Source organism: Mustela nigripes, chromosome 5 (assembly GCF_022355385.1).
Source record: "Mustela nigripes isolate SB6536 chromosome 5, MUSNIG.SB6536, whole genome shotgun sequence".
Taxonomy (NCBI): domain Eukaryota; kingdom Metazoa; phylum Chordata; class Mammalia; order Carnivora; family Mustelidae; genus Mustela; species Mustela nigripes.
Window position 1 is genome coordinate 79711444 of NC_081561.1, and position 144179 is coordinate 79855622.

The 144179-nt window shown below is 41.4% G+C and overlaps 1 protein-coding gene across 1 annotated transcript; it reads left to right on the plus strand.

Moving 5' to 3' along the window:
* Nucleotides 1-2530: 2530 nt before the first annotated feature.
* On the plus strand, nucleotides 2531-82384 carry TMEM200A (transmembrane protein 200A). The gene is made up of 2 exons (XM_059399154.1): nucleotides 2531-3095; nucleotides 79297-82384. Exon 2 carries the CDS (start codon nucleotides 79313-79315, stop codon nucleotides 80789-80791), a length of 1479 nt encoding a protein of 492 aa, XP_059255137.1. The 5' UTR covers nucleotides 2531-3095; nucleotides 79297-79312; the 3' UTR covers nucleotides 80792-82384.
* The last annotated feature ends 61795 nt before the right edge of the window (nucleotides 82385-144179 follow it).

Genomic DNA, 144179 nt, shown 5'->3' on the forward strand with positions numbered 1-144179 from the left:
TCAAGAGTGAATATTGAAATCTCTGTATTTCAAAAATTTTCTCGTTAATTTTTGATACCACAGGAAGAGTCTCTATGTTTGTGTATGTGTGTGTGTGTTTCAATATGTATTGACAATCTAAGTCATAGGTGAGAGAAGTCTTATATATGTTGTTTCATTCAATTTGCACAGAAACAGTTTGAAATAGGTACTTTGTTCCTACTTAAGGAATGGGAGAAATGAGGTTTGAAGTCCCTCTGTCAGTTGTGCTTGTAGGTAGTTGAGCTTGAATTACAGAGATGAGTGCTCTCTTCCTACATGCACACTTATAAGATGGGCTTGTTCTAGTGGAAATTTACAAACCTCATAAGGACGGAGCAAAAATTTTAAGTGTGAAGTGCAGTGCAGCCTGATGGTGAGAGGTCCCCATCCATTACTTCAAAAGCAGATACAGAGCTAAATTCAAAATCCATTACCAGTGGTGTTATCCTCACTGGGCTTTTTTCAGATGGACAGACGCTGGCCATTAGCAAAGATTAAATAATTTACCTGGGCTTGCCTTGAGCACTCAATGCCAGAAAAGAATTTGTAACTAATATCTAGGGAGTTGCTTGGTCTACTGAATTGTAGATAATCCCCTATTTATAAAACATCTTATCTCTGTCTTTTCTGAGACAAGTAGTAATTATTTTTAAAAGAAATATAAATAATTCCCTTTTGGTAGTCTCATGCAGTCCGTCTCTGCTGCAGCTTCTTCTTTGGTTGAATCACTGAAATCTAACTTCAGAAATGAGGAATCATCAGCATCCGTGGCCATAAGAATGGGATTTTTTTTCTTTCATAACCCTTATCACTTCCTCTTTGAGAAAGGCTCAGCTATTCAACGTGTAGGATGGATAGATGGGCATTTGAAATGTTTTACCACTTGTATTAGATGCAATGTCATGTTTGATGATCTCTGTGGACACTGTGAACTTGTTATTCATTCCCTGGGAACCCAGTGAACACAACCAGGTGATGTCTACTCTCAGAAGCTTTATAGAAAAGTGTGGCTTTATAAATACACAGAGCTACAACTATAAGAAAGGCCCAGTGGAATCACATTCCTTTGGTGAGGTGCCTTGACAAATGTGTAAGAAAACAAAGAGAATTAAGCAAGTGGCTGTGGGCTAAAGAGTTATTGCTTCAGGTGGGGTAAAAATAAAACTACAGATGGTTTACTGGGGTGACTTATTTCTTCAGCTCCCTCCCTACTCCTTTAGTTTTTTGGTTTTAACATTTTTCGAAAAATTTAGTAAAAATGCCAAGTCTTCAAATTCTTCTAGTCAAGACAGGAAGACGGGACCACAAGAAACCTATTTCCACAGTCTCTTCTCATTGCCACACCTGAATTGCAAAATTTGGGGTTTTGCATGGAATCCCTATCCCTCCCTCCCCTGTCTTAAATACACAACCACACTTCACCGGATGCCATACTTGCTCTCCGATCCATTACCTAAAATACATTCAGGAGACGCACAGGTGTACCCCACTGCAAGTGCTGGCACTGATGTGCTGCGCACATGCCGGTGTCATGGCTGGAAAAGTAATCCAGAGTTTTACATGAAACCTTATTTACTGAATTGACCTGCATAGAATAAAATCACCACTCTGTCTCTTCCAAATTGGAGTTAATTATCATATCATTTTACTCTATGACTAGGGCAATCTCCACTCACTGGAAGTTAGGGAGCAAGGAGGAGTAACCTGTACCCCTCATTAACTTTGATGTTTGGAGTTCAACATCAGCACCGTTCATCGAAGCACTCAGCGGTCCGGTTCGCCCTTATCCCTCCTGCCCATAACTCTCACCCCCAAGCCATCTCTCACAGCTCCTTCCGGGGCCCACCCGCGGCTAATCCATTGGGCGCTCTGGGCGGTGTACACAGAACGGGCATTTGCAGAGCCGGCTGGGAGCCGAGTGTGGCTCCGCTCGCGCAGCGCCGGCGCAGCCCGCCAGGGGGACCCCGACCCGCCCAGGCGGCGTCTGATAAAGAGTCTGAGGGGCGTGGGGCCGCGGCGCCTGCTCCAGGAAACCCGGGCATCCGCAGGGGCTCCCCTATTGCTCCAGTGGACTGGCGGGGCTGGGACCTCGGCTCTGGGACCTGCGGCTGCACCGCAGACAGAGGCGTGCCCCACGGGTGGGTGTGTCCGTTTCCACCCGCTGGCCTTCCAGCCCGGAGAAGAGCTCCTGAAAGGGGGTATTTTGTCCCCCAAGACAGGTTTTGTCTTCGGTAAACCCAGATCCAGAAGTGTAACTTTGCGGCCGGGTCACGCGTTGGGCCTTTGGGGGGCCCTGGGAAGGGGAGAAGCGGATCTTGTCGGCATCCTCCAGGAGGAGGCGGGCTGCGAGAGCGAGGGCAGCAGGGCTGGGGGAGTTCCCACGGGCGGTGGGAGGCGGCGAGATTGGCTCCGACCCGGGTCCCGACCGTGCGGTGACGCTCTTGGAAGCTCGCCCCGCCCCCCACCCCAGCCCCCAGTCCCCAGTCCCCAGTCCCCAGCCCGCCTCTTCCCTGATTAGGGCGTGAGGGGTGGTTGGGTTCTGTCTGGACGAGAGCAGAAAACTTTTACCCTCAAGGCCCCCGGGTCCCTTTTGTCTTTCTTGGAGGCGGCGACGACTCCGGAGCGGCGAGTCCCTGCCTCCCGGCCGGCGCGCTGCGCCCGCTGACCTCCGAGGGCAAGAGCGCTCGGGCTCCTTGCGCTCGATGGCGGCGGCCAGCGGCCCCGCGACCCGCGGCGGGCACAGGCAGCAGCTCGGCCCGCGCCCCGAGACCGCCGCCGCCCCCACGGCGCGGGGGTAAGGGTCGCCCCCCACCCTCCGCTGCCGGTCCCCCGCCCTCGCCGCCCGCCCCCTCGCCTGACTCATCCGCCCGCTGTGGCCGCGCCGCGTCCGCCGCCCGAGCCCAGCCGGGATGGGGAGGGAGCCCGCGCCTGCCGGCGGCTGCGGAGACTCCCGCTGACGCCCCCGAGCCCGCCGCCTCCTCCGCTCGTCTGAAGAGGCGCCCGACGTCCCAACTGCTCCTGCAGTGAGAGTCCGGAAAGACCCCCGGACCCCTGAGGCCGCGCGTTCAGGACAGGTGAGGGGGGGAAGGGAAGGTGCTGTCGGGGGGCGGGGAGGTGGGTGGGCAGCGGCGGCAGCCGCAGAGGGGCGCTTCTTCACCCCCACTCCCCCCTGCTTCAGTCGCCCGAGTTAGGGTAAACGTTGTCTCCCGAAGTTTGGGAAATAAACCAAGTCCGCCATCAGTTTCGTACTCCCCAGCCCTCGGAGCGCAAGGGAAGCTTTGCGGGGCAGCCTCCGGGAGCCCGGAGCCTCGGAGCGCCTGACTAGGCTTCCCCGAGCTACACCCTCCTTTGTCTCCGTTCCAGAGAGTCAGCATTCTCGGCGAAGACGTCCGCGGCGTCAGTTTATAGTAGTCCCTGGCAGGAGCGAAGTGTGTAGTCAGGGTTTCCTAAAGCAATACCTGGGAGTATCTACATGGGCAAAATGGAGAGGCAGAGCGATTATTTGCCGATTTCAGCACTACTTTTCTCCCTATATAGTCACATAGTCCGTCCTTCAGAAAAAGAACTGAGGCTTTGCAAGATTTGCTTCATTAATCATTCTTCTGCTATAATTAATTATCCACGCCAGCATTTCACACGGTGTAGGTGTAAGCTCTCTTTGTCTATTTACTACCTTTCGATTTAGATGGAGAAGTGTATGTGTGTGACACATGTAATAAAAAATAATTCATTATTCAGTACCAGGCACCAGGGATGACAGAAAGTCAGATGCTTCACATATGTGTAATTTACTAATTGGAGTCTATCCCAGTACACCTGGGTCTGGTGTATTTCAGAACTACATATGTTGCATTAAAGTGTCTCTGAACCTTGTGGTTTTTTTCTTTCTTTTTCTTCTGAAGATCTTTAGAAGTAGTCGTGGACAACTGTATGCATAGAAAATATTTAAGGAATCGACATCTGTTCTTATTTGTCAGTAAGAATATTGAACTCTTTTGGTTTTGCTGTCAAACCAAGTTCCGAGCTACACTTTCTGGAGTGCTCTATGTATAGGTATTACCAGTTCGCTGTAAAGCCTATTTACTTTGATGGTTTATCACGCCTTGCATTGTAGACATACTTATTATCAATTGACCTTCAGTTTGTTATTTGGCTGCCGATATGCGAATATATTACCAATTTGTGAAAAATAGGCTAGATTTTGAAACTTTTTAAACCCTCGTTTTTCCACTACTGTTTATCTGGGCAGAAGCATCTGCTTGTAGTTTCATGGTTTTCAAACAGCTTAAGTGAAGGAAAGGAGTCCCTCTAAACAGAAAATAATGTTTTCATTAAGTGGAAACTATAGTTAAAGGTCTCAGCAATTTAATGATACAGGATTTTTTTAACTCTTAAAAATATATACTGAGGTGTTAGAAATGATTTATGCTAACCAAGTCCTACTAGTGAGCTCATAATTATGGGATGATTTAGCTATAATTTGTAACCCTGGTTATAATTAGCTTTGTATCCTAGGCTGGGAAAGCCTTCAGTGAAAGAGGGAGTTGTTGCGTGGGAAGTCTCTGTGTGTGATTTCCAGGCGGTTGGCACAGAAAGGCTTTACCTGTTGCTTCTGAGTCGGGTCCAGGTAAAAGCCATGTGGTATCCCAAAGGCACCCATAATCAAAAGGAATTCTTCAAGAAAGCTCATTGTAACGAGGGATGGCCGCACTTGTTATTTTAAGTTGGAAGAATTGTTAGTGAAGCTTTTGAATGCTCCCAGAGCTAGATTGCTATAGTTGGACTTGTGTGGTTTCAGAATTTTGACAACAGCTCGCTGGGAGGAGAAGATAACCAACCACTGACATGTAGGGGGAGTGAATCTGAACCGATTGTGTTAATTTATTCATTGCCCTGAAGATTATCAGCATAAAGGGAAAGAAATTCATATTGACCTCAGGAAAATAGATAAAAACAAGGATAGAAGCAGATGTCACCTTTTGCATTTCTTAAGCAAAATTAGTAGAAGATAAATTCATAAGTCCTCATAATAATGCACTTATTAAACAGAATATAGCATCTAAAGGGAAGACACTTTCAAAATAAATTTCATTTATTAATACTCTCCCTAAATAGGAGACAGCATAGGAAGTCTTCCTCAAACAAAATGCTTTTGGAAAACAAAAACAAAAGCAGAACTTGTATAAGGACCAAAAAGCACATCTGCAGTGAGATGGACCCTTCATTTTATTAAGGGATAGATGATGTGCAGTTTTGGTAAGTGTGTTTGGTTCAGAACTTAAGATAGGATTTGTCTGCTCATGTCTGATTTTTACCCAAGCACTCAGAGAACACGGATGATCACATGTTGGATGTATTCCTGTGGACTGGCTGATGGACTGCAAGGTAACCTCTACCATGGGAACTTGAAGTCTGGTGTGGAGAGGTCTGGAAAGTGTGCACAGATCACTGAGCATCTGGGATGGTCCTTGAGCAGCAGGGCACTGGTGCATACAGTGTGGTGGGTTGCAAAGGACCCTGGATGGGGGCTTGGAAAAACCCAAGTTCTCCTGACTAAGCCACTGAATGAGTGGCCCTGGATATGTAACTTGGCCTTCAAGGGCTTCTACACCCTCATCCTCTCATCGACAGATTGAGGGTTTCAGACCTGTGATCTTCTGTCTCTTTAAAGTGCTGTGTGATGAGTCTTGATGGAATTGAGAGGGAGAAGCCAAAGTGTAATTTGGGAAGGGTGCAGTTAATAGAGTTGCGCAAAGGAAGACGGGCAAGACATGTCCATGCTGGACACATGGTAAGGGTAATAATGATGCTAATACGAGGTAAAGGAGATCTGACCGATCATTGATTATCTGAGCTTATAATACATAATAAATAATAAATGCCAACTTTCGCTGAGTATTGGACAGATTTTGATGAATTTTCACAAATAATGGCAATTGATTTTTCACAACATCCCCAAGAGGTAATGAGAGCAGAAAGGTGAGGAAGTCGGGAAAATACTACAAAGCACATGTGTTCCTGTATGCCCCATTGCCTTTCTGCAGACTTATAGAGATAGGAGAAGCTGCAATGTGCTTTGGAAACCTTGTGTTCATGGGATAGAGAGATAAGGTGGGTGTCTGATTTTAGTGGAGGTTCAACTTTCTGAGTAAAAATTTAGTTTACATTCTGAAAGTTAAGTCTCTAAGAGAGCGAAACCTCCTGAAATGTCTTGATTTCTGTTGCTGATGTTTAGTCTGATTATTTCTGTGTGTTTCCTCCTCACCTCGCCTCCCTCCCTTTCCCCAGCAAGAATTCTGGGGATTTGACTATTTACAGAGTCATTGGTAAGACTCTTCAAAGAGTTTTGAGTGCGGCTGGGAAAAGGAAACTCTCCTGTGAAGGCAGGGATTGGCAAGGGGTAGGGGGGTTGTTGTATTGCGAATGGGATGTATGCTAGGAGCAAGTTGCGATTTTTTTTGTCCCTGGGGGTGAAATTACACAGGAGCCAAAACAATATGAACAAGGCGTGAAGATATGGATCTCTCCATTCCCTCCTGTGGTGCCCTCCTCTCTGCCTGAAGAGATAGAACATCAAGGATGGGCAGGTGCTCCTCCGCGTCCTTGGCCAAGGGAGTTGGTCAGGATTCGTTATATGTGTGAGGAACCTCTATTTAACTATGTTATACAAAAAAAGGATTTATTGGCTCATATGACTGGAAAATGCAGCAAGATGGACCTTGCTTCAGTCGTGGCGAGAACCCAGAGGCTCACGTGGGCTTTGTAAGGGCTCTTTCTCTTTCTCTGTATTTCTCAGCTCCTTGCTCTCTGGGTCAGCTTCATTCTGAGGCCCCTTCCTATGTGCTGGGAAAGCTGACTATCAAGTAGTTCCCATCCTGCCTTTTTAGGCTTTTGAGCTGTAGAAAAGAGAGGTTTTGTCTCTTCCAGGTCCTGTTCATAGACATTTCCTTCAAGGGCTCTGACTGGCTCTATATCAGTCCACATCCATCAGAGAGTTGCAGTCTTGAACTAGATCATGTGCCCCACACTGTGTTCATGGTGGTGGTGGTAGGGTGAGGAGGCAGAGGCTGGCGGGGACACCACGATGGACAATCGTGTCAAGATCCCTTAGAGGTGTGGTTCTCTGAATCTACCAATGTGGTCAATCAAAAACAACATGTCTGCCACCGAGGAGAATTGTCCCCTCCTTTTTCAGGACAGACCCCCTGAACAGTGGTGTGGAGTTTGCACATGGAGGCAGCTCAGGTGCCCAAGGCCATACCCATTACAAAAATGGGACCCTCCTCCTAACCAAGGCAAAGCCCAGTGATGAAGTAATACCACTTGTGTCTAGACTTTGCTGAAAGAGGTGTGGTTGCAGGATATTTCTGGCTGAGGAGGCCACCATTTATCTGTATCCATGTACTTTTAGTAAATATCCCTGTGCTTTATTTCCAGCCTAGCCATTTCATGATCAGAAGCCCTGGTCATCTAAAGATCATGAAATTGGAGACCCCCTCCTTTAGGGACTACCCGTCTAGCAAATGTTTGAACAGGAAAGTGAAGTGATGAACATAGTACCGTTATTCATGGAGGTTCCCTGAGTTCATGGGAGTAGGGCAAGGGGGAGGCAGCAGGCATAGGTTAGAGTTACCACTTAGGACCTAAGTCCTAAGATGATAGGTACCACATTAGAATATTGGGAGGTGTGCATGACATTATGAGTCTGGTAAGGACATATGACTGGATAAAGGACATTCTGTGTTGACATGCGAGGAATGAATGGATCTGGAAGATCAGTGGGAGGTAGTAGGTGACATGGCTGTGTGCTGTGGGTAGGTACGTGGTAACTGGCTATGTAGAAAGGAGGCCAATGGTCATGGTGAGTCCAATGGGCACGATGTTTATGCATGTAGCACTGACATTTATTGGGGACCTACCTAGTATGCCAGGTCCTGCGTTACATGTTTTGAATTCACCATATTCTTTAAATCTCATAAAAACCGTCTCCGGTGAGAACACTGGAAGTTAGGGAGTAATAACTTGCTCAAGGTTATGTGGTCATGAAGCCGCAGCACTGGGATTCAAACCCTGACCGTCCAAAACAAATACCCCTACTTCAATAAACTGCCGTACTACCCCTCAAGGCCATGGTCAGAGTCCTCTAGGTGAGGTGAAACTGAAGGTCGGGGCTTCTGCTAAGCAACTAAAGTGACAGAAGTTCCAGAGGGGATGGAATAGAGGTCGTGAGGGCCCAGGTGCAGAGCACCCATGCTCCAGGGAAAAAAGGACAGGATTGCCAAACCGAGAATAGAACAGACCTAGATTCTTGGTTTGGGGTTTGGGGTGGAGCAAGGGAAGTGGGGGTGGTATCAGGAAGTCGAACAGGTGAGCCCAAAAGTACAACAACTGGGGCTTGATTGTTGGTCTGAGAACAGGAACTCTGCCATCTGCCCTGCTTTAAACGCCTTCCTGGTGTAAGGCAGGAAGAACACACATTGGACACCTCCTCAGAGGGAAACAGGATACTACTAGTTGTCAGGCACCGCTAGGAAAAAAGGAGCTAACGTTTGTGGAGCACCTGCCACGTGCCTTAGATACATAATCTCCACCAAATCTTTATTACAGTCCTGGGAGGGTAAATATTAGGCTTTCTTTTCCTTTTCTTTGTCTGTCTTTCTGTCTTCTTTCTTTTTTCTTTTTCCCTTTGAGCCAGGAACTAGAGGCTTAGAAAGGTTAGATGATCTTCCTGAGCTCCTGGAGCCAGACTGGAGAGGAAGGCGCTGTCATGGAAACCCAGTTCTGTCTGAATCTAGACCTCATTCTGGATCTTCAGGGAGTCATCCCGGCCTTGGCAGGCAAGGTCAATGTCAAGTCTGGGGACTAGAAATGGGGAAGTCAGCAGGGCCTATGGTTGTGAAGGGAGACTGAGAGCTGACTTGCAGTCATCAGCACTGAGAGGGGAGCAGGTCATCCGGAGGGGGCTGTCCAGCAGGATTATATCCGGCTTTGGCCAAGAACTCATAATCCGCTAGGTTTTTCCCCTCCGAGCAGGATCCCTGTCATTCTGCAGGACAGATACGTCAGCAAGTCAGATGTTCGGAAGGCTTAATTTTAGTCACTGATTTCTGTTGAAGTGAAGGGACCTCTGCCAGCTGCCTTGGCCTGAATTTACCTTGATACGGACAGGTACTTTGTCCTGAAATATGATGAGTAGATACATAGAGAGAGAGGGAGGGGAGGGAGTCAGGAAGGAAGAGCATGAGCGGACACGGAATGTTGTAGGTATATGAAACACATTCCAGCTACAAAGGTCTATCCTTGAAGATACACTGAATGAAACTGCTTACTGACAGAACAGCAGTGACATTATGTTATTCCCCAGTAAATGCAAGATCAAACTATTATCTGCTCAGACGCGTGACTGTGGATTTTATTATGTGCAGTGGGCTGTGTGTATACATATATACACATACAAACACACACACACGATAAGTAGAAAGGAATGTGAAGGTATATAAAAATTTATATTTCAGGCATATTTGTGAGAACTCAGACCTATTTGAGGAGGTAAATATAATTATCCATAACATTTTTAAAGCAACACAATAAGACAAGGTGATTTTAGAGTTAGAAAGATTTTTCAGAGTGCAATCAACATCATAGTGCTGGCTAGTATTATGAAATATAAACTTAATAGTAGCAGTTGAACTAAATGTTATGAAGACTAAAAAGAATGGAACCATCTAACACCTGAAAGGCCAATCCAGGGAGGCTTCCAGGAGGAAGTGAGTTCTGATGACAATATATGAGCAGAGAGTGAGAGGAGAACAGTGCAGGTAGGATTAAGAACTTACTAATGCTCTCTGACCAGAAAGCACCAGAAGTAACCCTTGGTGGAACAGGTTGGGGCTGCTACTTGTTTAAGCAAGGGAGAAGGCACACACCATAGGGAAACACAGAGGGTCTCAGTAAGAGGGTGTTAGAAATTACTTATAAGATTTTAAGATTTGAGTTTATGTTATACGATTTGGGGAAGGTTTAAAGAAGCAGGGCTTCTGCTCTGATTGAAGCAGGAATAATCCTGTGATTTTCTATCTCAGTAAGTCTTAACTGACGTAGCCAAAACTAGAGAGGTTAATGCAATAACTGGCAAAGAAGCAGCAGTCCCTGATGAGCCCGATTAGGGGGACATCGGTCACACTAGGGGTTACACAGTGTCCATATTTCTGTTTGTCAGAACAGAAATATGTTCAGGTGTGATTACAGAGTGGCCTTGTTTCTGTCCTGAGCCGTCGTGACCACAGAGGGGCCTTGTCTGGTGTTGATGTTCCATGAAATCGTTTCCGTCTGACAGGAGGACCTCAGGGCCTGGTTGGGAAGGCTTGGCTCTGCTCCTTCCTAAGCTGGAAATGATATCTCAGATTGTTTCTGATTCCAGATACCAAGATTTCCAGCACAAGAGGGTCCTGTTCGTGAATGTTTCTCTTGGGGGGTATGGAGGTGGCTTTCTTCCTAGACCGTAAAACGTATTTAACAGAATTTATCAAATGCCACTGCTTACTAGTTACTCAGCTAGATCCTGTGGATGTCAGGATGCCAAGAATCTCAAGAATTTCATAAGCTAAAGGGAGAGCCAGAGGTAAACCGATGATTGCAGTACCCTGAAATCAAGCTGGTAGAGATACTAGAATCGGTAAAGCATATTAGAGGCTCCTCAGGTAAAAGGAGCGAGGACAAGGAGCCAGCTTTTTGGCAAACAGCGAGCGAGTCACAAAGGTGCAGATAGGTTGGCAGCCGCTGAGGAATATTTTCCTTTTTGAGAATCAGCATCTTGGTGCTGACATGCAGGGTGAAGCCAGGGAATTTCAGTATTCTCTGCGCTGATGGAGGGATAGGAGACACACAAATTTGGGCTCACTTGGCAAACCACGGATCAGATCAGCTCCGTGACCTTTGTGTGCACGTTTTAGTAATAAAGTAGGGTTTCTTAGCATTTCTGAAGAGATCTTCTTATTTCTCATCATCAAAGCAATGCACGCTCCCAATAGAAACTTTAGAAAATACATGAAGTCTAACAAATCAGACTATAATCCCCTGGCCCCAAAGTACCCATCAGATTTTGACATTTTCTTCCTCATTTTTAATGAATTTTTCCCCATAGTTATTAACATCTTGCAGCCTGCTCTGTTGGCTTAACCTTATGTCCTAAATATTTTCCAACGCCTCGGCAAGCTTTATTAATGTCTGTATAATATTTGATTATGTGGATATAGCCCAATTTATTAAGGGTTCTCTTAAAATTGGATCTTTAGATGGTTTCCAAATACCTGGCATTATAAGTGGCATTTTGATGAAATCTTTGTTCAAATTTCAGATTATTTCTCTAAGAAAGATCCATGGAAGAGGCTAATTCCTGGGTCAAAGGGTATGGCTGTTTTAAGTCTCTTGATACTTAATGCAAAACTGATTTTCAGAATAAGTAAATTTGTAATTGACAGTGCATGGAAATACCCCCTTCATCAACTAGGGTTCTGTGTATTTTTTTTAAATAAGAAAAGTTGCCATTTCAAAATGAGTAGCAATTTTTGTTAACCACGTACTTGGTTTCCTTGTTATAAAAAACACCTCTCTTTTGGAATCTAGATCGTTAAAATATTGTGATAAACCATTCAAGTTTTAAATATGTATTTACACACATTCCTGATTATACATCTAGATAGAGGCACAATGCAGAGAGCAGATTAGCTTGTGAGTAATTTTTTTTTTAAAATCATAAAATGCACATCCTGTAAGGGTGCTCTTCAGACCATGTTGTGGAAAACTTTCTGAGCCAGAGCCCACTTTGCTTAGTATGCCCTGGCCTCCTCTGTGTCTGTAGCTCGGTGGGATGTTGTAACTCTTGTGCTCATGGTCCCTACACTGTGCAGAGGGGCCGTAAGCTAAGGGAGGCAGACCTGTTCCTGTTCTGTTGGTGGCTGTGTTCCCAGTAGGGAACTCTGGACCAGGTTGACCAGTAGGCAGAATGTGAGGGCCCAGATAAAATGTGAAGACGCTTGAGGTTTTCCAGAACACCTGCTCTCTAAAACCGCTGATTCCCCTCCAATAAGCTGAAGATTCTGAATTTTGAACCTTCTGATTTTGCTCCCTTTTCCAGAAAAAAAGCCAGTCACATCCTAGTATCTAGCTTTCATAGTGAGAAACTTTGATTCATTCCCTAAGAAGGCAGAATTTGCATCTTAGTTAAACCTCTGCAGGTGTTTTTTCTTATCCAGAAATATTTCCTGCGATTGTAAAAGAACTATTAAACTTCCTATTGCAGTCCATTTGACGTGGGTTTTGAGTTTTGAGTGCCATTTTCAATATTTTCACAGCTGCCATTTTTCTACAAAAATAATACACAACTAAAATCAAAAGACTTCTGATTTTCTTCTGAAAGTTGAGGAAGAACATTACAGCATTATAACTCCGTTTTCTTTTACGGATCTCTATCAGTAACTTTGAACATAATTATTTTCTTTCATTTATTCAACAAATTGTGACTTAGTGAGCTTCATTCAGAAGTTGCCGCCAAGTTATACTGACGACCCATTTGGTCAAATGCAAGGCATATCCTGTACGATGATGTAGAAAACCATGTGGGAAAGCAGGACCCCTTACTTACGGATGGGATATGCATGGGATAGTCAATTCAAGCTCTGTAGGAAGTTCATTAATTAATAATTGATGCAATTACCTAGGTGATGGCAGCTGGGAATAGAGTAGGGCTCAGAGCCAAGGTTGTGGTGAGGGTGCATTCTAGATGGGGGAGACAAACAAGGTGGGTTCGGACGCGGAAGGGGCTGTGAGGAGATCAGATGGTCAGGGCAGACCTCTCTGTGTTTAAGGCATCTTGGCTCGTGCTCGCTTCGGCAGCACATATACTAAGGCATCTTGGCTCATACGTGCAAGATAATAAGAGCCAGCCTTGCATATTGGGGGTCGGGGGAGAGGAGGGAAGGCTTCATTCTCAACGTGCTTGGAAGTTACGAGAAGGTTTTTCTTTTGAAGCCTGATGTTTGAGACCATTTATTAAAAGTAGGGGGTTGGGAGCAAAAGCACCCATCACTTTAGAAACCCAAGGTCTGCCGTACATCATTCCATGGCTGAAGACATTCCATATTTAGTATGTCCCTCTTCAAAGACTGTTTCATATAAATAAAACATTAAATATTAATATAAATATAGTCCTCTCTGTAGAATATAAACAGCTCAGTCAGTCTACTGTGCTTTTTGTTGTTGTTGTTGTTATGTGAAACCTAAATTTTTAACTGTGGCTCATATAGTGACGTGTATGCATTTAGTAAATGTATTAATCATATTTGATCTTCTATGATGTCAGGAGAAGAAAGCCACTGTATGATATAAAACACAGACTCTTTAGTAAAAGACTAAATCATTTCTCTGAAAATATTTAGATAAAGTGTTAACTTTATTCTGAATATTAATAATATATATATTTTAAGGATTTATTTGTTTGGGGGGGACAGAGGCAGAGGGAGAGGAAGAGAGAATCTCAAGCCTACTCAGAGCTCGATCCCACCACCCTGAGATCATGACCCAAGCCAAAATCAAGAGTTGGATGTTTAACTGACTGAACCACACAGGAGCTTCTGAATAATAATAACATTTGAAAATGATAGGGTGTTAAAAAATGAAATATTGAAAATAAAAATAAAGTTCACAAATATAATTATCTTCTGTACATCGTCCCCCACCCTCGCACCTGTGCCATATAGGTAGAAATCTCTGGGAAGTCCTCATGGTGGTCTTATCACACCTTCTTTGACACATGTGGAAATCCCTATGTATTTTGTGAGTCTTCCAATCCTTGAACTAATCTCTATCCACAACTAACTCTATCCAACACCTGCGTAATTGAGCAGAAGAAAATAACAGCATGTAATTAGTGATGTTTGCTAGTGAATGTTTAGCTTGGTGTCTTCAGGGAGATCTCGTTCAAAATATACTCACTGAGTCCTCTGATGTTTATCAAGCGCGTGCTCAGTGCTGGCCGCTGCGGTCAGTGCTGGGAGCACACCAGCTTCTCCTCTGGAGGAACTCACAGCCTAGAAGGCTCTAGTAGGGCTCAGGACTTTGAGGATAACAGCTTTGAAGGATGATACACTGGTCTCCCTGCATCCGAGCTCCGGGAAAAGGAGTGGTGGTGAGTCAAACTGTGGACTAATTCACAGAAGCCTTAAATTCAGAATTTGGTTAAGTGATTTTTAAAAGTCAAATTACAAAGAGAAGACAAAGATGAAAAGACGGCACATGCCGTCCGTTTCCAGGAAACAAGGCCACCTGCATTTTGACGCTCACTCTACTGGTACTACTGCGGGAGTTTCTCCTCGCCCACCCCAACTGTCAGAACCTCATTGCTCATTTGGCAGGAGACCTGCTGACTGGCAGGCCCCTGGGACTCAAGCCCACATTCCACCCCATGAACTGAGCTCTCTCTTCTTCAGCTTGGAGTGTGGTGCAATGAGGGGGGTGGGTAGGGAAGGTGGCCGTGCAAATAGGGGGTGTCTCTTGGCTCTTCTGCCTTGAGGCCCGGCAACCTAAGCTCTTCCTCCTAACCCTCATCAGCACCACTCCTCTCTGACCTTCAGTGACTCCTGAAGCTTTAGATTGGAAGATTCTGCTGCCTTCTTGGTTTCTAGTTGAGCATCACTCATTCATTCCTTTGTTCATTCATGTGATGCATGTTTTCTGAGTGCCTACGATGTACTGTTTCAGGCCCTGGATATTGAGCAGGAAACAAAGCTCCTTTATGACTCCTACGTTCCGGTTGGAGGAGACAAATGATAGCCTATAATTTATTGTGACAGATCATAAGAAAAATAAAGCAGGTCCCACGGATAGAGAGTAGTTGGGATGGGGAGTGGTGTAGCATAGTCACGAAATAGCCCTCTGACATTTGAGCAGACACCTGAAGGAAGGGAGGGAAGGAATCATTAGACTCTCCAGGAGAGGGGAGTGCCTGGCCTGGGGACAGGAAGCACAAGGGCTATGGAGAGGCAGCCTCTGAGAAGTGGGGGCTGGCGTAGAGGTTTTGCACAGCAGAGAGGCCAATGTGAGTAGAACAAAGCACAGGCCCCTGCAGGATCTTACAACCATGAAGGAATCATCTGAGTAACATGGGAAGCAGCTGCCCATCCAGACCTGCAGTGGGGGCTTTGCTGGGCCTGGGCCTTACCATCATTACTTAGTCTCAGAAGGAAATAGCCAGGAAGCAGAGACCTAGGTTCTGCCTTTCCCACCCGTAGGCTCTCACTGATGGGTCTGAACTGTAATTCAGGGTTCTCAGAAATCATGGGATCAAAAGAAAGTGACATTGAGAAAGACTTGGAAGCAAGAAAACCCCAGAGAATTCTAGCCAATAGGAGCTTTTTTGGGGGGGGGGGTATGCAACATTTTGTTCTGAATTGAAAACTCTGTGTGTTCACAGATTCAGAGTATGAGAGCCATGAGGAGTCTTTTCTGAAAAAGCAGTTCACTGTTTTTAAAGCCTGCTTACTACGTACAAGTACAGATATGGGATTAAAATCCGGTCCCTTTTCCTCCTAATCTTGGCCCCCGGAAAAGAAAAGCTATGAAATTTATACTTAAATTAGCCACCTAATATGAACTAAGGCTGTCATGATCAAAGACTTGGGGCATACCCCATAAAACCTTCTCTTAAATATTAGCATTGTTTGGTTGACAGATACTTGTGTTCTAGGCACTGATTGTGTCTCGTGCTAGAGAAAATCTGAGTGGGGTGGACAAGGAGCTTATCATCTGGTAATGGGGTACAAAAAATTACATCATCAATAATGATGTGATGATAAGTGTGGTTAGCGCCACGAAAACATAGATGTTGCTAGGAGAGAGGGTCGTGAGTCAGAAAGTTAATGGAATGTTTCCCAGAACTGTCTTGTAAGTTGGGGGGCAGAAACAAGAGAAACTTGTTTGGAGAAGCTGTGCCAAAGAGAAAAACCATGCAGGCAGGTTGACAAAGAAACTCTTCGGTTTTTTCGAGAACAGAGAGAAAGCCCTGTCACTGGATCATAGCAGAGAAGGTAGAAGGAAAGGTTATATGCTGGGCAAAGGCCATTGTGAAATGCCCTGTGGGAGGTGATAAGGGTTGGATACTTGTTCCAAAGAGTAAGCTTTGAAAGAGAAAATACATGAGCTGATTTACCACCACTGGGCAGTTTTGTGATAAAGGGGTCAGAGGAGGCAAGAATGCATGAAGGGAGAAACAACAGAGCTTAGACGGGATGGCAGAGGTGATGTTGGAGATTTGTGGACAGAGTGGAGACAGGATTTGAAGGCAGCATCAACCAACACTGGTAACAGCACGTAGGAAATTGTGGTCCAGGATATGCCCAGATTTTAGCATGACCAGATAGGTGGAGGGTGGTATCATCTGATTAGATAAGGAAGACTTTATTCCTAAATTTGGTTCCTGAGTTCAGTTTTGGACTCATTACAGTTGAGATGCCCATGACGCATCCCAGGAGAAAGAGTAGGTGGACATTTGGACAGATAGGTCTGGAGTTCAGATGTGAAATTTGGAGTGGAGACATAAATTTGAGATTTATGAGCATGTAGTTGGTACTAAGTCATGAGCGGGGGCAGAGACTGGGGAAGACTTAAGACCATGCTTTGGGGATTTCCATGTTTAGGGCTGATTAGAGAACATACCAAGAAGTAGCAGCCTTGCAGGTAGAAGAAAAGCTAGAGGTGTGATGTCAGTGACAAAAGGTACATGGTATTAGCAGTAAAGCTTTGTTGGCATGTGTCACTTACTGAACAATTTCTGAAGATCCGGGTTCAGTTTCTTTCTCTGATTTAATCTCTCAGCACAACACTGGTGTAGTATTGCCTTCAAACTTTTGGGTGAAGTGGGATTAGAAATTACTGAAAGCTTTTTTTTTTTTTTTCTCTTAAATTTCATGTCATAGTTGTTGGTACCAAATTAGAGCAAAATAGATGCACAAGTTATTTCTTCACAAAAAATACTGATTGTGTCACACATCTGAAGGTCAGTCTCATTGTCATGCCGATTACCAGTATGGTCTCTTATCAATGCCCCTGCTGCCTTCTTTTTGACAGAGTCTTTATACTTTTAAAACATTTGCATATACTTCTTAAAGCATCACTAGGTCATGTATTATCTTTGTGATAGAACTTTTTAAAACCACAAATAGAGGTTTAAGCTATTTTATGTTCCAGGGCATTATAAGAAAAGCATATAACTTAAGAGAGTTGCTTGAACATCTAGCAGAAAACTCAGAGGATTATGCTGGCTCTTATTACTAGTGCATTTTTAGCTCATTAAAATGGAAGAGAAAAGACACCTGTTATTAGAGGTTACTTCTAGCCTCTCCGTTTGGGAGCTTAACTTATCCTATTCAGTATTCTATGTTGGACCCTGAGAGAGCATCACATCCTCTTCCTGTTTTCCCACAGGGAAAAACATGGTGGAGAGTCACGGTAGTACGTGAAACGAATGTGCAAATATCAAAAATCATCTTTGTCAAATGGGAAGTGATTTTACTGTTTCTCAAGTCTTCGAATATAGTCTTTCCATTTTTTAATATTTTTCATCATATTTTAATATGGGTCTGGATGTATTTAAATTCAGGAATAAACCTTATTTATAAAATGAAGTTATTAGAGCACTCAGTAAAGCTTATTATGTCCACAGTACTTTCTCAAGTTATGATCTAAAGGTCTATAGCATCACCTTTCCTGCCTTGAAGCTCTTTGGAAGTTAGCACCGTGCTGCTGGGCGTCTCCCATGACGGTGAGAGCCTCCTCCTTTAATAACTTTCTCTTCTTATTTGAATGCTTAGAAGGCAAATCTGCCCATGGTTTTCTCTGTCCTGGCCTGAGCGTCCATCAGTTATGTAAGACCTTCATGAACAGTGTATCCTGAGGAGCAACGCCAGGTACTGCTTGCTGGTTCCATGACCCAGCTTCTTGCTTGCCCCCAACCAAAGGGGGCGGGCCTGGGGGAGGATGGAAAAAAATTGTTGTACTTCTTGGTGAGCCATCTCTGAAGCCAACCCTTTAGGAAAGGAGCTGGGCTATTTTTCATTTTCAGAGGGGGCTTTTTTTATAAGTATCAGTGGAGGTCGACATGACCTTGGATCGGTATGGCTGGTTACAGAGGTGGTATGCAGCTACAGGCCCTGGGTTACCACGCTGGGGACTCCATTTACTTTTCTCCAAGTCCAGTGCTCTCGGGATGTCAGTCGTCTTCCTGTGGCAGGTGCCGCTCAGTGAACATCGGTTACTCAGCAGCTAGATAGGCATCATCTTGCGACATTGCACCCATAAAGGGAGGCAGCCTTTCTTACTGTTGAGGGGCACATGCGAAAAGCAGCTTGTGGAAAGAGTCAAGAGTGTCATTTTAAAATATAAGTGTCGGGACCATGAAGGTTTATCCTTTAGTTTTCTATGGTTGATCTAGTGGGATTGGGGGAATTGCTAACCAAAGGTTAACGTTTGAAAGACTGTCTCACTGACCTGCCCGGGGCTTCTCTGAGGGAGATCCCATCTCTGGTCTGTGCTCTCTCTTACTTTCATTCTGGAAATCATTGCCATCTGGCTGTCTGGCCCCAGTGGCTCTCCTTCAGAGATATTTTTAAAATACAGAGTCAACTTTTGATTCTCCGAGCTCTTCGTGATTGAAGCGAGATGCTTTTTGGAAAAAGAGTCCCATTGCCAGGGATTATTTGAAAATCGCTGGAGAGTTTCAGTTTTGCCACTTCAGAACTGGGTGACCTTGTTCAAATTATGTAACCTTGCAGGACCCCAGGTTGTTCATCTGTAGCATTGGACGTGACCTCCTTAGAAGGGTTACTCGGGTTGTAAAAAGTCATGTAAATAAAAGACCCTGCAGAATGTGTGACACTGAGTGACACTGCCCAGTGTGGTTCTTTCTGTCCTTTCACTGCCACCAGGGCGATCTTGCTTTTGCACATGTGCTGTGAATGCAGCAGCTATGAGCTCTGCCCGGATGTGAAATCCTTTCCAGGGGCAGGGGGCAAGGGGGGGTGAGGACTCTTCTGTGGGCTCTTCCCCTGCCTGTCTTGGGAGAGCTGGATGCATCTTCCAGCAATTTCAAGGTGCTCTGCTCATGCCAGCAGTCCAGCCTGACGCCCTGAGCATGGTTAGTCCCCCTCTGTTTCTCTCAAACCCATGGGTGTCAGTCATAAAAATGGACCTAACGTCTCTCTCAGGACAGTGGAAAGAATTGACTGGAGAGTGGAAGGGGAAAGTTCTTATCTGTTGGTGTGGCGCCACTAGCAGTGTCCCCAGAAAACAGAGCCCACTTCAGCTCTACTGATGGGGAGCTGCGCCCTCACCTGCTGGAGACCAGGGGGTGGAAGGAAAGCTGCAGCCCACAGGAAGCCCCTCCTCCCTGTGCCCAGGCAACATCCCCCTCCACTTGGCTTGGGCCAGGGGCCAGGAGGGTACACTGAGAAGCAGGGACACGTCTGCTGTTCGGTCTGCTGAGTTTGTACTCTTCATTCTCTTCTGTTAAGTTGGCTGTGCTCCTCAAGGCACCTGCCCTGGCTCCCTCGTGACCTCAGACAGGAAGCAAACCCTCTCACCTGATGAACTGTATGAGCTCCTCAAGGCCAGGTACGATGTCCTGTTGTGTTCAGGATTCCTCCCAGAGGTCATGGAATGGTCTACCTAAGCTGAATGTGGACAATAGCCCTGAGGGGTTCATGAGCTGCCCGTGGCATCAAGAGGGCTAGTTTCACTTTGATGAAGGGGTGGGGCTTATCACGATAGAGGTATTACTCATTTAGAGGAGGAGCCACTCTCTCCTTACAAATTTTCTTCCTCATGATGGTGAAGAAGTCAGCAGTGCCATCCCAAAGAGAGAGAGAGACAGACACTGAGACAGCAAGTCTGGGCAGGCGGGCATGCTAAAACCTGGCCAGATGGGAGGATTGCCTGATAATAGATAATCTGGGCTTATTCATCTGGATGTTTTGAAACTCCCATGAAGCCATCTTAATAAAATTGAAAATTGAACACTTGAGCGCCTGGCAGTGGGAACTCTTCTGGCTCCGTAGCCATCACGACTCTTGTCATGAGGACTCCTCGTAACTGGACGGCAGTTCCCGGTCTCTCTGAGGATACTGATCAATAAATTAGGAGCTGTTGTGCTCAAAACCCAGGAAGTGTCCTCAGTTCTCGTTTTTAATGATATATTAAATCACATTTGGTTGGCACAGAGAGATGAAAATGTACATCAAAAAGTGGTGAATACTGTCTTTATTATGAGTACAAATTTTAAAATTTTCTGAATAATTCTGATAAATATTCATACTTTGAGGGCCAGTTGACCCAAGGAGTGTGGAGGAAGAATTTATTCACATCATCTGAAAAAAGAAGAAATCACTTTGTATGTACTTTCTGAACATAATGAGTTGGTTTTATCAGTGTTTTATATAAAATAAACTTATCCTTTCAGAACGTACTTCTTTTTTTTTTTTTTTAAGATTTTATTTATTTATTTATTTGACAGAGATCACAAGTAGGCAGAGAGGCAGGCAGAGAAAGAGAAGGGAAGCAGGCTCCCTGCTGAGCAGAGAGACCAATGTAGGGCTCAATCCCAGGACTCCAGGATCATGACCTGAGCTGACAGCAGAGACTTAACCCACTGAGCCACCCAGAATGTACTTCTTTGAGTTTATTAAGAGTGGTCATGTTACTGAAGTTTTGGTAATCATACTTTTCTAAAGCCTGCATGATGTTCTGTTAACGTATATTTTTTACACACACACACACACACACACACACACACACACATATTTTTTAAGATTTTATTTTTTAAGTAATCTCTATGCCCAATGTGGTGCTTGAACTCACAACCCCGAGATCAAGATCACCTGCTCCTCTGACTGAGCCAGCCAGGTACCTCTGTTACCTCTGTTTTTAAATTATAGCTTTTAATTAATAAAAAAAAAGAATATTAATTCTGTGACATTTAGAGCTTTCCTTTGCAATTTCCTTGATTCAGGAAAGAAAAGCACGTTTCCCAGAGGCATCATTGAATCTTTTGGCATTTTCTATCAAGCTTCACAGTTGAAGTGATAAGCAAATCACACATAAGTGAACTTGTCAGGGAGCAGATGACTCTTCCCTGAAGTTTCCTGATGGGATCTTTTCTTCTTGTTAGAAGCTTTAGCATGTCAGACAGTTTAGGATGATTTTTGCTTTTTTTCTCATATCACCAATGTTTGTATTTGGAGTACTTTTACTTACTGTCTTTTTGCAAAAGGATTTCTTTTTAGTACAGCCTCTTGTCTCATTAGAAACATAAGAAACCCAGTCATTTTTAATAAACTTTTGATTATAAATACAGAAGCAAGCAGTCAGAAGAAAACCAGTCTTTATCTGGAAAGGGAATTTGCATTGCGAACATGGAGCTCCATGCGTGTGCTTTTGGGGCGTTACAAGTTACAGAGATCACAATAATAAATCTTTAACGTCACTGTCACTGCAAGGAAGGAGGAGGTCCATGGCTCCCTGCCAGGTGCCTGTGCTGGAGGGGAGTGGAGAAACCCGCCTGGGGCCCTAGGAGGGCTCATCAGCTTTTTATGGCCATTTTTATAATCTGTTCTTCCTGTGATCTAACAGAGTTTGTTTACATTCTAAACAGAGTTTATTGTTGGGGATTTGTCAGACCATTTCTCCTATTAACCTTATTTCATCAAGCAGTTATCTTATTTTGCCAAATCAAAGCTCCTCCAGTAAATAATTTGAGTGGGAAGGAAAGATAGGTCGCTCTGGCTGAACAGGCACCGTAAGAATAGGTTGATGGGGTTTGTAGAGGAAGCTGTTGAATGGGATTGCGTCTGGTTTCTCCAGTTCTTTGGTCTCCACCAAGATCCCCCCAAGAAGACGCCAGTTAGGAGCTCGTTGGTCTAAAGAGAAAATTAACTTCTTTGCACTACTTTAACTTGAAAGTTCCGTGATGCTTCAGCTGGAGCAGGAGAAGGCTTATCACCTTGCAACCTGGGATCTTGCATCCCTTTTGAAAACACTTCCCTGGGAGTCTAAGCAGCAACCAACTCATAAGCAGTCTCCCATGACTATCAACTACAAGAAGGATTTTCAGGTAAGTTTTTAGGGAACTCCCTTTGGCCCTCTGGCCGTGTTTTGAGTGAAAAATGCCTGGTTGAGAAAATTATCCTTCCATTGAGAAAGAAACTCTGCCCCCTCCCCCTTTTTCCTGAAATCTTACTGATATTCTGGGCCAAGACTGGCTATTTGCGAGGGGAGAGCTCTTAATCTTGAATTATATAGAGTTGGGTTTTTTAATTAATTAATTAATTTAATTAATTTTTTAAAGGATTTTATTTATTTTTTTGACAGAGAGAAATCACAAGTAGGCGGAGAGGCAGGCAGGGAGAGAGAGAGAGGGAAGCAGGCTCCCTGCTGAGCAGAGAGCCCGATGTGAGACTCGATCCCAGGACCTTGAGATCATGACCTGAGCAGAAGGCAGCGGCTTAACCCACTGAGCCACCCAGGCGCCCATAGAGTTGTTTTTTTTAAAATTGTGTTATGTTAGTCACCATAAAATACATCATTAGTTTTTGATGGCGCGTTCCATGATTCCTTGTCTGTGTGTAACACCCCGTGCTTCCTGCAGCACGTGCTCTCCTTATGCCCACCCCGGGCCAACCCATCCCTCTACTCCCTGCCCTTTTAAAACTCTCAGTTTGTCTCTCGGAGTCCACAGTCTCTCATGGGTTGTTTCCTCTTCCGGTTTTCCCCTCTTTCCTTTTCCTTTCCTTCTCCTAATGTCCTCCACGTTATTCCTTATGCTGCACAAGTAGGTGAAACCATGTGATAATTGACTCTCTCTGCGTGACTTATTTCCTCAACGTAATCTCTTCCAGTCCTGTCCATGTTGATGCGAAAGTTGGGTATCCATCCTTTCTGATGGCTGAGTAATATTCCATTGTATATATGGACTGCATCTTCTTTATTCATTCGTCTGTTGAAGGACATCTCAGCTCTTTCCACAGTTTGGCTATTGTGGACTTTGCTGCTAGGAACATTGGGGTGCTTGTGGCCCTTCTTTTCACTACATCTGTATCTTTGGGGCAAACTCCCAGTAGTGCAATTGGTGGGTCATAGGATAGCTCTATTTTTAATGTTTTGAGGAACTTCTGCACTGTTTCTGCACCAGCCTGCATTCCCACCAATAGTTTAAGATGGTTCCCATTTCTCCACAGCCCCTCCAACATTTGTTGTTTCTTATCTAGAGTTTACCTGTATTCTTCGTATCACTTAGGAATCTGTGTCTGGGTTTATACAACTGATGTGTGGTCGTAGGGAAAACTGCCTGAAGTACTGGAAGAACTTTCTGATTTCCATTCTCTTGGCTCCTCCCAAGCCCCATCCCGGAAAGGGAAATTTTACTCTCTAACAGAGTAAAACTGGGACCCCAGCAGGGACTGGTCCCGTGCCTTGAAGCTCTGGGGAAGGCTGAGAGGGACAGGGGAGAGACCTCTGTGCAACGGCACGTATGGGCTGTCAAGTCTGTGACCATGAGTAGCCCCTCCGTTTGCTTGCGACAGAGCTGAACACTGAGCTCAGGTTTGTCAGAGTGACTGGAATTGCACCTTCTGTGGTTTCTGTTCAGAGCTCCTAAAGGCAGCAGTGTTCTTGTCAGCCATAAAGACAGGCACACGGGAACTGATCGGCTTTTCAGAGCACGAGGACCGCAGTGCCTGGTCTCTGTCCCTTCCCTACACCAGCGTTCCAGGACAGAAAACAGAGCTTGGGTCTTCAGAATCTCCTCTAGGTAATTAGCATTGAAATATTTTTTTTCACCCTCCCCCCAAAAAAAAAAGAAAGGAAGAAACTATTAAAAAATGAAAAAAATGTAATCTCAACAGATAATGACTTTAGAATATCCTCTGATAAAACAGATTTGCCTTGCATGACAATGCTGTTATTTTAACACTGTGTCAGAAGGCAGTGTTCCTGTTTCTTCACCCCAGGCTTGGAAGGCCAGGTCCTTTTACAGATTACCCGCAGTAGTCCCAGACTCTCGCCCTTGGAGAACCTATTTCTAAACCTGATCCCTTTCCATGTGGGGAGGCAGTCACACAGCCCAGCTCATTGTCAGTAATCCCTTAATGCTATTAAAACGAGTGGGAGGAAGAGGGTCCCTCTTAATTATCGATTCTAAGAGGATTTGGCCCCTAAGATGCTGCGGAGCGCTATCATTTGGTGACAGTGTGCCTTTCTCACTCGGAGGTGGCAGGGGCAAGATGCTGAGATGCTTGGAAATGAAGCGTGAGGGATCACCTGTCTGTGACGGTCGTCCTGGCTTCTTGTGTTTGTAATAAACGTGATACAGTAATACGAAAGGTGTTTGCAGAAGCGCCCATCATTTCTGCGTAGCAAAACAAGTGTTTCTGTTTGGACAGAGTTTTTGGAAGGGTGGGAAAGCTGTATCTTTCAAAGTGAGTGCAGTCACGTGAACTTGGACACATGGCTTCTCAGGTTTGTTGCAGTTGGTTGAGTCAAGGGGATTCACATCTAGAGGGGATTGTAGACCAGCATCCCGACTCCGTTTCCTTACCCATTAGCATCTTTCCCTGGAATGGTCATACGTGTCATACATGTACACATGCATTCGTCATACATGCGCAACTGGACTTGAAGTTTAAACTGACTAGGCTGGTTTAGAGCCCTGTCCCATTTCTGGTTTTTGTTTCTGTTTTTGTTTGTTTGTTTTTTCTTCTTTGTCTGTGGGAAGGCCATTTTTAAGTCCTTTTGTGAAGATGGGAAAGAACACAGAAGTGAGAGGCGACCCGGGGTCTTTGAGCATCGAGCTTACACTTAGTTTCTGCTTCACAGATTGAAGTGTTCCTAATGAATAGTGTGGGAGGGAGAATGGCAAGGGCCATTCAGGAAGGAGAATAAAATTTTAAAATTCAATAACTTTATTTTTATTTTTATTTTTTTTCAAAGATTTTATTTATTTTTTTGACAGATCACAAGTAGGCAGAGAGACAGACGGGGGGGCAGGGGGAGCAGGCTTCCTGCTGAGCAGAGAGCCCAACGCAGGGCTCCATCCCAGGACCCTGGGGTCATGACCTGAGCCGAAGGCAGAGGCTCAACCCACTGAGCCACCCAGGTGCCCCAAAATTCAGTAACTTTATTATTGTACACTAGTGGAGGTCCTTTGGAGATTATGACCCCTTCAGCCGTCTTCATATCAAGAAGGCGGTGAAGGAGGTGAATTTTTAGATGAGAACTAAGGCTTGACTGAGAAGTTGGAAAGTGGGAAAGGATTCTGGGGAACAGACAGTTTATAGTAATGGTTTTCGAATGTGTAAGAATCCGCTATCTTCCTCTTTAGGAAGAAAACAATTTAAAAGGAAATGTGCTTAAACCTGCAACATTAGGAAATTATCTAAATATAGATGCTCCCAAAGTAATTTCATAATGCCCAGAATGAATTCTGAAGAGAGATGATATGTCTGTCCTTGGAGAAAATGGGACCTGTCCTCAGAGTGGAATAACTCATCGCTTAGGTAGATTCTGTTTCTGTCAATGTGATTGACCTGTATTCTTGCTGATGTACATTTGCATTCATGTATAGTACTTTATAGTCAAAATTCATGTATCTTTGTTGCTTCTATGTCTGAGGAGATGATTGATTCTTCTAGTGAGTGTCATAATTCAGTAATCATGCTTTCTCAATCTTGTCACCAGAAACAATGACTATTAATGCTTATGTCTGTAAGTAGATACCTAATTTTTTTAAAAAGACTTTATTTATTTATTTGACAGACAAAGAGATCACAAATAGGCAGTGAGGCAGGTAGAGAGAGAGGGGGAAGCAGGCTCCCTACCGAGCAGAGAGCCCGATTTGGGACTCCATTCCAGGACCCTGAGATCATGACCTGAGCGGAAGGCAGAGGCTTTAACCCACTGAGCCACCCAGGCTCCCTGATACCCGATTTTTAAAATAATTCTAACTTAACATATACATGCATCGCTCCATTATAAACACTTAAATTACCGAGACTGGAAAAAAAAAAAAAAGCATTTGAATGCCCTTACTGAAAACTCATTTATTTTGGTTTATATGAGCTATGTTAACCACTGTGTAAAACTTATAAATTTATAAAACCACTTAGCTCATTGCATTCAGCATATCACTACATGGCAATATTTTTTTCTAAAGATTTTATTTTAAGTAATCTCCACACCCACTATGGGGCTCAGACCCACAACTCTGAGATCAAGAGTCTCATGTTCCAAGAAATGAGCCATCAGGCTCCCCTAAATGGCAGTAATTTTAAAACTAATCATTATTGTTTAAGGAAAAGTCAAGCAAACTTATTTTTTTGAAAAAAGATCCATTTATCTGATAAAGATGCATTAATATAAATATAAAATAAAACACATTTTATATAAAATAAAAGCGATATAATATGAAAATACTGCTATAGTCTAGCTGCATAAGTAGGTAAGTCAATGATATTTTCATTGTCTCTCAACAAATTAGGACCTTAGAATAAATTGTGGGTTACATTATAGATTGTTGTATTTGAATAGTCCTCTGATTTTACAAACGAGGAAACAAAGATCCACAAAGACCACTCAGTCATGTAGCAAGGCTTGGAGAAGCAGGAACCAGACTAGGGTGGGAGCCATCTTCTAGGTCTCAGCCCAGGGTATGTTCCGTTGTCCAGAATCACCAAGTGTAGATTTTGAGAAGGGCAGTGGAGGTATGTGCTGGGAATACTGATATGGAGAATAGATATTTGGTGTTTGTACCATTAGGGGAAGAGAGCTATGAGCCTGACAAAAAAGCATTTAAGGAGAGCTAGGACCAGGAACTGTACATCACCAAGCCAACTCCCCTGTCCGGGACTCCTGTGAAAGGTAGCCATTTCCAATGTGAAGGACTGTATAACATGACAACTACTTTAGAACCTGAATTTCATCTTTCTGTGAAGGAAACGTCTAACATTTGTTAGTGTGTACTCTGTGTACTTTGCTAGGTACGTTGTTCATGCCTTCTCATTTGATTCTCACTGTACCCTGTGAGATAACATTTTTTTTTAGTATATGTGCTGCCGAAGCGAGCACCCCTGTGAGATAACAATTCTCCATCTAAGAGTATTCTAGAAAAATGAAGGAACTTACCCTTGGTTGCTTACCAGGTTGTCACTAGAGCTTTTGCTCTTTGACACTTATGTCGTCTCTCTCAACCCACAACTCTATCATTATATCAGAAAAAAATGAGAGAAAAAAAGGTGTTATAGACTTGAAAGTGATACACAGTATTCCTATGGATCCCAGCCAAAGATGTTTAACATGATAAGGGAAAGCAGTGATATAACTCTTGAGAGTTTTAAGAAGCTAGTAATTTTAGATACAGAAGCTCGCAAGCCAGATTTTAATACCATCAGTTGATTCTGATGATTTGCTCATTTTCAGATCTCAAAAATTTAAACATTTCTGAGTAAAATTTCCAGGTCAGTTGTACTTTGTAAGGGATGTAAGTTCAATATTCCATGGGCTAATTTCATTTCATGAGCTCCCTTTGTTATAATGAAACTATAGGGTCTCCCCCCCCACTTCTTTGTTAATACCAATTACTGAAGAAGTATAAAAATTGCCTGGGGTGCCTGGGTGGCTCAGTGGGTTAAAGCCTCTGCCTTCAGCTCAGGTCATGATCCCAGGCTCCTGGAATCCCCACATCAGGCTCTCTGCTCAGCAGGGAGCCTACTTCCCCCCCTCTCTATCTCTCTGCCTGTCTCTCTGCCTACTTGTGATCTCTGTCAAATAAATAAAATTTAAAAAAAATTGTTAAAAAAAAGAAGTATAAAAATGACTTTATAAAAATGGCTCATGCTGACACTTAAGGGTTACTAATAAACGTTATTCTGCTTCCAAGGGCATTAAGCACTTGTCAAGAATGGTCAGAAATAAGTGTTTTGGTTTTTTAGATGTTCTAGACAGCTCAGAGTTGCTCTAAATGCTTCATCACGTTTCAAAAAGTAAAACAAATGAGATGTTCAACGAGTCCCCGAACTATTTTTGACTGTAATCTTTCTTTGATTAAAAAAATCTCATGGCTTGATGGACATGATTATAAATCATAATGGTTTTATTTATTTTATCTCCGTTGTTTGGATCCTGGAAAAGTGATATATTATTAAACCCCCAGTCATCTAATTTTAACCAAGAAGCATTCTGAAGTTCTTGACTGTAGCTTTAGAGAGAATCTGAATGTGTCACATTTTCCTGGACTGACCAGCCCTGATGACCATGTCTTGTAAAGGTGACACACCTATGTTGGATGCTGTCACGCAGAGGGCAGGGGGAGTGTGTGTGAGGCATTCAGAGCTGCTCTGCCTCTTTCTCTGTGGTCTGAAGTACGTCTTCAGTCTCAGTAAGCTGTATCTGAATTTACAGAGCAAGACTAGTACCAACTATTTCATAGGATCACTGTGAGGTTTAAATAGTAAAGTATGAGAAAGCTTGACAAGAATTAGTATTCTTCAAATGCTTAAAGGGGCAGAATCTTTCTTATGCGTCTCTCCCCCACATAGCTGGGATAATACATTGCATACAGTAGGTGCTTAATGAATGCTGATAGTGGATTGGGACTGTGGGAAAAAAAATACTGCCCAGTAAGGAGCAGAGGTCCACTAACATCAGATATTGCCTCACTGCTGGCAGATTCCTTCTTCTGGAGTCAGCTGCAGTGTTCTGGGGTTGCTCTGGTATTCCAAGGCAGCCTTAAGGGTTTGGTCTCCTCTGCCCTCTCCTTCATTACAGCAGGATTTCTCAGCCTCCACACTAGTTACAATGAGGACCAGACAATTCTTGGTTGTGGGAGATCATCTTGTGTGTGCGTGTGTGTGTTTTAAAGATTTTATTTATTTATTTTAGAGAGAGAGAAAGTGAGAGATAGAGCACGAGGGGCAGAGGGAGAGAGACAAGCAGACTCCTCGCTGATCAGGAAGCCCAGACGTGGGGCTCAATCCCAGGACCCTGGGATCATGACCTGAGCAAGACAGACACTTAACTGACTGAGGCACCCAGGCGCCCCCATCCTGTGCATTTTAAGATGTTTAGCCTCTACTTATTAGATTTGGTAACACCCTCTTCCAATTTTTGTTATAGATTTATTGTAGCAATGAAAATGTCTCCAGACATTGTCTCTTGTCCCAGGCACAGAGCTGTCCCAGGGTGAACACTGTGGTCCACAGCAGACATAGGGCATTCTGCGCTTCGCCACGTGATCGTTATTTTTTCTGTGCCCCTCCCAATAGACAGCCAGTCCCTACAGGCAGCACTGCATCTCTCTCTCTGAGCTACCATCCCCACACTAGTAGAAGAGAAACCAATAGAGAAGGAGGAAAAGATATCTAAAGAGGAAGAAACATAATAATTGTATTGGTCCATTCTGTGTCGTGGGTTTTGTTTTGGGGGGAACCAAAATAGCAAGCGTTCATCATCTCCCGAGAACTCTTTTCCTGAAACCATTAATGTCACCATCTTTTTTTCATATGCTCCTCTCCCCTATGCTGTGATCATGGATAGAATGGTGCAGTTTGTCTACTCAAAGTAGATGTTAATTTGGGATTGAAGACTTGAGACTCTGGGCTTCAAAGTCCAGGCAGAGATCAAAGGGATCTCTCTCTCTCCCTTAAACCCTGGAACACCTTCCGCAGCTGGGCTCCAACCGTCTATTCCCTGAAAATCCCCAAATATGTGTCTCTAGCTTAGAACCTCTCTATTAATCCCAGAATCACATTTTCTAGCCCCTGGAGAGCTCCTCTTGTATATGTCACAAACTCCAAAACCAGAAACCTGGCGTGAAAAGGCCTGAGCACATCGTGTTCCTTCCTTGCTCCTGTTCAGCTTCCTTCAGGATTCTTTATCCCGGGGAGCAAAGCCGTCCCAGCCCTAGTGCTGGGATCTGGAATCAGAATCTTCCTTTGCCCCTGATGATTCAGTGACCTTCTGCAGATGGGTTCTCCTCTTGTTGCCTCATTTTCTTCATCTGTCAGATGGATACTGATCTCTCAGGGCTGTTGTGAAGATTACATGAGATATAATGTGTGCAAATTGCTTAAATGAAATAATGCATGTAAATCAGGGCGGGGAAAAATGCCTTTTCTGCTTAATAAATGATAGATGCTGTTATCTTTGAAAAACATGCTTGAACAAACTGGCCTTTCTGCCTCCAGTTTTACCCAGTCTGTCTGTCTGTCTGTTGCCTGGTCCCTGGACACACAGATTCCTTAGTGTTGGCCATTGCCTTCATGACCAAGGTTAGCCTTCAGCATGATGTAGATGGCCCTTTGTGATGTGCCTCCTACTTACCTTTCTCACCATGGATAACATCTTGACCTCACCGTGCCAGCCCCTCAGGCTTCCATGCCTATGCCGGCTGTTCCCTCTTCCTTGTTTTCTTTTCTCTTTTTCGTTGAACGAACATCTGCTCTTTAAGACAGAGCACGGCCATCTCTTCATCTTAGAAGCAATGGTCACCCTCCACTTGGTCACCGCCCTCTGAGATCATTGTTGCACCATGTGCCTGTTACCACGCCAGCACTCCTTGCTTGTGTGTCTTCTGGCACTTACCAAGGATAACTCATGTTTCTTGATTGTGTCCCCCACTATGTTGTGACTTCTTGACATCACACTCGTTTTGGTTTCCTATTCATTTTGGTTTTCTATGATGCATAGCCCATTTCTTGGCATTTAGTAAATGTTTAATAACTATTCAAATAAAGCTAGGGTTCTGTAGGAGTGAATCAGGCAGTATAGACTTAGCAAAGTACAGAACAGTTGAGTTAGAATGAATTGATGGAATTAACCAGCAGAAATTAGGAATGAAGAAACCATGCAGGTATCTTTATTGGATAGAAACAGGAGATCCATAGATACAGAATCTAAAACAGAATCTTAATGCTGAGATCAAGAAAGAAGTCCTAGCTGAGTGAGATAATCTGTAATAGGTAGCAGAAGAAATACCAGGGGGTCTGGGTGTTAAGGTGTGCTGCCTCCCTTTATTGCCTCCGACTTCAAGGAACTAGATCTTAAGAGGGAGAAATAGCAAAAGAAAAAATAAATCAATTCTTATAAGAGTGCTATTTAAAAAGATATGTACCTAGCGTTAGGGCAATAGAGACGAAATAATTTTTCAACAGATGGAGTCATGTCATTGCCTGGGGACCAGAAGTGACCAGCTGAAACATCAGAGGCAGATGTGTGGTGGGTAGATATTTTACACCAGCTTCAAAGCCTCCAGTGTCAATAACAGCTTCATGGAAAGAGCCTGATCAAAGATCATGTTCAAGAGGCCAGGCTGCTTCACGATCACGTGACATCAGCCTGCAAAACGTGCCAGTATTTTGTCATTTTCTGCCTGAGCATTTCAAAAACTAGTTTCCTGCTAAAAACAACAGTCTCAAGAACCCCCTTTTTTTTTAATCATGAAGATTATTTTTCACGTCTGTGATGTAAAGCAGGGAAACGTGGCCCCCAGTTTTCTTGGCACTAAGGAGGTGACCAAAACATCACTGTGTAACAGTACTAACCCTTTAAACGATGGTTTCTTTGAAGGAACCCATATTGTTCTGATTGGACAAGGAACATGTTGGTACATTGCCAAAATGTCTCCTTTCATAAATCACATTTGAAAAGCCTCTGACTATGTTCCATCTTTCAAAATCTCATCTCACCTTCTGAAAAGGGATTTTTCTCTCTTTTCTGATCTTACCGATTCAGCACCACATAGCTCTCCTCCATTAGGCTAATGAACGAATTTCCGTTCCCATGATTTGCACAGCGCTTTGTTTTTGAGGCGAAATAACAATGAAGTCACAGCGCTAGTTGTATGTAATGATTCAACAAACTGTACTTGTGAATCAGTTGTCAGGGTTTGAAGTCAATATTTGTCCACGTCTCAAAACCTTATACCAACCCCCGGAAGATTTGGCTCTTGCCTATTGTGTGTCGAAGGAGCCAGCATCCTGCTAAACCCAGCCTCGAGTCTGTAAGATCTGGACCACCTCAAGGAAGACATTGAACCGACAGGCGAGAAGGAACCTCTCTCAAGGCTTGAGATGATTTTGCCATTTCACAACTATCCTATTGAAATTCCCTTCCGTTCCTGCAGAAGCGCATGGTTGCTTCTGCCAACAGGTTCCTGCCAGGAACTGGAATGAATCCCTGCAAATACTCAGAGTAGCAGGGGTGGAAGAGCTCTCTTCTCCCCCCACCCCACGCTGCTTCTGCTTCTGGCAAAGGTTGGGGTGTTGGCAGGGACGCCCCGCCTCTGCACAGTCTGCTCCGGGAGGCGGGGGATTCCTCTTACTTCCAATTACCAGTTTCTTTATATGTGAGAGGACATTTTTTGGCACATGATCCTCATTTCTTCATGTCTGACTGACAATGCCCCTCCTAATTTATTTTTTTGGCATGCCTTATGCTGTGTTAAGATGTCAAAAGGTATGTACAAAGTATTGGAATGAAGGCTGAATTTACACTCTGCAGCTTCCAGGGGGTATGGGATGTTAGAAATTGTCTCTTGGGAATAGAGGGTACAGTGCTGGGTAATAGAGGACAGTGAGCGTGATTCACTTGCCTGCTTGCAAAAGTCAGAGGACCCTTTAGCGAACACTGAATCGTGAAATCTTTAACTTGTAAGCATGTTTAGGATCTGGAAGTTAGTGTGATCTATGCCCAGCTGAGGAAGTTGGGCGAGGCATACTTAAGTGATTTGCCCGAAATCACCCCTTTGGCACGTGCTAAATACTATACTAGGATTCTGGTCTCCTCTCTTTGTTCTGTATTGTTTTCATTGTATTGTAATGTTTTGCAAGTTGTAGGCTCTCAGTGATGTATTAGATACAAGTTATCCGCCTTCATAGTTCATTCTGCATAGAGGAGGGAACAAAATAAGATCTTCTCCCCAATTCCCCTCCAAAACCAATTCTGGCTAGCTATGTCACCATCCTGGAGGGACTGGTTATAATTCCTGTAGCTGGACTGAGGTTCCTGGAAAAGGGGTCACTTCAGTTGATTTCCCCTCTCCCCAGTGGCTGGAACCTTAGTTGAAATGCCAGCCAGCTGAAACACGTCAAAATCAATCTGTAATTTTGGAGGCTTGGAAAATCAGTTCCAATGGCCAGCCCTGGACAGTCTGTTCTATTCTACTATTTGAAACATTAGTAGCAGATTTGTGAAAGGCACACTCAGGAAGAACAGAGCTCCCAAATTGTTTCTTCAGAGGGAATGAGTATATAAACAACTAATTTGAATAAAAGTAGCTCAGAGAATCTTTTAGGTTCTGGTTGAGAATCTTAAATGCTCAATTAAGTAATTTTTAAAAAGCTCTTGTTAAACCTGTATCAGGACGTGTTTTTTTTTTATTTTTTAAATATAAGGTTAATGAAACTGCATTTCAGTTCATAACAATTGCTTCTAAATTCATTGGTTGGATGGAGAAGGTTTTGTTGGTAATGATGGTAGAACAGGTCTGCCACACACCTTGGCCAGATTGTGTTATGTATTCAAGAAGGTAACTCACGCTCAATCCACGTTTGGATTTAAAGCAAATGCTACACATAATGGCAGTTAAAATACAGAGGGTATAATAGCATGGTTATCTAAGACAATGATTCTTTTTTTCTAAATTTTATTTAATTTTATAAAAAAATAAAATTCAGTGTTCCAAAATTCATTGTGCACCACACCCAGTGTTCCAGGCGATATGTGCCCTCTATAATACCCACCACCAGCCTCACCCCTTCCCACCCCCGCAAAACCTTCAATTTGTCTCTCAGAGTCCACAGTCTCTCATGGTTCATCTCCCCCTCTGATATCATTTTTCCCTCCCTTTTCCTAATGTCCTCCATGTTATTCCTTATGTTCCACAAGTAAGTGAAACCATATGATAATTGACCCTCTCTGCTTGACTTATTTCACTCAACATAATCTCTTCCAGTCCCGTCCATGTTGATACAAAAGTTGGGTATTCATCCTTTCTGATGGAGGCGTAATATTCCATTGTATATATGAACCATATCTTCTTTTTTTTTTTAAGTTTTTAATTATTTATTTGACAGAGAGATCACAAGTAGGCAGAGAGGCAGGCAGAGAGAGAAAGAGAGGAGGAAGCAGGCTCCCTGCCGAGCAGAGAGGTGGATGCGGGACTCAATCCCAGGACCCTGAGATCATGACCTGAGCTGAAGGCAGAGGCTTAATCCACCCAGAGTGGCACCCAGAGTGCCACCCAGGCACTCTGAACCATATATTCTTTATTCATTCGACTGTTGAAGGGCATCTTGGCTCTTTCCACAGTTTGGCTACTGTGGCCATTGCTGCTATGAACATTGGGATAGAGATGGCCCTTCTTTTCACTACATATGTATCTTTGGGATAAATACCTAGTAGTGCAATTGCAGGATCATAGGGTAACCCTATTTTTAATTTCTTAAGAAATTTCCACACTGTTTTCCAAAGTGGCTGCACCACCTTGCATTCCCACCAACAGTGTAAGAGCGTTCCCCTTTCTCCACATCCTCTCCAACACAGACACAGGTTGTTTACTGTCTTGTTAATTTTGGCTGTTCTAACTGGTGTAAGGTGGTATTTCAATGTAGTTTTGATTTGAATCGCCCTGATGACTAATGATGATGGACATTTTTTAATGTGTCTATTAGCCATTTGTATGTCTTCTTTGGAGAAGTGCCTGTTCATGTCTTCTGCCCATTTTTGGACATGATTATCTGTTGTGTGTTTGTTGAGTTTGAGGAGTTCTTATAGATCTTAGATATCAGCCCTTAATCTGTACTGTCATTTGTGAATATCTTCTCCCATTCCGTGGGTTGTCTCTTTGTTTTGTTGACTTTTCCTTTGCTGCGCAGAAGCTTTTGATCTTGATGAAGTCCCAAAAGTTCATTTTCACTTTTGTTTACTTTGCCTTTGGAGACATATCTTGAAAGAAGTTGCTGTGGCCAGTGTCGAAGAGGTTACTGCCTATGTTCTCCTCTAGGATTTTGATAGCGTCCCACCTCACGTTGAGATCTTTTATCCATTTTGAGTTTATCGCTGTGTATGGTATAAAAGAATAGTTGAATTTCATTCTTCTACACATAGCTGTCCAATTTTCCCAGCACCATTTATTGAAAAGACTGTCGTTTTTGATGGCATTTCTGAAAAGGGCAGGGATACCAAGCTTATAATGTTCCGTTTTCCTCCCTGGAATACATATGAAAACAGTGAGAAGGGATATTTGATTTCAGAATAATTTGCAAAGGAAAGTATCAGACAGACTTTAGTTATGAACTTGCTTGCACTCTTGATTTCGGTTTGGGTAATAATGATCTCAGGGTCCTGGGATCCAGCCCCGTGTTGGGCTCTGTGCTCAGCAGGGAGTCTGCTTGGGATTCTCTCCCCTCCCCCTGTCCCTCTCACTAGCACCCTCTCTCTTTCTCAAATGAATAAATAAATAAATATATATATTTTTAAGGTTATATTAAAAAAAAGGAAAAAGTTTCGGGTGCCATTGGAAACCCCCTCCTATTACATCCCATGCTCTACCCTCCCTCCTTGGAAGTAACTGGTACTTCATAAAGCCTTCACCTCCCTGTTTTTGTACTTTTGCTGTATATGTTTGTATCTGATTGTTTAGAGCATTTGATTCTATATTTTAAAACTTACATCAGTGTTTTCTTATCCCACGTACCTGACTTTGTGGAATAAATGCCTGGAAAGGAAATCAGTGGGTCTAAGGATGTACACATTTTTAAAGTTGGATACGTATTATGACACTGTTATCCTCCCAGTATCTTCCCAGGCCCATGCTTACTCCACACTTCTCCATCACTGCATCTTTTCAATTGTTTTAACCGTGTAAATTTGATAGGTATAAAATGATATGTCATGGGTGCCTGGGTGGCTCAATGGGTTAAGCCTCTGCCTTCGGCTCAGGTCGTGGTCTCAGGTCCTGGGATTGAGCCCCGCATCGGGCGCTCTGCTCAGCAGGGAGCCTGCTTCCCTCTCTCTCTCGCCTGTCTCTCTGCCTACTCGTGATCTCTCTCTCTCTCTCTCTCTCTCTGTCAAATAAATAAAATCTTTTAAAAAATGATATGTCATGACTTCACTTGGCATAAGGTTGGACATTTTCTCTGTGTTAATAACTTTTTTCAAATTTTTGTAAATTTGCCTGTTTATGTTCTATTATATTCTGTTTTTCCAATGGAGTATTGTTGCCATCGTTGTTTTTAACCATTGATTTCCTTCTTTTTTCTTGCCTTCCTTCCATCCTTCCTTCAGGTAGGCTCCATGCCCAGCCTAGGGCTTGAACTCATGACCCTGAGATTGGGAGTCACATGCTGTACTGACTGAATCAGCCAAGAACCCCTAACCATTGATATCTAAGAACTCTTTATATATAGAAGGGACAGTATTCCTTTGCCTGTTCTATATGTTGCAACTTTTCTTTGTTTGCAGTTTGTCTTCTAAACTTGACTACAGTGGCTTTGCCGTGTAAGAATTTTAAATTTTATATATTCATAGCTTTTCTTAACAAAAAAACTTAATGGATTTTGGCTTTCTTACTATGACTAAAATACTTAAGGAATTTGTGAAGTGCTTTTAACAGAAAAAATTCTAACTTGTCATGAGTAATTCATATAATAAGCAAATGGAACATTAGTAAAAATAACATTTCCCAGAATAAATAGGGGGGGAAGTTATACACTTAAAACAATAAAAATAATGAAACTTTGAAGTGAAACACAAGCAATTCTCAAGGAATTAGAATTCAGACACTGCTTCCAGTGGAGAGACTACAACACTGTTCATGGAAAATAGGACACAATTGAGTAAAAAATGGAAAAAATATTAAGAGACTAAAATAAATCTGAAGGAAAGAAATACAAAACTCACAGCCAATTGTTCTATTTACATATTACTTGAGATTTATGATTAATTGGGTAAGATTTACAAAGGACTTTTTATTACACTTAATGAGGGTTATTTGGGCATCTGTTCAACTTTAATGAAACTTAATTTTTTTGTTCATTATTCAGTCAACATGTATTGATTACCTGTTGTGTTCCAGAAAAGAATTAGGGGGTGATAATTTTGGCTTCTGAGATCGATCCCTACAAAATTGCATATACCTGACCTGTTTTTTCCCTGCGGCATCAGCACTGGCCTCTGATTCACCCTAATAGCAGCTTGGCTCATCCTTCTCTCCTCCTGCCTCCTTTCCACTCCACCTCCAGCTGCAGGGTGGAGCCGGGGCTTGCGTAACCATCTCAAGATTTCATATTCCCTTTTTCTCTTTCAGAATGCGACTACATTAATTTCGCCTCTCTTTCTCTATATTCAATATTTTCCCTTTCCCTTTGGAGCTTGTCCTTTAGCATATCACATAACCAAGATTTTTCAAAATGTATAGCTTTTATTGTGAAATATGCTGCAGGAGCAAAAGGGAAATCTATACTGTGTGCAGTTTAAACCACTCATCACCACCTTGAGGAATTTCTATAAATCCTAGGTTTACAATTTGCTTAATTTTACAAGGATTTGATACACAAGATTTATTAAGAATACATGTGTTAGGAGGCACCTGGGTGTCTTAGTTGGTTAAGTGTCTGCCTTAACCTGCCTTGAGCTCCTCATCAGGCTCCTTAATTAGTGGGGAGCCTGCTTCTCCCTCTCCCTCTGCCTTCTGCTCCCCTTGCTTGTGCTTCCTCTCTCTCTCAGTCAAATAAATAAAATATTTTTTTAAAAAAGAAAACACGCATTAGATGAAGTGAAGTACTTGCTCATCTATTAGAAATTTTATTTTTATAATCACTTTTTAAGTGATTATGAAAATATTGCCTAACCAACCTCCTTAGTTGTATACAAGAGTGTTTTTTTTCACGTCATTTCTCTATCCTCTCTTGGCTCTTCTTCCTTAACTTTTGCATCTTAGTCCTATTTACCATCCGCCATCCTTCAAATCTGCAGTGGCTTCCCTTCGTATTATTTCAGTCATGGGCCACACCACTTCTTTTATCTTGGTGCAGCCACACCAGGTGAAAACACTTGGGAAAAAAGCACGTTAGTGGAAAGTTCTGTCTTGGGCACCTCTCATCAGCAGTCCTGTCTGTTCTGAGGGATATCTGAAATGTGGCTGCATTAGGGATCACTACTTATTAACTCAAACCCTGTTGTTAATGTGACAAAAATTCACAAGAATGTTACAGAATTACTTTTAAAAGAACAGCGGCTCACAGATTTATTTGCCAGTTGTTCAGACAGAATGAATGGCCAACACAGATACCACTTTCATACCAAGGAAATTCTAGATACTGTAATGATGAATTCTTCCTGGTTATTAAGATTATTTTATAAATTATGTCCAGAAATAGCCCTCTTTTTAATATCAAGGGAATTTTTCCTGCTAATTTACATTGATGGTCATTTAGATAGTCAGACCGTTATGGGAAGAAACAAAGTATATGTTTAAAATTGCAGAATTTAAAAAAAGGATTTTGTTTGTTTATTTGAGAAAGAGAATGTGTGCAAGCAGGGGAGCAGAGAGACAGGGACAAGCAGACTCCACGCCGAGTGTGGAGCCCGATGTGGGGCTCAACCTCATGACCCTGAGATCATGACCCCTGAGCAGAAATCTAGAGGCAGATGCTGAACTGACGGGGACACCCAGGCACCCCCAAAATTACATAATTTTGAAAGAAATATATCATCTTTGCTAACTTGTATTTTTAAGTGAGACGATATGGGTCATTCATCCTGTGGCTTTTGTGTGAAATCCTTCTTATTTCAGAAAGTTTTCAGAGCTGCTTTTACTACTGAAATGCACTACCGCCACAGGTTTTTTTGTTTTGTTTTGTTTTTACTTCTTCTTACAACTCATTTCCCATTAGTTGACTTTGTGTCTTGATAGGAGTGTCATTCTAAGAGTGAGAAGCTGTGTGCATTCATGTCCGTGTGCTCAGTCCCCCACCTCTGACAACTGGGTCGCTCACCCCCGCTGGGGGAGATGTCACAGTTTTGTGGGCTGGTGCCATTAACATGTCGTGGCTTCCAGCCCGGGTGCACTTTCTGGACTATTCAGTTTCCCTCCTGGGCACCGCTTGCCCTATCCCTGTCTGTGCCTGCTCCCACCGCCCACCACAGGTCCCCTCACCCCCCCGCTTCCCAGTCTGGCTCAGCTCTGTGATGGTTAAGACCTCAGTGGACCATCAGTTCTCCGCTGCTGGGATGGACCCGTGTGAAACTGCCAGTGTTTGAAGGGTTTTGACAAAACATAAAACCATAAGTTGGATCTGCTTCAAGCTAAGACATGCCTGTCTTCATCCTTTTATCATTCTCCGGCTTCTGGGAAGAGATGACCTTCCTCTCCAAGGTGAACTCACCCACCTCAGGAACCCATAAATTCTTTCTCTCCTGGGATCTGCCTCCATCAGTTACAGTTGTTTTTTCACAGCTTTCACTTCTTACTTTTTAACATGGCTCCTTTTTTTGTTTTTTTTACATATAATGTAGCCCATGAGTCTTTTATGTCTTTATATTTGATTTTTAAAACTATATACAACATGCCACACATATATTGGAGAAATATAAAATATATGCGTAGTTTAAAGGATAATAGTACAACAACCATAATCTTAAAACTAGACCCTTTCCAATATATTTGAAGCGCTTGTGTGCTCTTCCTTCTTCTCCGAAGCAATATCCTGAATTTCGTATTATTTTATTCTTTGCTCTTCTTTATAGTTGAATCATGTGTATATATTTCAAAAGAATCTTTTGTTTAGGGGCACCTGGGTGGCTCAGTCGTTAAGCGTCTGGCTCCTGGTTTCAGCTCTGGTCATGATCTCTAGGTCATGAGATCGAGCCCTGCCTTGGGCTCCACACTCAGTGCAGAATCTTCTTCTCCCTCTCCCTCAGCCCCTCCGCCCACCCTTGCTCTCTCTTGCTCCCAAAGAAATGCATAAATAAAATATTTTTCAATTAAATTCAATTAGCAAACTATTAGTACCATAAGTAAGACCTTTTTTTCCATTTTATTTTATTTTATTTTATTTTATTTCTTTTTAGTGCTTCAAAATTCATTGTTTATGCAGCACACCCAGTGCTCCATGTAATACGTGCCCTCCATGATACCCACCACCAGGCTCACCCAATGCCCCACCCCCCTCCCTTCCAAAACTCTCAATTTGTTTCTCACAGTCCACAGTCTCTCGTGGTTTGTCTCCCCCTCTGATTTCCCAATCTTTTGTTTAGCACATATTTTTAAACATAAAGAGGGTAAAAATGCATGAAGTCTTCTGAAGCCAGCTTTTTCATCCCATTACGTTTGTATGGTGAGTCTGCATTAAGATGTAGTTTTCTCTCATCCAGTTCCAAGTTTCCATGTTGCGCTAGTGTAGACACTGCACCAGTGTCCTGAGTTCCAAACAAAATAACTTCACTTCCCAGTTTTTATTCCCTAGAAACAGTTTATTTTGTTTCACGTTGTCAGTCTGGTTGCCAGAAACAAAACTCTTCCATCTTAAACAGAAAACCAGCACCCTCTCCTTAATCATGTGTCCATCTTGAACTACTTCCCTGGCTTTCTCCTCTCCTTCAAGACTGAAAATCTTACAATGAGTAGTTTATACTGTACATCTTAGCCTCCCATCCAGGCTGCATTTGACCTCTTGATGGTTGACTTTCCATGTTTTTGAAACTTTCTCTTTTGGTTTTCTTGATAAAGCTCATGAGTCTATATATCAGACATGATCTCTGAATTCTCTATCCTCTATCCTTCTAATTTTTACATATCATCTGTATTGATACATTATTAACATGCTATCTGTTCTAACACATGCTATGTGTTCTAACATTCATGATAAATACAGTTCTGTTCTCCTGCTTGTACTGGGTATGGAGTACCCTCTACTACCAAGTGTGGACATACAGAGATCCGTCAGATGTGGTGGGGAAGTTCAGAGCCCAGTACAGCCCCAGGGCCCCATTGTACGCAATGCTGCCGTAGCTCCAAGGAGGGGATATGAACACGGTCTGATTGACGAGAGCAGATTGCACAGGTTTCAGGACCCAGTGGGGCTCTTGAAGGGTGAACAGAAAGTTACCAGAGGGACACCAGAGGATCGCAATTCCAGGTTTCTACCAAGGGTGGGGGGAGGGACACTTTTCAAGGGTTATTCTTCAACTACACCAGGGGCTGGAGAAGGTCTATGACAAACCTCTTCCCAGACACTGGGATTGGTTCCGTCACTGCTTCTACCTCCATTCTGTATCCCCCAAGTCTTCTCTTTCTTGCCTACTTCCCATGATTCCTCTCTTTAGACTCTGGTTGGACTCAGAACCCAGATTGGATTTGGCAGGTGCTGCAGCTGAGATGGGCCTGGGCAATCAGACACAGAAGGAAAGAAGGGGGCGTGAGAAAAGTCAGGGATGCAAAAAAGGCATGAGGCACGTGGGGGGCATGCACACAGGTGGGGCGCTTAGGGAGAAAAGGTGGGAAATAGAATTGACCAGAAAGTGTCTGGATCATGAAAAAACATCCCATGCTTTGCTGAAGAGTTTGGACGTTATTATGTGGGCACAGGGGAAACTTGAAAGGCTTTCAAGGAGCAGAGTACGGAGAAAGATGTGTGTTGTATTCTCTGCATAACATCTAGCTGGGGGTCCTGTTCCCCCATGGAAGCTGTAGATGAGGCCCGCCACCCCCATCTCCCTTTCAAGAGAAACTGTGGCAGGAGTGGTTGGCTACCGGTGTCACAGCATTCCCGCAGGGCCTCCCCGCCCTGGGCCCTCTCCAGGGATGACGGAGCATGGCAGGGTGTTGTGCCCAACACAGGATTCTTCTGGTGGGCGCCCTGTCCTTGAGATCATGCTGGCAGAGACCTTCTCTGAGCTACATTTGATTCTTTGTCCTTTCCTCTTTAGTTTTGTGGGGTCCACGGTTTTATGGTGGTCTGAAGCTCCCTCCACCCCTTCTGAGCCCTCCCCATTCTCTGTCCCAGGGTTCCCCCCAGGAAGCTCTCAGATTTCTAATTATGTCTTGACATCTTTCCGTAGGACATGAACTGACACATGATGCTTTGAAGTCTATTTTTAAGTTTCAGTGTATGTCTTCGGGTGATGTATTTATGTTTTTCCCTCTGAGCTAGCATGCGTTCATTTATATGAAATGAACTGTGGTACGGAGTGAGAAGTAACCTTTACGTTATCTTAGGAGAGACTGCACTCCCAGAAGAGCTCAGCTTCTCTGCGTGAGTTTATTATTACAACTACCTGGGCCCTGACCGGCTCCCTGACGACCCGCACAAAGCGGCCAGCCTTGCTCGGTTCTACCTGGTCAGACTTTCCCACATCCCATCATGGCAGGATTGGCTCAGGTTCAAAGAGCTGATGGACAGGAAATACTTCAGACAGATAGGATTTTATTCCTGCCTGTCATTCTTATCATATAAAGTGTTTTGATATCTCACGACTAGCAGGGGGTTATGTCAAAGAGGAAGATAATTCAGCATCTTAAAAAGCCTGTGACCTAGCATTGGGGGGACAGGAGTAATTAGAGCAAACTACCAGGTGAGTTTTGAGGCCGTGTTTCCTCTGTGGCATATTGTGCCTTGTGTATGAAAGGCACTTCCTCACTCTCTCTTTTTAATACACGTTTAAATGAATCCTGTTTTTGAAGTAAGCTATCAGAAAATATGGAAGTTCATTTTTACTTTTTAGAAGGTCTATCATATTTATTGCAGTTCATGTAATATGGCTAACAACAAAATTCTAGACTCCATTTATTTAAAATAAAGTGCTAGGTTGACTAGAATGCTTCTTGAAACTAAAATGAATGTGTTTGAGTTAAGTTGTGAGGTGAGCCTTATCTAATCTCTTGGGCCAGCTCTCAGGTGTTCTGTGATCATAACTCCTTTGTAAGTTCTCTATGAATGGGCTTTCTCTGTGTGGTGCAGGATTTAGGGAGGGACCCAGGTCCAACTTCATGGTTTTGGCTGCACTGCTTTGTTCTCATCTTATAACGAGAGTCTCTTCAGTAGGAGACAGCTAAAAGGCCAGCAGAAATTCAAATGGATTCAAAATCTGTGGAGTGATAAGATGCTAAATGCCTTTCATGTGAACTGTTCCATTAAAAAAAAAAAAAGAACCAGATTTTTTTAAGTCCACATGATCTAATTACAGTTGTGGCCATTTTCTCTTTAAATTTGCATTTAAAGAGAACACATAGTATGTTGCTGAAATGTGAAAAGAACCACGTAAAGAAAAATCTTGTATTTCTGTGATATTGTTTAATAGTGGTAGGAAGTCTGTTTGGTGAAGGGATTTCATGTGACATCATAATTTTGCAGTACTAGAACCTGCATATGAATGAGACATTGCTCCTATGCAGGGTGGCAGCTGGTTATCCACGAACATGACAAGGATGATTACTTCAAAAGCCCCAGTGAAATGTTAGTGAACTTATGTCTTCATTCTGATGAGATTGAATCTGGGGGGTGCACGACTTTCTTGTTTAATTAATACTAAGTTCTCCTGTTTTCAGAGATGTAGGGAAAGCACAGTGGCATGTACAGTGGTTACTACGGAGAGGCTGTCTCCGTCAAATGGAAGTTTGGGGAAATCAATATGGCATCTCATATTGGCATCTGAGATTCTTTTCAAACCAGTAATTGATCATGTTTGTTGGGAAATCAATGTCATTTTTTAAAGTGTTGATTTTTCTTAAACCTCATGCGTATGGAAATTTTGCAAATATAGTATAAAAAACTTTTTTCCCTAAACCACTTGAAAATAACTCATTGACATGAGTTAGTGTGCAGATACATTGGTGTGCATTTCTTACAAAGACATTCTTACCTAACTACAATATAACATCAAATCCAAAACCTTAATACTGATACATTATTACCATCCAATCCTCAGACCCCATTCAAGTTTTGTCAGGCATCCCAATAATGTCTTTTATAATGAAAGGATCCAGTCCAGAATCACGTGTCAGATTCAGTGGTCATATCATTTTCCCCCTTCAACGTGGAATGCTTCTTTAGCCTGTCCTAGACTTTCATGATCTTGAAAGGCCAGTTTTGTAGGATGTTTTTCAGTAGGGGTTTGTCTGGTGACACTTCCCTGTTCTTAGATTCATATTGGGCAGGAGTATCCCAGAAGTGGTTGTTGAGGAGGAAAATAACTTTTCCTCTAACCTCTTCAGTTTAATGAATGGAGGCCTGCAAATTAAACTCACAAAGAGAAGTTAGTGAGAGGAAAGAAAAACAGACTTAATTAACTACATATGCATGGTAGTTTACAAATATAACTCAAAGCAGTAGTAAAGATTTGAGACTTATATACCATCTTAATAAGAAAAGAGGGGGGCAGATGCTTACTTCTGGGAGAACAAATGACTATTCAGAAAGGAAGTGCAGAGAGAGGACACTTATGGAAGAACAAATGACTCTTTGGAAGGATAATATGCCTTGGGGAAAATAGATGAGAGATACGGTGGTTTTGCGACAATATCAGTCCAGGTGTGATGTCAGCTTCTCTCTCTGAAAGAGAAGATTGGAATTGTTCCCAGAGATGGGATTTATGACAACTGATTTTTTTTTTTTTTTAAGTTCTTTTAGGAGCCTCTGCTTTTAAGCAGATAAGGGATTTTAGGAACTCAAAATGCCTCTATCATGAAATAATTTTGATGCCACAGTGGTTTATTCTGGATCCTTTTATGGTGCTTTTTTCTAATTGTGCCATTTAGTGCATGATTTCAGTTCATCTCATGATAATAATGTTCACTTTGATCTGGTTTCTGCCACTCCTTAATCAATCCAAGTTCCACAGTGTTTTCTGTTTATAATGAATAAATATTTTGTGAAGGGATACTTTGAATTTATGCAAATATCCTTTTCCTTCTTAAACTTTCAATTTATGCATTTACTAGTTTATATTATTATGGTCTCATGGTTTAATCGGTTATAACCTATGACTACCATTATTTATTTTGATGCTCACCTGTTCCATGTTTGGCCAGTGAGAGCACATTCAAGCTGGCTTCTGTGTCTTTTTGACATATTGCCATTATTGTTTGAGCATTTCCTTGCTTTGGGGGGTACATGTTATTCTGAGATCATCTTACACTTTCACTACTCTAGTTTTGAAATTTTTCATTTCTCCCAGAAGCTCTTGTTCCTTTTAATGGAGAATGGTATTTAGAAACCAAAATATGGGTGATAGGTATGTTCAATATGATCAGGGTGTTGCTGCTGCTCACAGACCCTCTCAGTAGAGAGTCATCACGCTGTCCCACCCCACCATAGGGGGACTCCCTCCTCATTGTTCATACTCTGATTCCCTGTGCTGGGCTACTGTGCAATAGTGTTACTCCTTTGTGTTATTCTGGTCTCAATGCCCACATCAGGCCACCTTGCCCTCTCCCACAGGGAGTATTGTCTCACCTGGCTCAAGTGTGACACCCTGGGCTGGCCCCATGTGGAAGTGCTTCTTGCTCTGCTTGGACCCTGAAAATCAGTGCTTGGGTACCCCCCACTCCCTCCCTTTGGGATGTCTTCTTTACTCTGCTCAGAGTTTGACATCCAGATTCGGTGAATATCTTCCTCATTCTAGCCAGTCTCTGACACCCCCCTCTCCAGCACCATGGCTACCCTTCACCCATGTGGATTTTTGCCTTACTCAGCCCCACCAAATTGCTTTAGAAATGAATTGCTCATGAAAGGAACAGGGAGTAATGCCATTTTTAAATGTTGATGTGGAAGTAACCTAATGATTTGCTGAACTCAGAAGATCTATAGTCATATTTTTTTTAAATTTTTTATTTTTTATAAACATATATTTTTATCCCCAGGGGTACAGGTCTGTGAATCACCAGGTTTACACACTTCACAGCACTCACCAAAGCACATACCCTCCCCAATGTCCATAATCCCACCCCTCTTCTCCCAAACCCCCTCCCCCCAGCAACCCTCAGTTTGTTTTGTGAGATTAAGAGTCACTTATGATTTCTCTCCCTCCCAATCCCATCTTGTTTCATTGATTCTTCTCCTACCCACTTAAGCCCCCATGTTGCACCACCACTTCCTCATATCAGGGAGATCATATGATAGTTGTCTTTCTCTGCTTGACTTATTTCACTAAGCATGATACGCTCTAGTTCCATCCTTGTTGTCGCAAATGGCAAGATTTCATTTCTTTTGATGGCTGCATAGTATTCCATTGTGTATATATACCACATCTTCTTGATCCATTCATCTGTTGATGGACATCTAGGTTCTTTCCATAGTTTGGCTATTGTGGACATTGCTGCTATAAACATTCGGGTGCATGGGCCCCTTTGGATCACTACGTTTGTATCTTTAGGGTAAATACCCAATAGTGCAATTGCTGGGTCATAGGGCAGTTCTATTTTCAACATTTTGAGGAACCTCCATGCTGTTTTCCAGAGTGGCTGCACCAGCTTGCATTCCCACCAACAGTGTAGGAGGGTTCCCCTTTCTCCGCATCCTCGCCAGCATCTGTCATTTCCTGACTTGTTGATTTTAGCCATTCTAACTGGTGTGAGGTGATACCTCATTGTGGTTTTGATTTGTATTTCCCTGATGCCGAGTGATATGGAGCACTTTTTCATGTGTCTGTTGGCCATCTGGATGTCTTCTTTGCAGAAATGTCTGTTCATGTCCTCTGCCCATTTCTTGATTGGATTATTTGTTCTTTGGGTGTTGAGTTTGCTAAGTTCTTTATAGATTCTGGACACTAGTCCTTTATCTGATATGCTGTTTGCAAATATCTTCTCCCATTCTGTCAGTTGTCTTTTGATTTTGTTAACTGTTTCCTTTGCTGTGCAAAAGCTTTTGATCTTGATGAAATCCCAATAGTTCATTTTTGTCCTTGCTTCCCTTGCCTTTGGCGATGTTCCTAGGAAGATGTAGCTGTGGCTGAGGTCGAAGAGGTTGCTGCCCGTGTTCTCCTCAAGGATTTTGATGGATTCCTTTCGCACATTGAGGTCCTTCATCCATTTTGAGTCTATTTTTGTGTGTGGTGTAAGGAAATGGTCCAATTTCATTTTTCTGCATGTGGCTGTCCAATTTTCCCAGCACCATTTATTGAAGAGGCTGTCTTTTTTCCATTGGACATTCTTTCCTGCTTTGTCGAAGATGAGTTGACCATAGAGTTGAGGGTCTATTTCTGGGCTCTCTATTCTGTTCCATTGATCTATGTGTCTGTTTTTGTGCCAGTACCATGGTGTCTTGATGATGACAGCTTTGTAATAGAGCTTGAAGTCCGGAATTGTGATGCCACCAACGTTGGCTTTCTTTTTCAATATCCCTTTGGCTATTCAAGGTCTTTTCTGGTTCCATATAAATTTTAGAATTATTTGTTCCATTTCTTTGAAAAAGATGGATGGTACTTTCATAGGAATTGCATTAAATGTGTAGATTGCTTTAGGTAGCATAGACATTTTCACAATATTTATTCTTCCAATCCAGGAGCATGGAACATATTTCCATTTCTTTGTGTCTTCCTCAATTTCTTTCATGAGTACTTTATAGTTTTATGAGTATAGATTCTGTGCCTCTTTGGTTAGGTTTATTCCTAGGTATCTTATGGTTTTGGGTGCAATTGTAAATGGGATTGACTCCTTAATTTCTCTTTCTTCTGTCTTGCTGTTGGTGTAGAGAAATGCAACTGATTTCTGTGCATTGATTTTATATCCTGACACTTTACTGAATTCCTGTATAAGTTCTAGCAGTTTTGGAGTGGAGTCTTTTGGGTCTTCCACATATTGTATCATATCATCTGCGAAGAGTGATAATTTGACTTCTTCTTTGCCGATTTGGATGCCTTTAATTTCCTTTTGTTGTCTGATTGCTGAGGCTAGGACCTCTAGTACTATGTTGATTAGCAGTGGTGATAATGGACATCCCTGCCGTGTTCCTGACCTTAGCGGAAAAGCTTTCAGTTTTTCTCCATTGAGAATGATATTTGCAGTGGGTTTTTCATAGATGGCTTTGATGATATTGAGGTATGTGCCCTCTATCCCTACACTTTTAAGTGTTTTGATCAGGAAGGGATGCTGAACTTTGTCAAATGCTTTTTCAGCATCTATTGAGAGTATCATATGGTTCTTGTTCTTTCTTTTATTGATGTGTTGTATCACATTGACTGATTTGCGGATGTTGAACCAACCTTGCAGCCCTGGAATAAATCCCACTTGGTCGTGGTGAATAATCTTTTAAATGTACTGTTGAATCCTATTGGCTAGTATTTTGTTGAGTATTTTCGCATCTGTGTTCATCAAGGATATTGGTCTATAGCTCTCTTTTTTGATGGGGTCCTTGTCTGGTTTTGGGATCAAGGTGATGCTGGCCTCATAAAATGAGTTTGGAAGTTTTCCTTCCATTTCTATTTTTTGGAACAGTTTCAGGAGAATAGGAATTAGTTCTTCTTTAAATGTTTGGTAGAATTCCCCCGGGAAGCCGTCTGGCCCTGGGCTTTTGTTTGTTTGGAGATTTTTAATGACTGTTTCAATCTCCTTACTGGTTATGGGTCTGTTCAGGCTTTCTACTTCTTCCTGGTTCAGTTGTGGTAGTTTATATGTTTCTAGGAATGCATCCATTTCTTCCAGATTGTCAAATTTGTTGGCGTAGAGTTGCTCATAGTATGTTCTTATAATTGTTTGTATTTCTTTGGTGTTAGTTGTGATCTCTCCTCTTTCATTCATGATTTTATTTATTTGGGTCCTTTCTCTTTTCTTTTTGATAAGTCTGGCCAGGGGTTTATCAATTTTATTAATTCTTTCAAAGAACCAGCTCCTACTTTCGTTGATTTGTTCTATTGTTTTTTTGGTTTCTATTTCATTGATTTCTGCTCTGATCTTTATGATTTCTCTTCTCCTGCTGGGCCTAGGGTTTCTTTCTTGTTCTTTCTCCAGCTCCTTTAGGTGTAGGGTTAGGTTGTGTACCTGAGACCTTTCTTGTTTCTTGAGAAAGGCTTGTACCGCTATATATTTTCCTCTCAGGACTGCCTTTGTTGTGTCCCACAGATTTTGAACCGTTGTATTTTCATTATCATTTGTTTCCATGATTTTTTTTTCAATTCTTCTTTAATTTCCCGGTTGACCCATTCATTCTTTAGAAGGATGCTGTTTAGTCTCCATGTATTTGGGTTCTTTTCAAACTTCCTTTTGTGGTTGAGTTCTAGCTTTAGAGCATTGTGGTCTGAAAATATGCAGGGAATGATCCCAATCTTTTGATATTGATTAAGTCCTGATTTAGGACCCAGGATGTGATCTATTCTGGAGAATGCTCCATGTGCACTAGAGAAGAATGTGTACTCTGTTGCTTTGGGATGAAATGTTCTGAATATATCTGTGATGTCCATCTGGTCCAGTGTGTCATTTAAGGCCTTTATTTCCTTGCTGATCTTTTGCTTGGATATCTGTCCATTTCAGTGAGGGGAGTGTTAAAGTCCCCTACTAGTATTGTATGATTGTTGATGTGTTTCTTTGATTTTGTTATTAATTGGTTTATATAGTTGGCTGCTCCCATGTTGGGGGCATAGATATATAAAATTGTTAAATCTTCTTGTTGGACAGACCCTTTGAGTATGATATAGTGTCCTTCCTCATCTCTTATTATAGTCTTTGGCTTAAAATCTAATTGATCTGATATAAGGATTGCCACTCCTGCTTTCTTCTGATGTCCATTAGCATGGTAAATTCTTTTCCACCCCCTCACTTTAAATCTGGAGGTGTCTTCGGGCTTAAAATGTGTTTCTTGGAGGCAACATATAGATGGGTTTTGTTTTTTTATCCATTCTGATACTCTGTGTCTTTTGACAGGGGCATTTAGCCCATTCACATTTAGGGTAACTATTGAGAGATATGAATTTAGTGCCACTGTATTGCCTGTAAGGTGACTGTTACTGTATATGGTCTCTGTTCCTTTCTGATCTACCACTTGTAGGCTCTCTCTTTACTTAGAGGACCCCTTTCAATATTTCCTGTAGAGCTGGTTTGGTGTTTGCAAATTCTTTCAGTTTTTGTTTGTCCTGGAAGCTTTTAATCTCTCCTTCTATTTTCAATGATAGCCTAGCTGGATATAGTATTCTTGGCTGCATGTTTTTCTCGTTTAGTGCTCTGAAAATATCATGCCAGCTCTTTCTGGCCTGCCAGGTCTCTGTGGATAAGTCAGCTGCCAATCTAATATTTTTACCATTGTATGTTACAGACTTCTTTTCCCAGGCTGCTTTCAGGATTTTCTCTTTGTCACTGAGACTTGTAAATTTTACTATTAGGTGACGGGGTGTGGGCCTATTCTTATTGATTTTGAGGGGCATTCTCTGAACCTCCTGAATTTTGATGCTCGTTCCCTTTGCCATATTGGGGAAATTCTCCCCAATAATTCTCTCCAGTATACCTTCTGCTCCCCTCTCACTTTCTTCTTCTTCTGGAATCCCAATTATTCTAATGTTGTTTCGTCTTATGGTGTCACTTATCTCTCGAATTCTCCCCTCGTGGTCCAGTAGCTGTTTGTCCCTCTTTTGTTCAGCTTCTTTATTCTCTGTCATTTGGTCTTCTATATCACTAATTCTTTCTTCTGCCTCATTTATCCTAGCAGTGAGAGCCTCCATTTTTGATTGCACCTCATTAATAGCTTTTTTTATTTCAACTTGGTTAGATTTTAGTTCTTTTATTTCTCCAGAAAGGGCTTTTATATCTCTTGAGAGGGTTTCTCTAATATCTTCCATGCCTTTTTTGAGCCCGGCTAGAACCTTGAGAATTGTCATTCTGAACTCTAGATCTGACATATTACCAATGTCTGTATTGATTAGGTCCCTCGCCTTTGGTACTGCCTCTTGTTCTTTTTTTTGTGTTGAATTTTTCCGTCTTGTCATTTTGTCCAGTTAAGAGTATATGAAGGAGCAAGTAAAATACTAAAAGGGTGGCAACAGCCCCAGGAAAATATGCTTTAACCAAATTAGAAGGAATCCCAAATCGTGAGGGGGTAGAAAGGGGATAAAAAGACGTTCAAAAAGGAAGAAAGAAAAAAAAAGAAAAAAGAAAAGAAAAGAATTAAAAAAAGAAAACAAGAAAAATATGAAAAAGAAAAAATATATATATATATTGGATAAACTAGTTAAAAAATGTTAAAAAAGAAAAAGGTAAAAGTTAAAAAAAAATTTACCAGAAGGCGAGGAAAAAAAACAAAAAATGAAAAAAATCAAATTACTTGCAAGACTAAAAAAAATCGCAGGGAAAAAGCCATGAGTTCCATGCTTTGCTTTCTCCTCCTCTGGAATTCTGCTGCTCTCTTTGGTATTGAAACCGCACTCCTTGGTAGGTGAACTTGGTCTCGGCTGGATTTCCTGTTGATCTTCTGGGGGAGGGGCCTGTTGTAGTGATTCTCAAGTGTCTTTGCCCCAGGCGGAATTACACCGCCCCTTAGGGCCGGGGTGAGTAATCCGCTCAGGTTTGCTTTCAGGAGCTTTTGTTCCCTGAGCGCTTTCCGTAGAGTTCCAGAGGACGGGAATACAGATGGCGGCCTCCTGGTCTCCGGCCCGGAGGAGCCGAGAGCCCAGGGCCCCACTCCTCAGTGCGCCCTCAGAGAACAGCGCCCAGTTACTCCCGTCTGCCTGACCTCCGGCCGCGCTCCGAGCTCACCGAGCCTGCGACCGGTTCAAGGTCACCCCGAGCTGCGAGCTTACTGTCGGCTCTGTCTCTGTAGCCGGCTTTCCTGTTCCAATACCCGCAAGCTCTGCGACACTCAGACACCCCCGATCCTTCTGTGACCCTGTGGGACCTGAGGCCACACTGACCCCGTGTGGGCTTCGCCCCGGTTTAGCCTCTGGAGCGATGTCCCTCAGCGGAACAGACTTTTAAAAGTCCTGATTTTGTGCGCGGTTGCTCCGCCGCTTGCCGGGAGCCGGCCCCTCCCCCCGGGGTCTATCTTCCCGTCGCTTTGGATTCACTTCTCCGCCGGTCCTACCTTTCAGAAAGTGGTTGTTTTTCTGTTTCCAGAATTGCTGTTCTTCTTCTCTTCGATCTGCCGATGGATTTTCAGGTGTTTGCAAACTTTAGATAAGCTATCTAGCTGATCTCCGGCCAGCTGAAGTAGTCTCAGCCTACTACTTCTCTGCCATCTTGACTCCGCCCCCCCCCATAGTCATATTTTTTAACCAAGATTCTGAAACATACCATTAAAGAGAAGTGATTTCTTAAGTATCCTCATGTCAATTCATTTTTTTAAAGATTTATCTTTTAATGTGAAGATACATATTTTAATACAGCAGACCTTGATGTTTAACTTATTTCACATTCAGTGAGAAATGAACACACATTTATAGTGTTTCTTTTCCAAAATAGACGTGTGCATTAATTACTTAAGAGTAAGTTGTCTTCAGGAGATTTCGTGTCCAAAGTAACCCATGATGTAAACTTCAGAATCAAGTACCAGTGCCTTATTGACATTTCATCAGATCTCTACTCTTTGAAATCAGACAAAAAGTCTAATGCACTGTCCACTCTGCACATGGGACGTATACTAGTGACCCCACATTTCTATTTCCAGCCTAGATCTTGGCCCTGGAGCTGCCTTCAGATCTCTCAAGTACAATTTAGTACAATTGAGACAGACTGTTTTTCTGTCTCAATTGTACTAAAACTTTGTCATCGACATGCCTATGGGGTACCAAAATGGAGATGTTAAGTAGGCATTCATTGGGTTTTGTGCTCCTTTGGTATCTCACAGGCATCTCAAACTCAGCATGTCCATACCTGAACTCTTGACAACTAACACCAGCCTCCTCAGCATCAGTCTTCTTCCTAGTCTTTTCTCTCCCAACAAAGGGCACAACCATGCCGCTGGTGAGAGATCTGGAAGTGTTCTTGATTCTTCGTTATCCATATGTGGAATAGGTCAGTGCATGTGGTCTTTTCTGCTCTTTTCAGTACCTCCTGTCTCAAATCTAGTTGGGGTGGGAATGGGATAGAACTGGAAATGAGATGTCTAACTTCCATTTACCTGGGCCTTAAAGTGAGGACAGTTCTCTCCAAAACCTTTGACCCTGCCTGCTCACAAACACATCCCGCCTGGCACCATCAAATACCCCAGGCCTTTCCTTGTCAACATAGTTCCCAAAGGCAAATTACGAGGGGCCCTGTCGCCCGACTTATGACAGAGCCCCAAGATTTCTGCCAGACTCCCCAATTTAAAGCATAGGATATTGCTCTGAGACACTGGCTCTGAATGGCCCCCAGGGAGGGCCTACCTTAGAAAAAAGAGCAAAAAAGACAGAAATGGATACTTGGAGGGCCAAAGTTCTTCATTACAAATGAAAATGGGATAGAAATGAGAACAAAGAGCCTAGCACAATCTCCTGGCCACCTGTCTGTCTTGGGGGTGAGAAACACCTGTGGGCTGGAGAAAAGGAAATCCCCCTGGGCTATACATGGGAGCCCGGTGCTGCGCAAGAGGCCTGCATTCTTCCTTCAAAAAGAGAAGGAAAGGAAAACAAACAAACAGTGTCTCACCTCATCTCCTCCTCATCCTCATTTATTATCCTCACAGCTGCCAAAGCGATGCCTGCATATCAGATCATGTCCCTAGCCTGCTTAAAAGCACTCAACAAACCCTATGGTTCTTACATACAACTCCATGACCAGCCCCAGTCCCTCGCTTTACTCTTATCTTGTGCTGTTCACCCCTCTACTCTCTAAGCCCTGAGCACCTGGCTTTCTTTCTTTCTTGGAACATATCAAAGTTTTTGCTACCGTAAAGCTTTGGAACATCCTTTGCCTAGAAGATCATTAAATTCCTCTTCCAAGTAGAACTTTTGAATCTTTACACCAAAGCCAAATGCTTACTGATAAGTGTGATTTGGGGACTTGTTTCTGTTCTCCTTCAGTATTATTCATTTTGTACTTGAAGGAGCATCTCAGTGGCAATTAGTATGAAATAATAATTAAACTTAATTTACTATAAAGGAAACAACAAGAAAAAGTCTGCTTCCAACTGCTTCCAAAATAAAAGTCTTAATAAAAATCAAGGTAATTATGACATGGAAAATGTAAAAAGGAAAAGAAGCTACAGTGTCTATGAAATATTCAGCATATGAAACACTTTGAAATCCTGGGGAAAAAAGGGAATTCAAAGTATTATTGTTACCAAATTATGTCCAGTTCAATTTTCACATGACTTGCTTCTGTAAAGATGATGAATTTTTATTAATGGTGTTTGTAAATGCTGTAATAATTTCTTAAATGTACATGGCACAGCCCAGAGTACAAGAATGAGTGCATTCATTGTCTCTTGAATTTCCTGGCTCATGAGATCAGAGAATTCTCTTCTGTAGCATCACCCAGCCAAGTCCAGTGACCTGGACTCCTACCTTCATTCACGAAATATTGTGCACCAAGCACTATGCTAAGAACTTAAGAACAAACTGTGCTCATGATCTAGTAGAGGAGAAACATAATAAACAAGTAAACTAGCAAATACATTTATGTGCTTGGAGGGATGCTTTTCCTTGCTCATACACACTGAGTTTCTGGAGCCATAGCCATAGTGAACTTCCAAACCAACCTTTAGAGATGAAATACAGAGGAAAGGAGGAGCCAGAGACTCTTTTTTCATGTTAACTCATAGGAGATAAATTATTTGAGGCAGTGTAAAATTACATTGTTTCATAGATAACATATTCATGAGCACTGAATGCTCGCCCCTACCACTCCTTGCAGAACAGAATTCAGAGGAATGCAAGGATTTGCAGATCTAGCCTCTGAGGCAACAGGAAGAAAGGGAAGAGAACCAGGCTGTTAGAGACCATAGAGGATGGAGAGAACAGAGGTTTGGCCCAAACAGAAGGGTTTTCTTCCACTGAGTGCCTGATAAGGTGCAAGTCACGGAGATGCGCAGAAGGCTAAGGAAACCTCTTTCATCCCCAAATCCCCGTGCATCCTGTAGAGACTAACAGATAACAATGGAATGTGGAGAGGTGAACGATTTAATGCATTCTCAATTCTGTGTGGTTGGCTTGCTAACAGCAAGCTTCATTATAAATGAATTATATCCTTCCTTGGTGAAAAAATCAGCTCTTTATAATTTCAAGAGGACTACATGTCAGACAAAAGAGAACCGAAGACTCCATAAGATGATGGATCCTTAAGTTTTGAAAAGCCATTGGGATTCCCTCAAGCCCCACTTTCATAGTTTACTAAATGGATGCTAGGGTGAGTGGGTGGCTCACTTGGTTGGGCGTCTGCCTTTGGCTCGGGTCCTATCCCGGGGTTCTGGGATGGAGCTCGGCATCTGACTCTCTGCTCAGCAGGGAGCCTGCTTTTCTCTCTGCTGCTCCCTTGGCTTGGCCTCTCTCTCGCGCTCTTTCTATAACAAATAAATAAATAAAAATTAAAAAAAAAATGAATAAATAGCTGGCAGATCTGCCCAGCCCTCCTTGCTGTAGAGGTCCCTTTCCTCCACTTTAGTGCCTTCAGGGTTTCCCACAAGATCATTCTTGGAGGGTGTCTGAGGTTGTACCTTTATCTAAAAGAAAACTGTAATCTGATATGCAAATGAGTTACTGTGCTATGTATGTGTAAGGAATTATTACAGAATTTGTAAACATCATTAGGAAGATTCATCATCTTCACTGAAACAAGTCATTTGGAAATTAAACTAGAGATAATTGGGTAACAATAATACTTTGAATTCCCAACTCTTCCAAGGTTTCAATATGTTTCACCCATACTGAATATTTTATAGACATTCCTGGTTTTTTTCCTTTTTACATTTTAAATGTCATAATTACATGGATTTTTATTTTGGGAGCAGGTTTTTTAGTTGTTGGGTTTTTTTTTTAATGGTAAATTAAGTTTGACAATTATTCCATACTAATTGCTGCTGGGATTCTCCAGGTTACAAAAAAATAGTATTGTAGGAGAAAGGAAGTTGGTTCATTAGTTAGTCACATTCATTAGTTAGTATTTGACGCTAGTGTAAAGAATCAGAGGATCTGTTTCACTAAGAAAAACAACATTGTGATTTGTGGACATTAAGCCTCATGCCTGTTTTATCAGTGGATTAAATTTTCAACTTTTGCTTAGAGGACTGCTGTGTGTGTGTGTGTGTGTGTGTGTATCTGTACATATAGTCAATTAACAGTAAGTCTGTAGGAATATGAGAACCAAGAACATATTCAAAGCTAAACTTTACCGTTAAACGACTTCTTATCACGTGTTCCTTGTTTCTTTAAAAGTTGTCTTCATCCATGCAGTTGCTGAAGCCAGCAAATGGGGCCATCTTGACAAGCTCCTGTCCCTCACTCCTGCATCTGCTCTAACACCAAGATCTCTTCATTCTACCCTCTCAGCTCCATCTGCTCTCACCATTTAACCGCCACTCTGGTTGTCTCTACTGTTGTCTTTTCCTTAGATTGCTGTAAGGCTTCTTAGCTGGTCTTCCTAGATCCATTTTTGCTTCCTTTCCCTCTGGCACCAGGAATCCTATAATCATGCAAATCTGATCCAGTTCTTTCTCTGCTTAAAGCCCACTCACTGTGTCTCCCAAGTTAGAGTTTAAGACCCTTAAGATGATCTGTGAAATAATTGCATGTGATCTTGCCCCTATAACATTTTTCCTCACCTCCTTGCCTGAGCCACATTGCTTTTTGCTGGCTTCTTTGAGACGTGGTACTCTACCATTTCTGCCTTGGCACACACTGTTCTTCCCTCCCTTCTCGATTTAGTTTAGAGCCACTTCCTCAAACTTCTTAATATTAAAGTTGGTTACTGTGATATTCACTTCCACGCCATCCTACATTTGCCCTTTTAACCACATGTAATACTCGCAATTATTTGTTCAATGTCTATCTTCCTGCCTCTCCAGTTAAATCCAAGGAGGGGAAGATCGAGTCCGAGTTGTTCATCGTTTTTATCCCCATCTCCCTGGAGAGTGCTTGGCACATAATGAATGCTCAGTATTTGTTGGATGAATGAAAATGAATAAAGGAAATGAGTGAATGAATGAATGAATGATAGATCCATATAAATGTCACTCAAATACTTACTTTGGTGGTAAATTATAAAGGCAATTCAAATTAGAAGAAAAAAACACAAATAATGAACATCTGAGCACAAATGGGTGGTACTTTTAAAAAGTTTGTTTGAAAGTGTTATCAACAGTCTCGTATCCTCAGGTTTAAATTGACTTGGCATCGTGTGGGAACAGAGAGAAAGAATCTTTCAGGTGAAGAAATTTAACTATATTGGTAAGCTCTGAACAACTGGAAAGGATTCTTTATGAGAATGTATATAGAATGTAACACTTAGAAAATATTGGTCTCCTAATACTCATGCCACAACTTATCTAAATAACTCTCTAGCATGTGGGCCTGATCTTACATAAGAACTTCACATTCACTGCAAATTTGCAGACTTATTAAGAACACAGCAAAACCAGGAAGTAGGCACACATCCCAAAGTCAAAAAACAACTTGAATGGATGTCATAAAGCCCAGGCATAGGTACGCTCCAAGTCCTCACTCCAACTTTGCTTGCTTTTACTTTGCACCTAGCATCAGTAAGCTTATTTTCTTGGCTTTCTCATTTCTAAGGACAAGGCCACACATAAGAACTGGGTAAGGAAGAGCAGTTGTAGTAACCGTATTCCCAATGGCAGCGTCAGCCAGAAGCCTTGCCCTCCCCAAGACTTCTGGGGAACTTGACTTGTGTGATAGCACTAACCACATTCACCTAGTGACACAATTACACTCGTAAGAAGTTTTCCCAGGATGCCCGGGAGGTTCAGTAGGTTGGGCTTCTGCCTTTGGCTCAGATTATAATCCCAGGGTCCTGGGATCGAGTGCCGCATTGGATTTATTGCTCAGCGGGAAGCCTGCTTCTTCCTCTGCTTGCTCCTCCCCCTGCTTGTGCTTTCTGTCTCTCTCTCTGATAAATAAAATCTTTAAAAAAGAAGTTATTTTCCATTCTTGATCATAAACATTTTAGGGAAAGACCTGGGCTTTTTACAAAACTTTCAGAGAATCACACAAAAGTATGTCATAGGTGATTATCATATTCACAACAAAGCAAAAGAACTCGGAGATATCAAGAGAAAATTAAATTATATTTAATATTGTTTGAGGAACCTGAAATGAAGCGCTACATTTTTTTTAAGTATTATATTTTAGAAATATTTTTATCCCTAATAATGAAAGTTTAAAAAAAGGTGAATACAAAGTTACTACTTCTGTTTTGGGGAGCTACTCAGAAGCCAGGGAGTGTCCCAAGCCTGAAGTTTCAGTATTTCCCAGTTCCGATTTTATTGATGTCTAGTTTGTAAACCCTTTAAACTCAACATAGCTCAAGCAACCCATTAAGAATGGGAGGGTAAGGGGCACCTGGGTGGCTCAGTGGGTTAAAGCCTCTGCCTTCGGCTCAGGTCATGATCCCAGGGTCCTGGGATCAAGCCCTACATTGGGCTCTCTGCTCAGCAGAGAGCCTGCTTCCTTCTCTCTCTCTGCCTGCCTCTCTGCCTACTGGTAATCTCTGACTGTCAAATAAGTTTAAAAAAAAAAAAAAAAAGAATGGGAGAGTAAGTATTCTAATTTTACAAATAAAAACTTAGAGTGGTAACTTAAATTATTATCTTAAGATTATAGTTTATTGGGGAGTCTGGGTGGCTCAGTTGGTTAAGGATCTACCTTAGGCTCAGGTCATGATCTCAGGGTCCTGGGATCAAGCCCAGCAGCAGGCTTTCTGCTCAGTGGGAGGTTTGTTTCTCTCTCCCCAACCCTCCGCGCCCCCCCCCCACTCATGCGCGCTCTCTCAAATAAATAAATAAAATCTGTTAAAAAAATAAAAAGATTACAGTTTATTAGGGACCAGAACTTTTAGTCTTTTCAGGATACCTTTAGCCATAAAAGCAATGTGACAAAATCACAGGTTTTAGTGTCAGGTCTAGGTTTGGATTCTTCCTTTGGTCACATACAAGGTGAGTCACAGTGACTTTTTTTTTTTTTTTAATAATTTTTTTAAAAATATTTTATTTATTTATTTGACAGGCAGAGATCACATGTAGGCAGAGAGGCAGGCAGAGAGAGAGGAGAAAGCAGGCTCCCTGCTGAGCAGAGAGACCAATTTGGGGCTCTATCCTAGGACCCTGGGATCATGACCTGAGCCGAAGGCAGAGGCTTTAACCCACTGAGCCACCCAGGCGCCCTGAGTCACAGTGGCTTAATCTCTGTAGAGGAGGGCAATCTCTGAGCAATTATTAGTCATGTGACATATCATATATCAGTTTGGTGAAAAATGAACTGGAACCACACAAGAGGGAACCTTTGAGAAATCAGCTAATCAATTTCCTTTGGCTCCTGAAGCTAGATAGTCAGGCACTGGGGGAAAAAAAAAATTTTTTTTTAACCTGGTGACAATACCCCTCTTCATTTAAATAGTTTTTTAATCTCTCTGGCTCTTAGTTTCTTTATAAAACGTTGGAATAATAACAGAACCTAGCTGTATGAGTCAGGTAGGTCATGTGCAATAATAAAATCCCCCACGTCTCAGTGATTTGAAATATCGAAGATATATTTCTTATTCATGTCCGTTGTGGGTTGACCAGCAGCTCCTGCACCTCATCTGTACTTGGGAACCTGAGATGACTGACTTTTTACTGTCTGGAGGGCTGTGAAATATCATGGTTGGGGAAGGGACCATAGCAAATTACACACTGGCTTCTAAAGAGTTTGTCTGGAGGGGGACACACATCTCTTGGCTCACATTCCAGTGACCAAGGCCAGCCACTGCTCTTGCCTAGATTCACGGAGTAGAGAAAACGCAATCCAATTGCAGGTGCGCGGGCCTGGAAGGAGAATTGGAATGTCGGTGAACAACCCTAAAGACCACCCCCGGCCTCAGGAGCGTTGTCAGGGGGATTGAGTTAGTGAACATAAAACCAAGCACAATGCTTGGTACCTTACAAGAACCAGATCAATGGTAGGGATTGTTGGGACTTACGCTGGTTACACACTTCATTCATAAGGATGACTTGAGATTTATTTCCGCTTGTTGCCCATGGTGTCCTTTAAGAAAAGGAAACCTCAGAAGTAAGGTCTATGTCAAGAAGTTTAGGGCTGTGTAATGATAGAAGTGCCTCGGTGTCCCACGAGGAAGTAGCCTAACGGTGACTGTAGTCACCGTGCTTAGTTATTCTTTTCTGTCCAGAGGGGAAACTTGTGCCTTATATAAACTGCTAAAGAGCAAAGAGGGTTGGAATGACACACTTCATGGTACGGAGCTAAGCACATTGCTTTCCAGCGTGCAGCCCCGTGTCTGCACCTTCCCTCGCCCTCTCAGGCAACCCCGCGGCCACCCTGCCTCCGGGCTGAGAGGAAGCAGGTCAGGGTATAGTCTGAGGGGTGTCCACAAAGGCAAGTCCTCTCTGTTTTCAGAGGCCTCTTTCTTCTCCTTTAGTCTGGGGTCCTCGGTGCCCCAGCAGCGTCTGGAACTCAGCCGTTCTGAATGGAATGACGAACAGAACGAGTAGGCAACCATCGTCCCATCTGAAGGAATTTCAGGAGCAGAGAGAGCACGGGGGGCATTTTCTCAGTGCATGGGATCCTGAAATCCTACAGTGCTGATTGCCTTTCCCTTCCCACTCATTTCTTCCATCCTTTGTGGCCAGGCTGTGACCTCTGGGGGAGCAAAGAGGAGTCCCTTGATTCCGCAGCACCGCTAGACACCGCTGCCTTGAGCCATATTTCTCTAGTAATAGCATTCCCTTCCCTACCTCCTTCCCACCCCATGGAAAGGAATCCGGTTCTCCCCAGTGTTTTATCTCAGTAGAGGCAGGGTCTGTTAAGGAAATTCTTCCATCTTCGTGGCTCAGACTTCAACAGGCATGGGAATCACCTGGAGAGCTTTTTTCCGACAGGCTGCTGGAACCATACCTGGGATTTCTGATGGAGGGGGTGCAGTGGGCCCATGAACTTGCATTTCCAACCAGCTCGCAAGTCATACCAATGTGATGGTATTTGGAAAGCCCTGCTCTGAGCTCCGTCCCTGCCCCTTCCTCCCGGTGCCTCCGGAGTTCCCGAAGCTCGTTTCTTTTCAGGTGCTTTGCTTAATTTTTTCATGTTGCTTTTGAACTGTTGGGATGATCCTAATTATTTCTCTTCTGCTATTATAATACTCAGGTTCTCTTTTATGGGTCTGCGGTCTGCCCAAATGTTGTTTTGATTGTTACAGATTACAAATTCCTAAAGCCTTGGAACCCTCTGGTCCCAGAAGACCTTCTGGAGGCTGGGGAAGCAGAGGGGATTGCCCTCTGAAGGCTGTATTTGGTCAGAATAGCTAAGGGACAGCTTCCTTGTGGCAAAGACATCTGGACCCTTTCATCAGCTAGTTCAGAAATTTATAAGTGTCTTTACGATATTCCTGGTATCTAGCTAGTTAGCCAGTCAGCCTTTTTGAAATCATTAAAAGAAGTGAAAAAGTTCCATCAGCAATAGGGATTGAATATAAAATTAATGCATCTGCTATTTTGCACAAGGACTTTTCTCCTTTGGTTGACTGAGTCGAGCTCTACGTTCATAGCTGTAACCCTTAAATTGATCTTGATGTAACAGCAAAGCAATCTGACTTTGGGAATAAAGACATACATGAGCTTGAAGAAATGGAAGTCTAGATTTTAAGTGATCTTCTGTTTGGAGTATGCATTATTAGATGAGCAAATTAAGAATTGTACTTAGTTGGACCATGGAGTGAGCTCTTTTCCAAATGGCTTATCTGGGTGTTTTCTCCATGTATGTTTTCTCAGTGTGTCTGGACCAGCGGTAGACTGTAGACAGCTGTGTATGTGTGTGAAATCTAGTTCTCAAACAAATGAGATTTCTTATTACATTGAGTTTTTGATATTTATTTAATACATTTATTGAACATTTCTTCCTGTCATTAAATATTTTTCTACATTTTTGACGTGACTACTACTATTTGTTTGAGTGTACCATAATTGGTGGGTCAAATCATTGTGTGAATGTAATTGAGAGGGGGGAAAATACATGTTGCTGGATAACCCTCTAAAGAGAGAGGAAACACTTTTATATAAACATTGTTAACTAATAAAAAAACTTTTGCTGATATTTCCTTAGTTTGTGCATATGACACTTTAGAGGAAAAATAAAATCTTGTTTTGTTTTGTCTTTTTGGTTTTTGGGTTTTTTGTTTGTTTTAAAGATTTTATTTATTTATTAGAGAGAGAGAGAGAGAGAGGGCACAGAGGGAGAATGTGAGAGAGAAGCAGGTGCCACACTGAGCAGGGAGCCCGATGTGGGGCTCAATCCCAGGACCCTGAGATCATGACCTGAGCTGAAGGCAGATGGAGCCGCCCAGGTGCCCCGAAAAATGAAATCTTCAAACTGATTGGGTTTAAAATATTCTCAAATCAGTTCAGAGTACAAGGGTCATTTTTAAGTATCCTTCCCCTAGTTTTGGTCAGATCTGTAGCAACATACCCATGAGTATGCCTCAAAGTAGGAAGATACATCAGAAACGAAATCGATTAAGAGTATTGCCACCATTACTTGCTTTTTGGGATATTTGACTTTTATTTTATGTATGCATTGAGTGATGTAGTTTTGGGTGGTTTTTATTGTTGTTTTTGCACTTTTGTGTTTTTTCGGGGAATTTGTTTATTTCTCACCTACAGCTTTGATAATTTTTATAGAAGTGAATTCCTATGAAGGTTGGAAATGGAACCCATTCTGTCATCACCAACAGTTGCCAGTTGTTGAGGACATGGGGCTCTGCTGTGCAAGTCAGAGATGCGTGTGATTTCCTTCTTTAAATAACATTTTTTCTTTAAATGATGTGCTTTTTTGCTTTTTTTTTTAAAAAAAGACTTTATTTATTTATTTGATAGAGACACAGCGAGAGAGGGAAGACAAGCAGGGGGAGTGGGAGAGAGAGAAGCAGGCTTCCGACTGAGCCCGATGTGGGGCTCGATCCCAGGACCCTGGGATCATGACCCAAGCTGAAGGCAGACGCTTAACGACTGAGCCACCCAGGTGCCCCTGCTTCTTTAAAAAACGTATTTTTCCTCAGTGCATTCTAAATTCATAATCACAAGTTCTTCCTTCTTCCCCTCATTTCCTTGTTTTCTCTCAACATTTGCAATCATGCCTCATCTTTCCCCTTATCCTAGTTCTGTTTATGTGCAGGACAATTGAAGGAGAAATCACATGTTCTTGGAGCTAAACAGACCTGGATTTGAAACCATGCTCTTCTGTTTCCTGGCTGTGTGACATGAAACAAATTACTTACCCTCTCTGAGTCTCAGTGAAATGGTACAGATTTTCCTCCCTCACAAAATTTTTTCTGAAGATTAAATATAATAGTGTATATTAAGTTCCTAACAGACTGTCACAGCTCAATAAATACTCATTCCTTTCCCATTTCTGATTTTTCATTCTTCCTTTGTAATTTTCATACTTTCCCCCAAAGTCTCCAGATGAATAATTTGAACTTCTTGGCTGTTCTCCTAGAAGAGATTCAGAGTAAAACTGTTTTCTTTTTTTCTGGAATTCATCATTTTTTTTTTAAGTCACTGTTTAACTAATATTTACTTTGATCTTGGTAAGGTTGTAGAACTTAGGGTAGTAAACTTTATTCCTTTTAAATCCAAACGAATCCTAAAATGACCTTTTAAGCAGTACATAGTCTTCAATATTTTATGAGAGCAGGTGGGGCAGGGTTGGGGAGCTAGGATGATGATGATGATGACTGGTGTCTCCACCAAGTAAGACTCAGGGATTTTACCACTGAATTCTGTCTTCTGCTTGGGCATTGCTGATAGAAAGTTATGCTTCTTGGGTCTAAACCCCCACCTGGCCATAATTCCTGCAAGTCATTCGTGCCATTCTAATGGCTCTCCTCCCTCTGTTTTCTCTACTGGGAATTCCTTCCTGCTTCTCTGCTTTTCTTCCTCCCTTCTTTGAAGACAGTGTGAATGTCACCTTCTTTTTGACACCTGTCCTGCTTATTCCCTCCCCGGATTCTCACCCCCTAACTTCACTGGCTCCTTTTGGCTTTCTCTGTCTCCCATAAACACTTCCATTGCTGTGCCTACAGTGTGTCTTAGTACTTGCTTGGTGGTCTGCTTCTGGAGTGTCAGCCCGATAAAGGCACAGAGGGTGTCAGACTCACTGTGGAGCTCTGGCACACAGTTGGTGCTCAGCAGACACCTGTTGAGTGCAGAAGTCAGTGTCCAAGGTCACAAGCATGGATCCTCAGACAGAGGAGCACTGAGGGTGGAAATCCTTGTAAGTGGCGGTCTGAACAAGAAGCAGCCCAGACAGCGCTAACTAGAGCTGAGTGAGATTCTCTGCTTTCCAAAGTGAACGAGAAATTTGAATAAATGATCGACATCATTCTGGAAGAATTAGGAATGTGATTTGATTTATTTAATTACTTGACTTCATCATCTTATATGGATTTAGGAAGCAAGAACAGTCCTCTGCATTATGTCAAAAGTAATAAAAAAGAACCCAGATGCCATATAAATAAACAGTTTAAAGCAAAGGATACCGAAGCCTGAAGAAACTCCGCTATCGCCTCAATCCTCTCCATACTTTTCCTTTGGGAGATGAGCCAGTTCAGAAGGAATGAAGTGGCTAGAGGAGCGGCATGGTCAGAACTTGCTCTGACAGGCCTGGGAAACAGCTACTGCTACATAACTTAGTTATCTTCTTGGACTCTTAGCTCATCTGCTATAAGGGGGATGCTAAGCACCTGTACGTCGTGAGCATGAAGCTACAGCCTGCATTTCAGAGTTGTGAGGATTGAATGAGCCAACATATGAATAAGCCAACAAATGTTGGATTGATCTCCAAAAGGCTACAGATAAAATCTGTGGTTCAGGATGTAACTATAGCAAATCTAAAAAATACTTAGACTATTAAAGCAAGTTATGTTTGTCTGCGGGTATCACTGAGGATCAAAAATGTAGACTAACGGACCAAATATTCCTTTAAAAAGTACATGGGTCAAAGGTTCATCATCATAACCCTCTTTGTTTTTTTTTAGATTTTGATGACATACATCAAGATCTGAGGGCATTTTTGAAACTCAGACAAGAGGGACATCGGGGTGGCTCAGTTGGTTAAGCATCTGCCTTCAGCTCAAGTTGTGATTCCAGGGTCCTGGGATGGAGTCCCACTTCGGGCTCCTTGCTCAGCAGGGAGCCTGCTTCTCTTTCTGCCTGCTGCTTCCCCTGCTTGTGCTCTCTCTCTCTCTCTATGACAAATAAATAAGTAAAATCTTTAAAACAGAACAAAACAAAAAAAACCCTCAGATTGAAGTCACGTGAATTTATAGGATGGCTGAACCTTGGCATAAACTCATCTTAGATAATAAGCCTAAGGATATCGACTCTTGAAGGAAAGTTCCATGTGAATAGACTTTCTCTGTGTTCAGATTACGCAGGGGCAGGGTGGGCATGGCATAACAATTGAGCACAAGAGACCCTCTCCTTACCAACACCTCACCCAACTTGATCCACAAGCTCCTACCAAAACAAATCCTCACCCTCTAGGACAATTCTTGGGTCTCTGTAGGCAACAGAACCATGCTGCACGCAAAGGATGAAGCAGGATCAATGGACAGGGCAGAACAGAGATCTAATTTCAGGGCATGAAAATTAAATATGATTCAGCCTTGCTGCCTCATCTCCTGGAGGAGACGAATGCAAATGAGGTTAAAGGGAAGAACCCTTTCCGGAGCCCCAGACCCGGTTTCCCTCACAATGAAGGCTGAAAAATCTCTGTCCAGCCTCGGTGGCCGCATGTTTGATGAGAATAATAATTCTGACGTTGAAGGCTAATCTCCAACAGGAGCCCGTTTTCCATAAATGAATCAAAGTTGGAAGGTTAGAGTAACTGAAGATCATCAGCGAGAACTGAGCTCTGGGGAAAGAAAGAAGGCGCCAGCCCCTCCGGAAGCCAGAAGGGAGCCATGTGAGTAAGTCAGGATGACCCAGGCACAGACCAGCCAAGGAGTCCGGAGAAAGGATTTGCTTTACAATACACACAGTATCCATGAGCATCTCCCAGATTGCAGATTTCCTAAAGACAGTTGCCAGTTGGTAACTCATCCTTTATGTCACCTTGAACCCAGTAAATGCAGGTGTTGACTTTTGTTCTCTCTCCTTCACCATTATGATGTAACATAAGTAAATCTTTCATTCCTGAGTTTCTGATTTAGTCCGGTTAGGGATTTTAGCCATTTTCTATTTTCTCTATATTTGCATTTTTGCCTCAAAGGCAAAATTATACCAGTTTTTATATCAGCAAGCCCACCAGATTACCCAAATGTATACCAGATGGCTCTCCCTTTTACTCCTATATTACAGGCTTAAGTATCCTTTCTTTGGGGCGGGGGGCGTTGGGTGATCTGTACTTAGAGTTCCAAAAGGGAACTGAAATAAAAGCAGCGTGTGCTCCTTGCAAAAAGATGAAGACTTTGGCTATACCTGAAGCGAGCGTTCACCCTCTTGTCATCTGAGCACTCTTGGCTGTGCTGTGGTCTTCCACATCCCTTCAGTGCCTATCTGAACACACGTTCTGTGTCGTTGATATAAACAGGATCTTAAACTCTTTATTTCTGTTCTAAAATCTCAAAAATATGATGTAAATAGGGCTCCCAGTTTGCTCAGTCTGTTGGGCGTCAGACTCTTGGTTTTGGCTTGGGTCGTGATCTCAGGGTCATGAGCTCGAGCCCTGTGTTGGGCTCCACACTCAATAAGGAGTCTGCCTGAGATTCCCTTTCTTCCTCGACCCCTCCACCACTAAAATAAATAAATAAATCTTTAAAAAATATGATGTAAATGTTTCACCTCATTAGTACACACTCTTTATTTTAAATATCTATATACTATTCTATTATTTAGATGCAGCATGAACAACTTAGCCAATCTTCTGATGAACATGTAAGTAGTTTCCCAGATGTCACCATTCCCATAGCACTGAACGCACACTTTGTGGAGACTCGCGGAAGTCTTTCTAAAGGATGTAGTCATGGAAGTGAAGTGGTGGAGGGGAGGCGGCGACAAAGGGAATGGACACTTAACCTTTTGAAAGTCACTCTCAAACTAACCACAGAAATATACCAACGTGTGCTCTCACTGACAGCGTTTTAGGGTTTATTTGCTTTACACCCCACCGGTAATGGACATACTCAATCCCTCTTTTTCTTCTTTGTCAATTAGTAAGTGAAGATCTGTTTTGACTTTTGAAATTGGTTTAGTTGGCAATTTTCTTTCCTGTTGAGTTGCTCTTTTCCTTTGCTACCTAGACATTTGTACTTTTCCTTCTGTGACTGGGCTATGAATGCCTTTTGTCCATTTTTCTCTTGGATTGTCATTTCTCACAGGAAATTACCAGTAAAGCAAACCATTATAAAGTATAACAGATATTTGAAGCTAAAAATATCTCGGGCATGACCCCCACATACCCTACCATTGTAGAAAGCAGAGATGCGCATGTATGGTGGTTTTAGAAACAGGGTTCCATCTTTTGCTGCCATTAGGTTAAACCTCCCTTGAAATCATTTTCTGCCATGCATTCTTTCCAGTTTTTTTTTTCATATTCCTGATATCATATGCAGTTTATCATTCTTCTCAATTTTCCCCTCTTGACTAGTATAATCAGTCAGGATTTATAGATGATCTGGTAATCCCAGCATCCCCAGCAGGACAATTCCTGACCTTATATAATTGTATAGTATTTTTTGTTTTGTTTTGTTTTGTTTTTAAGAAGGTATGAAAAGAAGTAAGGATTTTCAAGAAAATATATAGAACTGATTCATGGTTTTAGGTAGTTAGCATTGCATTAATAAACCATAATCCTCCCCCCACACACCCAACCTGGTTCTCCTTCTCTTCCTCCATTGTATCCACCTTTCCTTCTTCCTTCTTTTCTGTCCTTTGCCTTTCCCCTCCTCTTTCCTTCTCCTGCCTCCCTGTCTCTATCCAGCAGCAGCTCTGACATAATTAATTTTGTCCCCTGGAATCTAAGTGAAAACGCTACATAAAACATTCACTCACTGGTACTTCAATGGTGAAACCATAGGAGCTCCATTAAACCCAGGAGTCACGCAAGGATGGCCACGCCTCCCTATTATGTACTTGTTTTCCTTTGCTCTCCATGGCCTAGGTGGTATAGTTACAAAATAACAATTGTAGGGGCACCTGGGTGGCTCAGTCAGTTAAGCATGTGCCTTTGGCTCTGCTTATGATCTCCAGGTCCTGGGATGCATTGGGGTTCTTGCTGAACAGGGAGTCTTTTTCTCTCTCTCCCCTGCCCCTCCCCACTGCTCATTATCTCTCTCTTGCTCTCAAATAAATAAATAAAGTTAAAAAAAAAAAAAGAAAAAAGAAAATGCCAATTGTAGGTTTAAAATTGGGAAATAAAAGGCAAACATATATCTGGATGATGTAATTGTCCTAGGACACCTTCAAGAGAATGAACTAAAATAGTTTTCTTTCTTTCTTTTTTTTTTTTTTTTTTTTAATAATCAACTAGTTCAGTAAGGCAGCTTAGTAAATTAATGCACAAAAATCAGTAGGCTTCCCATATCCAAATGACAACCACTGGAAGACAGAAATGATAGTGACAGAAAGCTTACTGCTATACAGTGAAAACCCAGTGCCAAAATACCCAAGAAACATAAAGTAACAAGAAATGAGAAAGATCTATATTTAAAAAAAAAAAAAAACAACTATGACATAAAAGAAAACTTTTAGATAAAATTTTACTGTGGTATAACACTGTCAGTTCTCCCGGTACTTATGTAGAAATCTAGTGGGATCTCAAGAAAAATGCCAGGTTTTTCAAAATCAAATTCTGAAGTTCATAGGCAGAGTAAAATGTAAGAATAGATAAGAAACTTCTGACACAGGAAAATGAAAATAAACTAATCTTATCCAAATATCTATTATAATATGAATACTAATCAAGTCAGTTTGGTTCAGGCAATTAATACATTAATGAAACAGAATGGTCAACTTTAATATTGACCAAAGTGCATATGAGATTTGGTACATACTACAACTCTAAGAATTTAATATGCAGTGAAAGTAACATTTTGAAGCAGCAGGGGAGAGGTTTATTTCTTGTAAACAAATTAGATCCCTACCTGTATTCTTAGACACACACACACACATCCAGATACATAAGAAAATTAAAATGTAGGAGAATTAGAACGTAAAATTACTGGAAGAAAACATGGGAGAATTTTTTTAAAGATTTATTTATCTGAGAGAGAAGAGAGCACGAGCACACATGAGCACACACATGTGCAGGGGGAGGGGCTGAGGAGAGACTCCTAAGCAGACTGTAAGTTGAGCTGGAAGCCCACTGAAGGACCCAGCCCCGTGACTCCAAAACCATAACCTGAGCTGAAACCCAAGAGTCAGATGCCACCCAGGTACCACAATATGGGAGAATTTTTAACATAATCTTCCACTGAAGAAGATCTAATGAGTCTATGAAGCCATCAATCAACATATTGATAAGTCTGACCACTTACAATTAAAATTTTGTTTGATAAAGGATACAATATTTAAAAATGTAAATTAAACGTGTTTGCCAGGCATAACACTGCCAGAGAGCTGATTTCTTCAATATATAAAGAGTTCTCATAAATCAATTCTAAGAAACCAAATGAGAAAACATTCTTCCCACTTCTTAAAGAGCTACGAGAAATCCAACATTCTCTTGGCCTCTAGGAGGGGGAGACTAGGGAAACCAGGAGTGTAGGTAATTACTCTCCACTTCGTATTGCCAGATGCCTTGAGCTCAAGTAGCTTCCACATAGGGGGCAGGGAAGGGGAGAATAGGGGAGGGGAGGGGAAAGGAGGGGAGAAGGACAAACTGACTAACAAATACCGTTTTTAAATTGGAAGTCTAAAAATCTGTCTTCCACCATTCACCTTCCTGCCACTAACCTGTACAAGTGGGAGAAAAGATGAAGAAAAGGAAAATAGAAATAGTCACATGCACCCCTGCTACCTCCTTCACTGACGTTTCTCTAAAGAATATGTTCCTTAATGCTAAAGGACTTTTGTATTTCCGAGCTGAAGAGACTCATTCTTTTTGTGACTGGTGAGCAGTTTGGTCTTGCCCTCTGTCACACCTCTTCCTCCCTCGCCTGAAGGGTGATCCTACTCAGGTTACACTTAGGGGATAAAGAAATTCTCTAGTGGAAATGATTAAGTTTGAATTACTTCCTAATGTGTTCCTTGGGTTTTACAAATGCTTTATGGCAGCCTTGACCAACCATGGTTTGGAAAACTATGTAAGAAACTTGATATACAGGGACGCCTGGGTAGCTCAGTTGGTTAAGCAGCTGCCTTAGGCTCAGGTCATGATCCCAGGATCCTGGAATTGAGTCCCACATCGGGCTCCTTACTCAGTGGGGAGCCTGCTTCTCTCTCTGCCTCTCTCTGCCTCTGCCTGCCACTCTGCCCGTTTGTGCACACGCTCTCTCTTGTTCTCTTTCTCTGACTAATAAATAAATAAAATCTTAAAAAAAAAAAAGAAACTTGATGTACAGTATGTTATGATGGATGAACAGCTGATTGCTAATTTCGATGGTGGTTTGCTTTGGTGGGAAATGGTTCCTCATTTGCACTAGAGAAGAAAGGAAGATGTTTGGCATCCTTCACAATATTGGCCCAGCTGCATTGCAGACAGAGCTGGCAGCCTTAGAGAAGACATTTGCCACAAAGTGGAGCAAGTAAAATCGAAACTCACTACCAAGCTTCAGCCTATCCCCTTGCCCTATAGGAATGTCAATACTATGTTTGCTACTCTCCAGGCATTTAAAGTCCCTGGAAAGGATACTAATACTGGAGTCTCCCTTACCAATGTTGTCTCCAAAAAATATTGTCACCGTACCTCCTAAGTGAAGTTACCATAGATGTTCTTCTGCGGCAGGGAAACCGTATACAAAGTCCAGCCTGGGGTTTTGAGTGTTTCAGCTCTTTATCCAGGAATAATATCGCAGCTAACTTCATGCATTTTAGTAAATTTGGGACTATTGAACAATAGCTCCTGTGCATCCGTTTCAGGTCGACTTCCTGCCCGGAAACACCGTGAGCAGGGTGTGTGACCGTCATTGTAAGTGTTGTACAGATTTGAAGAATTGGGGTACAAGGCAGGAAGCATATTTCTACTTTGGGGGAAATAGCCTTCTAATTTCTTCTGTTCCCACGGAAAATGTCTCCCACTGGGTCTCAGCAGGATTTTGTCTAACGGCTCATTATGGATCTGTTATTTGGCCTTCTGAAGTCTTTTGTGCTCTGTGAGCTTCATGGCTGTTAGTCCTGGGAGAGCAGTTGTTCGATGTCATTGTTGCAGAGTCTGTAATTGGTTTGGGCCCATATCTTACAGTTTGTCAGGCCGGCTTCAGTAACAAAGAGTGTGTATAGATTTCCAAGCATATTCTGTGTTCTAGAGTTTTCTGCGTGCATAGGATGTACTCAACCATGAAGTGGTATTTTATATTTAAGGACCTGAGTATCATTCTGCTCATTATAAAAAATTTTATATCTCCCTTTAGTTCCAGCACTCATGCAGATGTGGACTTACACTGAATATTAAGAAACCCTTCTCTCCAAGGCAGACCAGCAAAGGTCTTCACGGTGTACACAAAATCACAGCTTAAACCCCTTGTCACAAAAATAACATTTTGCGATTTTCATCCTATATCACCCTTATGGCAAATTCTCTAGTCCCTATATCCCCAAGCCCCATATTCTTCTTCATTTTCAGTCTGTTTTATGCCCGAGGGTCCCAATGGAAGCAGAATAGTGCCTGCAGAATTGATCAGAAATTCATGGGTTTGGTTCAATTGCATCATTAAGATAAGTAAAAACATCAGATGAACTGGTTTGGGTTTTCCTACTTAATTTTTATTATTGCTTTTATTTTTTGTCTCAAGACAGGCCTCCAAATTTGAAGAAATACAACGTAAAAGAAAGGCATGCTTTATACAACCCCTCACCTGTGTCTCTCTTCTATAAATGCGGCTCTTCTTCATAACTACCAAGTTATTAATGCTTTGGGCACTAAAATATGCAGTCTCCAATGCAGATAGTTTTTGACTCTAAGTCCCAGTACAAGGTTGTGATCATAATTTCCTCTCCATGTGCCTAGCAGAACAGTGAAAAAGTTAATGGCACTGAGCAATGAAGAGTTAATCAAAATAGCTATTGTTTATTGATAACTCACTACAATTAACACTACAGTAAACATTTCACGGATAATACTTCATTTTATCCTTAACATGACCTTACAACAGACACAGCTAACATCACTAACGTAGACCATTGTTCCCACATACTGAGTTGTGTTTCATGTTCATGATTTCCTTTGCTCTACAACAACCTTACAGATACTGTTACTGTCCCCATTTTACAGATGAGGACACTGAGGCTCCAGGAAGTTGAGTCAGTTGCTCGGTTGTAGCTATTAAGTGGTGTGGCAGAGTTCAAGCCCTTCCTACCTGGTCTTCTGCCTCCCGTGTGCTAAATGCCATGTACTAAAGAAGGGTTTTTTTTTTTTTTTGCCATTTTACAGATAGAGGAACTAAGATAAGAATCTAAAACCAACTTGTTCAATGGGTGCCTGGGTGGCTCTATTGGTTGAGCATCCGACTCTTCATTTTGGCTCAGGAGATGATCTCAGGGTCATGAGATTGAGCCCTGTGTCGGGCTCCACACTCAGCGTGGAGTCTGCCAGAGATTCTCTCCCTTTTCCTCTGCCTTTCCCCCTGCTTGTGCACTCACACACTCTCTCTCTCTTTCTCTAAGATATATGAATAAATCTTTTTTTAAAAGATTTTATTTATTTTTGCAAGAGAGCAAGAGAGAGAGAGTGAGCACAAATGAGCTGGGAGGAGGGGTAGAGAGAGAAGCAGACTCCCCATTGAGCAAGGAGCCCAATGTGGGGTTTGATCCCAGGATCCTGGGATCATGACCTGAGCTGAAGGCAGACGCTTAATCAACTGAGCATCCCAGGTGCCCAATGAATAAATCTTAAAAACAAAAACAAAAACAAACAAACAAACAAACAAAAAAACTTGTTCAAGGTTGCCTGGCTACCAGGTTTCTACAATTCCACTTTCCATGTGCAAAACCATTTCTACACATTAAAAAATGATTTCTACTCTATTCTTACTTTTTAAACTTTAATGTGATAGAACTATTAGTCACCCATAGGCATTTTCTCTTCCAACTCTGGCAAGGATATAGATTAAAAATCCCAGTCTGAAAGTTTAAAATGTCTCTACTGGGAAGAGAGTCCTATAACTATTCTAGCTTGAACAGAAAATATTTCCATCTGTCACATTTGTGGATACCACATGGGGTTTTTATATAATGTTTTTGTTTGGTCCTGAAGGCATAGATTAATTTTTACTTCCTTTGGCAGATAGCCTCATATTCTGGTGAATTTTTAAACCTTGAGATAAGAATAAAAATTCAAACATAGAAGTAAGACAATATCAAATATATTTAGGACAATAAGCATCCTTCAGCTGAGAAGATGAAGAAAAGCCCTAGTGCGAGGACCGTCATGAAACAGTGAGGAACACAAATGAATTCAAATCTGTTTGCATGGCAAACTCCTACTGATACAGTGAGTCTCCACTCTTGCCGCTTCTTGGAAACCTCCCCCTGATTCCTCCAGATAGTGTGGAAGAGCATTCTCCAGGATAAGTCCATCATCATAGCCTCATTTTATTTTAAATATATACTTTATTGTTCTCCAACTGGACTCCATACTCCTTGAAATCAAGGACCAGGTGTTATTAACTTGGTGTCCCTGATCTGCAGCACATTTCAGTCATGGGTTGGCTTTCCTCAAGTCAATTTATAGTCAACAGAGAAACTTTCTGAGCATATATCACATTTTTGGCATTGAATTCTGTAAGGCATTGAGATAGCATGAAAAACAATAAGAAGAGGAATATTTAACCAAGAGTGAACACTGGGCCGGGAATCTGAAAACTTGTATTCCAATCCTATTCTTTCTGCAACTTCATTGTTGGATCTGAGACAGCATTCCTGGTACTTAGTTGGTTAAAAGGAATGTCTGATTCAAAGACTTCTAACGTCTCTCAACTTTGCAAGTATACTTACTTATTATCTCAGATGGAAGTGTGCGCATGCCTCTGGAGCCACATCTGATGTGTGGGAGGCTCATACTGTGGTCAGAACAGTAGGTCAGTGTGGTCAGATGAGGACATAAGAGTACAGGCAATAAGCTTCTGTGAGGATGTGAGTCCTAAGTGTGGATGAATGCTCTGAAGAGCCAATTCCACAATGCGCTTTTAAGCTTGTGACAGGGGTGAAAGACAACTACAAGGCTTTAAAAATGATTAGCAGAGCAAGAGGAGGAGAGGTGAAGCCTGACGGTGAGACAGGATGGTGTGGGGTTAACATATGATATGCAAAGCTGAGATCTGCTCAGTCAAAGAGAAAGAGGTTTTGGCTGAGGGTGTAGAATAAGCATGGTCCCGGGGGAAGATGAGTCTCAGGTAGACGAGTAGATTAGAATGGGGCGCACGAGTAAGTCCAAGGGTCTACATCTGTAGGGAGAAAGGTGGCCACTGCGACTGAATCCATCCTGATGGTTTCTGGAGATCTACAGTGAATGGGTAAGATTGTGAAGGCCCAGAGATAGCCAAGCAGGAAGCCGGTTTGCGCAGTGAGGAAGAAGATGCACGTGTCATTTGTAAGCTGGCCATCTTGATAGCTGTGGCTAGCAACACTATGGCTGATATATAAGCCCCAGGAATGGAAAAGAGGCTGATGAATATGTAGCTGAAAGTTAACCCTATCTAAATTTCTTTTTTATTTTTGGTTGTCAACAGATGATGATACCTGTCTTACCGGTCTTCTAGTTTGACTTCTGACAAAATCATGGTATTTTTTTGAAGAATATGGAAAGTGAGTGTGCTGACCCTCTAGTTAGGTTTATTTATAATTAGTCTAATGGCTTCTTCAAGAAGGTAGTTACTGGGGGCACCTGGGTGGCTCAGTGGGTTAAGCCTCTGCCTTCGGCTCAGGTCATGATCTCAGGGTCCTGGAATTGAGCCCTGCATCGGGCTCTCTGCTCAGCAGGGAGCCTGCTTCCCCCTCTCTCTGTGCCTGCCTCTCTGCCTACCTGTGATCGCTCTCTGTCAAATAAATCTTTAAAAAAAAAAAAAAAAAAGAAGGTGGTTGCTGATCATTACATTCTTGAGGCCAGAAAACTGATTTTGAGTCTACTGCTATAACTGCCATACAAGATGTCAGTGTTGACTAATTACATGAGAGAACAGCTACCCAAAGTAACAGCACCCACTTAGGAGGAGGGCCCTATTGGAACACCACATGGCTTCCTTCAGGTTCCAGAAGGTTAGGTAAAGCTTTGCTTCCAGATAGATTGGGAAGCATAAATTCTGTGCCCAAGGCAACAGAATGAAATTCAGTTAGTAAAATTCTCCACTTGGATCTTTAAGGAGATAAGTCCCAGCCCTGCCCTGGGATGTCAGAGAGCACACTCACAATCATGAAAGTGTAGAGTGGAGGGGATATGACTTTGCAGCATAAGTTTAAAAAAAAAAAAATAGATTGAGGCTGCTTTCGCATAGACTGTACCCCATAGACCAAGCTAACCTTACGCTTTGGGGGTGCAAAGGCCTGTGCATGTACTCTCTCCATATTTACAGTTCCATGGACTTCTTACTGCAGAACTGCCATTAGCATCTTTATATTGTTCCCAGGGTCAGTCCCTCATTGCTGCTTTGGTCTACAAGTTGAGATTAATTTTCCTAAGATTATAACAATAGTATGTGTGTCTTACTCCAGCCCCATCACATGTGAATGGAATATTCAGGTGCTTGGGAGTGACACTTGCTATCTTCCAAGACCTGCCCTTCCCTTTCCTCTTGAGCCTTACCTGGTTTCCTCCTCCAGTGCTGAGCTGGGTGCTAGCTAGAGGCAGACCAGGGCCTCTGTGTGCCAGCCTTGCTTTCCTTTGACCCTGCCTGAAATGCAATTCATTCGACTTTTCACTGTGATGGAAGTTAGAAAGCTTTCACCTGCTGGAAGCTGGTTTAGCTCCTCCATTATAGAAACTTTCATTCTAGGGGTATTAATTCTGTTTTATGGGGATGGACTAGCTCCTACACTGGGGTTCAAGTTCTTTGAAGCAATGACTGTGTTAAGCATCTTTGCTTTCCGCTCTGGGTCACTTTGGACCTAATCATAACAACAGCTCACTAAAGAAGGATGTTGGCACATACCCTGAGCTTCCTGTTCCTTGAGACTCGTGGTGCCCCCGTCTGGGCCTGGCCAGGGCAGCCCCGTTGAAGAAGCCATGGGATCCTTTCATTTTTCCCCTACTCTGTTCTTGATTTTTCCAAACTCTGCCCTGACTCTTTTCTCCTTCCATTTGCTGTAAGTTTTCCCACTTAGACTGTGCTTGCTTTTCCTTCCTGTCTAGTCTAACCCACCTGCTCGCATACGAAGCCCACTCACTGTCGCTCTTTTCTGCCTTCCTCTCCTCACCCATCTTTCTCGAATACGATTTTCTCTTCTAGCCCCCTTTCCTCTGTCAGCCTCAGGAATGGAGAGTGGCAATGCTAGCAGAAAGGTTTTGACAAATGGAGGTGAACGTGGACTCTGAATGGAAGGGTCAACCATAGTGGGGCCTTTCAAAGCAGATGAAAGCTTTTGCCTTGTTTTGTTTCTGTTCAGAAGGATCTCGGACTAAATCCTCAGTCCGCCACATGGAAATAACTGAGTGAGACGGCTTCTATCTAATCAAATTACTGTATTCAAACATTTGAAACTGTTTTAGGATCAAGAAAACATAGGTTGACATGAAACCCTGTGGTAGCTAAGGTTGGGAAGACATTCTGTACTGTAGTATGTATGCGTTGATACATTTCATACACTTATGCTGTGGGTTACAGTCTAGCTTCTTCTTTCAGCATCAAACTATTTTAATCCTACTTATAATTCCAATGAATGCTGGGTTTCCTCTCCAGCTTGTTCAGCTAGCTTAAAGGGTAGATACCATCCACAACCCTGGTTACTGAAACACTATTCAGAAATCATAACTAGCAACTCAAAAGAGAGCTCAGTTTCACAAGATGAGATTTGATGCCGTGAAGCAACCCTCTCCAAAATTTGCCAGAGACCTTGTGAGTCTTAAAATATCCTCTGTTTCCTACCAGCCAGTTCTGGCAGCTTGAGAACTATTCTTGCAAATAATGACAAATATTTTACCAACTCACAACATGTTGCTTTTTGTTTTGGTATTAATTTTGTTTGTTCATATTTTTAACTAGGAAAGTTAGTATAATAACGCGATGGTCATCCAACAAATCTCAGGGAAAGGATTACTCTCCTATTGAATGTTTTATCATATGTTTCTTGAACACTGGCTATGTACAAGTTATTACATTGAATGTTTTTGGTAATGAAAATATGACTTGAACTTGATGTTTGACCACAAGAATTCAAAGAACAGAGACATTATAATGCAGCAAGTGCCATGTAATACTTGCTAAAATGCACTGAGAAATGAGGGCTCGGGTGGGATTTGCTGAGTGAGTCAAGGAAGGCTTTCTAAAGGAAGTGGGATATGAGTTTTGATGACTAGCCAGATGTTAATGTGTGCAATGTGGTACGGAGGGTAAGGGGCAATCTAGATAGTGAGACGTTATTAACAAAGTCTCAGAAATAGTACAGTATGAAGTACAGGGAACATCGTAAGGTTTTTGTTTTATGTAAATGAAAGGGAGCAGTTAGAGATAAAACTAAATCCCCTGGGTCTGAAATCCCCCATTTAACTCTGCTAGGTAATGGGGAATGTTTTATCCATTATTCCACTCTTTAAACCATTTCAGAGCTGTGTTTGAGGATAATTAATCAGATAATTAATCTGTCCTCAGTATAAAAGCTTGACTGGAGGAAGAGAAATTGGAGTTTGGAAGGCTAGCTGGGAGGTTATTATAATAGTCTAGTAAGAGGTACTGCGAGCTGCCCTGGGCTAGGAGGGGTGGGATTGGGATGGAGGATAGAACTGAGAGACACCAGGCAGTGAACATTCCTAGGATTTAGAACCTGATGAGAAGACGAGGAGGAAAAAAGGGAGGAGCCAAAGATAATTATGAAGATCCAAACCTAAGAAGTGACACCCTTAAGGAAGGCAAACAAGTCAGACAGTCCTGGGGGAAGGTGGGTTCAGCTTTGCTAGTGGTGCATGAATGTACATGTGCTCCCCAATGGTTCACCATTGGGAACTCAGCGAGAGTCTGAAAGACTGGCTTGCGATTCACTAGCACAGACGTAATGGTGGCAAGTGTAGGAGTGGATATGAACGCCAAGGGAGGGTCTAAAGAGAAGATGGCCAATGATAGGCCTCTCAGGAGAAGGTGGTCTACGTGTAGGGGAGGGAAGATGAGTCAAGATTGAAGTGGTCAGTGAGGTCAGAGAAGAGCCAGACTTAGAATCATGAAAGACTGGAGAAGAGAGTTTCAAGCAAGGAGGGGCCCGGAATGTTCATGGACACAAAGAACTAAGGAGGTTGAGAATGGAACAGGAGAAATGAAATATGGGAGTTAAGAGTTTACTGGTAACTGTCACAAGAGTGGATTTTATAGTGTACGTTGCTAGAATCTATTCTCTTTGTAAGTCTAGGTTTTGATGGTTTGGGGCCTATTGTCCCATTTCTTTAAAATAACAGAAATAACAAAAGATAGCATGTGTGTGTTTGTGTGACAGAGAGAGAGAGAGCGAGAGAGTGAGCGGGCACCTTGTGACCTGGGACTGTTTTACATAAGTGAAAGATTGTTTAAGTAAAATAAACCTTGAACTCACGTTTCCTTAATAATAGAGATACCAATTTATCTGATTGGAGATACCAATTTAGCTGATGAAGGAAATCCCCAGGATTTTACATTACTCAATAAGCAAAACTTCTACTCAAACTATGTCAATTAAAAATATACTGTTCTGCCCTTTTTCATTATATGAAACAGCAACAGCAAGAACATAGAAACAATTGTTGAAGAGATGAGCATGTCCCAGGATGTGTTAGATTATCATCTTGTTTCCTTCTTTTCAGAGCAAAAGACTGAGCTATGATAGCAACCGGTGGTGTGATAACCGGCCTGGCTGCCTTGAAAAGGCAAGACTCTGCCAGGTCACAGCATCATGTCAGCCTCAGCCCCTCGCCTACTGCCCACGAGAAGAAACCGGTCAGGCGGCGGCCTCAGGCCGATGTCGTAGTCGTTCGAGGCAAAATCCGGCTTTATTCCCCATCCGGTTTCTTCCTCATTTTGGGAGTGCTTATCTCCATTGTAGGAATTGCAATGGCAGTCCTTGGATATTGGCCCCAAAAAGAACATTTTATTGATGCTGAGACGACACTGTCAACCAACGAGACTCAGGTCATTCGGAACCAAGGTGGCGTGGTGGTCCGCTTCTTTGAGCAACATTTGCATTCTGATAAAATGAAAATGCTTGGCCCTTTCACCATGGGGATTGGTATTTTCATATTCATTTGTGCCAACGCCATTCTCCATGAGAACCGGGACAAAGAAACCAAAATCATACACATGAGGGATATCTATTCCACAGTTATCGACATCCACACACTGAGAATCAAGGAGCAAAAGCATATGAATGGCATCTACAATCTCCCATTGATGGGAGACACAGAAGTAAAACAGAATGGGAGCTCCTGTGCCTCGAGACTGGCCGCAAATACCATTGCCTCTTTTTCGGGTTTTAGGAGCAGTTTTCGGATGGACAGCTCTGTCGAGGAGGATGAGTTTGCACTAAACGAAAATAAGAGTTTGGGGCATCTCATGCCCCCTTTGCTTTCAGACAGCTCCGTCTCCGTCTTTGGCCTCTATCCACCTCCCTCCAAGACGACTGATGATAAGACCAGCGGCCCTAAGAAATGTGAAACCAAATCAATTGTGTCATCGTCCATCAGTGCTTTTACATTGCCTGTGATCAAACTTAATAACTGTGTTATTGATGAGCCCAGTATAGATAACATCACTGAAGATGCTGAGAACCTCAAAAGTAGGTCAAGGAATTTGTCGATGGATTCACTCGTGGTCCCTGTGCCCAATGCCAATGAGTCCTTCCAGCCAGTCAGCACCGTGTTCCCAAGGAATAATTCCATTGGGGAGTCGTTGTCGAGCCAATACAAGTCTTCTGTGGCCCTTGGACCCGGGGCTGGACAGCTCTTGTCTCCTGGGGCTGCTAGAAGACAGTTTGGGTCCAACACTTCTTTACATTTGCTCTCGTCACATTCAAAATCCTTAGACTTAGACAGGGGTCCCTCCACCCTAACTGTTCAGGCAGAACAACGGAAACACCCCAGTTGGCCTCGGTTGGATCGAAGCAACAGCAAAGGATACATGAAACTAGAGAATAAAGAGGACCCCATGGAGAGACTGCTTGTACCCCAAGCTGCGATCAAAAAAGACTTTACCAATAAGGAGAAGCTTCTCATGATTTCAAGATCCCATAACAATTTGAGTTTTGAACATGATGAATTCTTGAGTAACAACCTAAAGCGGGGAACTTCTGAAACGAGGTTTTAATGTTCAAAAATATATCATTTTACAAGGCTATATATTTTAAAACTATTTTCACTGGTGTTTCCCTGTTAAAGTATGGATCATACGCATTTTTTATCAAACGGTTTGTAGTGGGTTAGACCTGGTTGCTTAATTCTGTGGCGGCGATGGCTGTATGTTCAGGTTACTTATGATCATAGGACTTTCTCTGATCACCCGTGATTTTATATTCTCCCTTCTTTTGAAAATGTATCTCTTCTATCAATATGCACACAGAACACTTCCATCTGTACTAAAGCTCCCTTTCTTTACTTTTAAATTCTCTCATTGATGGTCATCTGTATAGGATGAATTGTCCAGAGTACAAATTTTCTAAACAACTGCTTTTTTTAAAAAAATAAAAAATCAATTAAATTATTTAAAAGGAGAAAGATCTAGTTCCTGGGTGAGCTAAATAATTTGGACTGGTGAAATTGGTCTAGTTCCATGTGAGCTAATTGATAGGAATTATTTAATTTCGTTGTGGTTAGTACCCTGAGCTCTGGGACTCTTTTTTCATTATTTGTTCTATTTTAGTGTTATTTTATCAAGAAACCATGTATTTAAGAACCATGGCTGAGAGTGCCAGGTATTCTTAGGAGTAAATATCAAAATGCTATTAGCTATAACTTTAGATATTCAGAATCAAAATTTATCTGCATCTAACTTGAAAAAGGAATGAACCAATTTAGTTTGTAGGAGTGCTATCTTGAAATAATTATATACATGAAGAAGATGTTGATTAGTCACAAAAATACACTATGGGTTAGTTAACGCTAACTAGTCTCCATATCTTTCCTAGCTATCTTTTTTATCATCCAGCATCCATTCATTCCCACATCCTTCTTTTCCCTCGAGATTTTTCAGATCCTGTTCTTTGGAAAACAACAGCTAACCTTGACTTTTCTTTTTATCTTTGTGTATCACTAGCTTGGTGATTCAAGGAAATTTAGTCCTTGACAAATTGCCTTGAAATTTGTCTTGAGCTGGAAAGCCTTATGAAGACCCCAAAGACTTTCTTATGGTGTAATACATTTTGGGGATTGTAACTCTCAATTATTGAAGATAACAAATACGAAAATGAATGTTTCCATTAGAAAATGTTCATGTTTCCCATTAAGGTAACATTTAATTGTAAGAACTGTTTAATGGAATACTCAGGAAATTTTACAGGTTCTTGCTAATGCCTAAATGTTACTGAGCATCAGTATTATTGCAGCTATTGTGGAAAAGGAGAAGGAAGATAAATTTCTGTGCGTAGCTCCCCACAATTCCATCTTGTGATGGCATCATGACATTGAGTCAATGTTACTTGTTAGAACACCAAGCTTGTATACTGTAATAGAGTAGACTCAATATTTTACTATAAAGCATTTAATAAACTTCTGTTCTTATTAGAAATTTGTGCTCTGCCTAAATTTGCTATCATTTTTTAAATATGCAATTCTGTTTAAAGTATTGTTTTTCAAACTTTTGAAATATATTCTGCTGAAGACTCCTGATACTCCAGTATATGTATTGGGTTCTGTGGCTTTCTTATTTTGCTCCTATTAAAGAGCTAGGTCTACCCACCTATTGAATTAGACCATTTCCATATTTGTTCTTGTGTGATTATTAATTTTACATGTCGACTACACTAAGGCATGCCCAGATTTCTAGGTGTGTTTATAAGGGTATTTACAGAAGAGAGTCACATCTGAATCCGTCAGCTGGTCACCAGTGCAGACGGACATCATCTAATCTGTCGAGGGATTGAATAGAACAAAAAGAAGGGCAAGTCTGTTCTTTGTGTTTGAGCTGAGACATCTGTCTTCCTGCCCTCAGACATTGGTACTCCTGTTTCTTGGGCCTTTGGAATTGGACTGAGGTTTATTCCACTGACTTCCCTGGTTCTTAGGCCTTCAGGTTGGGGGTGAAACTACACCACTACCTCTCCTGGGCCTCTCTAGTTTGCAGTTGGCAGATCATGGGATTTCTTGGCCTCCACAATTATGTGAGCTAATGTTTCATAATAAATGTCTCTATATTTATCTATCCATCTCTCTCTCTCTATCTATCCTATTGGTTCACTTTTTCTGGAGAACCCTGACTAGTAAACTTGGGATCACTCACTTAAAATTTCATTGGCTTTCAGGAAAATAACTAGGTATATAGCACCTAGCGAATGTCAGATGCTCCCAAGTTTGAAAACAGTTACTCTAAACACCCCTGCATAACTGTGAATGTTATCTTATGTGGCAAAACAAACAAACAAACAAACAAACAAAAACCACAAAAAAACCCAAAAAACAAAAACAACAATAATAAAACAAACACTTGTAACCCTAACTAAATGAAGGATGTTGAGATGGGGGAGATTATCCTGTGTTATTCAGGTGGGTCCCATGTGATTACAAGTGTCCTCATGAGAAGGAGACTAAGAAAGAGTTGGCTACAGAGGAAATGATGTGATCACACCAGAGAGAAAACTGAAGATGCCAAGATCCTTGCTTTGAAGATGGAGGGAGGAGTCACAAGCCAACAAATGGAGGAACAAAGCTCTACACACTGGAAAAAGCAGGGAAATGGATTCTCCCTTTAGAGCCTCTGCAGGAAGCAGTCCTGCTGACACCTTGACTCAAGCACAGTGAGACTGATTGGATTTCTGGCCTCCACAACTGTAAATGAGTAAGTATATGCTATGTTAATCCACTAACTCCATGTATTTTGTTACAGCAGCCACAGGGAACTAATATATTCCCCCAAACAAAAGGAGTTTTTTCAGAGAAGTGAGCCAGTTGTCAGCAGACTACTAAGCAGGGTGAAAGGCACCCATCCCAGGTGATGGCAGGTGGCCCAAAGTTAATGTATGATCAACATAAAATTTATTTTGACATTGATAATGTAAGTATAATAATTTAGACAAAAGAAGTAGAGCTGCTTTGAAGCAGGAAATATTGACTTTGGGAGATAATAAAAAATAAATGGCCAATAGACACATGAAAAAATGCTCAACATAACTAATTACAGAATTGCAAATCAAAACCACAATGAAATAACACCTTCCACCTGTCAAATTGACTAATATCAAAAAGACAAAAACCAAAACAAAACAAAAACAGATGTTGGCAAGGATGTGGAGACTATACACTGTTGGTAGGAATGTAAATTGGTACACACACTGTGGAAAACAGTATGGAAGTTCCTCAAAAGGGTAATAATGGAAGTTCCATAAAATCTAGTAATTCCACGTCTGGGTTTTTAATTTGAGGAATATGAAAACACTAATTCAAAAAGATGTATGCACCCCTGTGTTTATTGCAGCATATTCACAAGAGCCAAGATATGGAAGCAACTGAGATGTCCATTGATAGATAAATGAATAAAGATGATGTGGTATGTATACACAATGGATTATGACTTGGCTATAAAAGAGAAAGGAGTCTGTCATTTGTGACAACATGGATGGACCTAGAAGGTATTATTCTATATGAGTAAATTGGACAGAAAAAGGCAAATAATACATGATTTCATTTATATGTAGCATCTAAAAAACAAAACCAATGAAGAAATAAGCAAGAAAGCAAAAACAAAAAACAAAAAACAAAAAAACCCCAGAAACAGACTCATAAATAAAGAGAACAGACTAGTGGTTGCCAGAAGGGAGGGATGAAGAGATGGGGAAAATAGGGGGAGAGTATTAAGAGGTACAAACACACACTCTGTCTCTCTCTCTTTCTCTCTCTCTCTCTCTATATATATATATTCCCATATTTGGGTAAGAGAATATCCTAAACTCTTGGCTTCAAAGCAGCTACCAATTGTAAAAGTTTTCATCGTCAAATTAGTGTTTCTGTTCATGTAATTTTAGAAGAAGCAGTGGTAATATCAGTAAAAAGGAAACTTTTTTAGCCCAGCTTTGAAGCAAAATGGATATTGTACTAGCAAAGAACAGTGTACTAAAGATAAATTTTTAGTTCATTGCTTTAGCAAGTTCAAATTTAACCCTCTTTATTTTATGGAAACATACCATGAATGACTAAAAGAAGTAAAATAAGTTTTTTTAAAAAAATCCATCAATTTACCAAAACTTTACCTACAGTGTTTTAAATATGAAAGTCTTGGCTTGCCCCATGATACACATCCAACCTCTGTGGTCTTCAGATTGTTCAAAGATCTTAAGCACTCTTCTCCAAGTAGCAGCCGCCATACATAGATTATCCTTACACTTAATTCCAAAGAATTACACTTTCCCCCTTGCTATATATAATCCCATCTCAGGCCTTATATCAATAGTGATAATGACCATAATATCGGATCAGATCCCCATTTAATGATTTAAGTCCTCTGTGATCTGAATTCAAACTGAAGTAGTCCAGTTGGTTTCTTTCTATACACTGTTTCACTCAGGTTGAATGCACAAGGGGGGAAAAGGCCAACTTCACTGAAGTACCGTTGACTCATTGATGCCTTCTTGAGATAAAATTTAAAAATCAGGCCTGCCCAAGAACAGGGTTCATTAAAGTGACAGAATTAGGTCCTTCAACCCTTAAATGTCGGCAGGTCAATTCCTATTCTGGAAACACATCCCTGGTAAACTGATTTACATATGTATTTCTTCTTTTGCTGACTGTAAGAGAAGAGAAAGTAAGTAAGAAAGAGATACAGGAATTTCTGCACATAGGATCTTGTCTTTCTCAGGCATCAAGTTGGTCTTCACTTTAATCTTAAACTCTGAGTATTCTCTTATTGTTTCCCTTTACTACCGGTTGGTTCAGTAGTTATACAGAAATTACTGAGAAATTTATTTTCATTCCTCCCTACTAATTCCCCATCTAATATTTGGAGATTTCTAGTGACTTTCTAGTTCCTTCTCATCATGAAATGGTGTGGATTGTGTCTCCAGGAGCATGTGTACTCTGTCAATTAACTTTAGAGATTTTGTTTGCAGTGCAATTATTTATAATCTAGATCATAATGCCATGATACTTATGATACCAAGATTGAATATTTACTGATGGAAACATGAAAGCCTAGAATTTAGAAGCTATAAGACATTAGAGCTGATACCCAGTGGGACACAAAAGTTAGTAGCAAAACCAGGACTTGAATCCAAGTCTGTTGATTCCCATGATCTACATCAATTAAAATCAAGTCAGTTTTTTTTTTTAAAGATATTATTTATTTATTTGACAGATACAGATCACAAGTAGGCAGAGAGGCAGGCGCAGAGAGAGAGAGAGAGAGAGAGAGAGGAGGAAGCAGGCTCGAGAGAGAGAGAGAGAGAGAGAGGAGGAAGCAGGCTCCCTGCTGAGGAGAGAGCCCAATGTGGGGCTCCATCCCAGGACCCTGGGATCATGACCTGAGCCGAAGGCAGAGGCTTTAACCCACTGAGCCACCCAGGTGCCCCTCAAGTCGGTTTTTTTTTTTAAGATTTTTAAAAACACCTATGTTCAAACTCTGATGAATAGATTTTGTGCTGATTAGGACTAGCACAGAGAAAAATATCTAAAATTTCAGGTAGGAAATAGAGTGTTGAAACTTTCATCATATCTTAGAAGTATGTGTGGGGTACACAGGGTGTGATATACTTGGGACAGGTGTTAGATAAGGCACAGTTAGAAATGGGAATTTTTAGTATTTATCTTACACATTGACTTCCTGCATTTTAACATATTAACTGTGAAGCTCTGCCATGAAAATTATGCCATTATGCCTGCCTGAGCTATTATATTATCTTTGAACAAGATTTATGGAACTAAAATGAGTCATTTGCATCCATATTCAATAAACCACATGTACAAGAAGGAAGGCAGGAAGACAAGGAGGGAAGGAAGAAGTGTGGGGTTTGAGGGATAGAGCGGAGACAATACCATATGTTTTTAAGGCTTATTGAAAACCCATGCATAGCAAATGGCATTCCATTTACAATTTATTTTGGAACAAAACCAAGCCTATAATTTTTAATCATGGAAGCAGTGAGAAAACATTCTTAGTTGATTTAAAAATACATTTTAATAGATATTATCAGTGTTTATTTTCCAGCTTATTTCCAATAGTCACCCTAAGGGTTAGCGAAGTAATCACTATTGTCAACTAATTAGTTGACAACTAATGAGGTTGTCAACTAATGAGTCATCGATAGCTCAAAGCTGTTCAGAGATTATTATTTTTAAAAAATGAAATCACGGGGTGCCTTGGTGGCTCAGGGTGTTAAAGCCTCTGCCTTCGGCTCTGGTCATGATCCCGGGGTCCTGGGATCCAGCCCAAATCGGGCTCTCTGCTCAGCAGGGAGCCTGCTTCCTCCTCTCTCTCTCTCTGCCTGCTTCTCTGCCTACTTGTGATCTTGGTCTGTCAAATAAATAAATAAATTTAAAAAATTAAATCACTTTTTTTCTACACTCAGATATTTTCTGTGTTCATTAGGTATATTTTTTTTCTCTAAAGCACTTCCAATTCCAAATGTGTTACCATTTACAATGCTAATAGCCTGAGAAGTCAAATGATCTTTCCAGCCAGTTAATTAAAGAGTTAAGGAAGTATCTTTCAAAGGCTCTTGTATTTTATGTTTGTTATTACAGTCTGTTACTGTTTCAAGACCTTAAGACGGTCAAATGAAATACAGATGAGCAAAAATTTGAAGGGGATGTAGAGTCAGAATCATGTTCAATATAGATTATTAATTATCCTTTACAGTACAGTATGCTCATTACCAATTCACAGAGGGGAATAGTCTCTTAGGAAGTAATCTAAGGGAAATACACTCTGTTGTGTGATCACTGCATTGTGTTTTATACTGACTTGCAAGATATTTAGCAACTTACAGAGAAAATTTAATAGAAGCCATTCTTTTCCTATGCTAGAGTTCTGGCAATGATATACATTAAGAAATTCTGGTGCAAAATTGTTGTATGTTTATAAACTTACACCAAAAAAGTTTCATTCTAAAAGTATAGACCGCTACCCGATATTTAAATGTGTAGTATTTCATCTGTGGCTCCTTCAAACTCTTCTCTTTCAATTCTTTTTTTTTTAAGCTTATATATTTCATTATTTACTTTGTCGACACAAATTTATGGCTCTGTTGTCCGGCTAAAGGAGAGATAAAATTGAGTATTGACCATCTATAGCATAATGGTAACACTGCCACGGGCTTGCAATGGAAGGAAAGGGAGAATATCTGAAAAGGTGTGATATTGGGTATTTCTAGGTATACTTTATGTGTGTTATTACTGATGTCTGGCTCCTGTTGCCATAGTCAACCAAGAGTTGACTTTTGGTCAGAATGGAGATTATTGTCAATTTGAGTATGTCACTGAATAAACTGTATACTGGAAAGTCCAGGGAATTTAAGATTTTTTTTTTAAGATTTTATTTATTTGACAGAGCGAGAGAGATCACAAGTAGGCAGAGAGGCAGGCAGAGATGGGCGCGGGAAGCAGGCTCCCTGCTGAGCAGAGACCAGATGCAGGGCTCCATCCCAGGACTCTGAGATCATGACCTGAGCCGAAGGCAGAGGCTTAACCCACAGGTGCCCCAAGAAATTGATTTTAATATGTTCGTCGTAGACTCTCTTCTCATTATTTCTGTTCTTCTAGACTTCAGACTCCATTCATCCAGATTCCTCAGACTTTTGCACAATGTTGGAACATATTGGGCTCCTAATGGAATTGGGAGAACTTACTTTTCAGTTCATGGTGAAAAATACAGACAGTATTTCACTGTCCTATATTTATGGGTCAGTTTTCAAAAGTCTCTACAATAAGAAAGGGAGAACATATGTGGCTGGTTCTAAAACTGGAAGGCATGGACTAGTCTATAAACCAACTTCAGGAAAGTAAAGGAAGAATTAATCCAGTGGTACTCTGGGTCATCTGACTAGAAAAAATAAGAAAGCAATTTCAAAAGCTTGTGTATCTTTTTAAAAGCTTAGGAAACAGAAAAGCTATTTCTGAAATGCAAAAGGAATTCAATACTTATAGTGTTGGTCAGTGGCCTTTTTGAAACATGATCTCTGTGCTATCTTTTTGTCCCATATATTTGCTTTCAGTCTTTAAGGCCTAAGCCCTATTTGAAGTTCATTTCATCAATGAAACAACTACCCAGGTGTACATAATATTTCAATTGCATAAATTTGTAAGTCAAAATGATCATTAGTTTGTTTAGAGTTGCAGGGTACGGTTCATTACCAAGGTCTCATTATTGGGTATAGCACATCATTCCCATGCTCACGTCTCTCAGGAATCCCAACAGTACCTGAGTGTGCAAATTACATTCATTTCCTAGATATAAACCTGAAATAGAAACTTGCTCTTAATGAAATTTTATACCTATGTGCCAAGAGCAGATACCAGGAGAGTGGGAAAATAGAAATTTAAGATGTAAACATTCACTCTTCCAAGTTAATTAAGAAAAAAAAATCCTGCCATTGTTTAAGGTAAAGTATTAGATTCTTTAAAAGACTCTTAAGTATCTCACGCACACCTACATGACTTCTGTTTGTGGCATTGGGAAGCCTCAAGGAGACCTGCACCGTCCTTGACACACTGAAGAATATCAAGAAGAAAGTAACGCTCTCTGAAGTGAAACACCTTGAACTAGATTTTGTAGGATTTATATGAATCCTGGAAATATTTCAAGGACAGTGTTTTAGAGAGAAATTGCAGCTCAAGTTAGGAACTGGAATCAGGGAGAAGTAAAGCCTGCAGGACACTTGGCCTGCCTAGAGTATTGAGTCTGAACTAGAGAGGAACAGAAGATAAATTGGAAATTAGTAGAACTTCAAAAGCCAGGCCAAGGAGCTAGGTCCTAGGGTAGTGGAGAGACTCCCTAAGCATAAGAGTAATACCCTGAGAGAGGCTGATGGTTCACTCTTTTCTCATACTCTCTCCCTCCCCCAGTTCCCCAAGGCATCGCTTGAACCTACACCTGCATCTGGCATCTTTTGGACAGTGGATGCTGGCTTCTACCAAACTATGTCTTTCATATCTTCCTCTCTGGCTCTTCCTGCCATTTGCTGTCCCTAATTTCTTTAGTCTCCCAACCATGTCTAGGTTTTTCCTTTTGCTTTGACACCTCATGCTTTTACTTCTCTTTGGCCTTCAGGACTTTCATCAACTCTTGTTCATATGTTTAGAATTATTTGCCTGATAACCACCGGTTATGGAAAGAATGTGGGGTCACTATTAAAAACAATCCATATCCTTACAAAATGGAATTGCACCGTTTAGAAAATGAAATGTCCCCCCAAGATCCCACCCTTTGATGGTTGATGTGACAATCACTTTTTGAAAGCCCACTGTGTACCAGCCCTTGTGTGAAGGGCAGTGAAAACAAAACCAAATTAGACATTGTCCTTCAAGGAGCTTGCAAAGTTCAAACAGCTAAAACCTCCTTCATAGCACGGGCATAGCCACTGTGCTATCATTGTTAGCTGGGGTCACCTTCCTGCCTCTCTGGCCTGCCCTAACCAGCACAGAATCCCCTGCTGAGCATAGGATGGGGGGGAAGATGGAGCCCATGGACTGCGAATGAAGAGGTGAATCAGGAAGACGGAGGGCAGAGGTTTTTGAAAAGACTGTTTCTCTGATGATCTAGACACTCAGAAATTACTAAGTCATTTTACCTGTCGTTGAATGGATTTGCATATATTCTAAGCTTCTTGCTTTCTCAGTGACAGATCTTCTGAGAACTAAAATTATTATTTAAAAAAGAAGAAAAAAATATTCCCCTAGGCTCAAACAAAGTCTTCTGAAACCTTGAGAAACAGATTGGCCTATATTCTTAGCTATACTTGAAAAAGAATCCAGGCAAAAAGTGTACTGGTCGCAGGCCAGGGGAGACCCTAGGAAATTTTCAATATCCGTCTATTGGCAATTCAGCCTTCACTACTGTCTCTGCCTATTCCTGTCTCTGTGCATGGCTCTTTGGGAGCAACTTCCTCCATCCCTTGAGCTCCCAAGAGGTAAAGATCTAAAATAATCATTCATGCTTATTCATTGATTAATTGAGTACACTCTGATGTTTAGCCTTTTCTCCTCTAACTGGGGAGCAAACATCTTTGTTGTCCTTAAATCATTCCAGTCTTTGCAAGCAGGCAGGGCAGGGAGAAATTCTACCTGTGCAGGCTTTTGGAAACTTCCTTCTCCAGAAAGGAAAACCAGAGCTGGCTTAGCTGTCAAGGAACTATCACAGAACTATGGGAATGGAGGAGCCTAAGACCCATTCCTCGTGCTTTTTCTAGGATCTAGAACCTCTCCATCCAGAACCTCTTCATTCCCTCCCTACACGCTCCTCCCCCAACTCCTTCTGTTCTCCTCTCTACCCCAATTTGGCTTCCATTCTCTCTGCTCATCCCTTAGCCTTATTCTTCCTCCAACTTCCCAAACATCTACTCTAAGTCTCCCGAGTATATGCTCTATGACTTTTACGACTGGTCAAATGGATCTAAGCCTATGGGGGCACAAATCACCATTAAGTTCTTTTTGGTTGATTATAATTCTTGCCAATAGTTACAGACAGATGTAGCTGGTCTCTTGCTATTGGGTTAAAATGAAAACAAGTCTCTTAGCACGTTATGTGACAATATGGGCATTTATTAGCAAATAGGAGTAGAACAGTTTGTTCAACAAGCTTGGTAAAGTCTTAATTTTCCAAAAAATAAAAGTATGTGCTTCTACCACATTGCAGAGGAAGAAAAAGTTAACCTTGACCCTCTTACAGTCCTGGTTGGGTCTGAAAGTGAAACCGACAAAGATTAACAGGAGAAAAGAATGGAAATTTTATTAAAATTTTACATGCACATGGGAGCCTTCATAAGAGAATAAAGACCTGAAGAAATGGCCAAAGGAAGAAACTTTATGCCTTTTAGACAAAGAAACAATAAATTTGTGAAAATTAACAAGACAAAGGGGCTTGGGGTATGGGTAGTGAATGGTGAGAAAGTAACAAGATTTGTTTATACAGCTTTCTTACCCCTAAGGCCCCTTCTTTGGTGATGAGTATCTTCCTCTTGATACAGGGAGATTTATCCCGTTTTCAGGGAAGAAAGCAGGTGCAGAGGGGAGATCAGGGTGACCTTCCTGCTTCTGCTGTTTTCTCAGACTCTGTCAGCTTAAAATATTCAATATGGCAAAGGGTTAGGGTTAGGGTTAGAATGACAGTTTTACTCAAGACAGACATGGTAACAATCTAAAGTAGGGGTTTCCAAACTCAAACCTCAGGCACCATCCTTTTAGAAAGGCACTAATTTTAACAATGGAAGCTCCTTTTAAATATCATTATGCTGATGAGCAAAATCTCTTCTTATTGCCAAGAGATTAAAAAAGCAAAAAGGTAAAGTTCTCACCTTCCACCATTTCCCACTGAATTATTTTGGAGTAGATCCCAGACATACCATTTCATCTGTAAATGTTTCAGCATTTAACCCTAAAGGAGTCTTCTTTCATCTTAATTTAATTACAATACCATTATCACAGCAAAAAAAAATAATATTAATTTCTTAATATTATCAAATATTCACTTGGTATTAGAACTTCCCTAATCATGCCATATTTTTCTTCTGTTGGTTTCTTCATCTTTGGATCCAAATAAGGTCGACACATTACAATTTAAAATCTCTTAAGTCTCTTTTAATCTTTAGATTCCTCTCCCTTCCTACCTCTGATCCTCATGATTTCTTTATTGAAGAAACCAGACCATTTGTCATCTATCATTCACCATATTCTAGATTTAGCCTGATCGCATGTCTCTGGTTTATTTGAGAGTTTCTCTTTCCCATAAGTCCTGTGTATGGATCGTCTGATCAGTGAGGATTTTTTGGCGAAAGCATTTTATAGATGGTGGTGTGTACTTTTCTTTGGATCCTCTTAGGAGGTACATGAGATGTGTAATCCCTCTTTGTGATAAGTGGGCTGTTAAATTTGCCTTGCGTTGGGGTTGAGAAATCACCTTTATTGAATAAAACCTCTGAGATTTCTGGGATTTTCTGCTACAGAAGCCATGTTGCTTAACCTTACTAATACATAGTAACAACATCATTTTGTCCAGGAGGAAGTATTATAAACTAATTATAGGCATCAAGACCATCATTTTGACCAGATCAATTTTCAATAATATTTTTATAGGTCCTCCTTATCTGAAAAAAAAAAAAAAAAAACTATTTCTACTCTTATTTATCTCTCTGATGCTATAATTTCTGAGAGCAATATGTGACTGAAACAGTCTCTTTGTTGATAACAATTTTATTGTCTTCGGAAACTAGAACAGCCTAATCACCAACCAACCATGCCAAGGAACAAAAGTTTTTTTATTGTCTCTACATTCCATTACGAACTCTTTTGTTTGAACAGTAACAATTTCTTCCTGTTCAATAATAGACTTCTTGATAACATCATCATGTATTGAAGGTCTGGCAAAGCTCTCATAAGCAAAGCAATTTTTATAAAATAAAAAAACAATCAAAACCTCAATGATTATAATAATCTAGAGTCACCAGACTCTCAAAAGATGAGGGTCACAGCAAAGGGGGGAAAATTAATAGAAAACAAGCTGGAAGGCTTTCCATTACAAGGTGGACTTTCATCATGAAACTTTCCTCCCCACAGGGTCAGAGGAATTGTATACCCCCTATAGATGAGCTAGTAAAAAACTGCTCAGTAAATAAAAAATGTAACTGTTTACCAGGAAACTTCTTGACAGAGAACAAAACTTGATACTAATTCTTTTTTTTTTTTTAGATTGATTTATTTATGTTGGAGAGAGATTGGGAGTATGAGTAGGGGGAGGGGTCTGGAGGGAGAGAATCTTCAAGCAGACTCCCCACCCAGCTTGGAGCCCAACACAGGGCTCAATCTATAACCTTGAGATCACAATCTGAGCTGAAGCCAAGAGTGGGACACTCAACCAATGGAGTCACCCAGGTGCCCCCAAAACTTGATAATTCTTAAATGATCGAGGGGGAAAAAAGGGTTGAGCTCATATGCCTTTATAAAGTATTTGCTGCTCTTTGTTTGATCATGATTAATTTGGCCAGAAATGATGAGATTGCAGCCTCTACTATTAACCCTCCTGGTATTAATCATCTCCAAGGTGATTCAGTTTCCGTGGCAACTGTAATATTTATTTTTGCACTACAGCACTGGCTGGTCTCTAATGGTTGGAGGGCAGAGTAATCCTGAAATGTTAAGTCTCAGTCATAAATTTCTCATTGCTGATGTTAAAAAAACGGTTTATCACTTGCAGGTATTAATACTAATCTGTATTCTGGCAATTGAATTACAAGGCTGTTCTGAGCCCATCCTGTCCTTTGGTTCCAGGTTACTAGGCTTTAAGGTCCAAAGGGTTTTTGCTGACTAAAGAAGCTCCTGGTATTTGCATCCATATTTTCATAATAATTTTAAACATACATAATGTATTATTACCATATTTATATGAAAATAGGCTGAGGAGTTCTCGCTATAATTCCTTCAAGGAAAAAGAAAATAAATATTAAGTATGACTTTATGTATTCTCCAAAACAGAGATATCAATCAAGACCAACTGACAACAAATTAGAGTTTCTGCATTTCATTAAAATTACCTGTATTCAAGGGTGAATTGCAAATGAGGAGAAGTCTCAGATCTTTCCTGTCTTCATCAGAAGTAATAAATACTGTATCAGACATAAGATTTTCCTAGAAAGTCTCCTGAACAATGGAGGCGAGCAGGCTTACACTTTAGTAGAGTCAAATGTGGAAGAAAGGCTTTTGTGAAATACGGCCTGAGGCAAAATGACAGATTCTCAGTCCTTTGAATTAATTGTGTTTGTATCCCTGTCACACGGTTCTTCAAGTTCTTTCCATCCTGCTTGTCATTTAAAACATCCAATTAACCGATTAGATTAATACATTTTAAAATGCTAGCTCTCCTAGACTTTAAAAAAAAAAAAAAACCATCCCATGTAAGCACCTTCCCTCCCGCCTGTATGCAAAATTGACTCTGTCTTTTTCCATCACCAAGGGTTAGAAAGGTACCACAGAATAGCACATTGCCCCCTTAAAAACCTGCTGTTAACATCTCTGGGGCCGAGAACAGGGAGAGCTGTGAGCTGGGGTGGAGCGGGGGAAGTGTGGGGACAGAGAATGAAGTCACCAACTGCAGACTTAGAAGGGCCACAGCTGGGGCACCAGGGAGTTCAGGCGGTTAATCAGCCGACTCTGGATTTCAGCTCAGGTCATGATCTCAGGGTCCTGGGATAGAGCCCTACTTGGGCTCCGCGCCCAGCCAGGTGTCTGCTTGAGGATTCTGTTTTCCCTCCTCCCTCACTGAGTTTTCTCTCTCTTTCTCTCTCTCTCTCACACACACAAATAAATAAACAAATCCGTAGAGAAGATGAAGAAGGGCCACACAGCTGTGGGCACTGAGAGCTACCCAGGGAAGTTTAGAAGTGTTCACATCTGGTGCCTGCTGGTTGCAGACACAAAGTCAGAGAAGCCGAACTCCCAGAAGGGGGACTTCACCCACGTTGTGCTCAGAGGACACACTGCAAGAAGAGGGAAGGAGAAACCCCATTTCTCGTCAAAGAACAAAGAATAATCTCAGGGTGCCGGGGTAATTCAGTCGTTAAATGTCTGCCTTTGGCTCAGGTCATGATCCCAGAGTCCTGGGATGGAACCCTCAGTCAGGCTCCCTGCTCAGCGGGAAGCTTGCTTCTCCCTCTCCCACTTTCCCTGCTTGTGTTCCCTCTCTCGCTGTGTTTCTGTCAAATAAATAAATAAAGTCTTTAAAAAAAAAAAAAAAAGAACAATCTCAGGATGTACCTTTCCAAACTTTTGAACTTTTTCTACTGCATTCTTTAATTTGGAGATGGTGGAGATGTCCAGATAGGACAATATGACCACCCAGAATGAATGCCATCCTGAGTCTTTGCTACTTCTGCACAAATTTGGAAGTCAGCAATTAAGTGGTTCTATTTATTTCTTTCAGTGCTTCCAGTATAAAGCAGGGGGATGGGGGAGGATATTAAAACACTGCCAACGCTGGGACGCAGTAATTAGGTCTGCTTCTCTGTCACGTGTTTATGCTTATAATGAGGAAAATCCCCACAGAATCTCACATTGATTTCAAAGTCCACTGTCCTCTTGATAAAAGGAATCATTTGAATTAAACATCCGGGCAATTGGCATGGTTCTCTTAAAGAGGGCCTGTAATTCTGGAGGTGGGGCTCTTCTGAGAGTGGACACTCCCCCAAGTGAAGACTTGGAAGATAAAGAAGTTGATGGGATTCTATAAAACCAAATTATATTAGATAAGCCACCTCCAAAGTCTGGGATCCTGGTGGTGGCTGCTCTCTACTGGGTAAGTATGGAAATCTGGGTTTCTCCACAGCACTGTCGGTTTTGTCTGTCTGTCTCTTTCTCTCTCTCTCTCTGTCTTCTTGCGGGGAAGTGAGTCACTTCCTGTGCTTTCTTTATTTCCAAGTTCTGATTCACTTGTCTTCAACTTTGAGGACTTTCTCATTGTGTCACAGGCATCTAGTTCTCTGTTTCAAACACAGAGCCACGAAGACGCATCTTGCTGGTTGGTGTGGAGTGCTTACAAAGTATTGGACACAGCAGTCTTGGAAGTAAAGCCTCACCCTTTCCGCTGACTTGCCCCATGCACAGGAAAAGGAGGAGTAGGTGGCTCAGTGAGAGCCAGGTTTCCCCCCAGAATGCTTGTAAGTGAACCAAGCTGAAGAAGCAAGAGGCTGAAGTAAGTCCGTAAAAGCCCTCCATTACAGCATCTTCGATTTGCAGATGACCTTGAGTAGAAAGAAGAGGGGGCTCTGTTCTGCACAGCTCTGTGCTGGCTCTCTGGGGGGATGCCCTATTGTAGGGGCATGGTGTGCTTTGAGGACAAATTTTGCGTTCTGATTGACATTTTCTGTGTGACATAGGGAACTTGAACTTTGGGGGGCGGAGCGTCAAAGGATACCAAGTCATTCATCATGCTGGCAGTTGTAAAAGTCACATTGTTGTTGCCTGAGCTTCTGCCTCCAGAGGCACCATGTTTTTCAGACCAGGTGAGAAGGGATAGCAAAAAACAAAGGGAGCAAAAGATGTCAAAGATGGCAGAATCGTGGAAGCTCGGAGTGGACCAGTTCAAGTAAATGCTGTGAAATACACTTGATTGGACATTAAAATTCCATGGGCTGGCCAGAATACCATGTGTTTTCTTTCTGCTTCCTGCTTTGAATAAAGCAAGCTTGCAGCTTCTCTTAAGACACTCAGCTGTGACAGCCACCTTCCTTCCGGCCCTGACCTTCTCTCTCCTCCAGCAGCCTCCTCTGGGGCTCTGGACAGAGCTCTAGAGCCTCGCCTTTCCTGTGGGGCTGCAGAGCTGGAAAAATCTCTTGGAATCATCCTCCTAGCCTCCCTTTTATCTTAAGTGAATGAATTCAGTTGGAAGAGAAGGTCTTAGGAAAAGAGGGGAGTACAGGGCAGAAGGGCAGAGTACAGGAAAAAAAATCAAAAGGACTCTGGCATGCTTAAAGGACCCCAGTCTCCATTGGCCCCCACTGGGAGACCCACCTCCTGTCCTGCAGTTCCTGGGGTGCCAGGCCCTGCTGACCTTCCCTGGGGGTGGCCCCTTGACTACACTGTATTCCTCCCAGGCCCTCCTTCACCCTTGGGACAGCGCTGTTCCTTTACCCCACAGCCCATGGGCAGGCAGATACAAGGCTGCTACAACAGAAGCCCACATTGTGAACCAACTCAAAGCTTTTTTTTTTTTTTTTTTTTTAAGATTTATTTTAGAGAGCAAGACAGAGAGTTCGAGCGGGCAGAGGAGAAGACGGAGAGGGAGAATCCTTGAGCAGACTCCCTGCTGAGCGTGGGGTACAACGGGCTCAGTTGGATCCCAGGACCCTGAGATCCTGACCTGAGCTGAAATCAAGAGTTGCTCACTTAACCAGCGGAGCCACCCAGGCGCCCCCAAAGCCATGTCATAGAGTAGGTTAACTGCTGGGTCACAGAAGCCAGTGAACATTTGTCCCTAGAGGGTGTCTCCCAAGTCGAATTCTCAGGAATCTCCGAAGCCCATCGTAGGGTGGTAGGAGCATGGGTTAGAGAAGAGAGGCCCTTGGGGCTAGCTCGAAACTTGAGTGTTCTCATCTGCTAAAAGGAGGAGGAAGAGTGCCTTCGTCCTAGGGCTGTTGATAAGATTAAAGTAGACACACAGCGCATCGCACATGTTAGCTGCTGTTACGGGCGCAGTCAGCCTTAAGCAATATGTTAAAGCAGACTCTGTTCATTTTTCGTCTTTTTAGTCTTCTTTCAGTTCTTCCGCATCGTGTTGCGCAGCTGCACTCTGCCGCCCCACAGAATGTCCGCGAACCACGTTCCCTGTAAGTACCATACCCAGGACTCTGCCGACCTAGGCCCCTTCCCTAAATTCACCAGGCACAGAGCACCCAGCGCCCCACCCCAACCAAAGAATGCTGAGACTGAGACTGCTTCCCAAGCAGCATCTTAAGAAGTTGTCCAGTTTAAAAAACGAAAAAGCAATTAACTTTTTATTCAACGTTCAGAAAACATCTTATCCCTCCCAGAAATGTGAATGCCTGTTGCCCATTCCTCCATGCAGGGTTCGTGGACTAACCTTAAAACTAAATGGTACCAAGTTTTGAAGAATTTTCTCTGTCAGGTAAGTATGTTTGTGTAGAAGCAGCGTCTTTCTCTGCCCAGCTCACCCGGATGTCCTGTGGTGGGGCTCGCCGCTGTGCTGCCCGAGCAGAGCAGAAGGGACGTCAGTTAGTGACCCAAGGAATGTCAGTGCCAGGAAGATGGCTATACTTTATTCAGGAAAGTTTATGTTAATAAACTACACAAGGGTTGGTTATGATACCAACAAGTCATATCCTTCAGGACATTAACTTTTTTAAAATTTTTATTTATTTCAGAGAGAGAGTGAGAGAGAGCATGAGTGGAGGGAGAGGCAGAAGAGAGGGAGAAGCAGGCTCCCCGCTGAGAAGGGAGCTGGTCTGGGACTCGATCCTGGGACTCCCGGGGATCATGACGTGAGCTGAAGGCAGACACCTAACTGACTGAGCCATCCCATTACCCCATGCACATGCTTTCTTAAACAATGTCTTAAGTTAAAGGAAAGTTATTAAAAGAGTTTTACTTATAGACCACATCTTATTGGATTGTTTTAACTTAATTTAATTATTTTAAATCCTTATTTCAAGTATCAGTGAAGAACATGATTGCAAATCTCATGTATATGTGGATTTCTTAGGATATTCACCAAACATTCAAATGTTATCATCCCAGGAATTCTGGCCTCTAGGACTCTAGTTTAATGAACATGCCAGGTTGTTTCTGCTACAGGGTTAATGTTCTGAGAGAAACTGCAGCAGACACGTTTTCTATAGCAGGAGTTCTCAACTAGAGAACATTGCCCCCTGGGACAATGTCTGGAAGTATTTTTGATGGTCACAACTTGGTGGTGGGGGCGGGGGGCTTCTGGCATCAAAATGTGCAGAGGTCCAAGATGCTCCTAGACATGCTACAACGTACAGGACTCCCTTCCTCCACCCGATCCCCCCTCCCCGGGAGACAAAGGATTCCTGATGCAAAATGACAGTGGTATTGAGGGTCAGAAAGCCCACCCTATAGCCACACTGACCTCTTCAGAGGTGGGTCCAAAACTCAGAACAGTCTGCCTTGAGTCGGCAGTTTCCCCACAAGTCAAGCCTGTGCGTGGAGTGGGCTCACCGCCTACCCCAACCCACAGCCCCTCCCTCTCAGGGATTTACCATAGAGCATCTTGCTAACATGGGGACAAAGATGGAGCATGGGGAATGCTGGCTCATCTCCTCTGACCTTTCAGAGGCAATTTGAAGGCCAGTTGGCTGCCACGTGGCCACCCCTGAGTCACCACGGTGTTTGGCAGACACACGGGCGCTGGAGGGATTTCTCAACGGATTTTAATTCCACTTGCAGTTCAGAAACAGTGGAGTTGGAATCAAAGTAGATGATAGAAAAGCCTGGCTAAACTAGAAAGCTGTGGAGGCTCTGCTGACCAATTATGCATCTCTCGTTTCAACTCAACAATTCAACAAATGCTTCTGTGCCAGGCAAAGTGTAAGACACAGGGAAGGATTCAAAATTGGATGAGACAGTCTTTTCCTCAAGGAGCCCCAGCCCCAGCTGCCTCCACCTTCTCTCTGCTGGCTACTTCCTCCTCCCCCTCCTAAAAAGCCCTTCCTTAGAAGCTACTTCTATCTATTGGCTGCGGAGGACCTTCAAAGCAAAAAGGCCCCAAAGAGACCAATCTAGAAGTCCCAGAAAAGGCAACAGAACAATATCCTTCTGTCTAGGAAGAGTCTGCTAATTTATCATTTACAAAGAAACAGCCTTCCAGGGGGCTATTAGAGCCTGCATTTCTATACACAAGAAGCAGCTCAGTAAGTGCCTGTGATTTGGACAAAGCATCTATTAACTGATGAGGTTACTTCGCTAGTTCAGATATAATCACCATAGGACTCGACTGTGCCTGGGGCAAAAAAAAAAAAAAAAAAAAAAAAAAAAGGAAAGACATTGAAGTAACATATGGGGTCCGAGGAGCCAGACCCCCTCTCCCAAGCCAAGAAGCAGGTTACAGTCAGAACACACAGAAGGTCAGTGAGGTCTTCACCCAAGAAAGAAGTGACTGCACGGACCCCCATCTACCCTCCGTTTACTCATACCATTTATTCTCCTTTGCAATCTTAAAAGCAGCTGCATGTTTCTGGGCTCTAAGTTCAGGGTAGAAATTACCTTCCCAGGGCAAGAGAATCCGCATGGGCCTGGCACCCAGGCAGCTTCAACACAGGCCAGTGTTCTTTGTCTTTCAGCTGGGGGGTAGGTATATGAGGTATTATAAGGATCAATCTTTAAAAAAAGGTTACCTACATTCCTTGGCATATGTAAACTATTTCATTGTAATGGAAACCAAAAGTTTCCAAAGTAATTTTTTTTTTGAGATTTATTTATTGGGGGGGTTGGGAGTGGGGGTGGGGGGCAGAGGTGGGGGGCAGAGGCAGAGGGAGAGAGAAACTCAAGCAGACTCCACTCTTGGAGCTCAGAGCCCCACTCGGCGCTGGCTCTCAGGACCCTGAGATCAGACCCGAGCCCAAACCAAGGGTCAGATGCTTAGTTGACTGCACCACCCAGTTCTCAAAGTTATTCTTATGATCAATCACACGTGCATTTAGTGTTGTTGCCCCAGATATCACGGTCCTTTCTGCTTCTTCCAACTTCCCATTCCTCCTATTACCTCCCATTCCCTTCTCCCGAACTCCTCTCTCCCACTTTTTCGATCCTGTATCTCCACCTGCCACTTCCTCCCACTGCCTCCCCTTCCCTTCTGGCTCTGTGTCCCATTTCTGCAGAACCTCCTACTCTGCCCACCCACAGCCCGGCCATCTGTGAGGAGGGAGGGGCTGGTGTGAGCAGGAAGTCAGGTTAATTCTAGACCAGAGCTTCACTTACGGATTGTCCACGTGGTCCCTAAATCCTCAGTGATTTCAGAGCCATACTTCTTCCAAAGCGTTCCTTCCTTAACTTTCTGCACCAAGGATCTGAGACTATTTACAAAGATGCATAGAATGTAGCAAGAATGAAGAAAATAGGCCAAGAGAATCAGAACAAAGATCTCACCTCTTTGTTGGGCTGCTTTTATATGAAATTGTTCTATTACCAACTTACTTATGCTGCAACTATGCTTCCTAGAATCCCATCCTTGAGTGGTTCCAGGTTGGAAATGGAGAGAAGAGAAGCTCAGGCAAGATTTGGAGGGCAGAAGGAAGCAGCCGCCTCCCTTTCTGCAGGTTGTGTGGTTAGAGGCAGTCGGTTCCAATCTCAACTTTTCTTTCCTCCATTTCTCCTGACTTCCGACCTCGATGATCCTGCAGTCCCAAGCCAGACGCATAGCTGCGGACCCATAGACTCCACCTGTGGACTTTTCCATTGGCTCCTCCCTTGTGACTACTTCTGTGTATGCATGGGTTTGCCTTCTCGAATGGCCAGGTCAGGCACCCCAGGGATCCTCCCCCTTCCCCGTGAGACCATCTGTTCCCCAGGGCATTCCTCCCCACCCCTGGTCCCCAAATTGGAAAAGGTGTAATTCCCGTAATAAATCAATTGTCCCATAGTTCTTAAAGGTTCCCTAATTGACATAGTGAGAACGGTGTTCAGAACCAAAGACGAGGCAAATCAGACGTTCTCTTCGAAGCACTGACTGTGAGCGCCACAGAGGTCATCTAGACCACCAGTGTCATTCACAGATGAAGAAACGGGAACCCGGAAACAACAGATCAAGGTCATCTTCAAAGTCACACAGCTGCATCTATATTAGAGCCCCATATTAAATTACTGACATTAAGTCAGTTTGCTTATTTAAAAAAGTGGGGGGCACCTGGGTGCCTCAGTCAATTGAGCTTCCAACTCTTGATTTTGGCTCAGGTCATGATCGCAGGGTCGTGAGATGGAACCCTGTGTAGGACTCTGCATTCAGAGGGGAGTCTGCTTGTCCCTCCCCTGCCCCCTGATTGCACTCTCTCGCTCTCTCTCTCACTCTCTCTCAGATAAACAAATAAAATCTTTAAAAAATAATGAATTAAATAAATAAATAAAATCTTTAAAGAAAAGGGATGTGTCGGGCGCCTGGGTGGCTCAGTGGGTTAAGCCACTGCCTTTGGCTCAGGTCATGATCTCAGGGTCCTGGGATCGAGGCCCGCATCGGACTCTCTGCTCGTCGGGGAGCCTGCTTCCCTCTCTCTCTCTCTGCCTGCCTGTCTACTTGTGATCTCTCTCTGTCAAATAAATAAATAAATAAAATCTTTAAAAAAAAAAAAAAAGAAAGAAAAGGGATGTGTCAAAGCAGTAATTACTACTTTGCCATTACATGGAGCATTATTTTACAAAATAGCTGGTAAGAATTATTTAGTTTAATATCTGACTGGAAACTAGGCAGTACATCATAGAGGTGCTGAATTTCACTTTCCTTAAAAAAATCATTAGAAACAATTATTAGAATGGGAAAAAAAAAAGAGTATATGACCACCTCAAAGTTGATCCTGAATCTTACGTTACTGATGGCAGCATTACTTAGCAAAATTATATGTATTAACTTTGTGGTTCACTGAAGACATTAACATCTTTAGTATTTAAAAATAAACATCCATCTCAAGATGTTCCTGTTTATATTTTTAGCAAAGAGATATGTAGTCCATGGAGTATATTTTAGCTGTCATTAAGCCAGACACACAAACACTGGAGTCTCCTCACTTCCAGCTTAGAAATGTTCCCCCTAAACGTCAAATTAGCATTTATTAAAGTATAAATAGATTATGTGTTGATCGAAACAGCAATTGTGGCATGGCATTATTTTCTGGGGATGAAAGGAAAGCCTGAGATGGTGCAGGTCCCTGGGCAGGCCCCCGAGGAAGACGGGGGCTCTGTCTGCCTCCCACAGCACTGCTTCGTGGGAGCCGATCTTCTGACCGTTGGTGGTGGGAGAAGGTGCTCTGGACACAGCCCTTTTGTGAGACTGAGAAAATCATGTCTCTGCCCTTCTAGTCTGCTACCTCATCTGTGAAATAAAAGAGCAGATCTGGATAAGACCTGAAGCATTTTTCAGTTCGTAAATCCAATTTTTTTACAGTGCAAGTGATACCATAACGGCATGAATAAAATTTAATGAGGGACATTGTACTGGTATAGAGATAACCAACTTCTGCCTAATTCACAGAACTGAAATTCTGGCAGATTTCTAGATATGTGGCGATCATTATTTAGAAGATGACTTCGGGGTGCGGGCCTCCACCATGCAGGCAGGATTCACCATCGGAGTAACCTTTGGCAGAAGACGAATTTAGCTCCATCTTGGATAATGAAGACTGTTTTTAGCTCAAAAACCCAAATTCCTTCTAAGGCACTTCTGGAACATGTCAATGCAGATGCTATGGTTTCTACCCACACCTGTTCACCGTCCTTCCTTCTTTTCCTCCCACATGGGAATCCAGACAGCTAGAACCCTCACCTCCCCAGGCTTTCTTATCTCCGGACTGGCAATATGACCCAGTCTGGCCAGTGAAATCGAGGCAGAAGTCACTGAGAAGAGAATTGGGAACTCATTCTAGAAAAGGCAGGCAGCGTGGATTCTTGTCTGTCCTTCGTCTCCCTTCCCTTCCCGTAGGACACAGACTCAATGCTGAAAGGTGCAGGAGCCTTCCTGCTCCCATGAAGCCAAATGCTAGACAAGGGGGAGTAGCCAGTAGGAATCTGGGCCCGGATGGCATCTCTGAGCTACTGGTCAGCTTAACAAGCTAAAGACTCCTTGTTGGGGAGGACACAGTCCTGGTTGGGTTAAGCTTTGGGTGTCCTATAGCTTGTAGCCAAACAGTCTAATGAATACACATGAACTCTGAACAGGGTTAAAACAGGGCTCTCACTTGCATGCCTTCAAGTGGGAAAAGGTTACAAAGAAATTGAGACCACTGTGCTTCAATGCCATTACTCAGGCCACAGATCGTATGTACCCACAGATATATATATATATATATATATATATATATATATATATACTCAGATTTTATACACCAGATTTTATATGCTCACAGAGTGAGAGCAACAACGTTCACAAAGAAACTGTGGAATTCGTGCCACTGCTTTGTGGCAAGGACAAGGTAAAGTCACAAACCACAGAGAGCAGGAGCCAGACAGGGATGTGGTTCCTCCCGGGAGAGGTGGGCAAGGAAGTCCTTCCTTCCTTCCCTTCCATGCACACAGCATGTAACAAGAGCAGAACATCTGAAGGAACATGTGCTTTTAAACTTGTTGGTTAAAAGCAAGTACAGGTTTTGAAATTTTTGATAATACCAGCTCCTCTGGAAAAAAAGAAAATAGTCATCAGCTCCTCTGTCCCCATCACTCCTTGTTAGTTGTGTGAGACAGTTCTCTTCTCTGCACCTGCTCAACGGCACAGATGATTTCTGGTCTTTGTGACTTTTGCCAGGCAGACAGGAGATTAGATTTATAGCACTTTGGAATTTTACCAACGACGGCATACTGAACAATGGTGCCCCAAAGATGTCTACACCCTAATCCTCGGAGCCTAGGAATAGGTTACCCTACTCGGTACATAGAAGTTTGCAGATATGATTAGGGATCTTGGTGAAGGATCTTGGGATAGATGACTTCCTAGATAGGTTATCTATATTATATGTTCTATATTATATGCTTTATTATATATTATATGTTCTAGGGTCTTTTAAAAGAAGGAGACAAGAAGGTCAAAGTCAGAAAAAGGCCACAAGATGACCGAAGTAAAGAAGAAGATGGAAGAGGTTATACTGTAGCTTTGAAAAGGAAGCATGGGGCCACGAGCCGTGGACGGCAAGCATCCTTAAGATGCCAGGAAAGTCAACCAAATGTATTCTGCCCCTGGAACTTTCAGAAGAAACAGAATCCTGACAGCACCTTGATTTTAGAACCGCTGACATTCAGAGCTGTAAGATGATAAATCTGTGTCATTTTAAACCACCTAATTGGTGGGAACTTCTTACAGTAACAATAGGAAACAAATACGTAGACCCTTTTCCCCTTCCGAAGAGTCTATCCAGATGATGGCAAGCTGACAAAACCAAGCCAAGCCCAGGGCCAATCTCAGAGAGTTTTATTTATTTATTTATTTTTAGACTGGGAAATATTTGTTTGTTTATTTATTTATTTATTAAGATTTTATTTATTTGTCAGAGAGAGAGCACAAGCAAGGGTAGTAGCAGGCAGAAGAAGCAGCGGGCTCCCTACTGAGCAAGGAGCTGGTGCAGGACTCCATCCCAGGACCCTGGGATCACAACCCAGAGTGAAGGCAGACGCTTAACCAACGTCTTAACCAGCACCCAGGCATCCCAGATTGGGAAATAGTTAATGTAAAGTTTTTTGGAGTTTTGTTCTGTTTCCCAGCTTTCCTGAGATAGCATTCACATATAACACAGGTAAGTTTGCAGCACACATTGTGAAGATTAGATGCAAGTATACAGTGAAATATGATTAGTACAATAAGGTTAGTTAACACCTCTAACCCCTCCCCCCCACATAATTATGCCATGTGAGCACATACGGGTGTGTGTGGGGTGATAACCTTTACGACGTATTCTGTTAATCTTCAAGTATATAGTGCCGTGTTGATTATAATCACCATACTGGGTGCTAGATACCTAGATTTCGTTCATCTTTTACCTGGGAGTATGCACCCTTTGACCCCTGTGGGCATCTCCGCATTTCTCCACACACCCCCACCCGTTGCCCTGGCAACCAACATTCTATTCTCTATTTTTATGAGTTCAACTTTTTTTAAGATTCAACATACAAGTGAGAACATATAATATTTGTCTTTTTCTGTTGACTTGTTTCACTTAGCATAATACTCTCAATGTTGTTGCAAAAGGCAGAATAATATTCTGCTGTATATGTATACACCACATTTTCCATCTCCAGTCACCCATCAGTGGACATATGGGTTGTTTCCATTTCTTGTCTACTGAGAATAAACAGACCATTTTAAAGCACGAATGAGGCGGGCTTGTTTCAGGCCTGCCTTCTCCCTGTACCTGACTTTCTCTCCAGAGGTGTCCCCAGCCACCCTGTTCCCTCACTCTCCATGTCCTGGGCCTCTCCTCCTCCCTTCCTGACATATATTCTCTGTCCTAGTGCCTCGGGAACATGGGCTACTTTTTTGGCACCCTACTTCATAAATAAGCTTGTCAATATAAAGTAAGGTTTAGGAGGCCCGGCCCCATAGATGTACTATAGGATTTGGCTACTTACCATTCATGTGGTTTGATACAAACTCACCTGAGCAAAGTAATACTTTCCCCATGTATGAAATAGGAGTATGCCCAAATGTTCTGTAGGGATAGGGTCAAGATGTAAATATTTGTGGTTTGGTTAGCATGGGCACATAGTAACACTCATAAACATTAATAATGAACGCTGATGACTTAAGGCTATTTCATTCCAGTCATTTGGAGGGTAGAGGGTTTCTTCAGAATACCGTCTTTACACAAAACATCTCTTGTTACAGAATTTCATCTCTTGTTACAGAATTTCCCTAATATGACAAATTAGGTTATGTGATACCGGGGGTTAAGAAGACTTTCCCTGGCCCAGCATACGGGTCAGTTGATATCTAACAATTCATTAGGCATGTTCAATGTGCTGGGTGATGTGGTAAGCCCTGGGCAGGGTGTGTATGTGTGTGTGTGTGTGTGTGTGTGTATGCTGTGTGGTATGAGGGTTAGTGTGTGTGGTAAGAGAGCACAGATGACAAAGGTGCGTTTCATCCACCTAGGACTTTATTATGTCACAGGCACTCTGGGCTTCTCTCTTTAGGCATCTATTACCCACACAGATCTCCTAACGTAGGGGGTGGGTTCGAGCCTAAGGCCAGAGTGGTGGGGGTGGGTATATTGATAGCTTGAGCTCCATGGAGGCTCTGGGGGAAGGAATCTGCTGCACTTGGGGAGTAGGGGACAGGAATGGATCTGCTTTATTTTGTGCAAGTCACTTTCATCATCCACCTGCTGTGAGGCCATAAAAGGACACCTGGGATGCCCCTGCGTAGCACTTCCCAGAAAAAGAGATGGTTTTCTGAAGTCCATGGAGTAATTACTTATGTTCTAACCCTGTAATGGTCTCTTTCCTCTATGAAGGTGATTTTCCAAAACTAAATGTTCTAGGTTTTAGTCCAACCAATTTAACTGGCCATAGGGGGTAGATTGGAGGTGGACCTAGAGACTGTGAATCAAAAGTAAGACCATTTCCACTGACATCAAACAAGAGTGACAAACAGGTAATTAAGGCTAGCATGTTTCTAATTAAAACTCTGATCGCGTCAAGCTTTCCTGACCCAAATAGCAAGCCACAAGTCCTACTGCTTAATGAAAGCAAAATTCTTACCAATCGATGCTCCCGTCTAATGTTCATTCATTTATATAAAGGTCAATTGCCACGTAATATCCACTGCTGATTGCCACCCACAGAAAAAGTGGTGGGAGAGAAAAAATTCATGTGATGTGGTTCCTCTTGTGCACTTTCCCAGCTTTTAAAAATCCCTGTGTCTGTGTGATGACTGCACCAGGAGGCCTTGATTGCAACCCATTTTTATATAACAGGTTAGAAGCAACTGTGCTTTTTAGCTATTATAATAGAATATTGGCTCGTACCTACAGGATGGCCAAGTTCTTTTGTTTATTGTCATTATCACAGTTAGTCAAACAGAGATAGTACATAAGTACATTCGGCTCGATTTCTTAAAAGGCCTCTATCACTCATTGGGAGAGCATTGGCAGACAGGATTCACGTTCCCAACCATCAAATCGCAATCTTATTTTCCAACACTTATGCAGCAGGATAACCTACCATAACCAGACCCTATAAAGATCAGACCTTAGAAGAGCTGGCAGCCGATCGTGAATGCTCCCCTCCAGAGGCTTGCTTAATTTTCAGGCTAGAAACTTCACCTTCTCTGCTAATGAGCTGACCATGCATGGAAAAGCAGCATCCCACAGTTCAGGAGAGGATGGGGAAATCTTATGGAGCGAAATGTAGGAAGCTACATTTTTAATTTGTAATCAGAGAAAAACAAAGCTCTTGGTGAGTCTAATTTAGTAATAAGGTGACCTACCTGTGTTTGAGGCAAATTGCAACATCAAGAAAATTTACTTGAGAGTGCTGTTCTGAAAGGCAGAAGGGAAGCCATGCTTCCCAGTGAGTCCATCTGTCCCAGCAAACAAAGATGAAGTCACATCGTAGAATGGAGTAAAATAAGCAGAGGTTTCTCTACGACACATACAGTTCCTGACTCGTCAGTCACATGGGGGCAGGCCATCTCCTAGAGAGAGGCGATAGATTGCATATCACACTTCCCACCTTGTTCTTTGGAACTCTGTTTCCCTTGTTGCCAGAGACCATTGTCAAGGCTACTCGGCTCTCACTTTGGATACCTGCCCTTGTCTCATCTCCTGCCCGTTCACGGCTTCACAATAAGGAACATATTAGACCTTTCTTTGACCTGAAACTTATCTCTTCTGTTCAGTCTTTTTTTTTTTTTTTTAAAGATTTTTATTTATTTATTTGACAGAGAGAGATCACAAGTAGGCAGAGAGGCAGGCAGAGAGAGAGAGGAGGAAGCAGGTTCCCTGCTGAGCAGAGAGCCCAATGCGGGACTCGATCCCAGGACCCTGAGATCATGACCTGAGCCGAAGGCAGCAGCTTAACCCACTGAGCCACCCAGGCGCCCCTGTTCAGTCTTTTCTAATTACTGCTCTTATTCTGCCAATCTCTATTTTGCCTGAAGGGTTAATGGCCCACAATGGTTTCCCTGTGTTGTTCTACCTCGTCCTCCTATCTCTGTGATGCTGGGTACCCAACTGGCAGTTCCAAAAGAGCTTTCCGAACATAGAATCTTAATGTCATCATATCTAAAATAGAACTTGGGGGTATAGACTGTGCTGTCAGGGGCGCCTGGGTGGCAGAGTCAGTTGAGCATGTGACTCAGGGTTTCGGCTCAGGTTGTGACCTCAGGGTCCCGGGATGGAGCCCAGAGTTGGGGCTCCACACTCAGTAAGGAATCTGCTTGAAGATTCTCTCCCTCTCTGCCCTTTTCCCATTCACACAGGCTCTCTTTTTCTCTCTCAAATAAATAAACAAATAAATCTTAAAAAAAAATAAATAAACTATGCTGTGAGCAAGCCCTGTCCCCCAGAGCCCCATGCCAATCGCAGGGGAGGTTGCTGGAGTGACAGCAAATCCGCCCACAGCAAGCATCCCTAGCACGATGGTCATGGCCCATCGGGGCTACCATTTCTGAGCAGCAGAGGGACTGCGGTAGGGGAACATGAGGTAGGGGAACGTGAACCATCCTGTGGGATGACCAAGATTTCAAAACCCTGCTGCAGTGTGGCCTCTGGTGGTACCATTTTGTACGGGTCCAAATGACTCACTTTTCTCGCATGTCCCTTTACATATCGGAAAGAAGTTTTAAACTGGTACTGTTCTTTGTTAAAGGCCAAAATGACATTTCAAAAAATGTAAATTTGATCATGTCCCTGTGTATCTTTAAACTTTTCAATGCCTTTATGTTCTCGTGTAATAAAAACCAAAATCTTTATTGTGGCCTGGGAGCCCCTGCCTGGTCTGTTCTCTCTGCCCCCCCCCCCCCAACTCCTTTACCCTCTGTTTCTTCCAACAGCTAAAAGTGATTGAAGAAGGCAATTTAGGTGACATGGACACTTCATGGAGTAGGTGATCTCCGTTCCCAATGGTCCAGAGAACTGCAGAATGAGGTGGAGGGCAACAAGCGGAGATAGGCTAAAGAATAAGGAACAAGAAAAAGAGAAAAATAGAAAATGAATCAGAGGGACGCCTGGGTGGCTCAGTGGGTTAAGCCGCTGCCTTCGGCTCAGGTCATGATCTCAGGGTCCTGGGATCGAGTCCCGCATCGGGCTCTCTGCTTAGCAGGGAGCCTGCTTCCTCCTCTCTCTCTCTCTTCCTGCCTCTCTGCCTACTTGTGATCTCTCTCTGTCAAATAAATAAATAAAAAATCTTTAAAAAAAAAAAAGAAAATGAATCAGAAACACGGAAATAAGTATAGATCCCAGAGCTGGCTTGGCATTTGGGCACCGCCGACCTGTTATGCTGTGTTTCTTGTCAAGCGGATAGATGCACAAGGACAGGCAGGGACACAGAAGTTACCTAAGTTTCGAGCGTGCTGACGTGGCACCCTCTCCAAGCGAGGCTCCATCTGGGGTTTGGAAATTTATTTCAACACGCCCTCATTCTCGTCTCCCCCGACACCTTGCTCTCTACTCCTGCTAAAGAAAACAATGATCTAAGACTTGTTAAAATGGTAAGGAAGGCTTTGTTCAGGACTCTTGCAATAGGAGGGAAGGATCTGGCGCAACTCCCAATACAACAAGGACAGCGGGAATTTATAGGCCACGAGCAGCACGAAGAGGTCAGTGATGGAAAATTTCTAAGAGGTGATATCAAGGTGGGGTGGTTCTTGCTGAACCGACTTAGCAGGATCTTGCTGAAGGCAAGATATCAAATGCGAAAGATTCTTTCTCAACTGACTGAGCAGGATTTTTTGCAAAAATGGGGTTAGTCAGGCCAAAATGATGGGACGCGGGTGGGAGGCGGGAGACAAGGTCAAGACCTACACAAGACGAAGCTTCAGAGGAGCCTGGCGAAAGTTTGGGCGAGGAGAGGGTCTTTGTCACTCCCCGGGCCTCCCAACCAGCTTCCTTTCAGGTTCTCCTGCTCTGTGCTCCTGCTTCCTGGGTGGAACATTCTTCACTGCCTCCCCTCCCCCAGTCCCTACTCATCACTGAGATCTTAGCTCATGGGGCTCCTCCCCCGGGAAGCCTTCCTGATCCACTCCAGATTAGGTCTTCCTATTTGAAATTCACTCAGAGACCTTCCCACTATTTCCTCTACCAGCACAGAATAGGATGAAGGCTTTGGTTACAAGCTTGGTAAGGTCACAAAGGCATCAACCCCCGAAGAAGGCTGTATGGACAGATCATGAACACAGAAAACACTGCAAAATTCCTGGCGGCGTACTTAGGTGTTTGCTGGAAGGTCTCCATTAAGTTGATGAAAATGATTTGTTGTCCTCTTTCTTAATTTCAAGATAACAGAGTTAAAAAATGGTGCAGAGGACTCGATTTTTTTAATAAGATTCAAACCCAAGTCAGTGCATTCCTTTGAACTCCTAATCCTTTACCCAGCTCCCTAACCCTACCAGTGTCTGCGGCAAGGTAAAAGGCATGTGTGGATTGTTTGCCTCATTTCTTGTAGAATGCAGTTTGTGTGTTTAATGACAAATAATAAAGTTAACTCTAAGGGACAATGAAATGTTTTCTGGAATGCTCAATGGTGCTTTCATCAGTATTTAATGATGCACTGAGATGCGACCATGTTTTTCTGGATTACATCCTTCTAAGTCATCTGACAAGAAAATGCTTGTAGTTTTTTGTTGTTGTTGCTTGTTTACTTGTTTTTTAACAGAGGTAATTGAATTTAATCTTCAACCTTATGTTTTGATGTTGGCTCAATTTCTAAGCCTTCTTTTCTAAAAATTATAACTGAAAACTTCAGAAAAGTTCTGTTTTGGGTAATTTTAAGCTCATAAATATTTAACCATCGATGATTTTTTTTTTACTAACTTAAAATGGGTGTTTGATATCATTAACTTGTCCTTTTGTTACATAAGCCCCATTTAAGATCACTGATTCCAGAAACACTGAACTGTCCTCTCTTGTTTGGATTCAAGAAGTTATTGGAACCAATGACGTATTTCCTATCCAAGTCCCGAGACAACACATTGTTATGATTGTTATGATTGAACAATTTCAAGTTCCGGAATGGATATTTGCTTGACTTGCCACACTAGCAATCCAAGTATCTTGTATATTTCTTTCAGCATGAAAACAATCTGATTCTGAACTCACAGTGGTGATCAGAAATGCCCAGAGTCAACTTACTAGTACTTTGTTATCCACACTATGTGCACTTACATTGGCCCCTTTTGTATATGTTTCATCCATTCCTTTTTTTTTTTTAGAGATCTTATTTATTTATTTATTTGACAGAGAGAGAGAGAGAGAGAGAGAGATCACAAGTAGGCAGAGAGGCAGACAGAGAGAGAGGAAGAAGCAGACTCACTGCTGAACAGAGAGCCTGATGCAGGACTCGATCCCTGAGACTATGACCTGAGCTGAAGGCAGAGGTTTAACCCACTGAGCCATCCAGGCACCCCTCATTCATTCTTTAAGCTCATTAGTCATGTCATAGCCAGTATGGAGTGGATTGTAATGACTGACTATTGTTATTGAGAAGATATGATCTTAAATTTGCCATGAAGTAAAAATCATATCATTTAAGGGATCAGACAGTTTTGAATATTGCAACCAACAGTTGACAATTCTGCTCTCAAGGAGCTCATTATAATAATAAAAATAGCTGGGGCGCCTGGGTGGCTCAGTGGGTTAAAGCCTCTGCCTTCGGCTCAGGTCATGATCCCAGGGTCCTGGGATCGAGCCCCACATCGGGCTCTCTCCTCAGCAGGGAGCCTGCTTCCTCCTCTCTCTGACTGCCTCTCTGCCTACTTGTAATCTCTGTCTGTCAAATAAATAAATAAAATCTTTTTAAAAAAATAATAAAAATAGCTAACATTCATTGTGCACTTAGTAGGATGGGGTACTGCGCTTAGCTTTTATATACATTTTTGGTATAATTCACTGATTGAGTTATAATTAACAACTGACGAATAGACTCTATTGGGGTCATTATACTTTTGAAAAGCATAGTAAAAAATATAATTATTTTGATTTATTAGTTATGATAATTCATTTCTTTTGAAATCCCCAAAATATTAAAATGAGAATATTAGACTTTTTTCCCCAAAAGGGAGCCCAGATTAAAGAAATTGAGATATTATTTTGAAGGAACAAAGATCCAAATTATAAAGCAGTATAAGATGAATGCCATGTAAGATGCAGGAACAGGTGTCCTCTAGTTCAAAAAGGGGAAGTAAGTGGTTAGAAAAATGTCTTAATGGAAGAGGTCATAGTTGAGAGATGGCTTTGCATGACAACTTTTTGACAAAAATGGCATAAACGCTGGTCTATGTCAAGAAGGGAGGGCAGCTGTTGTAGAAGAAACAGTACAGTTATAGAAGCCGCCAAGCGATGGGGGCATCAATGAAAAGAAGAAGATAGAATCTAGTTGATATTTACAGGAAAGGTGACAGAGAGGTGAGGGAAGACTGGAAGAAGAAGGTGGGACAGTTCTCTATAGGATCTCCAGGAGCCACTGAGGAGCTTGAGTGTAACCTGATCTGCAGGGAGGACACCTTAAAGCTTCTGAGCAAAGATGTGACATCATCAATGCAGCACTACAGAAAGTGAAGCTTTCAAGGATACTCAGAAAGCAGAGGTTCAGGAGGGTACTGACATGGGGGAAGCCAGGAGAAGGTTATTACGACAGCCCAGGTGAGAGATAATGAGGGCTGAAGCCAGTGGCGGTGATGATGAGGAGCCAGTGGAGAAGGAGCCCACATATGGCCAAGGGCTCTCATCCCCGCAGGTTGCCAGCTCTTCAATTACTGGGCAAATGACAGGAACCATTGTCACAAGCTGTGAAAACACCTTGTGATTTTATGTTTAATTCAGCAGATTACTCCCCACTTTGGGTCCCAGGCAAAGCTCTTCCTTGTTGTTTACTTCTAATGGAAATCACTGGAACTTTTCTAAGAGTCACACATACAAAAAAGGATTCAGATTAGAAAAAGTACAAAGAAATGATTAGTTCATTGTGCACTAAGGATTAAAAGAATGAGCCATGTGTGAAGTCTAAGGTTAAGTTGATACTGTGGACACAAAAGCCTTTGAAACGGTTCATGTGTGTGGCCACGTGTGCCATATATAACAAAAAGTTGTGCCAAAGTGAACTTTCTGGAAAAAAAAATGCACTTAAGAGGAGATAGTTTTTATACGATTGGTTCTTTGTTGAAATAGCACAATTGATTTTGAGTGATCGAAATGCACAAAATCACATTTTGCAGGATGTCAATGCAAGAAAATGGAAGTTTCTGACCATGCGTGGAACAGCAGGAAAAGTCCTGCAACACGATTAATTCATATTACAGTTATGTTTTTAATCAAGTTTGCTTTCTATTCTCATTCCTAAAAATATATTAAATATGTCACACTTTACAGACTCAATTATCAACATGGATGCTGCTGGTTTGGAAAAGGTTGAATTTGACCATTGCCATTAACTTTTTACTTGGGAGGAAGCCTCTGATGGTCATGGCGGCAAGGTTTTACAGCCACTTTTTAATTTTCTAGTTCTCCTACCAGGAACTCAAGCTGTGTCACTTGTCTCTAAATTTCCTTGCCAAGTTTCTGTGTTTCTGTAACACCCTTGAAAGCAGAAGAGAAAAAACTGAGGATCCGGAAGCTGGAGCGGTGTGGCGCATGGAGAGGGGAATGGCCTCATTTCTGTATTTACTGAGTATCTCTTCTTCTCCCCTTTGACTTGCGTAGCCTATACATTTAAGTAGTGAGCAGCTAAACATTCTCCAAGAATGTCAGAAAGCTGAACACACCCGAACGGTGTTGGATATTATCATCAGATGAAATCTGCATCCTCAAGTCTCTGATACCCACTGACTGATTAAGCATTAATAGTCACAAAGGATTAGCCAATAATAATCTGTACGGGATTTGTACAGACTAATTTGAGGGGATATTGGCTTTCTGTTTGTGTGTTTATGTCCAGGTAGCCATAGCTTTAAGTGCTGCAATGAATCTGCTCCCTTGCTCTTTGCTGTTACCCCATGGCTATGTTAAAAAAGAAAGTCAGGTACCTGGATGACTCCATCGGTTAAGCGTGTTGATCGTCTGCCTTCAGCTTAGCTCATGATCCCGGGGTCCTGGGACCCAGCCCCATCGGGCCCCTTGCTCAACAGGGAGCCCACTTCTCCCTCTGCCTGCCCCTCCCCCTGATTGTGCTCCCTCTGTCTCTGTCCCTCAAATAAATAAATAAAATCTTAAAAAAAAAAGTCTTCACACACACACACACACACACACACGCATGCATGCACACATGCTCACACGCACGCACACAGATTTGTATTTCTCCCATAAATCTCAAGTACAGTGGATCCAAAGTGGAGGCTCTCATTCCCTTCCTGTCACCCCTAAGACCTGCTCGCTTCCCCGTATTTCATGTCTCACCACCATGATCTTTGTTACCTTCCTCCAGCCAGAAGCTCAGAAATTATCTGAGAGCATTCCCTTTCCGTGTTCCTTACCCTCAGCACCCAACTCCTAGCTATTTTACTTTCCAGAAACTTCTGGAATGCATTACTTTTTGTTAGTATCCACTCTCATCGTCATAGTTCATGCCCACCTTCATCCTTGGCCTCTTAATAATTCTCTCCAGGCTTGTCTTTTGTAGCCTGAAATCCAACTAAAACACAAACCTGAGCTCCTTCAGTTGTTTGCAAATTAAGGGCTCTATGCTGCAGCACAGCATGCGAATCTGGATGTGACTTGTCCTGCCCTTCCTCTCTGGTCTCCATGTTGAGCTTCAAACTCAAGGATTAGGATCAAATGCAACTGAGCATTATGTGGGTGAATTACAAATAAATCCCCTCCAAGATTCCCATCACCTAGTTGCTCAGTCAAGCACAGATGTAGGTGATGCTGTGAAGGGGCTCTGCAGAGGTAATTAAGGTTACTAATCAGCTGACCTTAAGACAGGGAGAGTGGCCTGACTTATCCTGATGGGTCCAGTACAATCACATGAGCCCTTTAAAGCACAAAGCTTTCTCTGGTTGGAGGCAGGGAAGACAACATAGAAAATTGGAAACATGAGAAGGACTCAATGTATGGATGCTGGCTTTGAGATGGGGGCGCCACGAGCCAGGGAAGGTAGGCCAAGAATAGCCCCGAGCCTATAGCTGGCAAAGAAACAGGGACCTCGGGCAACACTGAATTCTGCCAACAACCCGAATGAGTCTGGAAGCAAGTTCTCTTCCAGAGGCTGCCGGCTAACAGCCCAGGCAGGCTATGCCTTAATTTCAGCCTTGAATCACCTGGTGATTATGTAGCTATATTTAACTTTGCACAATTATCAGAACTGGCTAAATAACCCAAGTAAAACTGCTTTTCTTGCATCGGTGCTGAATTTGAAGTCAGTAGGGCAGACAGTCAGGAAGGAAAAGAGTGTGAAGTAAGGAGGAGAGAGAAAGCCACCCAGAACCCAGAAGCACTACCTGGAGTTCCTGATAACCCGGAACTTGTGTTGTGTGCTCACCACCCTCAAGTCTCCCAACTGATGAGGGAGTGTTCCTTTATGACAAAGCTAAACATCCACGTGACCTAGGAGTTGGAGCAGTGGGAGGAGGGTGTCATGAGAGCTGGAGTGGGTACATGGCCATTGTTATCTTAGGCCAAGCAGGGGAGCCGGGAGAGAAGCTTATATAAGCCGCAACAGCGCCTGGTGCCTCTGCACCTACTTTCTGAGAATTGACAGAAGATGGCTGCCTCTTCTGCCTTTTTATCGTGTCCAACATTTCTTGTATGACTCATGCAAGGAAAGGAATTCTGGGAGATATAGCCTCAATTCAGCTAAGTAGATACAATGTAAATCCCCTACATTCTACCCATTGTTAACTTGTCATCTATATTCACCTCTTTTAACAATACTTAATGTACACATACAGACAAGAGCATGCTTCTCTTTAGCAAAATGCAACAATCCCCTCATATAACTGAAAACATGGTAATGTTCTCCAGGAAAAAAAGATACCAAATCTTTTTATCCATCTCTAAGAGCTGTTCATTCCTGTTCTACGTGAGTCACCCTCTCCCCTGGGTATCCTATAATTTAAATACTAACATATAAAGTTAGGTCCTACTATTGTTATGTTGGATATGAGAAGAATGGGACCAGGAAAGACAAATATCTATGTATTTAAATCAAAAATGAATTAAAACTACCATTTTCTTCTACCCAATTTCCTTTTGCCCTCAGCAAACACTTCAGATAGCTGTGGTTCCTTGCCTTATGGGATAATCCAAATCATTCCTGAAGTGTTTATAGCAGTCCTGCCTAGATTGAGGTGATTAATTTTCCACTGAATTAGTCACAGAGCATGGAAGTACTGGAAGGTGCCCTATGGGAACTCTTACATTGAATCCCCATGGTGTAGAAGCAGCTCAATTTCCCCTTAATAATCAGGATTAAGCATCCCAGTCAATACCATCATCCCATTCTTTGCTTGGTGATTTGCTGGCACAACTTGCCTAAAGAGGTAGGTAGCAATCTCAACTTTCCATTTTGTGGAACCACTGCTGGGTCATCTGCGGGAAGCATTCTTTACTTGGAAGCCAGGATGCCTAAGGTGACCAGAGTCCTAAGTCATGAGTACAGGAAGCAAGAACTCTACTAACTGATCTCTAGTGAGAAGAGCTCTCCCTTTTCTGGCCCTTTGATTCCTAGACTTGTGAATCCTCGCTATAGGGGGAATGGCTATAGAAAAAATGAGGATATTGCCCCAGCCCTGGTGTTTCCATCCATAACTGAGTCTTCAAAAAGCCATTCCACCATTCTTATCAGGCCAGCGACTTCAGGGTGATAAAGAATGTAATCATACCAGCAAATTCCATCAGCCCAAGCTCATTGCTGTACTTCAGCCATGAATGAGCCCAAGCTCATTGCTATTATCACTGGAAACACTTCTAGATAGTGTACAACCTTAAGGGTAGGTAGAGAACCTACCCTTCAGGTTCTGTTCTGGGGAAACTCTTCCAGTACCAAAATGTGTGTTAGTCAAGATTCAATCAATGAAACAAAACCCTTAGGATTTATTTACAAATTTTTATCTTACCTATTTGTGGGAACTCATGAAACAGTCTAGGTCAGGTTGTTGTCCTTATACCTGGTGCTAGAATTTGAGACCACTGGGAAAGGAAAATGAATGTAAAAGATAAGAAGTGAGAAGGAAACCTGGACCCCTTAAGATGCAATAGAAACTGTTGGTCTCTCACTGGCTCTAAGCTTCTAACTTTGCTGGGTGTCTGAGAAGGGCTAAGCATGCACCTGGCCCAGAAGTCTGGGAAGGTGAAGGAGGATTTGGCAGGAGCTGGAAGAGCTGCATGTCTACTGCTGCCACCCCCCCACCCCCTCATCCCCCAATCCCCCACTTCCCCAACCCCCGCCAACAAGGTGGAGCCAGCAGATAAGTGATAATATGCGAGAGAGTTTGGTTCACTGCATCACTGAAGATAAGAGAATATGGCTGCTGCTCGACTTCTGCCTACCAGATACCATGCAAAATATCTCCTGTGGCCCACGCTACCATGGGACTATTTGGAAATGGGGATTCTAAAAAATAGAGTTTCACCTTAGCTTAAGTTGGAGTAAGGACAAATCTATTAGACTATGTAACCATTATAGCTAACATTGTGACTTAAAACCAGTCCCACTAATGAGACAGCAGTCTTTCTGGTTAATTTAAGATAGCAGTGGTATGCTGGTTTCAGTCTTTTCTCTCACAAGTGTTTTAAATGCTTTTCCTGTCCTACAGATCAGTGAAGTATACTGGGTGATTATTTTTAGAACTGTTGTTGCTAGTAGTCAAAACCCATATTAAATAAGTAATGTCTACTGCTCATGGTATATTTTGTTGAACAGACAGGGTATGCTAAGTTCTGAACAGAACATGGAGATCATGGAGATACAATTGGACTGTGGCCAGCTGGCTTTCCATCTAAATATAGTTCGATGCAGATAGGGTCTGTTTCTTGTTAAAGGTTTTTACAGCTAGCTCTCTAAACAGATTTTTTTCCTCTCATTTTATTCTCAAGGGGAAAATGACTGCAAACTTATCTTTCCAAATTGAGTTTCCTTTCTGAAAATTTAGCATTAGCAAAGGAATAAAACTGATAAATATTTGAGGATAGCATTGATCCCCTTGTTAAAGATACTCCTAGAGGTTAAGGGGTCTAGTGGGTCTGAGACGAAACAGCCCTCTTGTTTTCCAGATTCCAATCAAATAGGGAATAGGCATGCACACTATCAGCTTTCTTCATTACTGCTCACACGTAGGCTTCTGTAAATTGTGGTAGTCACGTTTAGACTAATGGGACCTTCTTCCCTCTGAATCTTAGGAATTGGCCATGACCTATAGGGCAGATATTGATTACCCTTGTTTATTCTAATCTGTTGCAAGCTTGGCTGGGTTGCCTCATGTCACTGGCAGGACAGGGAGAGAGTAACCAATAATGGGCCTATGCATGTAGGGAGAATAGATGCGCTTATGGGAAGAGAAGAGTGGGAAGTTAAGGGGAAGACTGGAATGAGTGAGGGTGCACCTAGTCTGATCTCATGGAGATGTCTGAGAACCAAGGGGACTGCCATGATTGAACTGTGTGCCCTACCCACCAAAAACCTGGGCCATTATGCTTCCTATGGAGTAGAGGCAGAAGAGGACAAATGAGGTCTCCTCTCTATTCAGCAGAAGTCCCCTGATATAAGGTGGAAGGGAAAGGACTACCCCACAACAGATGTAGATATGCATAGCTCTACAGTCTTGACTATTTTCATGTAAATATCCCTATCCTTTCATTTTGTGAAGAAAGTTGTTTTTTATAGAATCAAATACATTTTGTCTTCACTTACTAGAAGAGAAAAGAAAGGAAAAGACAAGACAAGACAAAACACAGTTTGAGATGAAATGTTGGGCCCAAGGTCCCACAAATATATACCATACTTAAAACCATACTACATGGTTTTTAGAGCTTTAAGGAATCTTCGAGGTCACCCTGCTCAACCTCCAGAAAGCAAACCTCAGGCTATGGTGTGTCTTTTAAGGTTTTTTTAGGGAGTACAATCCCAGGGAAGCAAGAGCGAGGGAAAAGAGAATTTAGGCAGAAGAGGAACGAGAGCCAATGAGTGTGTTCCTGAATCAACCACTACTTTGTAGCAAGCTGACCTTATTGAACAAATCTTCTTCTCCGGGCAATGTCTTAGGGGTTTTATGTGTAACTATTTCTTTAACCCTTGTAATAGTACAGTCAAACCTGTACCATTATGATCCTCAGGCCATAGACAGATGTGTTCTTCCCACAACCACCAATGTCGTCAAACATATATATTAAAAAACGCCTCTCCAGTGTGATGGTATTTGGAGGTGAGGCCTGTGGGAGATGATTAGATCACGAGGGGGATGAGTGCCCTTGTAAAGAGAGGCCAAGCGAGCTCCCTCATGCCCTCCACCAAGTGAGGACACACTGAGAAGACAGCTGTCTATGAACCAGGAAGCAGGTCCTCGCCAAACAAGGAATCCATTGGCACCTTGATCTTGAACTTTCCAGGCTCCAGAACTGTGAGAAATAAAAGTGTTGGTTATTTAAGCCACTCAATCTGTGGTATTCTGTTGGACTGCCTGGATGGACTAAGATACGTTGTTTTATAGAAATAAGGCAATTAAAGCACAGGGAGGTTAAGTGACTTACTCTTGAAGATGACTCCGCTAGTAAACGCTGTGCTGGGGCAGGGATCTACAGCCTGTGTTCTGACTGAGATGCTGCGTGTCAACCCCTATGCTCTCTTGCCTCTCTGGTAGTGGAGCTTCCATGGAGGTAGTTAATAGAAAAGGCAGAATTCAGCCCATCCCTCCAAGACAAGACTGAGGCACCAATTAGTGTGTGTATAAATTTCAGTCTTGAATGAAAACTGCTTCAAAGCAGAAATTGATTGGAATCTACTATATGAAATCTACCTCATCACCAGTAGGAGCAAGAAATTTCTAGTATATTGAAGACATTTTTTTGGAGGGGGACAGAGATTGGGGAGCAGAGAGCAAAGGCTACCTTATTCCTCAGGATAAATTATTTTACAAGTGGCATTTTGATCAAAATTCTGATAAAAATCATAAGAGTTTCAATTTTCAGCCATTAGCCCACTTCTTTCTCCTGTTATTTTATGCAACACAAGTCTAGAATAAAAAGTAAATAAGGCTGAATCAAGGTTACGGAGCCCTCTTAGTGGCGAGAAGGATAATAGCCCCACATGAGATCCCCAGATCACCTGGTATGAATTTATGGAAGCGTTTGAAGTCAGTGTCTCAGAAAGGTCCAAGCGTAAAATGTAGTTGAGAACCAGCCGGCAGTCTCCTAGGAACAGAAAGCGCTCAGAATGGACGGTATTTGCTGTATGAGGGTAATAAACGCTATGGCGCTTTCTTGCTTACAGGGCTTTTCAGAGATTTAGTAAACCTTCGAAGAATTCACTGGTGTATTAAGAGAAGTTCAGGAACACTTACAGATGTTGAATGGTAAAAATTAGCCGAGAACTAATGTTTTTTACAGGAAGCATTCTTAGTTTTCCAGCCATTCATTTTCTTTAGGTAGGAGACAGACAGGGATAGAACAAGTGATCCCTGGATTTTTGAAGTCTAGTTATTTGTGGAGAGTAGCTTTATAGAAAATCAATTTGTAAAAACAATTGTATTTGCCTATCTAAAGCTGTAGCTAAGTCAGTGTTTTAATCTCCTTGGTTCTGACACTATTTTTGTAACACTCCCTCCGTCAAAAGCGGGGACTCAGTTTTTATTTACCACTGCATTCCTAGAGCCTAGAACAATCTGGCCATTAGCAACACAATATATATTAAATGAATGAATGTAAATGATTCTGAAATAGAGAAGTGTTCTCATATGATGTGCATATGTACTAATATGACATGGTAATCTGTACTCAGCTCTGCCCATTGAAGAGGGAGCTTTGAGCTGGGGACACCCCCAACAGCAACCTACTCACAAGTGAGGAGGGACATCTCGCTTAGTGGAGGCACCTTATACTAAAAATTGTGACAGTCCTTTGTTTCTGATTTACCCTGACCAAGCAATACTTTGAACATAGTTTTGCTTCCCAGGTAACTCTTCAATGTACTGAGAGAATGTACTAAATTTTTGATTTAAGCGTTCTCGTCTTCCTTGTCAGTTTTATTGCTCAAGGCATATTTACAAATTACAACCTTTTATTTGTATTTTATTTTTAGATTTTATTTGTTTATTTGAGAGAGAGTACAAGCAGGTGGTGGGGGAAGTAGGGGTAGAGGGAGAAGCAGACTCTCTGCTCAGTATGGAGCCCAATGTGGGGCTTGATGCGGGGCTCAACGTGTGGCTTCACTAGGGCTCAACATGGGGCTCAACATAGGACTTGATCCCAGAACCCTGAGAGCATGACTTGAGCTGAAGACAGGTGCTTAACTGACTGAGCCACCCAGGTACCCCACAAATTACAACTTTTTAAATGAATCAGTCTCCTATAAATTTGATTCATATGAATCTGTGAAAATCTTACCAGTTTTTGACATTCTGAAAAAATGACCTCTTAGCCTTGCAAAGTTGTAGAAAGAACACAGTTTTCGGAGGGAGACAGATCAGAGGTGAATTCTTAACTCTGAAGACTTTACACGTGTGCCAAAGCAGGTGATAATTTTGCTGACTTTTAGTTTCATGATTTTCTATTATGAAAATGTGGACAGGAAGTGGGGATAAGATATAGGCAAAGTACCTATAGACGGCTCATAATACATTCAGTAAGAGTTGTTTTCCTTTCCTTTTTCTCTGCAAAAGACCAGCCAGACTAGTACTTGTTGACCCACAAAGGAGGCTGCCTACCAATATGCCTCCAGAAAAGGCTGCAAATATTCCAGATGCATTGCTACTCTGTATTTACCAAATTGAGGTGTCCCAAATGTCAGAGCAGAGCTGGCATGACTTCAGGTGTCAGCCCCTGCTTGATTTCATTCATGTACGGAAGAGACCTCTTGACCTACAGGCACCCCTATTCCCACCAGCAGGTAGATTAGAAATAGTCTCTTTGCCTTAAGTCTATTGTGGACTTTAGGATGCTGCATACCCGTGTTAGTCAGGGATCTCCAGAAAAGCAGAATCAATAGAGATAAATAGAATGGGAATTATTACAAGTGAATTGGATCACACAATCATGAGGTTGTAAAATCCCACAACCTGCTGACTGCAACCTGGAAGACCCCGGAAAGCCAGTTCAAAGGTTTAAGAGCTAGCGAAGCACTGATACAGATTCCAACCTGAATCAAAAAATCTGAGAACCAAGAGAACCAAGGGCAGGAGAAGATTGATGTCCCAGATGAACTGGTCAAGTAGAGAGTGACTTCAAGCTTCCTCAGCCATTTTGTTCTATAGGATGGGACAGTGCCCACCCGCACAGGGGAGGGCCACCTGCTGTAGTCAGTCCATCAGTTCAAATGCTAATCTCTCCAGAAACTCCCTCACCGACACTTGCAAAAATAACATTTAGATATATGGGGATTTTATGGCCCAGTCAAATTAGCACATGAAATTAACCATCACAGTGCCTATCAAGCTACACATTGAGTAACCATTGTATTGAAGGCTGGCCCTAGGCCTGCACTTACAACTTGGCTCCAACCCAGCCCCACATATTCCCCAGTTTTTATCCTTTTTCCACCCCAGGCCCCAGACCACTTTAAGGCTGGTGCTATAGGAGTTGTAACACGTGATTTTGTAAACAAGTCTATTTCACTCTACTTTTTGATATAGCTAGTGGACTAAAAAAGTCTTCTTTTTATGATACTACTTTGCTTTTTGAGATTTATCTGAGTAGGAGAGAAAACAGAAAGTTTGTATATAAAGAGATACAATTATGGAGATTAGCTTTGAAAACTCTAAATAATATTGTTGAGATTTGTCAAGTGACAAAATTATAAATGAATTAGGAAATTAGAGTGTTTAAGTTAAGCCTAACTAAGTATATACATATTCTCTCTAAACCTTAGTTGCTTATGTTCAAGATATACAATACTAATATGGACAAATACTCAGTTAGAAAAATATGCCAAGCAAATATGCACATAAATAATAAATTCTTTTTAATCATATATGATTGGATAGCCAGTGCATTTCTTGATCCATACCTCAATGAACCACTTAGCCCCCAACTCACAAGAAATTCTAGCAATTATCAAGACTGAACTTTTAAAAACCAAGTTGGTTGGGATATAATTTATATTTTTATTATTTATATAAATATTATATTATTTATATAATATTTATTATATTATTAACATAAAGTATACCTATGGTATAAAATACTTTATATTAATATATATATATACCATATATGATAAAGTATATCTATAGTACACTTTACTATAGTTCCACAGTTCCACAAGATATGCAAAGTATATAGATGTAAAACCATCACTACGATTGCAATAAAGAATATTTTTGGGGTGCCTGGGTGGCTCAGTGGGTTAAGCTTCTGCCTTTGGCTCAGGTCATGATCTCAGAGTCCTGGGATTAAGCCCACATCAGGCTCTCTGCTCAGCAGGGAGCCTGCGTCCCCTTCTCTCTCTGCTTGCCCCTCTGCCTACATGTGATCTCTGTCAAATAAATAAAATAAAAATTAAAAAAAAAATAGAATATTTTCACACACACATACCAGCAAATGTCTTGTATGCATATTTTGCAATAAAGCTCCCCTACCTTCTTACCTTTTCAGCCTCACATAATGACTTCTTTGATTTCTGTTACTGTATGTTAGATTTTTTTTTCCCAGATTTTTTTCAAATGGAATTATACAATGTGTATCATTTGGGGCCTGGCTTTCTTCACTCAGCACCATGTTTTGAGAACTCATTCATATGTCAGTAGTAATTTCTTTTTATTGCTGCGTAGTATTCCATTGTCTGGGTATACCACAATTCGTTTTTCCATTTATCCTATTGTTAGACATTGGGTTGTTCAGCGTTTGGGAATATGATGTATAGAGCTGCTATTCATGTACAAGCTTCCTGTAGGTATAGATTTTATTTCTTTTGAGTAAATACCCAGAAGTGCAATCACTGGATCATACGGTAGGTATATGTGTAATTTCATAAGAACTGTTTAAATGTTTTTCGAAGTGTTTATATCCTTATATGAGTCCATCAGAAATGTACAAGAATTCTACTTGCTCTACATCCTTAACAACATTTAATATCAAACATTCTGCTGAATGTGTAGGAATACACTATGGTTTTACTTTGTATTTCTCTGATGACCAGTGATGTTGAGCATGTTTTTGTGGGTTTATGATCACTTGTAAATTTTTTTTTTTTTAAAGATTTTACTTATTTATTTGACAGACAGAGATCAAAAGTAGTCAGAGAGGCAGGCAGAGAGAGGGGAGGGGAAGCAGGCTCTCTGCTCCGCAGAGAGTTATTATCACTAAGGTGATAGACTAGTTCAAATATCTACTATAGGGTAAATTGTAATTCAATTGGCTACCTGTGTGTGACCTAGCATGACATGCAACTTTCTCTGTGTGTAACAATCTCATTGGCCACTTGGGTATGGCCAGGCTCAACCACATGGCCTTTGCTCTATAAAAGTTAGTCTGTGAGGCTGGGAGGGGTCGCTTTCTCTATAAGAGGCGGCCCCTGACCACTCGGTTTGATTCTCAATGCTTGGCGTGAAATAAAGCTTTTCTTGATCTTAGCTTTGTATCAGTCTCGCTCCTTTGATCACAGATCCTAACACCAGGACCCCAGGATCATGACCCGAGCCGAAGGCAGAGGCCTTAACCCACTGAGCCACCCAGGCGCCCCTGTAAATCTTTTTTTTTTTTTTTTTAATGTCTGTTTGATGTTTGGGGCCCTGTCTTTTGTCAGAGATAGGTATTACAAAAAGTGTCTCTCAGTCTGTGGATTGCCTTTTAATTTTCTTAATGTTGTTTTAGAAAAGCAAATATGTTGTATACATATGTGTATAGTTGGCTTTTTTTTCCCCTCCAGTTTGATCATTTCTGACCTTTGTTAGAATGTTTAGAAAAATCACATTTAAGATAGTGATTGAGGGCGCCTGGGTGGCTCAGTGGGTTAAGCTGCTGCCTTCCGCTCCAGTCGTGATCTCAGGGTTCAGGGATCAAGTCCCGAATGGGGCTCTCTGCTCAGCAGGAGCCTGCTTCCTTCTCTCTCTCTCTGCCTGCCTCTCTGTCTACTTGTGATCTCTCTCTGTCAAATAAATAAATAAAATCTTAAAACAAAGGAAAAGATAGTGATTGATATGTTCAGGTTCAAATCCAACAATTTGCTATTTGTTTTCTATTCTCCCTTTCAATTCTCTGTTTTTTTTTTTTTTTCCTGCATTCATTTGACTTGAATATTTTTATGATTCTTCATGTCTTATATTAGATATCAGCTACTACCTTTTGCTTAATATTTTTAGTGTTCTATTGAAGGTTTACCATATGCATCTTTAACAGATCACAGGCTGCTTTCCCATATTATATTATCTCACATATGTTGTTCCTGTCTCTTTTGTGCTATTGTTGCCATACATTGTACTTCTAAATATGTTGTAAAATCCATAATAAATTGTCATTTTTATTTTTAATGTTTAATTTCCTTCAAAGTAATTTTTAAATGAAAAAAAAAGGCTGTCTAGTATATTTACCCACATATTCACTATTTATGGAACTCCTCACTTCTTTGTGTAGATCTAAGTTTCCATTTGGATCATTTTTCTTTTTCACCTTAAGAACTTCCTTTAATATTTCTTGAAATGCACTTCTGTTATTAGTGAATTTTATCAGCTTCTGTTTATCCAAAAAGTTTTAAATTACAGCTGTATTTTTGCAGGATCTTTGCACCAGCTACAGAAATTTAAGCTGATGGTGTTTATTTCTTTCAGCACTTCAACAATATTAGCCCATCAGCTCTAACTTCCATGGTACCTGATTATGTCTGAAATCATTCTTTCTTGTTCCTGTGTATATAACATGTTTTTTTTTTTCTTCTGACTACATGTAAGATTTTCTCCTTATCATTGGGAGGTAAGTTGCCTTAAGGTTGGACTATTAGAGTTTTTTTGTCAAATTTGAGAACATTTTAACCATTATTTTTTAAATATATTTTCTGTTCCCTCTTCTTTCTCTCTTTCTTCCTTCTGGGACTCCAATTACACATATTTAAGACCCCTTGATATTACTCCACATGTCACTGAGACTGTTAATTTTTTTGTTTTTCTCTGCCTGTGATTTATTTTAGATAGATTCTATTGCTGTGTCTTCAAGATCTGCTATCATTGTTATTTGCAATATACATTCATCTGTTAATTCCATCCAATGAAATTTTCATCTCAGATAATATGTATTTCATTTCTTGAAAGCTGTTTTGGTTCTTTTCTTTTTTTTTTTTTTTGTTGTAGGAAAATATGCACAACATAAAATTTATCATTTTAATCATGTTTAAGTGTAGAGTTTAGTAGTATTAAGTACTTTTATATCATGTTATTTGGTTCTTTTTTGTGTCTTGCATGTCTCTCATTATGTTTATGTTTTTTAAATCCTTGAGCATAGTTACAACTTGCTTTAATGTTCTTCACTACCAAGTCCATCATCCATGGCATTGATTTTTTGACTTATTTTTCTTCTGGCAAAAGTCACATTTTCTGGCTTCTTGACATGTCTTTTTGACATGTAATTTTTTTCTTAGACATTCAAAATTATAAAGATTATGTTACTGAGTGTCTGGATTATGGTTTTTTGTTTGTTTGTTTGTTTTTGTTTTTTTTTTTCTTTACAAAGTGCTAAGCTTTGTTTTTGCGGTAGTTGAATTACTTAAGGATCAGTTTGATCTCTTTAAGGCCTGGGCTTGGTCTATAGTATCATTTCCTCAGAAGACAGTTAACTTCTTTTACTGATATGATCATTTTGGAGTCTCCACTCTGGCTGATCAGAGGCTGAACATCTCCCCACCCTTTGTGAGCTCTGCAAATTGTTCACTGTGCAACTTCCTTATCATTCTTGGTCTAATCTTGTGGAGTCTCAATCCTCTGCATCTAGAGCCTATTGCTCAGCGAAAACTCAAAAAGACCTCCATTTAGAATTCTGAGCTCTTTATCTTGTTATTTCCTCCCTTTCAGGGCTCTGTTTCCACCATCCTGCAGACCCTGCAGCCTCCTTGAACCCTAATTTCTCTCTCTTTAATTCATTGAGGCTGCTGGGCTCGATTCTCTACTTTTACAGTTTTACTGTTGGTTCAAGGGGAAAAAATCACAGAAGGGCTCACCTTGTTTCCTTCTCTCGGGGATCACAATACCATTACAACAATATAATTAAGGTCTAAAAAAAAAAGGTTACATATATTTGGCAATTTAAGTTTTCATGACAGGAGGCTAAGTCCTGTCTTTGTTACTGAATCTTGGCTAGAAGTAGAATTTTTAAAATGTTAATTTTCATATCTTTCCTGCATTCTAGAATGTTAATGAAAACAACTCATCTCAGAATACTCTTAGGCATGTTTTAGTGCTAAAAAATCAACAAAGACAGTAAAAATGCATAAATACTCAAGCTGAGATCAATCATTTTAAATTACTAGACATAAATTCTTCAAAACTAGACTAGCTTTTGTTCAAGATGAACCAAAAGCCATTGGTGTTGAGAGTATCTCTTTTGTCTTTTCTCTCTGTATATTCTTCAGAAACCTAAATAGGTAGCATTAACCTAAGTAGGCCTCTAAGGGTTTTTTTTTTTTTTTTTAAGATTTTATTTATTTTTTTTGACAGATAGAAATCACAAGTAGGCAGAGAGGCAGGCAGAGAGAGAGGGGGAAGCAGGCTCCCTGCTGAGCAGAGAGCCCAATGCGGGGCTCGATTCCAGGACCCTGGGATCATGACCTGAGCCCAAGACAGAGGCTTTAACCCACTGAGCCACCCAAGTGCCCCGGCCTCTAAGTTTTAACACTGTGGCAATTTTTCCTAGGGTCATCACTTTTGTTTCTTTAACGAGTTCAATGGCCTAAGAAGCGGCAATTACTCCACTTGGGCATTTTACTTTTAGTCACACCAACTTCTCTTCTGAAAACTTGCAGCTCAGCCCACTGTTTTTATTTGGCTACATAGTGCTTCCATTTCCTAAGCTTTAAATACAGGATAGCTTCTTTAGTTTCCACTGTGTTACAACTCTTCTCCCCCTCCTAAGGGATAGGCGTCTTGAGGTACTTACTTTTCAAGCCTGAAGACAGCAAATATGACAACTAATATTAAAAGAGTGTAGGCACTGTCAGCATCCACAGGGAGAATTGAAAACTTTCTAGACAATTTCATTTGATAGCTAGGCTCTCTGGAATGTGTCTGCCAATTCCATTTCAGCTCTTTGTTCCAAATGGAAGTATTTGGTTTATCTAATTGAAAGAAGAGCATAGCATTTCATTTCTCTTCGGCTCTATTCTTCATGCTTTTACCTTTTCACTTAAAATTCTGATGCTAAAAATACAATCCAGGCTTCCTAGGGAAGAGGACTAAAATTGTTGAGCAACTTTCCCCTATTCAACACATTTGTCGCTAATCAGGCTTTCACCCACACAAGGTGTGCATGATAGATTAACTTCATCGACATTTTCTCCCCTAGTTTTCATTATCAGTGTGTGCCAAGTAAGGAACACAGGTTCATCCATCAACTGGTTCACTCATTTATTCACCCAGCACCGTGGTGTTAAGTTCATGATTATGGTATTTCTGCAGCGGTGAAGTAAGCCATACAGCCCTGCCTTTATGGATCTTACAGTACCAAGGCAGTTAGCATATCAACCAAGAAATGAATAATTACAAAATGTGATAGGTTATGAGGGAAACAAAAGATCTCATAATAGAGAGTAACAGGGACCAGGAGGTACCTTCTCTTGGGAGAGTTGTCCATAAGGACTCAGCAGGTGACACAGAAGCCGAGACAGAAAAGATTAGAAGACGCCAGCCAGGCGGACATGGGACTAGAACTTTCCAGGCAAAGAGAACGGCATACAGTAAGGCCAGAAACACTTGGCATTTCAAGTAACTGAATTCAGGCCTGTAAATTGATTATAGTGAACAAGTGGAAAGCAATTGCAAAAGTAAGCAGACTATTTCAATAGAAAACCCCAGAAAAAGTTAGGCCAAGGAGGAAGATAACTTAAATTTTTTTTTTAAAGATTTTATTTATTTATTTGACAGAGAGAGAGATCACAAGCAGGCAGACAGAGAGAGAGGGAAGCAGGCTCCCCGCTGGGCAGAAAGCCCTATGCGGAACTCGATCCCAGGACCCTGAGATCACGACCCGAGCTGAAGACAGAGGTTTAACCCACTGAGACACCCAGGCGCCCCAAGATAACTTAAATTTTTAAAAGTCACAACCTAGAGTGTGGAGACTGGATTGGAAGGAGAGAAAATTCAAATGGTAAAACAGGAAGGTGGTTATCATAATAGCCCATGTGAGAGGGGATGTTGCAGATAAAGAAGTATCTAGAACTGAGGTTTATTTTAATCATATAAGCACCTGGACAGACTCACGTATTAGCTGTATGTGTAAATATGCATGTTGCTGTTTGTGGGGTTGAGCAGTAGAGCGTGAGGGCATAGGGGAAGAAGGAGGGGAAGACGGGGAAAGTCAGGAGTGACTTCCATGTTTTTAGATTCAACAGGTGGGTGGGAAGAGGAAAAGGGCTGGACAAGACATGATGTATGTCCCATATTCTGAGTTTTCACATGAGTTCAAAGCAAGATCAACATCAGCAACTTAAGTATGAAAGCCTCAGTGCTTCCCCACCTTATTTAGAATCACCAGTATAACTGTACATTAGCATTTATTAGAGAGTCATCTCAAAGAGAAGGCCAACCAATACAATAATGTGATTAGGACTCTAGTTAGAATTAACCTTCATAGGACCCAAATTAGAGTTATTTTTCACATATGTACAACCTTTGCCCAAGTAGTCCATAATCCTCTGAAGTGTTTCCACTATGGGTTAAAATTAATTCTCACCACGTCAGAAAGGTCTAAGGCATTTGTTGCTGTTGTGCTTACGTCCTTTCTGTTTTCCTTTGTTTATAAAATTTGTTATTAGGAAGGCATCCTGAATGACAAAGTCTTAAGATTTGTGACAAACTCCCTGAGAAAGTTTGGAAATAGCCTCCTTAAGGAGGCTGCATGTGTAAGATAATTGGGTGCATTCTACTGGCGGTAGAGAGGCATTTTCCCTCCCAGATATATGGCATGCACTGTCATTTTTTATACAATAACTACATATACTAACCAGTACTGACTCATAAGTAATATACACATTTAGCTAAATGTTTATTAACTGAATTTATTTATTTATCTCTTGTCACCATTGACTCATCTTCCTATTTCCTACACCCTCGTTGCAGGGACAACTCTACACATTTCAAGGCTCAACGTAACATCCCTTTCTTTAGGACAATTCCTTGGTACTCTGCCTTCTCAACATCAGGCAGGACCAGATTTGTTTTTTTTTTTCAATGCTTTAGTAATACCCAGTTAGTAGTCTTCTCTGAGTACTTATAGACTAGATTTTAACTATTGGTTTGTTAGATGATATTTTTTGGAGGGCAGGAGCTATTTTTATAAGTTGAGTGTCGGGCAGTTGATTGCCACAAAATAAATGCGTGTAGTGTTTATGAATGACTAGTAGAGGGTTTTGTTCTCGCACTATAAATTCACTCACTGTTTACAAAGATTATATAAGAACACAAAGACAATAACATCTTCACGCACTCTAGTTGAATAAAAAATTTCCTGCCTATGACAGAGTAGAGCAATATGGCATGAGTGGGTGATGGTGGGTAGGGCTAGGTGGAGGTGGATAAGAACACTCCTAGAAAGGGTTTTAGCAGGTTTTAGCAGGTGGTTTAAGTCCATAATTAAAAGATCCTTATCTCTAAAAATACATGCACATTGATTCTTTACCAAAGCATTTATCTGGTATCTTGTTGACACGAGTTCAAATAGAATTATGCCATTTCAAGGTTCATTTAGCTATTTAAGTTTGCAAAATTAATTCTGACATATTTACAAATCACTAGGGGTTATGTTAATCTGGTGAGGAAGTGTGCTCTTAGATTTTGGATTGTGTGGTGCTTTCTTAATTCTTAAACTGATAATTGCAACAAAGGTTATCTTCTGCTTTTCTTTCTTCCTATTAATATCCTTATAGGAATTTTAGGCAAAGTATATCATAAAGCAAAATCTAGGCAAATTAGTATCTGAATCAAGTTAATAGAAAAATTAATCCTCCCCTCCTGCCCCAATTCTGTTTATAATAATGGCTTTAGGGGTGGGATGGCTCAGGTGGGCTTAGGGTCTGGGTGGCTCTGTTGTTTATGCATCTGACTCTTGATTTCAGCTCAGGTCTGATTTCAGGGTCATGAGATCGAGCCCCACATCAGGCTCCATGTTTAGTGCAGAGTCTGAGTCTGTCCCTGTCGCTCTGATTGCATGCTCTCACTCTCTCAAATAAATAAATAAATAAATAAAATCTTTGAAAAAAAATGTGGCTTTCAATTTTGTCAAATTGAAAAATGTAATTTCTGTTTCTGGCTTCAGTTTATCTTCTCAAATCACTAATAAGTTTGAGCATCTCTACAGTTGCTTTGTACCTTCTTGATTTGCCTCTTTGAAATTTACCTATTGTGTGACTTGGCAGGTGCCCATTTTTCTAGTTTGGGTCCTGACTTAATTTTGTTGATTTGTTTAAGTTTCTTTATGGTCAAGATCAGCAGTTATCAATAAAGGGCCAAATAGTGAATATTTTAAGCTTTGTGTGCTATGTAGGGTCTCTATTGCTGTGTGGTGAGAAAGTAGCCATAGACAGCATGCAATTTTATAAAATAATGCTGAGCCACACAAATGATGTCTGACTTGGATTCTGTGATGTGTGATATAATATTTGCCATAGCCATTTAGTTCATAATCCTAAATTGGAGACATTTGCTTCTATTTCTAGTTTGGTAAGATGTAATCAAAATTAAATGTGGGAATTTGTCAAATAATTCTTTTCACTTTTAGTAAGAAAAACATGTTATGTCTTCTCTAGTTGACTAAAGTGAAGAATTACATTAATGAATTTTCTTACATTCAACCATCCTTGCATTTCTGTGATATACCCCATTCCTTGTGTTATGGTATTATTATTTTTTTTAAATACCATTGTGATATAACTACTTGTTTTGGTTAGCTAATATTTTATTTGGAACTTTTGCATCTGTATTCATCAGAAAAATGAACCCATGATTTCTATTTTTGGGTTTCCTCTCTCTGATTTGGAAATCAAGTTGTACCATGGTCATGAAATAAACCAAGAAGTGCCCTTTCTCTATTTTTCCACAAAAATTACTTAAAGTTTAACTATTTATACCTTGAATTTGGCAGAATCTCAAAATAGCTTGTAGCTTTTTAACATGGAATTTTTAAAATTAAAATGGCAGTTCTGAAACCCCTTAAAAGCATAAAGTTGAACAAAAATCAAAATGGCTGCACTAATGTTTCAGCAGAGCTCGGTTTTGTTTATTTATTTATTTGTTTGTTTTTTAAAAATTTATTTTTAAGATTTTATTTATTTGTCAGGGAGAGAGCACACACAAGCAGGGGGAGCAGCAGGCAGAGGGAGAAGTTTCCCTGCTGAGCAAGGAGCCTGATATGGGGCTTGATCCGAGGACTCGAGGATCATGACCTGAGCTGAAAGCAGATGCTTGACTGACTGAGCCAGCCAGGTGTCCTAGAAGCTCAATTTTAAAGGAACTTTTTTCTCTTCCACAAACCTTCCCTCCTCCCTGCTTCACCTTTTGTTTCAGGAACCCAGTTCCCCCTGAAAGACCAAAGGAAGTAGGGTGGTAGCAGGTACACAATTCCTGTCAAAACTGGCTAGATTCTGTATTTCCCTGTAATCACCATGACACCCCATCCCCTACCCCACCTTCCTCCCAGAGGGCTTACAGGTTTTGAAGGCCATCTCCTTTACCCAGCAAAGCAGTAAAGCTATTGTTCCTTTTATTCCAAACTCTGACTTTTGTGTTATATTTTGACTCTGAAGCACAAAGGTCAGTTTTTGACAACACTCTCTATTTCTTTAACACTCACAGTCTGTTCAAGTTTTCTATTCCTTTTTGTGCTAATTTCTAGCATTTTATTTTTCTTCATAAATACGTTTTGTGATGATTTTCAGTTTTACTGGCTTACTGCTACTTACTTTCGAAAATTTTAAAACTTTTTTTCTGTGCTGTTTTAACTTACTCTGTAATTTATCTATTTTAATCCTTTTTTCCCTTTATGAAGTCTGTCTCGAGGTCTATGTATTTAGTCAATCTTTTCACAGAACTCTCTTCATTATTCTCTTCAATTTTTTAATTTCCCTTACATCTGTCCTTATCTTTATTTCTTTCTTGTTTCTTTGATTTTGCTCTAATTTTTTTACTGATTGCATTAATTGAATGCTTAGCTCATTTTTAAGGATAATTTTTGTTTCCTGACAAATATGGGTAAAAAAATTCATTTTTTTATATTGCTTTATCTGTGGCTCACAGTTGATAGCAAACAACTTTTTTTTTTTACCACAATTGAAGTATACTTCAATTCTAAGTATATCTGCAATGACCTTTATGAATTCCTTTTACAGGAGAGCTGTATATAGTAATAGTATATCTTATAAGGACCACCAGTGATTGTTTTCCAAACGACCCACTTATCTTTTAATTTTTCTTAAATTATTGTCAGAGAACATAATCTGTATTATTTTGGAATTTATTGCTCCTTCCTTTGTTGCCTAGTATATGGGGAAATTTTCCAAATCTCCTATGTGTGCTAAAAAACATGCATTATTTATTTGTTGGATATAATACTTTAGTGTGTTTCTAGTGTCCTATTATATAGTGTCCTAGTATACAGCTTTTTTTAGCTTGTTAGTAACTGAATTATTCATATTTTCAGATCTCCATATCTTTTTTAATGGTGGGAGGGGCAGCATGTGAAAAATTCCCAACTAAAATTTGTGATTACTCTATATCTCCTTGCCATTCTGTCAGTTACGACTTCTCTGGGTGTCTGGTTCTTATTGTTATGTACATATTTATTTATGGAAATAGTATCTCCTTATTCTTTTCTTCTTATTCTTTTTCATTCTTAGCAATATATAATTGTACAATGTCCTTCATAATATGTTATGCCAGACACCAACATATATATTCCAATTTTCTTTTGCTGGTATCTCTTTTCTTAATCTTCAATTTTCAGATTTTTTTATCCATTTGCTTTATTTATGTTCCTTGAATACAACACATCACTAGATCTCAGTTTTTTAATAGTTCATTAGTAAATTTTATCAAATATTTAAAACATAAATAATATCGATTCTACACAATTTTTTCCATAAAATGGAAGAAAATAGAATACTTATCCATTTGTTTTAAGAGGCCAGACATGATAACATCATTGCAAAACCATGACAGCAAAACCAAACAAAGATATCATAAAGAAGAAAACTATAGACCAGTGTCCTTCATGCATATATACACAAAATGCTCCACAAAATATCAACAAATTAAATCCAGTGATATATAGAAAGGATACCTCTTCACAACCATTCATATCCTGGGAATACAGAGCTGGTTTCAAACTTGAAAAATCAGCATAATTTACCATATTGGCAGACTAAAGATGTAATACCACAGGATTGTCTCAGTAGATACAGAAGAAGCACTTGACAAAAGTCAACATCCTGTTCTAGCTGAATTCTTTCTACCATTGTCCAAATACTTCTGCTACAAGTGAAGTATCCATTTCTCCCCACAGATACTATCTTTCCTTAAATTTTGGGCTGCTTAGTTGCCCTGTGAACTTGGCTCTCTGTTAGTTTCAAGAAGAGTCATAAATTTAGTTCAGCTTGTGGTTAGTGGTGTTGTTACTGTGATATATAATGGTAGGAGCAATGTCTCTTCTGGCTCTCTGTGTTCTCAACAGTAACTAAGAGTGATTATGACTACCTTTTAATCTCCAACAGTTATAATCTGTTCTTTTTCACATCTACCAGGACTTGTTTTATTCCTGATGACTTTGATTCAAACTTTCTTATATTAAAATATGTTACAGACTTCTGTTTCGAGGAAGATGGAATTGACACAATTTTCCCTATATCTCCTACTAAGCACAACTAAAAATCCCTGCAAAACACACATATATATCTATATCTATCTATCTATCTATCTATCTATCTATCTATCAATGTAACATAACCCTAGAAGATGGAGAAATAAGGCAGATTGGCTAGAGACCTTGAAATGCAAGGAACAACAATGTAGGGAGTTCCTCTGTTTTCTTTTTGCCTCAAATATATCAGACTTGGAGCTGAAGAAGTCAATAATCCAGATACCATCAGGCATGGCCAAAAAAAAAAAAAAAATCCCAAAACAAACCTGCTCTCTCAAGCCAAAGAACCAGGAAATGGGCTGCCTCACAAGACAGAACACTTTTAGACACTCACTGTTCTTTTCCAGGCAAACAAATGTAAAGAGAAAACTGTGGCTCCTTCTCATTCATGCCTGCAAAGACTGAGCAGAGAGCCTTTGACCTCCACCCAGGGCAGGCTTCAAGGACCGTGCTGTCATGGTGCTGGGGAAATAGGGCTCATTCTCACTGGGTGGTAATGACATTTGTCCCTTGTAGTGTCAGTGGAGACTATGTGGGAAGCCTGGACTTCAATGCCCACTGGCAGTAAGGAGGTGTCCCTCCCCCTCCCCACTGAGACAATCCTGTGTTGGAGGAATCTAGTGGAGGGTAAAGATTTTTACCATCACTCAGCAGGCCACATGCCTCTTCCTCACAACACCGAAGGCATGATCCATAAAAGGGAAAACTGACAAACAGGATTCCATCAAAATTAAAATAGTTTCATCTGTGAAAAACCATGTGAAAAGGATGAAAAGTCAAATTAAAGACTGGAAGAATATTTTGCAAATCACATGTCTGACAAAGGACTACCATCCAGAACATATAGGAGACCCTCAAAATTCAATAGTAAAAGAAGAGACAACCTCATTAGAAAATGGGCAAGAGATAAGGACAGACATTTCGGTACATAGGATAAACAGCTAGTAGTAAGAACATATAAAGCCGTTAGAGCAATGTAAATTAAAATCACAGTGAGACATCCCCAAATACCTATCAGAATGGCAAAAAAAAAAAAAAAAAATAGTGACAACACTAAACGAGGGTAAAGATGTGGAGAAATTGGATTACTCATACATCGTTGGTGGGACTAGAAAATGGAACAGCGACTCTGGAAAACTGGCAGGTTCTTAAATACTAAGCAAGAAATTACCATGTGATCTAGGAATTGCATACCTGGGCATTTACTCTAGAGAAATGAAAACTCTTGTTCACATGAAAACATATACGTGAATGTTTATAGCAGCTTTATCTGAAATAGCCACAAACCAAAAACCACCATACATCTTTCTCCAGGTACATGGTTGAATTGTGGCAATCTATACAACGGAATATTTGTTAGCAATAAACAGGAACAGACTATTCATAAAAACAGCACCCAGGATGGATCTCCAGAGAATTATGCTGAGTGATCAAAGCCAGTCCCTTCAAAAGGTTACATACTAGACAATTTCATCTATAGAATGTTCTTGAAATGACAAAGTTAAAGAATATAGAAATGCACAACAGATGAGTGGTTGCTAGGGTTAAGAATACGAGCAAGGATCTCAAGAGAGAATTGTCTGTTGCTATAAAAGGGAGACCAGAGAGTTCTTGAGGTGAGGAAAATCTGTGTCTGCCTGTATCAATGGCAATACCGTAGCTGTAATATTGTACTATTGTTTTGGCAAAATGTCACCACTGGGGGATGCTGGATAAAGGGTATATGGGATTTTTCGGCATCGTTTCTTACAATTGAATGTGAATCTACGACCATCCCCAAATAAAAGATTTAACTCAAGAACAGAAGTTATGTATTCCTTATATCTTTTTAAAAAACATTCTAAGCACATTTAATATTACATGTATTAAATTCACGTTCTGATTATTTCTTTCATTGTTAGTGCCCCCTATTTTATTTCTTCACATATTTGGAATGCTGGTTTGAATGCTTATTTGAGGTGACAGACTTGTGATTTCCTCTCTCCCTCTCTCTTCTTACCCCCTCCCCACTTTAACACTCCTCTCACATTTTCTCTCCACCTCTGCCTCAGTAACACTTGCCCCTCCCCCAATACACCCACCGCTGAGCTTGCTCATCCCTGCTTATAAGTTTTTTTTTTATTGCTTTCACCCAGAATTTTGGGCTTCTAATTGAAAACAAGGACTTATAATGCTGTTTGGGGACTGCAATGCTGTGAGAATTTTGGCGATACTGTAAATGCAGCCACGGAACCAGCAGGTGGACTGGTGTAGCTTATGGTCATGAAGGATGGTTTGCTTGTACCACGTCCCCAGATCCTCAGCTTCCCACAAAGCTGAAGAGCCAGGAGGCAGTATAGCAACATTCATTTATTCTCATTTCATGGGTCAGAGAGCTGTGCCGGAGCCCCTGGCTTCACACAGCAAGCCCCTCTCCAATCCCTCATTTTGTGAAGTCTGGCTCCTTTACCTGGCAGGAATTAAACTCTGTGCTTTTGGAACCAAATCCCAGAAAGCCAATAGTTTCAGTCCCATTTATGTGTTCATTTCTGGGCAGTTCCTAGTTAATGAAGATCTCCATCTTACTTTTGAGCCTAGACATACATTTTTGGTTTTCTATTTTATCTATCATGGCGATAAGTTTGGATGTAAGCTCAGTGCGTATAAACTCAACTCTTCTCTCTTGCCCTAAAGCACAACCATAGGAATTTGCTATTTACCTGCATTTTTATTTCATGTGAGTTGGTAAATGGATTTTTATTTATTTATTTACTTGTTTATTTATTTATTTAAGATTATATTTATTTATTTGACACAGAGAGAGAGACATCAAGAGAAGGAACACAAGCAGGGGGAGTAGGAGAGAGAGAAGCAGGCTTCCCATTGAGTGAGGAGCCTGATGCTTGATACCAGGACCCTGGGATCATGACCGAGCAGAAGGCAGACGCTTAACAACTGAGCCACCCAGGTGCCCCTGTAAATGGATTTTAATAAATTGAAGAAAAATAGCTACAAAAAAGCACAATATCACATCACAACCAGCTGAAGATAATATGTCAAATGTTTTAACATTATGTTTATTAAAACTTTCTGTGTTGCTGAGTTTTCTAATACTTAAGGGTATTTTCTAGGGACACTCACATTTTTTTTTTTTAAAGATTTTACTTTTTTTTTTTTTTTAAGTAATCTCTATACCCAATGTGGGGCTGAAAATTACAACCCCCAAGATTAAGAGTCACATGGTCTACCTACTGAGCCAGCCACGTGCCCTGGGACAGTCACATTTTTAACATGTTAAAAGTATGTTGTAAGGCATGAAATTAATATTCATCAAAACTACTCAGAGCTATCTGCCAAATTCACAAAAGATTTCATTTCTCCTACCCAGAGACAACTAATACATTATTACCAACTCATGTTGATAAGCACTCAAGAAAAAAAAAAAAAAAAGAAGAAGGCAGCCGTGAAAAGCAGCCCATCGTTTATCACATAAACAAGGCATCAAAGGGAGACCACAGCAGTGAAAGGTTTGTGCAGCTAGGAAGTCTATATATTTCCACCCTGTTCCGTATTTTAAAAAGGCATTGTGCTGCAACTGTGGAGGGGAAGAATTGGGGGAAATGAACTGCCAGTTTTATAAAGCAGCCGCTATTAGCACACAATTCCAAATGCAGTATCCCGCCCTGTTTCCCTGCTCAGTTCTGTTTCTCTTATTTTCAGTTACATTCTTAGCTAAGAACAATAATATACCTAGTTAATTAAATCGCCTGCCTACACACTGATACGCTGTATCATCTAGTTCACGCCTGCGTTGCATGGCTCCTTTTGGAGCTCCTTTGGCTCCTTTTCCGTTCTCATAATAAGAGGGGACAGTCAACCCAGATAATTCAGGACGAATGTTCCACTGGGGGCCTGAAGCATCTTGCTTATTATCCATATTAATCACATTAACTACATCATGGCCAAATTCCACTTCGTCCTGGGTGATACTGAGGCACTCTTCATGTTTTATTATTCTATATAAATTTATTTTTACCTGATGAGTTTGCATGAGGTAAGCAACCATTCATTTAAAAAACTGGCAGGTTCAGAAACTGAGCATATTTTTCTAGGATATGCGTTCCACGTCTCACACACTCATAATCCAGTTGAAAAAATTTAACAATAGCAACCATTATTGGTGCTACACATTTTCCCTATTGACTTTGTCCCTAGGACCAAATCAATAAAAACACAAGAATTAAGACATAAACCTCATTTGAAAAAAAGACCTTGTTAATCATGGTCTCTCAGTATCAGCACTACTGATATTTTTGGGTCAGATAATTCTGTCTTGTGCATTGTAAGATGTTTAGCGGGTCAGGGAACCTCTGCTAGTTCAATGCCAGCAGCAAGCCTTCCCCCCAATTTAGTTAGGATGATCAAAAATGGCTCCAGACATCGCAAAAGTCCACCCCCACCCCACTATTAAAAACCATTGCATAAACTTTACATTTTGGGGGGATATGGATGTTTTTCACTTTCCGACTCTTCTGTTCCCTGTAATAGATATGACCTTAGAATATGTCTATGCAGACCCAAGCCACTGTAACGCAACTTTTTCCTATTCTACAAATATTATGAATTAATCATCTGAGATAGTCATCAATTGTTCTGGTCTGTTTTCTGACTGCACCCTCAATTATCCTCAGGCAACAACATAAAAGCCACCGTTTACCGGGAGATTTAGAGGACAACGTTCAACTCTCAGCCAAGACAGCAAATTCTGTGCTCCTCAGGCCATCAAGCTCTCTGGAGAGCCAAGAAAGCAAGTTTAAATCGACACCTCAGTCTCCTTAATGACCAGTGCTTTAGCGATGCTGTGTTGAAGGAAGCAATAGGAATTTTGGGACCAGTTTGCTTATAACATTTACATCTCAAGAGCTTCTTGAGGCCTATAAAATCTCCACGTTCCTTGTAAATTGACGCACAAGTGATTCAGTAGAACTGTGGAATTCTTTACAAATCTACCATCCTTCCATACATGTTGCAGATCTGGAAGGAGTGTTTTTCTTGACCCTTTAAAAGAGATGGGTTTAGTTTCCAAAAACAGGTCGACTGCTGGGGCTTTCACATAAATCTGAATGTTCTTCTTGCGTATGTTTATTTTAGGCGTCTTTTAAAAAATCCTGACATGTGTCTTAATGTAGTTTGCACATCAATATCCTTAGATTGTCTCTGCAGCTTCTGACTCGGGGCTTTGAAGTCATTTTCTGAAGTCTGTGGGAATAGTCTCTGAGCACTATCTGTAAGCATGAACAGAGTGAACCAGAAACACGAACATGCAGTCAAATGTGAGTCTACTGGAATATGGACCCATTGGCTAGTGTCCATTCCATACATATGACAAGAGAATTTAATGACTCTCTAAATAAACAGACTTATTAAAAAGGCATTTAGCACTGTATGTGAAAAAAATAATTCACATCTTTTTTATAGGTATGGAGACATAAGCATGAGGTGAGAAATAGGAGTGATATAACAAAGATGTATGCCTTCCTAACATAAATTGCAGATCTGTTGCGGAGGTTAGACCTTGTACAGAAAGGGATTTCAGCTATTTGGCTTATGAAAGTCTCTTCTGTTACAAGCAGACTAATAATTCTTACTTGCTTTGCTGAGAATTCCAAGATTAAGGAAGGAACAAGGGGAATGACTCACTCTGCAGAAGGATACAACATAAAACATCAAGGGTGTTAGATTTTGCAAAGCAATCTCCTTCACATACATATTCACAAGGTTTCTTCCCTGTTCTGACCGATCTCAGTAAGGAAGAACTGAGCAAGAGCCAGACATTTCGGAGTAGGTGACCATGCCATCTTGCAGGTTGCCCGAGCCAAGGAAGGGAAAGTATGAGTATAAAATCATGTTTTGCTAGAGCTTGTAAAAGTGGATTTCCAAAAGCTCAGAGCAGACTGGAAGGTGAGAGACATGGATCAAATGCAAAGATAAGATAGCTCAAGACATTTGGTGGTGGGGGGGTATTCTGTAAATGTATATTCTGAGGGTACAATTATCACAATGAAGAAGGGTATGTGAGGGCATTTAAAAAATATGTGACTGTTCACAGTAGTGGACACATTCCGAAATAACGAAAACCAAAGACAAAGATGAGAACTAAAGGGAACAAAAGGTAATTAAGTTAATAAGATTCAGTCTTAAAATGAGCTGTAGTTCATTATAATAGAAAGGATATAAAGGTGTCTTCAGACCATGGACAGGAGAGGTCATGTCTTGGGTCATGTGGCATAATTTAATGTAGGAAACAGTGTGCTCCAAACAATCTCTCTCTTCCTCCCCCCACTCTGTTTTGCTGAGGTCATCTCCATCAAGAAGGATACTTTGCAAACTTCAAAGGTAAGCTAACCACAGGAAGGAAGTGAAGCCCAAGATTTGATAAGAAAGTAACAAGGCATCTGGACACTTGGCTGTGACCTAGAGACCAACCACACAGGCATATCCCTGGAAGCTTTTCAGAAACACGGACTCTTGCCTCCATCCTAGATCTCTGGAATTAGGATCTGCATTTTAACAAGACCTCCAGGTGATTCATATTTTTAGAAGCATTGGTCAATTGAAGTCTTTAGACCCTACTGAAATGAAAGAGCTTGTAACTGTGATTGCTTAAGTGTAAAATCTTTTGAGAACACAGAAGAGAAGCCTGAGATAGGTAAATGTCTCTATTTACCAAGAAATGTACATTCCAAAAAAAAAAACCATAATAATGATATTTCATGAACTTTTGGAAAGGATAGGATATGACCTTTCTGGAAAGCAATTTAGCAATAAACATGTTTTATTTGGGTAGTACTAGCAACCCATTTCGAAGAAATTATCCTAAGGAAATAATAGGAATTGAAGGAAACTAATGCAAACCCTCTATGTTCAAACATATTCATTGTACATTGTTTAAAACTAGAAAACTCTGAAGACCCTAAATGTTTAACAATAGAAAACTTATTAAGTATGATGCATACCAGTGTGATATTTAGTTTTTTCTTAATGTAGAAAAGCATTTGAATGTATATACTAGAATGTGTAATTAATAAACAAAAGCAGGAATAAAATTGTGTCATGAGTTTTGGAATGATTCTTTTTCTTTTCATGCTTTATAATATTTTCTAGAAAGAATAGATCTTACTGTCATAATCAGAAAAATGAACGTTATTTAAAAATATATGTAACTTATATACAAAAGCCTGAAGTGAAAATATACCGAAATATTGCCAGTAGTTGTTTCCCTGCTCTAGCTACTGAGATTATAGTTTATTTTTTCTCATTTCCCTATATTTTACACATTTTTATAAACTAATAAATATTAACCAGTATCATTCATTTATAATCAGAAAATATGCTTTTAAAAAGGAAAGTCATAATATGCATCAATTATCACAAATACTTAATAGCTGTGTAGGAATTTTTAGCTTGATGTTTGAGAGAAACTCATTATTTATAGACTCCTTTCATTTTGGTGTAGTCTCTGGCTCACTAACTACTTATGCAGTAATGGATCTTTAATAAAACGGTTATAATCAGAGGAGCACATAAAGCAAAGGAATTCTTAGCTGATTAAAGGCCTTTGTCCAAAAAAGTATTGATAAATGGATTCCTGTCAAACTGAAGGGAGGTTTCTGATGTTATGCCATGTGGTTTTGCCTTATTAGACATTCGCCTTGGACAATGGAAGGCATGTTTAACTAATATAGTTCCATAGTTTAGAGGCTCTGTGACAGAATCGAGATATAAAAACATCTCAAGAATGGAATC

Bases quoted from the DNA above. Each gene is read 5' to 3' on its own strand.
- TMEM200A (XM_059399154.1), top strand. From the start codon at position 79,313: ATGATAGCAACCGGTGGTGTGATAACCGGCCTGGCTGCCTTGAAAAGG.